This window comes from Coffea arabica, chromosome 10e (genome assembly GCF_036785885.1).
Source record: "Coffea arabica cultivar ET-39 chromosome 10e, Coffea Arabica ET-39 HiFi, whole genome shotgun sequence".
NCBI classification, from domain to species: Eukaryota; Viridiplantae; Streptophyta; class Magnoliopsida; order Gentianales; family Rubiaceae; genus Coffea; species Coffea arabica.
In genome coordinates, this window is record NC_092328.1 from 47,295,416 (window position 1) to 47,439,594 (window position 144,179).

The following is a 144,179-nucleotide window of genomic DNA, read 5'->3' on the forward strand; positions in this document are numbered from 1 at the left end:
TTAAGTGAGATTATCCACGTCTTTTTTCCAATTGAATGATGGCACAGATTATCCACGTCTTTGGTTAACTGTTAATTACTCCCAAAATCCAAAGATTTCTCAATCTTAGAGTAAATGATTAGTCAATGATTATCAGTTAAGCACTAAGTATTAATTAAACCAACTTGGTTGCTCCATTATAAAGCCAAAAAAGTAATAGGCTGAACTTAAGCACTAACTCTTCCTTTAAATTAAGACTCTAGAATTGGTTCTTTAAAGTTTTCTGAATAAAGAAACCAATAGAGATGGAGAGTTGGCCACCTAAATCTTTAATTGCCAAATAATTTTCCATTTTATCAAACCATGAAAGCACGCCTTTGACAATTAAAACATCAAGAACTTAAAGGCGGGACTGAAACAAAGGCTTAGTAGCCGTATTGACAAGTTTCTTGAAAAGAACAAAACCTACGGGAAAAGGATACACCCTTAGTTCCTAATTAATCATAAGCGATGTCTTAGTCATAGTCCATCAAATTTTGACTTTTGTAAATGTGGATTTTGATCAACCCAAAGTCATAGAAAATGAATTAAGAGCTTTATTCTTAATTCTGTCAATTGATCATTATGGAACATGATTATGTGCATTATACCCAAAATTTGTGTCCGATTATGTGAACCACTGAAGAAACTAGTTAAATGCCCAAAATAATAATAATAATAATAATAATAATAATAACAACGAAACGAGTTACATATATTACTTCCATTGATTCTCTCTTAAAACACCATATGATTTAATTCCCTAATACATAAGGCAAAGGCAAACTCTAGAAAACAATAGGTTTAATAGAAATGGTAACGCTCATATAGCATACATTATCATAATCCTTAAGAAAACTTCAAAAAATTTCAAATTTTTGACTTTAAACTTTAATGAATCAAATTTAGTCCTTATGAAAATTAATAAAATTAAATTCAATGAAGATTATATTTCTAAAGCAAAAGCTAAATGTTGGTATTACATGAGTGCTCTCAACAAATGCATAAATGCATTCAACTTGTGATACATGTAATCAATGTCTGTCATCTATGTCAAGTAGTAATTCATTAAGAACCAGGACTTTTTTGCTACATAGATGAGGATTGGAATTGATCTTTGGTGGCGGGATCCATTTTTTGGATCTACAACTCCATAAATACTTGCATATATGCAACGAAGGCCACCAGCTTCACAGCAAAAGGTTTCTCTTGAGAACATCACCAGGAAGTAAATATGTTCATCCTGAAGAATACTGAGTGTCAGTAGTTTAGTTTTTGTACCCATGGCTATCCTACAGTTGCTTTCTACTTCTGCAATAAATGCTACTTCCCAAATGCATGCAGATGCTTTATCAAGAAATGGAAGTGAAGGGAAAGCTCTCTTAACATGGAAAGCCAGTCTTGATAGTCATAGCCAATCCCAGTTGTCATCCTGGTCGGCTTCTTCCAATTCTTGCAGCAATTGGCTTGGAATTCGATGTAACAAAGCTGGAAGAATATCAGTCATTAACATTACTAGTTCTGGCATTAAAGGTACAATTGATCATCTCAATTTCTTGTCTCTACCCAATCTAACTATATTGATCTTTATGAAAATGCACTCCATGGAAGCATTCCATCCCAGATTGGTAATCTTTCTAGACTAACCCATCTTGGCTTGCATTCAAATCACTTCACTGGTGCCATTCCAATTCAAATCAATCAACTAACCAACCTTAGGTTCTTGTACCTTTCCAATAACTCATTCTATGGCCCCATCCCCAAAGAGCTTATGTTTCTCACATCTCTTGTTGAACTCGTTTTGGAACTGAATGAGTTTACAGGATCAATTCCTACCTCTATTGGAAATCTGACCAACCTAACCATTCTAGGCTTAGGAACCAACAATCTTTCAGGAAGTATTCCTTCAGGAATTAGAAACTTGACAAAACTCAATCTCCTTTCTTTTGCGATTAGCCAGCTATCAGGTCCCTTTCCAGAAGAGATTGGAAAACTCCAATCACTCGTCGAACTCTCTTTTGCTGAGAACATGCTCACCGGACCCATTCCACGGTCTATTGGAAACTTAGGAAACTTGACTTTGCTCTATCTTTTCAATAATTATCTATCTGGACCTGTCCCCGAAGAGATTGGAAAACTCATATTTCTAGAGACTCTTCAGCTGTATAATAACAATCTCATAGGGAAGATTCCTGATTCTATTGCTAAATTGGAAAAGCTAACTTCTTTATCCCTTTATGGAAACAATGTCACAGGGCATATTCCTTCAGCCATTAGAAATTTAACAAGATTAACTGAATTGATACTTTATGAAAACAACTTACATGGCGCTATCCCTCCTGAATTGGGAAATATGAAGACACTAGTTGTTCTTCTTCTTTTCACGAACCAACTAAGTGGTGTTCTTCCAAATGTATTCAGTAATCTTACCAATCTACAAATGCTACAAGTAAATGAAAACAATCTTACTGGTCATTTGCCCCAAAACATTTGCAATGGTGGCTCACTGAAGTGGTTCACAGTACAAGATAATAACTTTGTGGGCTCCATTCCAAGAAGCTTGAAAAACTGTTGAAGCCTAAAAGCTATAACTATCCAAAGAAACCAACTATCAGGAAATATCTCTGAAGATTTTGGAGTTTATCCACAAGTGGACCATATTAACTTGAGCAACAATAAATTTTATGGTGAGTTGTCTTGGAATTGGAGCGCCTTTCTGAATTTGACAATGCTGAAGATCTCGAACAACAATCTTTCTGGCAGAATACCAACAGGGCTTGGCGAAGTATCTCGCCTGCAACAACTTCACCTTTTTTCTAATCGCTTACACGGGAACATTCCAAGAAGTCTGGGGAAGTTGAATTTGTTGCTTGAGCTTAAGCTTGACAAGAACCATCTATCAGGAAATATACCATTAGAAATTGGTGCACTTTTAAATCTAAGTTTGTCGGCCAATAATCTTAGTGGCCATATTCCAGAAAAATTAGGCCATTGCACACAGCTATTGGAACTGAATTTGAGCCACAATGCACTCATTGAAAGCATACCGTCTCAAATAGGAATTCTTCCCTCGCTAGAAACTCTTGATCTCAGCCAAAACATGGTGGAATCCAAATTGCCACCAGAGCTAGGCGATTTGAAAAGCATTGAGAAGATTAATCCATCACATAATAGAATAACAGGAACCATCCCCTCCAGCTTTGATAATTGCTTCAGTCTGATATCTATTGATATATCCTACAATCAATTGGAAGGTCCTCTTCCCAACATTATTGCATTTCAAAAAGCTCCATTTGATGCCTTGAGAAACAATAAAGGTTTATGTGGCAGATTTGTCGGATTGAAGCCTTGCCCTCGATCAACTCAAAAGGAAACCAGTAGAAGGACAAGTAAAAGGATTATTTTGCTAAATGTCCTTCCACTATTAGGAACCATGTTTCTTTTGATAGTAGTTGTGAGCATTTTAATCCGTTCACAGTCACATACAAGACATGTGGAGAATAAATCTCAGGAATTAACAGGAAATTTGTTTGCTAGCTGGAGCTTTGATGGAAAAATGGTCTATGAGAACATCATTGATGCAACAGAAAATTTTGACCCCAAGTATTGCATTGGAGTGGGAGGATGTGGAAGGGTTTTTAGAGCAGAGCTGCCAAATGGTCAAGTTGTTGCTGTCAAGAAACTTCATGCAACAGATGGTGATGCCTTGAGGAGGTTGAAAGATTTCACCAATGAGATCCAGGCGCTAACAAATATTAGGCATCGTAACATTGTGGAGCTCTATGGCTTCTGTTCACATACACAACACACTTTCTTGGTGTATGAATTCTTGAAAGGTGGAAGCTTGATGCAGTTATTGAGCAATGATGAAACAGCATCCATGTTCGATTGGATCAAGAGGGTAAACATTGTCAAAGATGTGGCAAAAGCATTGTCCTACATTCATCAAGATTGTTTGCCTTCTATAGTTCATCGAGATATATCTAGCAAAAACATTCTGTTAGATTCCAAGTATCAAGCTCACATCTCTGACTTTGGTACTGCAAGACTCATCAGGCCTGATTCATCTTGTTGGACGTCATTTGCAGGAACTTATGGATATGCTGCTCCAGGTATACTGCTCTTTGCTCAAAGGAATCTAGCTTTTATCTTTAGATTCCCTTTTTCAATTAATCGATATGTACTTAAAACTAAATTCAGTTAAACAGTTTTGCTTCTTGAATATAATTAAAATATTTGAAGGGGTTCATCTGCACAATAGTCTGAAGTGATTTCTGATTTGGTGAATTGTAGAACTTGCTTATACCTTGGAAGTAAATGAAAAATGTGATGTTTATAGTTTTGGAGGATTGGCTTTAGAAGTGATCATGGGCAAGCATCCAGGTGATTTCATATCAGCACCATTATCAACAGCATATAATGTATTACTGAAAGATCTTGTGGACCCTCGACTTTCTTTTTCAAGTAATCAAGAGTCAAAACAATTGGTGTTGGTGGCAAAGCTGACATTGTCATGTATAAAACCAAATCCCCAGTTAAGGCCAACCATGAAACAAGTGTCTGTCCAACTATTGAAGGAAACACCATCTCAATTCGACATATTCCCAATGGTCACAATCGGACAACTTCTTGATCTGAAAATCATGAATTTTAGAGCTTCTGCGTGTACGTATCTTTCCTTTTCTTTATCCAAAATTTCTTGTTCTTGTGGTTTGCAACTGATTACGTTTTGGCTAAATTTTGCTTGGACCCGTTGGTTTAAGTATGTAATGAAATGTAAGTGCAAAAGCAGGGATAAATATCTAGTTAGAGTGTTACTGCGCACGAATTTCACTCTCAAAACTTGACTCCAAGGTACACGCATCCCTATGACTGCTAATCTTCTAATTTTTGGATCTGATACTTTGAACAGCTTGAGCCAGGGTCTTGGAAATGGAGCACTAAAGAAAGTACCTGCGTTACCCGGTCCGTGGTAGAAAAGTTTAGTAGAGTTTTGTGCATCAGGAAAGGAGTAATGTTAAAGATGTGACTTGGCTGAGCATATGCTTGTAGGGATATAGATTTGGATATCCCATCAGTTACACCAATTTTCTTGTCCTTCGCTTGGGACAAACGTCACAAAGGTTCAATAGCGGGAAGTATGTATATAAACTTCTAAGGAAAATCAATAAAGTTTTGTGTTGTGTGTGTCAAAAAATCAAACATGGCAACGATAATAATGATGCATCATATATATACAGTGTTCTTGCTTCTTGGTTAAAAATCAGAATTAGGAAAGCTTTCAACTAGATTTCTCAACACACATTCATCATTCAAATGTCTCACACGTTTGGATCTGGAAGCATTAGAGCCTCCAGCAACTAAAACTAGAACGATCTTTCTTCTTTATAGCAAGTATTAAAGCACTAAAATTAATTGGTCCACAATCGGAAGAGGCTGCAAATATAGGAGGATAACCTGATTAGCACTACCTGATGGAAGCAACTAAATGCTGCACAATGAACAACCAAACGCATATTAACAGCACAATTTGGAAATCGTTGTGTGACGAGTAATTTGCTCTAAAGTAAAGAAACGTTTTACAATACAGCTTTTTGTTTCCTATTGATCTTGAGCAAGAAATTTAAGAAGTCAGACGATGAAATTCGAAAACAAAAATAAGCAAACCAACAAGCATACGAAGGTGGGGTGGGGGAGGAGGACTTCTCCGGGCAAATTTAGGCCACTGGATATTATTTTCAGCGAGAATTATGTACCAAAGTCCAGACTTATGCATGTGTTTAGTGAATTGTTGAAAACCCGAATTTATCAAAACACTAATGAGAAGCAGAGAATTCCTGTGGATCAATCTATCAGGAAACAATCTCCTCAGTCAAATTCCTCACTTGTTTTAATTGGAAACTCTGGCGACTTCACTTTGTTGCTGCTTTCTTTTTTTAAAATGACTTTCTTTGGGGACCTGTTCTGTAGAAATCGAGATGGTTAAAATTCTTGTGGAATTTGATCTTTCACACAATACCTTACCAATCAAATTCCACAATCTGTTGCAGAATTGAGCAACTCGACCACCTTTTTTTCCCTTTAGTCAAAATCAGCCTTCAAGTTTCACTACTGACGAAAATGGGAACCCACGTCTCTTGACCAACTTGGCATTCAACTTTAAGCTCAAATCTCTGTTAAATTAATATAATGACAACCTTACCAATTATTCAAGTTCCCGATTTTATTCGGAGGTGGGGCAAAAGAAGTGAATTATATGCCTTTAGATAAAGTAAATTCAACAGGACGTATTCCTGCCACCATTGGAAACTTAACAGGACTCAATGATTAGATATTTCATGAAAATCAAATAAGTGAAGCTTTCCCTCAGGATTCAAATCCTGGTAGCTTCATTGCTTTTCCTAATTTGGAATTCATGTAGAATAATTTCTATAATCATTTATCATAAATATATGTTTAGTTTCTTGATGGTCGATAAAATCAGGAGTTAAAGGTGGGGAGGGACATCCAAATGCGTGTATTTTGCTTTTTTTTTTTTTATAGTAGAGAAGAAATAACTAATTAGAACTATACAAATTTATCTACAAAAAGGAGTGGTCCTAATCCAACAAGACGTTGGTCACATTAACAAAGTGATGGCCGAATTTCACTTTCAAATTTGCCAAAAAAATTAGCACATTTGTTTCTCCCTCTATAACTGTGTTAGATCAGTACTTGCATAATGGCCGACAATCTTTCACCAAGGCATTAGTGTATGGTGGAGCCTCATACTTAGAGTTCATGATGTCTACAACAATGTTCAGAGGCGGATTCAACAAATGACGCGGCAAGAGAATGTTGAACTAATTAAGATGGAGTATCTTAGAAGAAGAAAAAGAAAGGAGCACAAAAGAAAGAAAAACTATGGAACTGAACTATTTGGCTATTTGCCCTTCAACTTAATCGAAACCTCAGACTTGACTTTGGTTGACTTGATCACGTCTGAAGCCCAAACACTGTGACTTTTTGATATTGCTTGTGTTTTTGTTCTAGAACAGTAATGTTTTTACAACTGGTTCTATACTAAGAGGAAGGGGAGTAAATTGAACGTAAAAGATACCATCTCAATTGTCATCATAATAGGGATAAAGACCTATGCAATTGAGCATGTTATTTTTGTATGAATTCAGTAAATACGGACTATCTGTAGTAGTAAGTTAATGAGATTGAGACCTGTTCTGTTATTTTTGATTCATCTATTACCCTAAAATACCCGTACCGAGAAAGTATTGATTTAGTGATTAAGGTTGAAATTTCAAGACTTTAAGGTATTAAGTTTAAATTCCTTCCTTGTTCTTCTACACTTCTTAAATCCTATCCCTTTGCTACTAGGAAAAAAATTAAAAAGTAAACCGACATAAATACAGGCACAAAACAAAAACACGAAAGACAAGTAAGGTACTGCTTAGTGCGCTAGATAATGTGATGAGAGAATTTGTAAGGTACTGCTAATCTTCTCTTAATTTTATAACTTGATGGATTTGTACGTCTCTGATTCATAATTTGATCATATCTTCTTCTTCAAAACCCTGCTTTATAATGATTTCATCAGGAACTGGATGTCCTAGCACCAATACGTATGTTTACCAAATTAGAAGACATGGAAATGCAAATATAATACTTTGACTGGACTTGGAATTCCCCCCACACGAATGCACGCATTAGTGGGTATAGACAGAGTCAAAAGTTACAATTTTTCTTTTTGTCAATAATTACCATGTAATCACTAATTTTCATTAACTATTATTGTCCTTCTCCTTTGTATTTAGACACTTTCTCAATTTAAATTTATTTTTCAAGACAATTAACACATGAATGACCCTACAATAATAACTTCAGTTCAACCACTATTGATATCTTACTTGCAAAATTTCAACAATTAATGCATTAGAAAGAAAGAACAAGAATAGTCATTTACGCCAAGTCCACTCATAGGTGGTTGCAATCTAATCAATTATAAACATGGACTAATTCCACTTTGCATTCACTTGTATCACTTTTCTACTTTGCACCTTAAATTTTAATTTTGAACACTTTATACCTTAAACTCTTAAATTTGGATACTTTACACGTTAGATTTTTAGTTTATCCTATTTAAATCTAATCAATTACAATGTCATCAAGATTAACAAGATAAATGGTAGTGCAAATTATTGAAAATATATCATTTTGTTGTAGCTAGTTGCGATTGCTTGGCTCCTTTGACTGTTTTGAGCACATTTTTCTTGATATCTATGATCCAAATCGCTATTATTGTTAGCAAAATGAATGAAATAAAATATGCAAATTAACAGCAATGTATTGTTTCATTCTAGTTAAGATACCTTAACTCCTTTTCACCACTTTCAGCAAATTATCACTAATTTGCAGGGTACTTTATGATGTTAATTTTGTTAATGTTATCATTGATTAGACTTAAATATGACAAACTTGAGAATTTATAGCACAAAGTGTCCAAAATTAAAATTTAGAGCGCAAAGTAGAAAAATAGTATAAGTTTAAAAGCGCAAAGTGGAGTTAATTATTATAAACATATTCAAGAATTACCATCTAAGCAGTAATTCTTAATTACAACCTAATCACTCCATTATGAAGTAAAACATGGATCAGCTTAAAGTTTCGCACCAACCATATCTTCCAACTAAATTATTCCAACTATTCCAATTGAATAACATTTACACGAAACGGAAGGGCCAAATCCAAAGACTTCAATTGAAACTTCGTAGGTGATGATGTATCCAATCAACTTCCAAGCTTAGCATCAAGCCTAGGATTTAGAGATCTTGAATTTCAATCTTCCTACCCTTTCCTGCTTCTTAAATCATACCCTTTCCTTGTTAGGAAAAAATAAATAAACTGAACATATCATCAAATGGATTGCTGAACTCAACGTGTAGATTGATTTTGAACCGCAACGGATCTTCTATCTTATTTTCTGTGTCACTTTCTATCTCACTTTTATTATATTGTTATTTCTCCTTCATATTTTAGTTCTTTTTTTTCCTTAAGATCCAATGACTATTAATTGAATAAAAAATAAATACAATAGTTTCAAAAAGGTAATATATAATAAAAAATTAAAAATGCAGCAGAAAATTCATAAAAAATCTCATTTTTTATTCATTTTGATATTTTGAGTTTGTTAAATTTTGTATATTACTCAGTTAATAGTTAATGGATCTCAAGGAAACAAAAAAGAACTAAAATATAATGTTTATAAAGGAAAAATAGCAATATAATAAAAAATAGGTAAAGAGTGTGCCACAGGAAGTGAGACAAAAAATCCGTTGTGGTTTTGAACCATCCAGTTTTCTTTTTCAAATTATTTTTATTTTTAGGGATAATATCATAAACCTCCCTTGAGGTTTCTCTTAATATCACTTAGCACCCTTGAGGTTTTAGAAATATCACTTACCTCCCCTAATAATTGTAAAAAGACTATACTAACCCTCACTTAACACATAATTTACAACACATTAAATAAATGAAGCTCAAAATTAAAAAAAAAAATGGAAGTCACTTTCTTCTTTTTTTCCCTTTTCTCCATCATTCTCTCTTACTCATATTTTTTGGATGAATATGCAATATTACATTACAAATTATAATAAATTAAATTTTATTTATCTTTTACTTTTTGTGATTGTGATAAAGTGGGGTACTATTTATTTGCTTATTTTGAGTTGATTTTTATAATAATTGGTATAATTTCATGGTTTGAGCAAGGGTTAAGAAGATGGTGGAAAAAATGTAAATTCATAAGAAATCGATTTTGAGCATATCGAATTAAATTGATACAAATGTATTTCTTTTCAAATATCATTTTTATTTTTCAAATTTATATTTTTATTTGGTATAGCATTGTGATGTAGTAGCACTACAGGAGATTGCTTTTGAAGTGATGGTTTTCTTGAAGTGAACAAAGTAACTTAGGAACATTTTTATTTAGTAAGTGAAAGGATAGTTTAGGGTTTTTAAAAATTTTGTTACACAAATAACTAAAGTAAGGGAGGTAAGTGATATTTTTGAAACCTTAGGGGTATCAGGTGATATTAAAAGAAACCTAAGGGGAGGTTTCTGATATTATCCCTTATTTTTAACTTCTTTGGATACAAGCCCCATTTTTTTCTTGCTAAATACTTTTATTCTTTAACCATTAACTTAAGAAATAATGCAAAAATCCTTTAACTAAAGCAGTATTTGGAGAAATTTCTTTTTCTATTATTCTTCTAAAAATCCTTCCCAAATATTTTAATCGCAATTCAAATTTATTCTACAAGCAATTTAAGGAAATTAAATTTAATGAAAACGATATTGCTAAAGTAAAATTTCAATGTTAGTTATTCCATAACCTCATCAATTATAAGAAAGCCATTCCTTTTTGGATTTATAACATAGCAATTAAATTTTTTAATTAGGTTAATTTCAACAAGACAACGTAAATCATATGTAAGAATATAAGAAATGCAATGATTATACATGTGTTCCGTGTCTATACCAAGTAATTGATTAACCAGGAATTTTCAACATAAATGAGGACACGAGTTGATGTTTGTCGATAAGAAACGACTCAAGTAAACGACTCTATGTAAACTCTAAGTACTTGTATACGTTCGATGAAGTCCAACAGCTTCTCAGCAGAAATTTTATTACTCCTGATAATTTGTTCATTTGAGATATCCAGTAAATATGTTAATTCAACTTTGCTTACTTTCTGTATGCATGGCAATGCTACAATTGCTTTCTACTTCTCCAACGAATGCTGCATCTGAAATATTAAATAATGGAGATGAAGGGAAAGCTCTTTTAACATGGAAAGCCCGTCTTGACAATTACAGCCAGTCCCAGTTGTCATCTTGGTCATCTTCTGCCAATCCTTGCAGCAACTGGATTGGAATTCGATGCAACAAGGCTGGAAGGATATCGATCATTAACATTACTAGGTCTGGCATTAAAGGTACACTTTGATCATCTGAATTTCTCGTCTCTTCCCTATTTAACTAGAATTGATCTTTATTATAATGCATTCTATGGGGCCATTCCATCCCACATTGGCAACCTTTCTAGGCTAATCTATCTTGGCTTGGATTCAAATCATTTCAATGGTGCCATTCCAATTGAAATCAGCCAACTAACCAATCTTAGGTTCTTGTATTTGTCCAATAACTCATTCTATGGTCCCATCCCCAAAGAACTTATGTTTCTCACGTCTCTTGTTGAACTCAGTTTGGTAGTGAATCAGTTTACAGGATCAATCCCTGCTTCAATTGGAAATTTGACCAACCTAAGCTATCTGAACCTTCGAGCCAACAGACTCTCAGGGCGCATTCCTTCAGGAATTGGAAACCTGACAAAACTCCAAGAATTGTCAATTGCTACGAACCAGCTATCAGGCCCCTTTCCGGAAGAGATTGTGGAACTGAGATCTTTTACTGATCTCTCTCTAGCGGATAACATGTTCACAGGTCCCATTCCACAGTCTATTGGGAACTTTGGCAACTTGACTTCGCTGTATCTTTTCACTAATTTTCTTTCTGGACCTGTCCCTCAAGAAATTGGAAAGCTAACATCTCTTGAACATCTTGAACTCAGCAATAACAATCTCAGCAGCAAGATACCCAATTCTGTTGGTAATTTGGGAAAGTTAACTTACTTATACCTTCCTGGGAACAATCTCACAGGATATATTCCCCCATCCATGGGAAATTTAACCAATCTCATGCAATTGGTACTCTATGAAAACCACTTACAGGGGGAAATCCCACTCGAATTGGGGAAATTGAAGTTTCTGGTTGATATTCGCCTCTTCAGAAACCAACTAATTGGTGTTCTTTCAGATGCATTCAATAATTTTACCCAGTTGCAAACGCTACAAGTATTTGAAAATAATCTTACTGGCCATTTACCCCAAAATATTTGCAAAGGCGGTTTATTAAAGCGGTTCTTGCTACATGACAATAACTTTGACGGTACCATGCCGAGAAGTTTGAAAAATTGTTCTAGCTTAGAAGTAATCTGTGTCCATAGAAACCAACTATCAGGAAACATATCTGAAGATTTTGGTGATTATCCACATGTTGATTGCATCGATTTAAGAGATAATAAATTTTATGGTGCCTTATCCTGGAATTGGGCAGCCTTTCTGAATTTGACGAGTTTGAGAATCTCCAACAACAACCTTTCTGGCGAAATACCGACTGGGCTTGGAGAAGTATCTCGTCTGCAAAGACTTCACCTCTCTTCAAATCGCTTACATGGGGAGATCCCCAGAAATTTGGGGAAGTTGACTTTGTTGCTTGACCTTAAGCTGGACAACAACAACCTTTCGGGCAATATACCTTCAGAAATTGGTCAGATGTCTAGACTTCTAAATCTAAGTTTGTCGGCCAATAATCTTACTGGCTCAATTCCAGATCAAATTGGCGACTGTACACAGTTGGTGGAATTGAATTTGAGCCAAAATGCACTGATTGAAAGTATTCCTTCTCAAATTGGAAATCTTCACTCACTTGAAACTCTTGATCTCAGCCAAAACATGTTGGAATCCAAATTGCCACCAGAGTTAGGGGAGTTGAAAAGCATTGAGGAGATGAATCTTTCACATAATAGGATAACGGGAACTATCCCCTCTAGCTTTGATCATTGCCTCAGTTTGATTTCTATTGATATATCCTTTAATGAGTTGGAAGGTCCTCTTCCCAACATTACTGCATTTCAAAAAGCTCCATTGGATGCGCTGAGACACAATGCAGCTTTATGCGGCCGCAGCATTGTTGGTTTGAGACCTTGCACCCAATCAACAAGAACTGCGACTCTTAGAAGGAAGACAAGCATGAAAATTATTTTTCTGATTGTTTTTCCAACTCTAGCAGCCGTGTTTCTTTTGATTATAGTTGTGGGGATTTTCTTTCGTGCTAGAAGATCACACACAGAATATGCTGAAAATGAGCCAAGAGAATCAAACGAAAATTTATTTGCCATTTCAAGCTTTGATGGGAAAACAGCCTTTGAAAATATTATTGATGCAACAGAAAATTTCAACCCCAAGCATTGCATCGGAGTGGGAGGATTTGGAAGTGTTTTTAGAGCAGAGTTGCTGAATGGTCAAGTTGTTGCTGTCAAGAAACTTCATTCAACAGATAGTGGTCTATTGAGCAGTCCAAAAGATTTTGCCAATGAGATCCGTGCACTAACAAATATTAGGCATCGTAACATCGCCAAGCTATACGGATTCTGTTCACATACCAAATACACCTTCTTGGTGTATGAATTCATGAAAGGGGGAAACCTGATGCACTTGCTGAGCAATGATGAAACAGCAGCCAAGTTCGATTGGATCAAGAGGGTAAACGTTGTTAAAGATGTGGCAAATGCATTATCTTATATGCATCATGGTTGTTCACATTCTATAGTTCATCGGGATATATCCAGCAAAAACATTCTGTTAGATTCCGAGTATCAAGCTCACATCTCTGACTTCGGCACGGCAAGACTCATGAGGCGTGATTCATCTAATTGGACTTCATTTGCAGGAACTTATGGTTATGCTGCTCCAGGTATTACTTTGCATATGGTGAAATTGCAGTTGGCATTTAGTGAGTTTGATTTAAATACAGAATTGGCATTCTGATCTTAACATGATTCAAACTTAGGGTGTGTTTGATAAAACTGAAATCTAAAATCTAAATCTAGAATCTGACATCTGAATTATTAATTTATTGAATTGTTAAGTATTAAATCTAATAAATTTGAGTGTATATCATATTCAGTTATAAGTGAGTAGCTTATCACTTTTTTTAGAGCAAGTTTTGTCTAGAAAATTCAATACTGCTTAATTAATTTAGATGTTCAATTTTTTATTATCAAACGCATCTGAACATGTTAAGATCTGAATTTATTAAATTTAAGTGGTAAATTGGGTTATTAAACAGGACCTTAATTTTCCTAAATGAAATGACTAAAGTAATCAAATTATACTTATAAATCAACAATTTATCTTTTCGACTGCAGAACTTGCTTACACTTTGGAAGTAAACGAAAAATGTGATGTTTATAGCTTTGGAGTCCTAGCTTTGGAAGTGATCATGGGGAAGCATCCGGGTGATTTGGTATTGTCAATGTTGTCAGCATCATCATCGATCCATGGCATTCTGCTGAAAGATATTGTGGATCCCCGACCTCGTTCTCTGACTAAGCAAATGGCTGAAAAAGTGGTGTTGGGGACAAAACTAGCATTGCTGTGCGTGGATCCCAATCCTCAGTTGAGGCCTGACATGCAACAAGTTTGTGTCCAACTATTAAAACAAAGGCCATATCTGGAAAGCATGTTTCCTGTCATCACAATTGGACAACTTCTGGCTATGGAATTGTCTGGCTTTTGAATTTCTGTTTGTTACAACAATACCATGTTCCAATGAATCCATCTCCTTTTCAGATTTTTCGTTTTCATCACAATATGTATTTGCAAAAGCTTAATCTCTAGCTAGTATTGTCTACAGCTTTTGAATTTCTGTATGTAACAACAATATGGTGTTCCAATAATTCCATCACCTTTTCAGACTTTATTATGGTTAGGCTGAAGATTGTAGAGCAAATTATTCGGATAGTCACTATACTTTTTGAATAATTGAATTTTGGCTACTCAACTATTAATAATATGTATGTACCCACTAAATTATCAAAAGTGTAAATTTTGGATTACTCTGTCTAATTTTACTATTAATTCCGCCATAGCTAACTATTAATGGTATGTCTCGTGAATTGTGCAGACCCTTATATTTAATGGTGGAATCAGACGGAATTGTCCAAAATTTATACTTTTAATAGTTCAATAGGTAAAAACACAATATTAATAATTGAATGGTCAAATCTTAACTATTCAAAAAATTTAGTGGCTACTGAAGTAATTTGCTCAAGATTAGGGGTGGCAATACGCCGGTCACCCGCCCTGCAGGTGACTAGTGGGGCCGGGGGGGAATTTTTTCCCCCGTTTAGAAACGGGGCGGGGGTACGGAGGTATATTCCCCCGCCCTGCCCCGCCACCCGTTTGAAACAAAATATATATATATGTACATAATTATATATATAATGATATTATTAATTATACTACTAATTATACATGTTTATTAATAAAAATTATTAATTATTTATATTAAATTTATTAATACATTTATATTAAATTCCCAACTTCACTTAATACAATAACACTTTTTTCTAAAAAAACACAATAATAATTTAGTGATTGTATGTGTATCAAAAGTGAAATCTTGATTATTTTAGTTATATTTTTTTATCATATTAGATTGTATTCAAATAACTTTTGTTTAATTATTTTTATGAGTTTCAATTGTGAAGTTACAATGAATAATAATTTGGTGATGTGTTGATATTTTAGTACTTGATTATTTGCTCAAATTTAATTATAATAAATTATATAATAAAATATTTTTTAACCCCGCGGGAAAAAGGGGCGGGGCGAGGCAAGGGAAGTCGGGGGCGGGGGACGAGGGTAATTAATAGGCAATGGGGTGGGGGACAGGGGACACGCCCCATTGCCACCCCTACTCAAGATTGCATCATCTTGATGTTTCTCGGATTTTTCATATCTTAAAAACTTCATCCACTTGTGGGTAATAGTAACCACAATGGAATTAAAAAAATTGTGAATCAACTTTCATCTAATTTAGATTTATTCTCTCACTTTAGGTAAATTTTTTGCCCCTTAGTTGTCACGTCTTTTCCAATATCTTGACGAGAACAGCCACTTTATAATTTCTCGGCACATTTCCTTGGAAAGGTGCGATTTAGTCACTTACGAAATTCATCTTTTCTTAAAGAGGGAAGAGATCCCACGACCTATCCCCTTTAATAAGCATTTCAAAATCATTGCAAATCATACTTGTTATCTAGTGTGAAAGTCGAAAAAATTGATTTATAGGTTAATTGTGAGAAGTAATACAGTACCCAATTTAAACTAAATTAAAGGCTTTTGTTTCTAAGGAATATTCTATGTTCGTATCAATACTTGGAAAACGAGTGTGTTTGGATAAAAGAAATATTTGAAAATTTTTTTAAGATAATACTATAACATTTTTTGTGATGAAATGTATGTGAGAAAAAAAACATATTTATGATATAAGCAAAATAATATATGCTAAAACTTTGATATCCAAACAAACATGAAAGATAGAAGTTAATTAAATTTTAAAAAAAAATTGCGAGGTTATAGAATTAGCGGTGTATCTAAGTTTAGTCTCTCTCTCTCTTTGTGTGTGTGTGTATTTTGTTTTCTTGATTTGGCAAGGAAGGGGAACATTACCCAGAAATGTAGAAATATTAGGAAGGAACAAATGAAATTGATGACCACAAGAGGGAAAAAATAGAAAAGTAAATGAGTACTCCGCTCATGAGAAGAAAACGTAAGTAGCAATTCACACAAACCAAAAACAAATAAATAAAATAAAATATACCCAAAAATTAAAAGTTAAAGGAAATATTTTCTCCTTCAACACGCCAAGCCAGACTCGACTATAAATTGACTTGAGTCATTAGTCAGAGTCTCTATATTTGTGGACTGCAATAACACATGATTACACTTAGACTTGACGCATTTAGGTTGCCGTAGTCGAAGTGGAGAAGACCGGTACATAGATTTCTGACTTTTTCCGGCCTTGCCGAACGAAGCTAGACGCTTCATTTGAATTAACTATTTTTTTAGGGTGTTTTTAAACATTTTGTGTATATAAAAAACTTTTGTTATAGATGTTTTTTGGAATATTTGATACTTGTATGGATAAAATATTTTGTGAATTGATTTTACTTGCATATTACTGTAACATTGTATTTGAAAATTTTGTTTTTAAAAAATAAGTCAATCCAAACGGATTTGTTTTTTGGTTAGTCCTAGAGGCCTTAATAAAAAAGGCAAATCGAAACACATATAAGTGGGCATGGAAGATAAATAAGTGGTTAAATTGGATACATTAGTAAGAGGGTTTGGTAACGTACTGCAGTTAGTAATCTTCTATCATACCTATAGACGCAGATATTTCTTCTTCCTGAGAGATTAGGCAAAACAGTGTGAATAATAATCATAGATGAATCAAGCTAACATTTTATCATCAAACAAGATTTACATGCTTATCTTGCCATTCATAAGGCAAATCGAAACACATATAAGTGGGCATGGAAGATAAATAAGTGGTTAAATTGGATACATTAGTAAGAGGGTTTGGTAACGTACTGCAGTTAGTAATCTTCTATCATACCTATAGACGCAGATATTTCTTCTTCCTGAGAGATTAGGCAAAACAGTGTGAATAATAATCATAGATGAATCAAGCTAACATTTTATCATCAAACAAGATTTACATGCTTATCTTGCCATTCATTTCATTTTCTTTCTTTCTAATAACAATTGAGAAAATTTGATGGAAGAACAGTTCAAACTTTGACGTCTTCTTGATGGAAGAACAGTTCAAACATTAAAAACTCATTTAATCATTTTATATAGGAAAAAGATATTGAATTAAAAGCTTAAAATCAGGCAGAATCAGTTACCATTGACCCCACCACCACCACCCCCCCCCCAACACACACACACAGAAAAAGGGGAAAAAGGAAGAATAAGTTGCAGTCATCCTGGGAAATTTGGACCCTCTCTAATATCTTCTAAACAAATGGAAGTCTTCTTGCTGCTTTCCCCATACATAAGCCATCTGGACCAAGCTTTAGTAGTAACAATTATTAGAGGCAGTGCCTGCACTTCTGCTATAGCCAATGATCAAGTCACCTGTGTGATTTCCAGAGAGGCCCCTTGAACCCTTTTTCAATAATTGAAAACAATTGCATTAGACTTGTCATATTTCAGACTACTTAATTGTATTCCATTTATTCAATCTGCAGGGGGTCCAAATTTGATAAGAGCTGATTACACAACTCAAAATTAATTATGCACGGGGTAATTTTGCATTGACACTGTTACATATTCCGATATTCGTTTGTGCTGTTATTGTATTTAGGATTCACTTAAGAAGCTAGCAGCTTAAAGGGAATAGCTACTGTTCTATCTATCTTGAAAGGTCCAAATAAATAATTAATATTAAGCGAGGAATCCACCTTTTTTTTCTCAGGGAGCGTTTGGTGAGTGGATCTTCTATTAAAGGATAGGTTTCAAAATTAATCATAGTATTATTTATTGTTTGGTTAATGGGTATGATAGACCCATTCTGTGAATTTTATGATATAGGGAACTCATGCATGTAAAAAAAGTTACAAAATACTAGAGGAAGAGATTGAGTGAGTGAAAAAATTTAGGTGAAAAAGGAGTAGAAAAGGGAAAAAAATGTGAAAATTTATACCTAAGATTTAATTACCAAACACTTCACAAAAAAAAAAATCATTATCGTTAACTAATTATACTAGTTATTGATGGTGATGGTAACAGTGATGGATGACTTTTCCAAAGCGATTCCTTGATTTATTAAGTTTTTTTCATTGACTCTTATAGCGAGTTGCTCGACTGGAAACTTTGTTGCCGTTTGGTATCAGCATTCCGAGCTCCTGCATCGTTTTCTTCCACAGTAAAGAACTCAATCACGATTTCTCAGTTCCAGTAAGGTACAAATCACTACAGATGCCTCATCTCTTCTTGATCTTGTTGTTCCTTTCTTTTTTTCTCTTCTCTTTCAAGTGAATTCCTCTGAGCTAAGAAATTAGGACTATTTCCTATCCACGGACTTCTGACTTCTTCGGTACAGGAAAGTTGAGTCAACCACTTTTTTTTTCTTATTTAAGGAGGCTTGGCATTTCAACTAATAACGTATTATAGACTATTTTTTAATTAAAATTCCAGTTTATATGAAATTATAGGGGTTAAAGTGGATATTTTGAAACAGTAGAGAAATAATGTGACAATAAATAAAACTATAGGGAATTATTAGTAATTTGCCCTTAATCTAACTACTATATAAAAACCTAAGAGTACCTTTACCAAGAATTGCCATGTGTATAATTTAAACTGGTTAGGCATTCTTTGATTGGTTTGTTGTTTTAAAACTATTTTCACCAACAATTGTCAGTTGCAATTGACCACTTAACATGTGTTTTTTTTATATGTTTAACTCATTTAATTTACCACTCGATTAAATGAGTTGAGCTTGTGGATATTGAAAGGAAGATTGGATTATGCACTCATAACGGCTATCTCACTCTTACAATATGAGTTGAACCTTTTAATTGTTTGCATTCTTCCGTTTGGGCCTTTTATATTCCTATGTCTTTTGGTGTTCCATAGTTTTCGGTTTCAGATGAAGAGCATAACCTCCATAAGGCTTCGAAAGCTTTCAGACACAAGTTTCTTTTTCGGAGAAAAAATGCTCACAAATAGTATTAATCAACTAGTGCTCACGGTGCTCTTTGGCAAGGGAATTTTATATTTGTTTTAATTGTTTTATTTGCATCCAAAACACAAAATAAATATTGCATGGATAGTGAGTCACCAGTACTTTGATTAATTTTTCCCTTTTTAAATTATCTTTGGATAAAAGGGTATAACAATCTGGAAAAAATTATTTGCTATATCATTGTTTTCATAAATTTGTCTTCATCGGATAATTTATCTCTTGCCACAGAGTTTGAAGATCAACAAGCATTAGCATATTCACAAAGGTCTTGGTTTGCAAGTTTGTCTTGAATTACTCTTCTTAATGTTTACTACCTATTAGATGAATTGTTTGAGAGGCAGTTTCTATTTGATTTATAAAGAATGATTAAGCCAATCGTTTAAATTGTTTAGAATCTTTAAAATACTACTATCATTTATGCTAAGGGACTAATTAGTGAGCTGTTGCAGAGGGCTACACAACCCGTAACAAATTCCTCACTGTTTGTATATGCATACATATCACAACCTACAGCAATGAACTTGTTTTTGGTGTGAGAAAAACTAAAATGAGAGCCGCTATAATTTACTACCAAATAATCATTGAAATTTTATTCCTAACGATCTAGTATAAGTGAAAGGAGAAACCTCCCCCATTATTCCAATATTATCTTCTGAGATATCATAAACTTCTTGAAATGATTGTAAAATTGCTTTTCTAGAATTCTTGCATGTGATTTCAAAACCATCGTCAAAGTAATAGCCCTTCCAAACGCCGAATGGATAAGGAATGGATACATCACCACATTTTGGGTCGCAGCCTTTTTTTGGCAATGGATCCTAATTTTGATCCTTGTGCTTGCGAAGCCATCAAGGTTACTACCAAAGAGAGAACTGTTATTATTCTTACACTTTATCAAGTTTTTGATGGTTTGCGTATGTTGTTTTTTAAGCACATGTATATAGCAGGATTGGATGCTTTGTACAAAGATCTATATTGGGATAATATAGAATTAACCCAACTTGCTTAAAGTTTCTTTACTTTTTGTAAGCACTAATTACTATAATATATAGGTGTATAGTGCTATATTTGTTGCTTCCCATCTAGAAATAATAAATTTGGATAAAATGATTCTTTATATTAGTAGGGGTCAAGAGGGTAAAAATTTGATTTTTGGCAAAGTATATTACTAGCAATTCATGAAAGTTTGTTCGTCATTGCTACCACCAAATTAGTTCTTGAAGAAATAGCAGCAACCACCTCTTTGACTGCACAAACATCAAGTTCAGCAAGTACTATGAAAAGAAACTTGCCCTTCAATGATCAAATCACAGAAAAGGATTCTGATGGAACCGAGATTACTTCTACAGCAAAGGTGCAAGACTCCATCGAAAAAACATCTGAGGCCAACACTCCAGCAAAAGAAAAAGTAAATGCCAGCCCTGCAAAGAAATGCAAGGCTGCCTTGCACATTAACTAGCATTGCTAAATTGTCAACCTCTTTTGTTATGCCATTCGTCTAGACTTTTCTTTTATTATCAATCACTTCAAACTTTCTTTTGGCATAATATTATGATCTGTTACCCTATCACTTTAATTAAGTTAGCTTTGTTAACTGCGTCTATATATATATATATATATATATATATATATATATATATATATATATATATATATATATATATTAACTTGAGTTTGTTTCTCTAAATATATGTTCCACTGAAAGTTTAACTACAAATGCATCATCTTTCAGTGGGCACACAGCCAGTCCATGCTAGTTTTATTTATATGTAAACTTTTTCTATTCTGTGCCCACATTTATTTCTTACTACATAGTAAATACTTCTATTTTCTGTTGCCACAAAGTTCAGGAATGCATGAATTATTTGCGTTCAAGCTTTTCCTTTTTCAAACAGATTTCTTTTTCCTTTTATACCTTAATTTCCAAAAGCATTGCCAAAGAAATTAATTTCTATAAACCCTTCCGAAGGGAATTTGCCTCGAATTCAAACTTTTATTCCTCAAAAAACTACTGAAATTAACTTCATTGAAAACTTTATTCCTAATGTAGCCTCAATAATTGCTAAAAAGGCATTCAACCCAAAACCGAGTACATGTTTTCCTTGTCTATGTCCAGCAATTAATTAACATTGACTTTTGCAGCAAGATTTCTAAGTCATCTCTAAGCAGCTTGGACGCAATCAGTTATTGGATCTGTATCTTTATAAGTACTTGCTTACATGCCACAAAGGCCCTCAGCTTCTCATTGTGAAGTTTCCCTTAAACATGTTGATCCTACACAATTCCATGCATCTAGTTTATTTGATTTTCGTATGCATGGGCATTTTACAGTTGATTTCTACTTCAGCAAATGCTGCTTCTCAAAGCCTTTCAGTACCAACTAATGGAAGTCAAGAGAATGCTCTTTTGACATGGAAAGGCAGTCTTGACAATCATAGCCAGTCTAAGTTGTCATCCTGGTCGTCTCCTGCCAATCCTTGCAGCAGTTGGGTTGGAATCCGATGTAACAAAGCTGGAAGAATATCAATCATTAACATCGCTAGCTCTGGGATTAAAGGTACACTTGATCAGCTAAATTTCTCGTCTCTACCCCATCTAACTGCTATCAATCTTTCTAATAATGAACTCTATGGGACCATTCCATCCAGCATAGGTAACCTCTCTAGACTAACATTTTTGGGCTTATTTTCAAATCATTTCTCTGGTGCCATTCCAATTCAGATCGGCCAACTAACCAATCTTAGGATCTTGTATCTTTTCAGTAACTCATTCTCTGGCTCAATCCCAAAACAAGTTGTGTTCCTGACTTCTCTTGTTGAACTCGATTTTGAACAGAATGAGTTTACAGGATCAATCCCTACTTCCATTGGAAACATGACTAACCTAAGACGTCTGAGCCTACGAGCCAACAAACTTTCAGGAAGTATTCCTTTGGGGATTGGAAACTTGACAAAACTGGATCTATTAATTCTTGATACAAACCACCTATCAGGTGCCTTTCCTGAAGAGATTGGGAAACTCAGATCTCTTATTCAACTCTCTCTTGCCATGAACATGCTCACAGGTCCCATTCCACAGTCTATTGGAGACTTAGGTAACCTGACTTTGCTGTATCTTTTTGATAATTCTCTTTCTGGACCTATCCCTGAAGAAATTGGAAACCTCGTCTCTCTTGAGAATCTTGCACTTGATTATAACAATCTCACCAGTAAGATTCCCAATTCCATTGGTAATTTGGGACGATTAACTTATTTATACCTTCCTGGAAACAAGCTCAGTGGACATATTCCTTCAACTTAGGTAACCTGACTTTGCTGTATCTTTTTGATAATTCTCTTTCTGGACCTATCCCTGAAGAAATTGGAAACCTCGTCTCTCTTGAGAATCTTGCACTTGATTATAACAATCTCACCAGTAAGATTCCAATTCCATTGGTAATTTGGGACGATTAACTTATTTATACCTTCCTGGAAACAAGCTCAGTGGACATATTCCTTCATCCATTGGAAATTTAACCAATCTCATTGATTTGCTATTTCTGAAAACAACTTATATGGGGCCATCCCTTCAGAATTGAGGAAAATGAAGTTACTAGCTGATGTTCGTCTTTTCACAAACCAGCTAAGTGGAGTTCTACCAGATGGTTTCAATAATCTCACACATTTACAAATTCTAGCAGTGTCTGAAAACAATCTTACTGGTCAATTACCTGAAAATATTTGTATTAGTAGCTCACTAACCAGGTTTATAATATTTAAAAATAATTTTGTGGGTGCTGTGCCAAGGAGTTTGAAAAACTGTTCTAGCTTAAATATTATCATGTGTCCATAGAAACCAACTATCAGGAAATATCTCTGAAGATTTTGGTGTTTATCCACACATGAACTATATTAACTTAAGCAACAATAAATTTTATGGCGAGTTGTCTTGGAATTGGAGTGCCTATCGGAATTTGACAGCGTTGAAGATCTCCAACAATAATCTTTCAGGCAGAATACCAACAGGGCTTGGCGAAGTATCTCTCCTGCAACAACTTCACCTTTGTTCTAATCGCTTACATGGGAAAATTCCAAGAAGTCTGGGGAAGTTGAATTTGTTGCTTGAGCTTAAGCTGGACAACAACCATCTATCAGGCAATATACCATCAGAAATTGGACAGATGTCTAGGCTTCTAAATCTAAGTTTGTCAGCCAACAATCTAAGTGGCTCAATTCCAGAACAAATAGGTGATTGCACACAATTATTGGAATTGAATTTGAGCCAAAATGAGCTTAATGAAAGTATCCCTTCTCAAATAGGAAACCTTCACTCGCTTGCTACTCTTGATCTCAGTTAAAACATGTTGGAATCCAAAATGCCACCAGAACTAGGAGATTTGAAAAGCATCGAGAAGATGAACCTTTCACATAATAGGATATCAGGTTCCATCCCCAAAAGCTTTGATCATTGCTTAAGTTTGATTTCTGTTGATATATCCTACAATCAATTGGAAGGTCCTCTTCCCAACATTACTGCATTGTCATCCCTACTTGTGAGACCTACTTGTGAGACCTTGGCCTAGTGGGAATTAGAGAACTATATGTGAATTTGTTGTCACATTTGTGAGTTTATTTCTAGTATTATTGAGTTCTAATTCCCACCTTTTATTGGTGATTTGTTAATTGTATTATTCCGATTCTTTTGTATTCTTATAAAAAAAATTAAAATAAACATAGGACGTAGATATAGCTAAAATTTGGAGACAAGGGGAATATAATAACTTATGTTTGGAAGAGTTGACGCTTAATTAAGAATTGCCTCTAACTATCAAAATCTCAACGAAAAAATGCTCCAATAACGATGGTCATGGTAACGAAACAGGTTTTATCATATATTATTGCTTATCACACTTTTAACAATCAGTTGATTGCTTGTTGGATCCATACTTAAATAGCTGGATACGTCTATAGTTTTGGAATTCTGTTGCTAGTTTTGGACCGATCCACTTAAATAGTATTGTTTTCTCTTTTCGTCTCAAAATTCACCATTTAATAGATAGTTTGATTACTTTGTAGAATATGGCATTGGAGAAAAACCATCCACAGCTGGAGACGTCTACAGTTTTGGAATTCTGTTGCTAGAACTCTTCACAGCCAAAAGCCCAAGACATGCAAGTTTCACGGAAGGATTAAGCTTAAAGAAGTGGGTAGACATCAATTCTCCCACAAACATTGAGGAAGTGTTGTACCCGGAATTACACAAGGATTGTGATTCCATTGACCAAGAAATCCAAGGTGATTGCCTGATCAAAGTCATGGGGATAGGCCTGTCTTGTGCTGCAGATTCTCCTGATAACCGCATAACCATGAGAGTTGCTTTGCACGGATTGAAAGCTATGAGAGATGTTCTTCTCAAGCCTGATAGGCATAAAAATTCCAAGTCCTTAATGCACTATTAAGTCCAACAATCATCGTCTTCCTGGAGCTCGTTATGGCAATGGTATATAGCGTGATAGGGAGAAAGGATAATGCAGTTGGCCTAAATATTGCTTTGTATGTACTAGTACTTAATCATGAAAATGAGAGTATGCTGCTAATTTTCAGTGCCATTACTTCCAATTCCGAAATGTAAAAGATTATCTTTTGTTCTCCAGTTATGTGTAAAACAATTCCCAGAAATACATAGAATTGGATTGTTGTTTCTAGGAATATACAAAGTTACAAGTACCATTCACATCACCTCGTACATGTTTCTTTAGTTGTCCTGTTAATCGTTTCAGAAAGAGGAGGAAAAAACGAGGATTATAATTGCACTGTTGTTCTGAACCAACCAAGAAAAATCAAGCAAAGGGAAGGGGAACAAATATAATCCCAAAAACCATCTACAAGACGATGAAAAAACACCAATTCTTAGGCAATGAAAAAGTCAACAATTACATTTGAGAACTAAAATAGTAATATATTATCAATTTAGGCACCAATTCTTATTTAGGAACCTTGAATTGATGAAACTCAAAGCACTAACTCTTCCTTTAAATTAAGACTCTAGAATGGTTCTTTAAAGTTTTCTGAATAAAGAAACCAATAGAGATAGAGAGCTGGCCACCTAAATCTTTTAGTTGCCAAATAATTTTCCATTTTATCAAATCATGAAAGCACGCCTTTGACAATTAAAACATCAAGAACTTAATTAAAAGGCAGGACTGAAACAAAGGCTTAGCAGTTGTATTGACAAGTTTCTTGAAAAGAACAAAACCTACGGGAAAAGGATACACCCTTAGTTCCCAATTAATCATGAGTGATGTCTTAGTCATAGTCCATCAAATTTTGACTTTTGTGAATGTGGATTTTGATCAACCCAAAGTCATAGAAAATGATCATTATGGAACATGACTAAATTAATGCATTATGCCCAAAATTTGTGTCCGATTATGTGAACCACTGAAGAAAAGAGTTAAATGCCCAAAATAATAATAATAAGAAGAAGTTACAACAACAACAGCAACGAAACGAGTTACATATATTAATTACTTCCATTGATTCTCTCTTAGAACACCATATGATTTAATTCCTTAATCCATAAGGCAAAGGCAAAATCTAGAAAACAATACATCTAGTAGGTTTAATAGAAATGGTAACGCTAGTAAAGCATACATTATTGTAATCCTTAAAAAAACTTTCAAATTATTGACTTTTAACTTTAATGAATCAAATTTAGTCCACATAAAAATTAAATTCAATGAAGATTATAGTTCTAAATTCAATGAACCAGGACTTTTTTGGTACATAGATGAGGATTGGAATTGATCTTTGGTGACGGGATCCATTTTTTGGATCTACAACTCCATAAATACTTGCATATATGCGACGAAGGCCGCCAGCTTCACAACAAAAGGTTTCTCTTGAGAACATCTCCAGTGAGTAAATATGTTCATCCTGAAGAATACTAAGTGTCAGTCTAGTTTAGTTTTTGCATCCATGGCCATCCTTTAGAAGTTCCGTTATGGGCTTCGTGTGGTAATTTTGACATTTTTAGAAGTTTCGTTACGAATGATTATTTTCATTATTTTGAAATTTTAATCCAAATCATTAGGAAGTTATGTATAACTTTTGAAATCGTAGGGAGGTTATGTAAAAAAAGGTTAAACCACAAAGGGGTAAAATGTAATTTGCCCTTAAATATAAGCATGAGTCCATGGGCTAGTAAAAAACTTAAATTAACTATTTTGCATATGTGTTTTTGCTCAAAATTTATTAGGCTAATCTTTGAATCCAAGGCGTTAAACTAACTCTTAATTACAAATTAAATATTGCTTACAAAGAAACACGTGTATAGATAAAACTTGTCCTCAAGACCCAATTTAACTGGTGGAAATATTAGCCAAGCCACCATCAGGATCTAGATTTGATCTCAAGTCTACAACTAACTCTTTCTTCCAACCGAATGATTTCACACAATTGAGATACCTTGAAAATTTTGTCCGGAAAAGAGATGGTGGATTGGTCAAAGTATAAACATATACTCGACAATTACCACTTAAGCATTAACTCTTAATTGAAAATCAACTACTCATTTATATATAATGGAAAACAATGATATCTTAAACTTATAAAGCACTAATTCTTTTTTCAAAATAACCAACTAGTCAACAATACAATTATCACTTATTTAAGTACTAACTGTTAATTACAACTTAATTATTCAATTATCAAGGAAAACAAGGGTAGCTTAAACTTAAGCACTAGCTCTTAATTTCAACATAATCATTCCATTAACCACTAATTCGATGCTAGACTTACCGTCTAGACTGGTTGGAACCTTCTACTTTCTTTTTATTGCTCTTTTTTTTTGGGTTGATATACAAGCCCCATTCCTTATCTTGCTAAATAATTTTACTTTTAACCCATAAAGTTTAGGAAAGTTGTTTGTGTTAAAGCCTTTTTTCCCCTAACAAATTTGTTTTTTATGCTTTAGTTACAAAAGCATTGTCAAAATTTTCTAAAAACTCTTTCCAACTATTTTCCTTCCTTTTAGTCCTCAAGAAAATAAAGGAAATTAAATTAAGTTAAAATATATTCCTTAGCTAAAATATCAATGTCAATATTACATAAACAGTCTCAACAATTACAAAAATGCATATTAAATTTTGAAGATATAACATAGCCATCAAATTTTGTCGTGAAGTTAATTTAAGGGAAAAAAAATTTATACGTGCCCATGTCAAGTAATTGATTAACCAAGACTTTTGCAACATAGATGAGAATAAGAATTGATGTTTGATGACCAGTCACGACTTCAGTTATCATCGGAGCAGCTTCATGGCCTTCCATTTTTGGATCTACAGATCTATAAATACTTGCATATGGCCGAGGAAGGCCGCCAGCTTCTCAGCAACCAGTTTCTCTTAAGAGGATTTTGTAGCGAAACATAGCTAGTAAATATGTTAATTCTGAACAGTTCCATCGTTCAACTTTATTCAGTTTTTGTATCCATGGCCATCCTACAGTTACTCTTCATTTCTGGAATACATGCTGCATCTCATCAAATGCATGCAGTATTCGGTAATGGAAGTGAAGGGAGAGCCCTTTTAACATGGAAAGCCAGTCTTGACAATCATAGCCAATCTCAGTTGTCATCCTGGTCGTCTTCTGCCAGTCCTTGCAGCAGTTGGATTGGAATTCGATGCAACAAAGCTGGAAGAATATCGGCTATTAACATCACCAGTTCAGGCATCAAAGGTACACTTGATCATCTCAATTTCTCCTCTCTACCCCGTCTAACTAGCATTGATCTTATTGATAATGCACTCTATGGAACCATCCCATCCAACATTGGGAACCTTTCCAGGCTAACATTTCTTCGCTTGGAGTCAAATCATTTCTTTGGTGTTATCCCAGTGCAAATCAGCCAACTAACCCATCTTAGCTTCTTGTACCTTTACAATAACTCATTCCATGGCTCCATCCCTGAAGAACTTATGTCTCTCAGGTCTCTTGTTGAACTCGATTTGGTACAGAATGAGTTTACAGGATCAATCCCGACGGCTGTGGGAAATTTAACCAACCTAAACCTTCTAGCCCTACGCGTCAACAAACTTTCAGGACGTATTCCTGTGGGGATTGGAAACTTGACAAAACTCAATCAATTATCTCTTGAAACTAACCAGCTATCAGGTTCCATTCCAGAAGAAATTCTGAAACTCGGGTCTCTTAGTGTATTCACTGTAGCCAAGAACATGCTCACTGGTCCAATTTCGCAGTCTATTGGAAACTTAGGAAACTTGACTTTGCTCTATCTCTACAATAATTTTCTGTCTGGACCTATTCCTGAAGAGATTGGAAATCTCACATCTCTTGAGGATCTTGCACTTGATAATAACAAGCTCACGGGTAATATTCCCAATTCCATTGCTAATTTGAAAAAGTTAACTTCTTTATCCCTTCTTGGAAACAATCTTACAGGACATATTCCATCCTCCATTGGAAATTTAACCAATCTCATTGAATTGCTACTTTATGAAAACTACTTAGAGGGGACCATCCCTCCTGAATTGGGAAAGTTGAAGTTGCTAGTTGACATTTTTCTTTTCAGAAACCAACTAAGCGGTGTTCTTCCAGATGTTCTTACTAATCTCACCCGTTTAAAAATGCTAGAACTATCTCAAAACCGTCTTACTGGTCATTTACCACAAAGTCTTTGCAGTGGTGGCTCACTAACACGATTAGTGATATATGAGAATGACTTTGTGGGTGCTATGCCTAGAAGCCTAAAAAACTGCTCTAGCTTACAAGCTATCGATGTCCAAAGAAACCAACTATCAGGAAACATAACTGAAGATTTTGGTGATTACCAACATGTGGACCATATTGATTTAAGCGATAATTTGTTTTATGGCACACTGTCTTGGAATTGGAGCGCCTTTCTGAATTTGACAAAGCTGAAGATCTCCAACAATAATCTTTCTGGCAGAATACCAACAGGGCTTGGCGAAGTATCTCTCCTGCAACAACTTCACCTTTGTTCTAATCGCTTACATGGGAAAATTCCAAGAAGTCTGGGGAAGTTGAATTTGTTGCTTGAGCTTAAGCTGGACAACAACCATCTATCAGGCAATATACCATCAGAAATTGGACAGATGTCTAGGCTTCTAAATCTAAGTTTGTCAGCCAACAATCTAAGTGGCTCAATTCCAGAACAAATAGGTGATTGCACACAATTATTGGAATTGAATTTGAGCCAAAATGAGCTTAATGAAAGTATCCCTTCTCAAATAGGAAACCTTCACTCGCTTGCTACTCTTGATCTCAGTCAAAACATGTTGGAATCCAAAATGCCACCAGAACTAGGAGATTTGAAAAGCATCGAGAAGATGAACCTTTCACATAATAGGATATCAGGTTCCATCCCCAAAAGCTTTGATCATTGCTTAAGTTTGATTTCTGTTGATATATCCTACAATCAATTGGAAGGTCCTCTTCCCAACATTACTGCATTTCACAAAGCTCCTTTTGATGCCCTGAGAAACAATACAGGGTTGTGTGGCAGTGTTGTTGGATTGAAAGCCTGCTCGCTGTCAACTCAAAAGAAGAATAGTAGGAGGACAAGTAAATGGATTATTTTGGTAATTGTTCTTCCAATACTAGCAGGCGTGTTTCTTTTGATTATAGCTGTGGGAATTTTCATTCTTACAAGGTCACATACAAAACATGTAGAGAATAAGCCTCAGGAATTAATTGGAAATTTGTTCACCATTTGGAGCTTTGATGGGAAATTAGTCTATGAGAATATCATTGATGCAATAGAAAATTTTGACCCCAAGTATTGCATTGGAGTCGGAGGATTTGGAAGCGTTTTTAGAGCAGAGTTGCCAAATGATCAAGTTGTTGCTGTCAAGAAACTTCATACAACGGACAGTGGTTCATTGAGCAAGTCAAAAGATTTTGCCAATGAGATCCGTGCACTAACAAATATAAGGCATCGTAACATCGTGAAGCTGTATGGATTCTGTTCACATACACAACACACTTTCTTGGTGTATGAATTCTTGGAATGGGGAAGCTTGATGCACCTGTTGAGCAATGATGAAACAGCAGCCAAGTTTGAATGGATAAAGAGGGCAAACACGATCAATGATGTTGCAAATGCATTGTCTTATATGCATCACGATTGTTGGCCTTCTATAGTTCATCGAGATATATCTAGCAAAAACATTTTGTTAGACTCCGAGTATCAAGCTCACATTTCTGACTTTGGCGCTGCAAGATTCCTGAGGCCTGATTCATCTAACTGGACTTCATTCGCAGGAACTTATGGATATGCTGCCCCAGGTATGTTTTTTATTAGGTGCAATTTCGCTTGACTTTCAATCAACTTGATAATTTTCCTTGTCAATTGCAGAACTTGCTTATACTATGGAAGTAAACGAAAAATGTGATGTTTATAGCTTTGGAGTCTTAGTTTTGGAAGTGATTATGGGGAAGCATCCGGGTGATTTCCTAATGGCAATTTTGCCAGCATCATCATCGGCCCATGGCATTCTACTGAAAGATATTCTGGATTCTCGAATTCAATCTTTGACAAAGCAAATAGAAGAGCAATTGATGTTGGTGGCAAAATTAGCTTTGTTATGTGTGGATCCCAATCCTCAGTTGAGGCCTACCATGAAACAAGTTTCTGTTCATCTGTCGAAAAAAAGGCCATCTCTAGCAAGCATGTTTCCTGTCATCACAATTGCAGAACTTATGGCTCTTGACTTGTCTGATTTCTGAACTTCTTCTGTATATTACAGCAATTTTAGTGTTCCCATGAATCCATCTGTTTTTGACATTTCTCATTTTCATCACCAATATGTAACTGCAATCTTTTCCATCTCTAGCTAATATTGTCTACAGCTTTTGAATGACAATTAAAACTCTGGGGATTATGCAGTAACACCTGTTATATACCATATATTACCATAACCCACCAATAAAAAAAAAGTATTTAAAACAAGAATCTATTCCAGCGGCCATTTGGCATGGCAAGAAAATAATTCCAGAAAAATAGAAATGGCAGGAAGAAAAAGATCAAATTTCATGACCACAAAAGACATGCAAATAAATACACCGTCCATGAAGAGAAAAAGTCTATGACTATTCACTTAAGACAAGCATCAAAAATTTAGAACATACCCAAAAGTTGAAATCAAAGGAAGCTTCTGCTCCACCAATATGAAAAGCCAGACTTGACTCTAAACTGAGTTTCAACTAACTCCTAAATATTTCCCCCATTGACTTGAGCTTGCGGACAGATTTAACTATAGCTTTCTGTTGGAGTCTCTACGTTGATGGAGAGTAATAAGACCTAAAAAATACGCACCTAGGTTGCCGTAGACAATCATAATTTCAAACAAATATTTTACAACAAAACAATTCTTACAAACTGCAAACTTGCGGGATCCCTCTCTAAACAATCACAAAACCCACAACATACATATATAATAAGGCTCAACCTTAACAGGATAAGTGGCTGACTCGAGTGGGAAATAAATCCCTCAAACGCATAACTATTAATCCAAATACCAACGCAATGCTACTAGAATTTAATTAGTCGTCAATGGGATTGAGCATTCTAGATTTCGGCTACTTACTTTTTGACTTATTAAAGCTTCTTTATCGTGGAGAAATGAATAGAAAACATTGAATTGGATGAAGGTTTGAAAATGTCACTTACATCTCATATTCTCAAAATTTTGAAATGTTATTAACCCAATTTAAAATATATCATATCCTTAAAAAAATTAGTTTTGGGAGAATAAAGATAACTTCATTCTATATATAGTTGCCCTCTTTGACTAAGCAAATGGTGGAAAAAGCGGTGTTGATGACAAAAGTAGCATTGCTGTGTGTGGATCCCAGTCGTCAAACGAGGCCTACCATGAAACAAGTTTCTGCCCTACTGTTCAAACACAGGCCATCTCTCTCTACAAAGCAATTTCCCTGTCATCACAGTAGGATGACTTCTGGTTCTTGAATTGTCTGATTTCTGAGTTTCTGTGTGTTGTTCTGTTCCAATGATTCCATTTTTTCCCCCCAGATTTCGCTTTTTCATCTTAATATGAACCTGTAATTTCACTTGGCTTTTAGTACTGTCTACAGTTTCCGAACTACAATTGCAACCCCGTGGATTATATATGCTTGAATATGTTACACTGAAAATTATGAAATCTTGAAATTTCTTGGAATCAGATACTGGAAACTTCTTTATCGTGGAGTAGAGCAGAAATAAAAAAAGACATTGTGAATCGACATTATAATGGACATTATTAAAAATTGTTTTTTAATTGCCATGTATTGGAAAATATATCAACCAAAATTGCTACTTGATGATTTTTGGACGCATTTAGAAGTTTGATGCATACATTTCTTGCATTGTTCTGATTTGAAGAAGGATGTACTATCAACTTACCAAAAAATAATCTCATATCATCTTAACTTAATTTCTCACTCCCTGCTCTTCTAGTCAAAAAATAATAATAACAATAACTTATTTTAAGCCCAAAAAGAAAAAAAAAAAAAACTGATCACTGATTTACTTGTCCCTTGTGCAATATTTATACATAGAACCAGTTTTCCACTTAAGCCGCTAATGCTAGTAAGACTTTCATTAGAGTCAAGAAGTTGGTTTGCCATTCCATTCCACATCATCAGTGACGGTTGCCATCAAATCACTAATCCTCAAGTCCAACATAATAATTGCACACGTCTCGGATAAACTTGAACATACAAGGAAAAGGTCAAAGCCGAAGACTTCAATCCGAAACTCCTTCGGAGATAAAGTTTATGCTGGTTTGATAACGTCTGATAACGAGATATGAATCAAGTCATCTCCAAGCAGTTCAGGCAGCGGATTGATTTTTTTTTTTTTTTTTTTTTTTGTGTGATTCAATGTTTTAAAAGGCGAGGGCTTGCATAGGCGTTATATGTTTGCGGGACCGAGACGAAAGCCCCAAGGCATGGGGCGAGCGTAAGTCCCACATATTTTGATTTTTTAAATATGTAAAAACTAAAATATAAAATCATACTACAAAATTATAATATTCATACGCCTATGTGTGTATATATATTACTAATAAATATAAAAAAATTGATAAATTTAAGAAATTACAAAAATATATATTGTTGTCTAACAAGTAAAATCACAGCAAAATTCTAACTCATATATTAGCCATCTGGAATCATGTTAATAAAAAGTAGTTATACATTAGGATCAAAGAAAAGAAAAAATAGGATACAAAGTCATGGATGCTTTTATTTTGTATTTCTTCCAAACTATTTCCAAAGACAAAATAAATGGAATCATTCTTCAAAATTATTAAACAATAATAACGACAGGAAACAAAGCTAAGGAAGTTAAAATAATAAAATCAAAGTTCAAATTTTTTTTTTAAAAAAAAAAGAAATTATTTTTTTCGTTTTTGGTGTGTCATTTTCAGAATTATGGATTGCATGTTAACTATTTCTTTGAACCTTCTTTATCCGGTCCAAATATCTAAATGCAACTTGGAGAAAAGTATTTTTAATTTGAATTTTATATTAACAAGTTCTTTTTTGGCACTGGGCTTTTTGAAATAATAATAATAATAATAATTAATTTAATGAAACATAATAAGGTAGCTTGTTGTGCAATAAATCAAAATTTGCATTAATATATTAATTAAATATAACTACTCAGTTCTCCATCTTTTTATTCTCACAATATTAAGTGGACAAAATATAACTTGAATATTATGCAATATCAAACTTTGGAGAGCAATCCTGTCTCAAAGTGCAGAAAAGAAGTAAAGAGATAACACCACTAATTAGCTATAATAGTTGGATTTAAATGATTAGGAAGAGAATTTCTAAAATGTGCGTCTTATTAGTTTTCTTGTTTTACACATAAAAGATCACATTAATGTAGAATGAAGTACTTAATTTTGAAATGGTTAATTGAAAGGTGCACACATAAAAGATCACATCAATAATAAAAAATCAAATAAAATGGTTAATTGAAAGGTGCACACAATTTAACTAATAAGATTTTTTTTTAATACAACGATAAAATGTTAACAATGCAAAATGTAATACTTTACAATAATTAATAAGAAGCAATCAACTAATAATAATGCAACGTCAAAAATATTCAAAGACAAATAAAAGCTCAACACTTTTATACAACAAAAGCTAGGTGGAAGGAGGCAATGGAATTTTTTTCATAATTTTACGGAAAGCAAAGAAAAGATTTTTAATGAATATTGTTAAAATTTTCTAAAGCCTAAAAAAGAAATCTCAAAACTTAGGGGGCGAGGGATGCGGCCCCCTATTCCGTCCGCCCCTGGCTTCAAGGCAGGCAATTCTTGGATGCATAAAACTCTGTCAAGTTCTCTTGCGTACGTACTTGCGGCAAAACTCAAAAGGGCCCTCATCTTCTCATCATGAAATACCCCACAGACATATTAGTCCTGAACAATTCCGTCTGCCTACCTTATCTTCTAATGCTTGAATGCTTGGCTCTCCTGCAGTTGCTTTTTGCTCCTCCATTAACAGCTGCTCCTAAATTGCAGCATGCAGCATTAAGTACTGCAAATGAAGGGAAAGCTCTTTTAACATGGAAATCCAGTCTTGACAATCATAGCCAATCCCAGTTGTCATCGTGGTCGTCTTCTGCAAATCTTTGCAGCAATTGGGTTGGAATCCGATGTAACAAAGCTGGAAGGATATCAGGCATTAACATCACAAGTTCTGGGATCAGAGGTACACTTGGTCATCTCAATTTCTCATCTCTGCCTCATCTGACTACCATTGATCTTTCTCAAAACGCACTCTATGGGACCATTCCATCCAACATTGGTAACCTTTCTAGACTTGTCCTTCTTAACTTGGAATCAAATAATTTCTCTGGTGTCATTCCAATTCAAATCAGCCATCTAACCAATCTGAGGTACTTGTCCCTTTCCAATAACTCATTGCATGGCTCTATCCCAAAGGAAGTTACGTTTCTCAAGTCTCTTGTTGAACTGTCTTTGATGCTGAATGACCTTACTGGATCAATCCCTACTTCTATTGGTAATCTAACCAATTTAACCTTTCTATACTTACGAGACAACAAACTTTCAGGACATATTCCTTCAGGAATTGGAAACTTGACAAAACTTGCCGAATTATCTCTTGAAACGAACCAGCTATCAGGTACCTTTCCAGAAGAGATTGGGAAACTCCGTTCTCTTACACTCCTCTCTCTGGCTGATAACAAGCTTACGGGTTCCATTCCAAAGTCTATTGGAAACTTAGGTGACTTGAGTTTGTTGTATCTCCACCAAAATTTTCTTTCTGGACCTATTCCCAAGGAGTTCGGAAATTTGAAGTTATTAACCGATATTCGTATTTTCACAAACAAACTGGGTGGTGCCCTGCCAGAAGATGCATTTAGTAATCTTACACATTTACAATTCCTAGCACTATCTGACAACTATTTTACTGGCCATTTGCCCCAAAACATTTGCAGTGGCGGCTCACTTGTGAGGTTGTCAATATTTGACAATAATTTTGTGGGCACCATGCCGAGAAGTTTGAAAAACTGTTCCAGTTTAGAAAATTTGGCTGCCGGAGGAAATCAACTATCAGGAAAGTTTTCTGAAGATTTTGGCGTTTATCCAAATGCGGATTACATTGACTTGAGCGATAATGAATTTTATGGTGAGTTGTCTTGGAATTGGAGTGCCTTTCAGAAGTTGACGAGTTTGGTACTCTCCAACAATAATCTTTCTGGCGAAATACCAACTGAGCTCGGAGAGGCATCTCATCTGCAAAGACTTCATCTCTTCTCAAATCGCTTACATGGGAAGATCCCACTAGGTTTGGGGAAGTTGTCTTTGTTGCTTGACCTTAAGCTGGACAGCAACAAGCTTTCGGGCAGTATACCACCAGAAATTGGTCGAATGTCTAAACTTTTGAATATAAGCTTGTCAGCCAATAATCTTGTTGGTGCAATCCCTGAACAAATAGGCGATTGCACCCAAATATTGGAATTAAAGTTCAGCCACAATGCACTAAACGGAAGTATCCCTTCTCGAATAGGAAATCTTCACTCACTCGCAACTCTTGACCTCAGCCAAAACATGTTGGATTCCGAATTGCCAAAAGAGCTGGGAGAGTTGAAAGCCATTGAAAAGATTAATCTTTCCCACAATAGGATATCAGGTTCCATCCCCAGCAGCTTTGATCATTGCTTGAGTTTGATTTCTATTGACATATCTTATAATCAATTAGAAGGTCCTATCCCCAACACTACTGCATTTCAAAAAGCTTCTTTTGATGCCTTGAGAAACAATAAAGGTTTATGTGGCAGTGTTGTCGGATTGAAGCCTTGCCCTCAATCAACTGAAAAGAAAACCAGTAGGAGGAGTAAAAGAATTATTTTTCTAACTGTCCTTCCAATACTTGGAACAACGGTCCTTTTGATTGTGGTTTTGGGCATTTTCATCCGTGCAAGGTCACATACGCCACATGTGGAGAGCAAGCCTCGGGAATTAACCGGCAATTTGTTCACTTTCTGGAGCTTTGATGGGAAAATGGTCTACGAGAACATCATTGATGCAACAGAAAATTTCGACCCCAAGTATTGCATTGGAGCGGGTGGATTTGGAAGAGTTTTTAGAGCGGAGTTGCCAAATGGTCAAATTGTTGCCGTCAAGAAACTTCATGCAACAGATGGTGATGCTTTGAGAAGTCCAAAAGATTTCACCAGCGAGATCCGTGCACTAACAAATATAAGGCATCGCAACATTGTGAAGCTCTACGGATTCTGTTCACATACACAACACGCCTTCTTGGTGTATGAATTCTTGGAAGGGGGAAGCTTGATGCAGTTATTGAATACTGATGAAACAGCAGCCAAGTTTGAATGGATCAAGAGAACCAACATGGTTAATGATATTGCAAATGCATTGTCTTATATGCATCATGATTGTGCACCTTCTATAGTTCATCGAGACATATCGAGCAAAAACATTTTGTTGGATTCCGAGTATCAAGCTCACATTTCTGATTTTGGCGCTGCTAGACTACTGAAGCCTGATTCATCTAATTGGACTTCATTTGCAGGAACTTATGGATACGCTGCTCCAGGTATGTTTCTCATGCGATGCAATTCCACTTGGTTCTAGTCAATTTCATAATTTACCCTTTTTACATTTGCAGAACTTGCTTTTACCATGGAAGTGAACGAAAAGTGTGATGTTTATAGCTTTGGAGTCCTAGTTTTGGAAGTGATTATGGGGAAGCATCCTGGTGATCTCATAATGTCAGTGTTGTCAGCATCATCATCAACCCATGCTATTCTACTGAAAGAAATTTTGGATTCTCGACCCCAATCTTTGACTAAGCAAATGGCAGCAAATGTGGTGTCGTTGGCAAAACTAGCTTTGCTATGTGTGGATCCCAATCCTCAGTTGAGGCCTACCATGAAACAAGTTTCTGTCCATCTGCTGAAAGAAAAGCCATCTCTAGAAAGCTTGTTTCCTGTCATCACAATTGGAGAACTTATGGCACTTGATTTGTCTGATTTCTGAACTTCACTTCTATATGCTACAGCAATATTATGTTCCCATCAATCCATCTGTTTTACAAATTTCTAATATGTAATTGCAATCTTTTCAAATTTCTGGATTATATAGTAACACCGTTGTATACTTGAAACTTCATCTGATTGTGCATTATACTAACTATTATCAAATTAAAGATTTTGTGAATCAATTTTGATCTAATAAGGATTTATACCAAGAAACCGCATCCTGGAATACGCTGCAATGAAATAGAAATGGCAAGGAAAAAATTCTAGAAAAATAGAAATGGCAGGAAGAAGAAGATCAATTTCATGACCACAAAAGACATGCGAATAAATATACGGTCCATAAAACTTTAGAACATACCCAAAAGTTGAAATCAAAGGAAGGATAAATTAGTGAAAACAGCACATGAAAACATCGAATTGGATCAATTAGTGAAATGATTTAATATACATTGCAATGACCAATCCTCTGCCATGTGTATGGAAATGGAATATAGATAACTACTTTTTGCTACTCAAGATATTTGACAAGAGGGTGTATGCATAATGTTAGCACAAAAAAGCACACAGTAAAACTAATCAAGAACTCAACAATATATAATAATCAAAATTGCTGAAAGAATTTGGAAAGAGGTTAGACAATTATAATTTCAAACAATATTTCATAACAAAACAATTCTTGCAAACTGCAAACTTGCAGGATCCCTCTCTAAATAATCACAAAACCCACGACATACACATATAAGACTCAAGTAGGACAAAGCTATTCCAAGTGCTCGGCCTACTCTACCACCGAATTTGATTACAATTCTTAATCCAAGCTAACCCTAAACAGACTAAGGCCCTGTTTGATAATCCAATACAGCACTTAAATTTAATGGATTCAGTTCTTAACATATTTAGACCGTTTGATAATCAAAAATTGAACATCTGAATTAATTAAGTAGTACTAAATTTTCTAGGCAAAACTTGCTCTCCAAATTAAATGATAAGTTATTCATTTATTACTGAATTTGATATGGAGTCAAATGCATAAGATTTAATACTTAACAATTCAATAATTTAATAGATTCATATTTCAGATTTCAATTTTATCAAATGCACACCCTAAGTGTAATACTCGAGTGGGAAACAAATCCCTCAAACACATAACTATTAATCCAAATATAAAACTAGAATTTAAGTAGTTGTCAATGGGATTGAGCCTTCTAGATTTCGGCTACTTACATTTTGACTTATTAAAGTTCTTTGACGCAGAGAAATGAATAGAAAACATCGAATTGGATGAAGGTTTGAAAATGTCACTTACATCTCATATTCTCAAAATTTTGAAATATTATTAACCCAATTTAAAAGATATCATATCCTTAAAAAAAAAATTAGTTTTGGGAGGATAAAGATAACTTCATTCTGTAGTTGCCCCCTTTGACTAAGCAAATGGTAGACAAAGCGGTGTTGATGACAAAAGTAGCATTGTTATGTGTGGATCCCAGTCCTCAAATGACGCCTACCATGAAACAAGTTCAAACACAGGCCATCTCTACAAAAGCAACTTGCCTGTCATCACAACAGGAGGACTTCTGGGTCTTGAATTGTCTGATTCCTGAGTTTCAGTATGTTCAAGAATCTTCCGTTCCAATGATTCCATTTTTTGGGTTCTACATTTCTCATTTTCATCTCAGTATGTACATCAATTTCACTTGGCTTTTAGTACTGTTTTGCAGTTTCCGAATGACAATTGCTACCCCGTGGATTGTATGCTTGAATATGCTACATTGAAAATTATGCAATCTTGAAATCTCTTGGAATCAGATAGTGGAAACTTCTTATTGTGGAATAGAGTTAAAAGAAAAAAAGAAATTGTGAATGGGCATTATAATGGGGATTCTGTAATCAGTTTAGGTACCCTAATTGTTTTTTTTTTATTTCCATGTCTTTTCCAATACATCAACCAAACTTTACTTGATGACTATTGGACACATTTAGAAGTTTGATGCATACATTTCTTGCATTGTTCTGATTTGAATAATGATGTCTTATAAACAAAAGTGGTATTTCAGAGCTCATATTAGTAATTTCGTCAATGTGACAATTCTATCAGGACCAAACATCATATGTAATCTATCTAGATTGAAAATTTTGGGATGAAGCGGCCATTTGGAAAAAAATTGCTATGGAAAAAAAAAATTATGTTGTCATGTTCTCATCTTGTAGAAAAATAAATGCGACAATCATTAGGAAAGATAGTTGGCAGTTTCATACCCAAATTATCAGGTAACACTATTTGTGTCATTTGTTAAGAAGAAAATTGAATATCTTATCCAGACAGAAGAAGCTACCCAAAAATTGAATACTGTGTTAAGAAAATGTTGTACAACATATCAAATTACCAAAGTTGGCTATCTCATATCATATTATTTTAATTTCTCACTCCCTACTCTTCTAGGCAAATAATAATAATAATAACAACTTATTTTAATCCAAAAAAATACTAGTCACTGATTTACTTGTCTCTTGCATGTTACTCATGTTACTCCTTGATACTAGAGGTGTCAAAATAGATTACTCAGAATTGATTTGGATGGATCATAATTGAGTAATGGGTATAATTGGATCAATGCATTTATACTCATTTAATAAATGGGGTCAAAATGAATTAACCCATTTATACCCATTTAATAAATAGGTATGGATATATCCAATTACTCATTTATGACTCACTTAAAATTTTACTTTTTTCATAAATTGTTTAACAAGAAATAAATCTTAGAAAATAATGACATTTCTCACTCCCTTTTTTCTTTCAAATTTATCTACTGAACACCCAAAAAAATTGAGTTTAAATGATATTTTGCTCTTGGCTTCTGCTTTCTTGCAGCTCGGTCTTGTTTTTCCTATTGGCTAATGTAGTTGTCTCACTCACTCCATCTTAACTTTCTAAGATTTTGCCTCATGATGTTTCGATCTTTTATTGTATGAAACTTTGCTAAGACTAATGTTCCAATAATTCCATCTTCTTCTTCTTCTTCTTTTTAAATGAGGAAGGATATGCTATTCCTATCCATCCATAATATATCACCATTCTCATAGATACTTTAAATAGCTAGACGTCAGGTTTAATTTGGATTTGTTTGATGGAAGATTCTATTGTGCTCAGTTGAAAGATTTTCATGTGTGTTTGTGAAATTCTTCTAAAGCAGCTGGAAAACAAGCCCATCAAGATTTCAAATGTACATGGGTTTTGATAGCACTATGCCCTTGAACCCAGAGGGCAAGATGAAGCCCATCAAATTGAATCTAGCTAGGGTCACCACGTTTTCAAGTCTTGTGCCAGTTTCCAGAGGAAGAATTTCAACTCTAGCCTAAAAAGGTTGATCAAATGCCAATCAATCAAATGCCAAACGCTTTCTTAATCTTGAAATTTAATATCAAAATCTTGGTGCCAGAAGAAATGAGTTGTTTGGGGTAGTATGGTACAAGGGTGCCGCATTATTCAACTTAGCCCATTAATTAGTATTTTGCTGCTTTACGTTGTTAAACCCAAAGGAAAAAAATTTCAATTCACACTATGTGAGGATGTAGCTTTCAATTTTCAAGACTATAAAATGTTTTTTTTTTTTTTGGTGATAAAAAGTTTGAGTGATTTAGTTCCTATTACCACCACGAATCAAAGCATGCTTTTGACACTATAAGTCGTTTAAACAAGTACTTACAGACTCCTGTGAAAAAATAGTCTCTCATTACCAACTCATTCAACATGTCTTGACAAGACTATAAAATGTAGGGTAAATTACCCATAACAAAAAAATAATGTCAATAACATATAGTTGGTTGAAATGCCAATATTGGCCTTACTTAAGTACAAAATTGGATGAGGGTCTAGTCGATTTGCACAAAACAGTAGGGAAATTATGTGAACAAATGCAAAACTACCTGGAGATTAAGTAGATATTTATGTAAAACTACAAAACATTAAGTAGATATTATAATTTCATCATGCACACTTTTGGAGCTCGTCTCAATCAATCGCGCGCAACCAAAGATGATTTCTATATATTTACCACTTCACATCAAATTATAGGGGAGTCACATGAATGTTTTGAAACCTTAAAAGGGTCATGTGGTATTAAGCAAAAGTACGGCATTGTTATGAGTAATTTATCCTAAAATGAATGAAATGGTAATTTTCCCCGTATTTCCAAGTTAGTGGCTGTGTTACTTTACCTGCTCGTTCAGTACAGAGCATCATATCCAGTACCTACTTCCGTTGGCATACTTTCCACTTCCAGTATAAAATTACTATACTGAGTCTACCAATTGTCCCATTCCATGTCTGTCTAGAGGCCTTCGGTTCCACCACCGGAATAGACAGAATACTACAAAATACAAGACCTACCCCATCAACACATGTTTCTTCAGTTCAACACTTGAAAACTAAATGAACTGTCTCTTGTTTTCAATTTCAAAGCTGTGTCTTTTGCCTTCAAATAAAGTGGACACCTTATCAAAACTTCGAGCTGTGCTAATTACATGGCATGCAAATTACCGTAGCTCCGTTTTTGCCCCCATTGGCAGTTAGCAGACAACAAAGTACAAGCAATATGTGGCCACTGCTGCCTATTTTCTGGTGTTATGTAAGAATTCTAAGAACAACTGTTAGTGAAGAGGAACAAACGGACCCAAGTGTGTCGGTCCACTCCCAAAGGCCTGGACCGAGCCCCATCATTTTGTATAGTTTGTGTCAAGATTAGCATGGAAATTTTCTTCGTACTATTTTCATTCTTTTCTCTCGAGTGGTTTTTTCCCACTATAAGCTTGAAAGTAATCCCCTTTTAGTCAAGTGTGGATACCAAAAGTCTAAACTTAGCTGTTTATCATCCGAGAATTGGACACCATTTTCAAGTAAATTTTAAGTAGTTTAACACTAACAGCAGTAACTATCGCACTATTTATGAATAGTGGGTGAGGCGCATCCTATGGGTGTGTATATTTTAGGAAAAAAATAAATAATAAAAAAATAGTTGCAGCAAAGAAATTAATTATGAGATTTTCTGATTTTTTTTAATTAAATTTGGTAGGAATACTTAGGATAAATATCTACACAATATATAAAACCAGAGGAGTGACGGTTGGTGTAAATAATTTTGGTCATTTTTGGAACTTCCAACTTCATCCTTACTAAAAAGTAATTTTTACTTTCATGACCTAATCACATTTTGCATTTATAACTATTCATAACTACCAAATTACTATAACATTATAAACCAAAGTTCTTTAGTCAAAAATCTATATTAATTTGATTTATGTAATAAACAAAAATATTGTATAAAATTAATTCATTTTAATTATTTCTAAATTGTACACATGCGTGCTTTCTTCCTTCAATATCTGTTGGTTTATTGATAATATTATTGAGTTGTAATTCCCACCGTTCAACGCCTAGGCTAATTTCCTTACTTGTCATGGTTCCTTCCGTGCCTTTTTGGCTAAACTTGGGTTGAAAAGGTAAAGAAGGAAGAACGTATCCAAAAGAATACATCAATTAGTTTGTTGATTGTATTACTCCCATAAATGTGGATTACTCGTAATCTTATGCATGTTTAAGAAAAGGCAGGGTAGAATCTCGAAATCACGATATTTTCTAGCATCATGGCCCGTAGGTGTCTCATGCTTGTGAGTTGTGAACAATTTTGTTTGAGGTGACGAGTCCGTGGCTAACCAACTAAGCCCAGACGACGGCCCCTCCGTGCATGATTGATTGGGCCTCACTTTGCCAACCCCATCGCCTTCAATAAGTCACTTTGCCATTCCTTTACAGTACAATCTCTCTTTTCTTTTCTTTTCTTTTTCTTTTTGGCACTTGGGATTGTAGAAATAACACGTGTTTTGATGTAGTATCGTACACTACAGAAATGTTAAATAAAAAATCAAACAATTTCAATTTTTCTTAAAAAAAAAAAAGAAAGATGAAAAAAAAATAACTACATCAAAACATGGAAGCACTAATCTTTCTTATCGAGCTCATGTTTTTCTTTAATTAACCCTTCCCTTAAAACCAAAGCACCAAGAATAATCATAGCGCTTACGACTGCCGAGAACCATCATGCCTTAATAAAATATCATCATTATGAATTAACCTTAACTTCCACAAAAAGGAAAACACAACCAAACAAAAATTATTATTGTAATCTATTACTATATCAATCGAGTGCATATGGCCTATAGACTAGACCACCCTTTTTTGCACTTGGGTTAATTTTTATTTTTACCATTAAACAAAGCTTATGGGAATTGAACAAATCGTTCCCCAAACTCAGTGCCAGAGGTGTTTACTCCTTTCCAATGTTTTGATGCACGTGAATGCCATTATAATTTTGTAGTACTTCCGTCCACTCTTTCTTTGTTTTTACCATGAATCGTAAAAATTCCACCTGGGCATTGGAGAACAAGCTTGCAAGAAAATGCAATGGATTTTCCTTTTTTTCTAATCCTTTTCCTTCTTGAAATAGTGCAGTGTCTGAAAATTTTTTGGTTGGATCATAGTTCAAGCCATGGTTTAAATGCACCGCTAGTTTAAAATCATTATTCAACTATAATTGTCTGTATATGTTCACATGAATCTTTTTATTGCTTTTAGATCAACTGTTATACATGTCTAATAGTTGCTCCTAGTTTAACCATAACGGTCATGGAGAGTCATGTTTGGATTGCATTTTTTTGGATTTTTTATAGAAAAATTACTGTAAATATTTGATATACGTAAAATAATTGAAAAATATGTTTACGGAAAACGTAGCAATTTTTCCTATCCAAACAAGACATGAGTGGTACAATAATTTAAATGGGCTGTAATTGTTACGTAACAGTTACCATTAATAGAAATTTGCAAGATAATGTTTATGTTGCTGTGGCTCCCAACTATTGAAACACCCCCTTTGAGACCTTAACACCCCGTGTTGTCTTGAAAGCTACCCTAGATTTCTAATAGGGCAGCTGGCTGGATCTCTCTCTTTTTTTCTTTTTCTTTTTTACCAAGATTTGATGTTGTTTTGTTTGTATGATGAATCGTTACCTAAGAAATTAGAAGTCATGTGTCCTTCTTGCTTGAACTTTTTGGGGTAATGAGTGCCATGCCCATTACCATTACTCTTTTTATGTAAATTTTTTTTTTCCTCCTTCAGTTTCTCTTCTCCCACTTAGCAAAGGATTGTGCTCAATCAAACCTTCCACAAAAGAAAGCCCTTCCTTTCTTTCATTATTGGTCCGTAGTCTACTGATTCCTGCATTAACTGGAAAAGGTTGGGAAGTAACATTCCATGGCCACCTTAGGCACTCTACTTGGACTAATTGTTATGGACATGAATCATGATTTACTAGCCAATTTGCTCTTTCATTTTTTTTTCTTCCTTTTTTCCTTCTTTCTTTTTGGGTTAAACAAGAAAGCAATTACATTCTAGATGATTGGGACTACATAAAATAAGTTCACTTCAAATCACATACTATCTATTCAAGAAATCAAAAGGATGATTTGCCTTTCATAAATGATGAGAGATTTTGCGTAAAGATGATTGCTGTGCTGTGGCTGCAATTTCCTGACTCATGCCATTGTGTCGGTGATACAGACATATAATATAGGAACAAAATTAAAACGAAGAAAAACTTGAAAAAGAAAAAGGGAAAAAGGTAATGTCAATGATTTTTTATTATTGAAGAGAACACTTTGAAAGCATGGTTCAAGTGAGTGTCGGCAGCATGCAATCCAAGGCCTAGACTAGGAAGAATTTTCTTTAGTCATCTTTTGGCTTCCTCCCTCTCCACAAAGGGGCTCCTTCATCTACCATAGGAAAATAATTCCATGATTGCTATTGTTCTCTCATCTTGTAGGAAAATAAATACGACAATCACGACAATGAAAGTGGGCTGTCTCACACACAAAGTATCAAATATTATATATATATATATATATTTCTCACTCCCTTTCTTTCGAGTCGAAAAAAATAATGACCTGTTTATTATAAGCAGAAAAAAAATATTAATCATCGATATACTTGTTGCATGAGTATTTCTAAATAATCTAGGTGGAACCATTTGCTTGTTTCAACATTAGGTACTTCCAAATTTCTAAACCATGAAAGATCAGTGACATAAACGTTGTTAAAAAATTTTTACGTTTTTTTTAACATATTTTTTTAATCATTTTTTTACTCTATATACATTAAATCATTACAGTATATTTTTTTAACAAAGACTTCAAAATACGAGCGAGTTCTATATTTATGTCGAATTTCAATGGACAAAAAAGGGAAATAAACAAGACTAAAAAACAATTATCAAACTGCCAATTACTGTGTCTGTGGCATTATTGAAACAGGAAACTTGGTCGAGCGTCAGCAGTCCCGAGGAAAGTATTTGACTCAGCTTTTTATAATGATTCCTTTGCTTTACTAATTACTTCTTCTATTCACTGAAACACTAGAAAAGTTTGCAACTCTTGACCCAAAAGAGAAGAACAGAAGAAGAGTTAAAAACAAGGTGAAAACAGATAGAGAGTTGTTGATTCCTACTACCGCGCAGGTGTCCAGCCATGGCTTTGTCTTTTTCCACTTGCTAATCTTGGAGGGATTAATAAGGGGAATTACAAATTAATCTTGGTACTATCAAATTGACAACTCACCAACTTGATTAGAAAGATCACTTGATTTATAACTGTTGACGTTATGGGGGGACATAACAAGAAACTTAACAGCAATTAATTGTAATAGCTTCACTTTGAATTTTATTGACTCGGTTTCATTTGATATTTGACTATTTTAGCTATCCCTTATCTTCCGATTATGGATAGCAATAATTGTTTAAGTATATAACGAGCCACACGTTATTGTAAGACCAAATTAACGTACAAACTATTAATATTTAATTTGATTAACTTAGCTCCATTTGGCAAGTGAGTCTTTTGGGTGTTTGTCTAAAATCTTACTGTAATTTACTGTAGAAATTTTTTAAAAATTTTTTGAAATGTGTAAATTTTTGAATATTTTGAAATATATAGTTTAAAAACTTTGAGAAGTTTTTTGAGTATACTTTAGTTAAAGTTTTTAAAAAACTCGTGACAGATAAACTTGGCAAAAAACTTGTCTGCCAAACAAGGCCAAAGTATTAATAATCAGAATTCTAATTGGTGACTTCAAGTTTCATTATCTACATCTTAACCTGTTGACACAAATCTTTTTTGAAAAAGGTTATATTAATTACCTTAGTTAATCCATCAGCACTTGATGAAAAGGAATTTTTAAGCACTTTGTCAAAAAAATTTTAAGCACTTTGCCAGAAAAGTTTTCCTAACGGATACCCATAGGGTATTTATTAACATATCTAACATTCAACTAATTTATTATGTATATACATATACTAACAACTATTATCGTCTGTAGAATTTATATTTTTTTTTTCTGTTTAATTTTACCTCTATTTTTGTATTTATTTATTTATTTAATTAATTTTATATTTTAAAAAATATGATACATTAAAATATATTTAATGACCACTCAAGGCGCCCATTAGACAGACAGAGACTCTTGTCAAAATGGTCAAAATCATCCTCTATCCATGAAAACGCTTGGAGCTTTCGCCAAGATGGAACTGATAACCTAATTGGGCTGCCCCATGCTGAGGCAATTCTTCTTGCTACATGTTTCTATCCAGAAGAGAGGAACTATTTTCTTGGCTTTCTTTTTCAGGAAATACGTAGGATAGGAACTACTGGAAACTTAGGTCCGTTTGGATTGCATTTTTTACTGTAGCGATTTGATGTTTGTGAAGAAAAAAAGTAATAGAGAAATGTGTTCACAAAAAATGACGAAATTTTTCTACGGAAAACAACAATCTAACCAAGGCCTTTGTAAAAGGCAAACACAGAATAAAGTCCCAGAAAAATTTACCCGCCACCTTTTCCCCTCGAATTTTTCTCGTACAAAATATGATTTTTTTTTCTCAAACTCATAAAAAATTACAGACCAAGACAAGAGCTAGCAGACCTCCATGTCACCATCTCACCATTCCCAATTGTTCTAATCATAGCGCAAAGCTAGAAAAAGGAATTTTTTTTGAAAAAATAAAAATAAAAATTAGGAAAACAAAAGAATTAAAAAAAGGAAAAAACAACAAAAATAATCCTGCTGGAGATTTTTCACAGCGTCGTCAAATAATTCTAAATCAGACAAGAACTAAAGTAGCAATTGCTTGACAGCACATGAAAGCGACAGACCAACATTGCTTGAGGTCACTGAGCTGTCTTAAAGGCCCCCGATCTTGACACGTGGATCTCCTCGTCACCGTTCGATGAATCCAATGGTTTCTGTCGGTGAGAGGTTTGTCGTCGTACATTTCGCATTGGAAAAAAGTACTCAATATTCAGACACGTCTATCTATCACGCGGGTCCCACGTGATATAAAAACTTTTCCCATTTGGGATTTTTGGGTTGTTTTAACTTCCACCGACGAAAACAGTGGAGGAGTGTGAAATAGTGCCAGCTGTCAATTGTCTGTCGGAAAGTTCATGTGGGACCCGCTACGGCGCCCCTCGTGCTATCTCTGATGGGACCTACCGCTTACGTGGTTGTACTTTTCATTACATGCATTGACAAACGTGGGTTGCTATTTTTTAATGTTTCACTAATCTTCTTTGAGTACATATAAAAGTAGGGTTCTTCGTCCTTTTTCTTTTTTTTTTTTCTTTTTTTGATCAATCGATAAAATTAATGATGATGAGGGTTTTCACCTGATTGTCATTGGCGGCACCAATTGCTTGCTGTTAACAACTTTGCTACAGTAATGGTTGCAATCATTAGTTAGGATAATCTTTTCAACTTTGACCATTACATGTTAGAAAAATCAAAAAGGCTAAATGAATTTTCTACTCCTACTAATCTGCGATACAATGTTGAGAAGTAGGTAGTTTTAGAATAAAGGATGCAATTGTATTGGAAAAAAAAGAGAGAGAGAAGAAGGGTTTTACATGATATGAGAAATATTGCAACAATGTGTTGTTTGGATCGCAATTTTTCAAGAATTTTTGTAGACAAATTACTGCAGCACTCTTTAATGATGCAACGCATGTAAGGTAAAAACATAATTAAAAAATGTGTTCAGAAAATTGAGCCTTGAGTGCTAGCCATAAATGGAGTCTCGGGTGGATAGGGGACATGTGGTACAAAGAATTACTCCATCTTATACATTTTGACGGAGAAAGTGTAGCAAGATTTTACAGCTTCTTTTTGTGCAATTAGTTCTAAGAAAATTCTATGGGAGATTTCGAGATTATAGAACCATTCGGGCATGGCAATTATGACATATAGTTGTGCTATTTTCTTATAGTGGCAGACATATTAATATTGAATAAGAAAGCATTTTGTATTTGCATTTGATTCTTGTCAACAAAAAAAAAAAACGTATCAAAGATTTTTCAAGATTTTATGAGCTCATTGTGTACATGGAATGCCATGCAGATCAAGAAAAACTCATAGTAGTCATGAATGATTCATCAATTGCAAATAATAATCCACGTGGACTAATGGATAAATTAAAGAAGTGGCTGAGATTAATTAACTAAGAACAAATTAGAAAGTGGATTGATTGGCAATTGATGATGACTAGTGAACAACAGAGTTTGATATTGACAACCTTGAGAAAGCTGTGGTAAATCCAATGTTTAATCTGTTCCGAACCATGTAATGAATGACACGTGTAAGACGTAGGAGGGGTCCTCAATCATGGATCATCACTTTCCAATTCGCTAATGATGACAAGCATCAAAATTGGTGACACATTAAGCATCCAATGCCACGGTAAAAAGCTACCGCTAAAGGTTCGTAGCCAGCTTCCCAACTCAGTAAATTAATGGAGCTTCTCGGCCTTAGCAGTCAATTAAAGACTTGCAGTAGAAGTCCAACAATAATTGTCCAGCATTTATATATGGGTTTGTTTGGATAGCTTTTTACTAATAGTACTGACTTGCAAATCTTTCAATTACACTTATTTCAAGATAATAAGATTTATCTAGCAGTGAAAAGACAGATTTGATTTCACTGTTAGAGATTTTACGAATTTGGTTAGTAGGTAAATTGTAGTTCAATGAGGTGTTAATTCAAGTTATGACTTTAAAGTAATTAAAGAATGCTTGAGGTTCTAAGGATGGCATAATTAAGAATGTTTTGTTTTGGTTCAAGTCAAGGAATTTCAAAAACAGAAAATGTACACAAAAGTATAAGCTGAATTCTGGTTCAATGCCCCATTTTAGATACAAAATTTTTTTAAAATATTATTTTACCTTGCATGATAAATATATTTTATAATCATTTTTATATTTTTAACATTTTTTTTTAATTATACACATATCACATCACAAAAAATGATACGGTAATTTTTTATAATAAATTTTCAAATAATACTCTAATAGCATGCATACAATACGGTATTGTATAACTATATACACTTTTCTTGAACTGTCCACGAAGTATTTTAAGTAGATTGTGCAGCCTTGTCCACGATTAGTGCTATCATTTGGTTTCTTTTGCTTTAGCTTGTTTCCTTTTACTTTAAACTTCCTAGTCTTTTACTTTGTATATGGAAAGATGATGATGCATTAAATCTAAAGCAAAACTCCTAATAAAGTCATCCGATGCACTACTGATTTTAATCATGTTGGAGGAAGTGGACATGCTTCATCTTTGTGAAACAATTGGTAATCATGGTGTGGTTATTCAGAAGTTAGCTTTAAAAGGCCTTCTGTCTATTTATAGGATTCTGTCGTCTCTTTTCCATCTTCTCATCCCTGCTAAATAAGGTATTGTTTAGACTTGACGGGAAATTTTTTTTTGCTGATCATGGCAAAATCGATGGTAGTAATGCAATGGTTAGTCATTGACATAATGACTTGTTCAACTAAACACTTCAGTTTTTAATTTTTGTGAGAATATATCAGTGCTCTTCGATGATGATATTACCTCCGACTAATCCAGAATCGAGCACTGCTGTTAGAATCTTTTCAGGGATGGTTCTATCAATGTTTTTTTCTTCCATCTGAACACTTCATAAACACAAGAAAAATGTAAAGTTAATTTATTTGGACGTTATTTAATTGGTAGTGGAACTAACACAAAATAAAAGGCAAAGAAAAAGAATATCTAGATGGAAATGATATTTATATACTCTAAAATGTTTCTAGTATTTCCTTACTAATATATGTACTTGTCAATTGCTCTAAAAAATCTTGAAAAATCTGCAAGACATTAAATACGGTCTTTGTGTTGCTTATGGGACAGGGAAAAAAAAGAAGAAGGAATTCAGAAGTGGATTTTGATTTCGTATGGCAATTTTCAGCGTCATACATAAGTGTTCTAGAGTAAAACATGCAATTAATACAGATTTCCAGTCCATTTTCTGTCTCGTGTAAAACAAAACCAAGCAATAAATTACCAAAAAAAAAAAAAATCTAAACTCTAGAGCACATTCGATTTTCGACCAAACTCCAGTGCATTCTGGAATCATCAATATGAAGAAATGAAAAAGCCATTGTTGACAAAACGTGGAAAGAGGATAGGCATAATTGATGTTCGAACTTATTTTCAAGAATTAAGAAGATATGGAAAAGTTGTGAAGCCTTAGAAAATTGGTCTGATTAATAAATTGTTAACTTTTTAGAAAAAAAAAATGAATTTCCACTGTTGAAATTTCTCTGCAATTCAGATTAACATTATTGTCTATTTTTTTTCAAACATATTGAACACTTGCAAAAATAGATCTTAAAACAAAAGTGATAAATATTAGTTTTTATTTTTTAATTTTCCAAAACAACTGACCAATTCTAGATTGTCAAAGCTTTTTTCTGATATCCCAGTAGATGAATTGAAAGAAAACTTTTGTCTGCTTTTTCCATTTCGTTAAGGAATCAATTAGAAGGGTTATAAAATCAATTTCTCATTGAAAAGTTGATGGTTGTTTGGATACATTATATTGTAGCGAAACGCCTACAATCAAAAGTGGAAAGTTCCAACCAGTTTGGGAATATATGATTTTTGTCTCCCCTCAATTTTTACATACTCAAAACTTTCTTCGAAATCAATCAACTTTCTCAGAAGATACTATCAGAACCACATTGGGTCTGTTTGGCAAACAAGTTTGTGACCAAATTTGTTTGCTATAAGTTTTTTTAACAACTTTAACTACAGCAATTTCAAAAAAAATTTTAAAATTTTTAAACTATACACCTCAAAATATCAAAAAATTTACCCATTTTAAAATTTTTTCTTACAATTTCTACAGTAAAATTTTAGACAAACGCCCAAAAAATGCATTTGCTAAATGGGGCCATGTCTACTTACTATGCAATACTACAATTGATAAACAATCATGATCATGATCTTCCAAAACAATTCTGAAACTTTTCCTGACCCTACAGTGTCTGGTATACCAAGAAGGGCAATAAAGTAAAAACAATTCCTAGCCAAAATCAGAATATTTGAGACTTAAAAAGAGTGGATTTTGACTCGAAAACTGAAGAAGTAATTCCTGATACACGATAAACAGTGTACTATATTCCTTCTATATGGGGGAAAAATTACTATTTGGAATGATGATTCCAGTTGGTAATCTCAAATGCCCATCCATGTTCATTAATTACCAGCCTGGTTGCAAGTCATGTGCAAAAGCAAATTGAGATTATTTAAGTAAATCTTTCTTGCAGAGAAGGTCCATGACATGTGTGGTCCCTGAACACAGAGGTTAATTTCGTTAATTGCAAAGTGGAATTACATAAATATTTTTTATGAATGGATTAACACCCTCCTCAATCATTCCTTCTTTTTTTTTTTTTTTTTTTTGCCCCTTAAATGCAACATCTTTTTATAATAAAGTATTGCGCGTGAAATTGTGAAGAATTAGAAAATGCAGAGAGTGGTTAGAACATGTTCCATTGTCATCTTTATATATTCTTACCACATGAATCTTTTTGATATAATGCATTTTGCTCTCTTTAATATTGTTGATATATGGTCAAGGATTGATTATTCATCAGATGCCCCGTTATCACACAGAAGACAAAATTGAAGCCACCAAACCTCGAATTAATAATATGTCATTTCACTCATTTGTGTGGACGGCAATGAGATCTGAACTTGAACAAAGAATTGGTATTTGGAAGAGGAAGATAGGCTTGTTGTCAACACATTTATTCCACTCTAAATTATGCTCTCTATACAGCCAATTTTGATGGCAAACTGCAAGTATTGATATAGGACTTGCTCTCAGTTGATTATTTTAATTGATTATAAATTTTGATATCAGTTTTTGTGATATTCTCGATTGTTTTTGTATTCTGATTATAAATGTTTTTAATAATGAAAAAATAAAATCTATAATCACCTAAAGCGCAGCCTTTGTTGATTCTGATTATTCTCTATAATAAGCTTTTATAATCAAATTTTGTAAAATCTAAAACAACCGAGAACAATGCCATAATGCATCTAGTTAGTAAGATTTGTTAGAACGGTATCAAATACACGACCTCGAAAAGCATTTTTTGGAACAAAAAATACACATGATTATTTTTTGAACACGTTGTTTAATCAGGCTTTTATTTTACTTATATTGCATTAGGAAAAGTGCTGTAGTAACTAATGAACAAGATATTTCAAATTAATCTGCAATCTAAACGGAGATTATAAGAACTACACTTAAGTATGTATCTGTGAACTGTAATAATCATGTTCTAGTATTACAGCTACACACTAGAAAAAAGAGAACTCGACCTTCTAACAACTTTTGACTTAATGTGAAGTGTAATTCGATGGAAGATCAACAACAATAAAGCAATAAAAAATTTTGAGGTTGTCGCAGGCAATGTGTATTGTAGCACCTCATTCTAGGGCTACAAACAAACATCAAAACACAATTCTGTTATCGAGTGTTCTTTAGGCTGTGTCACCGTCTTGGAGTTGGGGGTGTAGCTGATCCACATAAATACTGGGACATTAATGGACTGCCTGCCTCTAGAAGAAGAACCAGAGAAGAAGATGATGAAGAAGGAACATCCAGAGGGTCCGCTCTCGCTGCTTACAAGAGCTGTCACAATCTTCAAGCAACCCCATGGGGCATGTGGATGCATTCCTGTACACATGCCTTTTTTTCTTTATTTTCTTTTCTCAAATATCTCTATACCTAAAATATTTACATATTATTATTTCCCTTAAGAATTTCATGCAAGAGCAGTTAATTTTATATGCCCCATCCTAACTTAATATATACCTTTAATATATTATTGATGATAACTTGTATAATCATCATTGTGGTGGATTCAACAGGCAGAAGAGAGCTCTTAAGTCCTTCAAAATTAGATTTAAAACAGAAGAGGCTGGAATTAGACCTTGTTTGATAATCTAATGCAGCATTTAAATTTAATGGATTCAAATCTTAATATGTTCAGACGCGTTTGATAATAAAAAAAATTCAACATCTCAATTAATTAAGTGACACTGAATTTTTTAGGCAAAACTTATTCCTAAAATTAAGTAATAAGCTACTCACTTATCACTTAATACAATATACACTCAAATATATCAAATTTGGTATTTAACAATTCATTAACTTAATGAATTCAAGCTTTCAAACTTCAATTTTATCAAATGTCCCCTTCTCATGTACATAACTTCGAAAATTCCCCCCTATCCCTCCTCGAAAAAGGAAAAAAAAAAAACTTTCTTTTTTCTTTTTCCAATATCCTTCCACTTGCGTAGAGATTTACTGAGAATGGTAAGTTTTTAGGCAAGCATTTTTATATCCAAGGGTAATGTCTCAAGGACTAAAAGTGTGAACTTACACTTCTTTGAAAAAAAAAAAAAAAAAGAAGAGAAAAGGTAAATTGACTACACATGATATGATGTACCTTATCTTAACGGCAACCATTGGAGTATTGGACCGAGTCGACCGACACCATTTAACATGATTTATTTTTTGGCAGAAAAGGCAGAGAGAGCCAGCGATTGTTAGCAAACTTACAGAAGAATATTTAATGCTGCAGCTTTAAATTTCAATACGGAATTGCATATTTTTTTTATTTTACTACAATACATTTAAAAAAGAAATAGCACTTCCAATTTTTGGATCATTGTTCAGATTGAAACATTTCTTCTGATTTTTTTTTTTGGGATAATAGTTGAGATACATACTTATAACTTTTGCCGTGGATGATGTTTTATATGTCTTTGGAGGTGTCAAAGAAGTTTGACTTTGGGAAAGGGAAGTTGTATGATGTAAACAAATTGGGCGGAGTAGCCAAAAGAATATTGGAAGAATCTCTTTGGATTTTTTAATCATGTGGGGTGCTCTATAGCGACTTTAAAATAAAAACAAGATCACATTTTATAAGGACAGAATAACAACTTTAGAAATTATTATGAATTTCCAGCGGCCGACCTGACTATGCATCCAAGATGGTACATAGCGTATTCTAGTTGGTTTCCTTTTTTTTTTTGTGTGTGTGTGTCTTCTAAAGAAAAAGAAAGAAAGTTTTCCTATTTTGAAAATCTTTTAAAGATTACAATTACAGTAAAATTTTTTAAAAACATCGCTAAAAATATTCCGTCGAAACATACCTATACATTCTTTCTTTATACCACATCAGTTCTGGAGTTTTTGTAGAAAAATGTAGTATAATGATTTCATGTCTATGAGTTAAAAAAGTGATGGAAAAATGTGTTTACGGGAAACGTAACATTTTTTTTTTTTTTAAAGAAATGGCAATCCAAACAAGGTTTTTGATACTTCAAAAAGTAGATGCCAAGCATTAATTAAGCATTCCATTAGGTAACAGTTAATTGTCATTTTCTTTCAGGCTTTTTCAGTGGGTACTATTAATTTTTGGATGTTATTAAGTACCATCGTAGCTAATTTACTCCCAAATTTTCATTGTTGGGTATTGCAAATCCACTAGATCTTTAAAATTTAACGAAGCAAAAGTCATGTTGTGCATTATATTAAAGCATTTTTTTTTTAACGTTCTTCCTAATCCAAGTACATTTTCGTATCATCTAATGAACAAGGACAGATAATAGCATGCACTCCATTATTTAAGCTGAAATTAAAGAGGAATCTTTCCTAACTTTGGTATTAATTTCTGTAATGTATAAAACCTAAATTAAATTTTTAATTCCACGAGGAGAATGGCACTTTCATGTAGCTGCAAAATCAACAAAATTTTTAATAATCGACGAAAGCAATAATGTCTTGTGAACTAATATACATATATGTGCAATCAAGAAAGATCAATACAATTTTTTGTTGTACAAAATTTAATCGTAGAAAGTCTCACACATCACAAATAATAATATTTACTTTCAGAGCCAATTGCATGTTCAATGATCTGTTCATTTTTAACTGTTAACAAACAAACAGAAAAAGTAAAAGTAGATAAACACTAATTCAAATACTTTTTTTTTGAACCCCTTCTATCCTTTCCCACGCTCTTCTCATTCCCGACTATTAGGTATAGGATTCAAATCCTTAATCTGATAGCGTGGAAAATCTCATTATAATCTAGTATTGTGAATTTCAGCACAATATATCTAGCTCTTCATGTTCATGATAATAGACAAGTCATGTCGGCATCATTCATTATTTATCTAAATTGTCCAAAAGAGGTAGTGGATGCCCTGCAAAAAATTGATCGAAAAAGAAGGGCTTAAATGGAAATGGTGGTTCTTTAGTTTGTGACTCCAAGCTATTTCAGAGTCTTAAAAAGGGACTTAATTGGAGCAAAAAAAACCTCTCACTATAATTACAACGACAATATATTTTTTGTCTCCTGCTTAAAAAGAGTCACAAAAGTAGACCACACAAATTGGTTCATAACGAGCTTTGTACCCACACATTACTCTTGTGATAGAGGCATTACTTGTCTCGTCTAGCCTTTTGCATTATACTACTATTTTCTTCCTGTTGTTTTTGTTTTTCCTCCAATGATTATCCATTTTCTTCTCTTGGCTAACTCAATTTTTGCTTATCTAGTCAGTTGGAGGTGTGATTCTTAGCCTTAGGACATTATTGTCCTACAACATTATGAAAAGTTTCTTAGCCAAATCATACATCTGCTATTGATTTTCCCTCGCAATACTACTATTAACTTTCTTCTATTACATTAATCACATTTGTAAACCTTTTGAACTACCTAGTGAATTTGTTTGTAATTCTTCGACAAAAATGTGATCTCACGCTCAATTACGTAGATTATGAAAATCAAAACGAACAATTTTTCACTTTTACAACATCCTAACAACTTCGTTTAATGAAAATTTTAAACTTTTGTATTGTTGCGCATGACCGACAAAAAAAAAATTCATGATGATCGAATATTATATTCGGCAACTCATCAATTCAAGCCACGTAAGAACTTTAATTCGTTATTATTTTATCATCGTTTACGTTAAATTTATATAGTCTTAATATGATCGATACGTGACAACTATTTACGTCTTAATTAACGACTTTATTTGTTAGTATTAGCAAGTCAAGTTCCAAATAAATATAAATCTTGTAATTTCTCTTTCAAATTGGATTTACCATCTCCATCCTCCTACTCCTCTCTCTCTCTCTCTCATTTGACAAAGTACATTCCACACAAAAACCGTGAGAGACAACCCTAAATTAGATGGAGTGCAAAAATAAAACATCACCAATCACCATCATCAATCAAGCAACAAATTATTAAACTCAAATTACCAAAATGCCATTCATCCCCCAAAATTTACCAACCACGGTTGCATTTACCAAACTACCCCTTCCATCCCGGCCAAGAACCACCGCTTCCACGGTGGGGCCCCCCTCCTCCCCACCACCTTCCACCACCGTCACTGTCCAACAGCCACAAGGGGAGCCCCACTCTAAGGGAAAGACATCCAAACCCAGCCTACGTCCACTTTCCTACTTCATTAATCAAATAACCTGTAAAATCCCCAAAATACCCCAAAACGTAAAAGGATAAAAATACAGAAAAAACGTTCATCACACCGATCCCTGTCCCTTCTGTATTACGCGTTGAACTTTCAAACCCCTTGATTCTCTCTCTCTCTCTCTCTATCTCTCTGTAAAACCAAATCCCAAAAAAAAAAAAAAAACTAAGTAGTTGTAATCCTTCTTTTTTTTCTTTGTCCAAATCCCTCCTCCAACTCCACGGTTCACCGCTTTAGCCCCCTGCTCGGTTCACCGCTATACCCCCGGAGAGTACCAGTTGTATTTTGATTCCTGATCCCAACAGTTCTTACACTAAAAGCCACTGCTGACTACAGCTATAGAAAAAGGGGTAGAAGAGGGAAAGAACCGATATTTATCCCAAACTTGGGATTTCTCTCAAAGAAAAGAATCTTAAAACTTCCAAACCCATAAAAGGGTTGTCATTGGATTTCTTATTTACATGTAAAAATTGTTAATTTACTGTAAAAAAATTCTGGGATTTACTCTATTTACTGAACAGAGTAAATCCCATTTTTTTGTATTGTAGCAGTGGCATTTGCATTTTTTTAATAGTAGGAGCACATTAGTGAGTGAGAGGTATGTGTGTTAATACATCATTTTCACTGATTCTTTAATGTGGGGTTGGTGTTTCTTGTGATGGGGTTCTTAAGTTTTAAGAGAAGAGCATAGAGAGGCAGTCAGGAGAAGAGGGAAGGAAGAGAGGGAAAAAAAGAAAAAACTAGGCAAATGGTTCTTCTTCTTCTTCTTCGTCTTCTGTTCTTGAGTGATTGATTTTTTGCTCTCTCTCACTGTGTGTGGAAGTCTGTGAGAGAGAGGGAGAGAGAGGTGAGAGTCTTCTCTTTCTTTCTTGTGGACTGTGAAGGAGGAGGAGGTGGTGCTTTAGAACGCTCTCACTGTTTGTCTGAGCGTGTGTAGTGTTTTTTTGATGGATACCAAAGGGAGGCTTATTGCTGGTTCACATAACAGAAATGAGTTTGTACTAATCAATGCTGATGAGATTGGAAGAGTAAGTGCCCCTCAAATCTGTCTTTCTTTATCTCTTGCTGTTTTCCTCTCTACCTCACACAAACGTTTCTTTTTGGTCTCAAATTTTGGTGTTTTCTTTGGTTTTTCACCTACATTTTTGGTTTCTGGAGTTTCCCCGTTGCTTTCTTTCTTTTTCTTTTTCTTTTGGGACAAAGTTGACATTTTGAAGCAAAAATTCCATTTTATTCTTGTTTTGTTGTTGGGTTTTCGTCATTCGTTGGCTTTTATGCTTTAAGCTAGATTTCCGCTGTTTCTTGGGGAATTCTGTCGCCAATTTGGCTATTTGTTTAATGGCTTTTTAAGAACTATGTAGCTTTCAGAATCTTTTGGTTTGTTACTTCCCCCGTGCTGATGCATTAATAGATTCAAGTAAATGTATTACCAAATTTAGCTTCTATTTAGATTTCTGAGCCAAGTTGCATTTTTTCGGCGATATATCTGCTTGTCAAAATTTCTGTGCTTCTTGATCTGGTGCTAATCAGCATCTTTTTTAATGTTTTCTTGCTAGCAGGTAACATCTGTGAAGGAATTGAGTGGGCAGATTTGTCAGATTTGTGGAGATGAGGTTGAATTTACTGTGGATGGAGAGCCGTTTGTCGCCTGCAATGAATGTGCATTCCCTGTTTGTAGACCTTGCTATGAATACGAGAGAAGGGAGGGTAATCAAGCTTGCCCTCAGTGCAAGACTAGATACAAGCGCATAAAAGGTAATCCTTTGTCCCAATCGCCATTTCTGACTTTATTCATTTCCAGAATACATCTATGTTTTTGGTAAAAATTGTATCTTTGGTAATTAATAATCATTTGCTTCACTTTCAGGGAGTCCAAGAGTAGAGGGTGATGAAGATGAGGATGAATTTGATGATTTGGAGCACGAGTTTGACTATAACAGCAATGAGAGAAGAGACCCTCAACAGATTGCAGAGGCAGCCCTTGCTGCTAGACTTAATATTGGCCGTGGTGGTAATGTCAATGCATCTGGAATTACTACCCCATCAGAAATGGATTCAGCCCTTGATTCAGAGATCCCTCTCCTTACCTATGGTCAAGAGGTAGATGCACTCTACTTTCTCATAATTTCCTCAATTGGTTGTTATAGTAATTGTTTTCTTTGTAACAAGCTTAAATGAATTCTGTTATTTTGGTGAAGGATGATGGGATATCGGCTGACAAGCATGCTTTGATAATCCCTCCTTTTATGGGTCGTGGAAAGAGAGTCCATCCAGTTCCGTTTACTGATAACTCCATGTCTTGTATGTCCTTCAGTTTATTCTAATTTTGAGTCTTTTGTCCATTTTAGTTATTTTTTGAGCTTGATTTCCTTATGCGGTTGATCTTGCAGTGCCACCTCGCCCAATGGATCCTAAGAAGGATCTTGCAGTTTATGGATATGGTACTGTTGCATGGAAGGATAGGATGGAAGAGTGGAAGAAAAAACAAAATGAAAAATTGCAAGTTGTTAAGCATCAAGGGGATAAAGGTGGTGGAAATAATGATGGAGATGAGCTGGATGATCCTGACTTGCCCAAGTAGGTGTATTCTCTATATTATGTGGTAGTGTCGGTGGTTTGACTTGTGTACCTTTTCAAATTTTTTTTTCTAATCTTTTGAGGGTGAATAATTTGGCTAGTAAATGTTGTCATTTTGACAGTGCATATTCTCGAGATGGATGATAATCTTGGTTAGAAAATCTCTCCTTTGGTTTGATAAACGACAAGACGTAATGCAATTATTCTTGGCACTGGAATTTGCCACATCATATGGCCTTTGACTGATTTACCCCCCTGCAAGCAGCAAGTTTGGTGTTGGAAATTTGCTCTGTTAGAAAGTCAGCAGGCCCCAATGTAATTGTTTTGTTGTAGGGAGATATTAGGTAGAAAGTATAATTGCATTAGGTAATTGCTGAAGTGTGAATGCGTGGATCATATTTCTGCATTTCCCAAGTATGTCGAGTTCAAAATTTTTACAGAGACTATTATACTTGGTATAGATTTGCTACTTCTGGCCTCTGGATTATTTGCTGTTGGAAAGTTAGCCATGTGTCTGTATAGGGATGACGAAGTTAAGAATTGTTACTAGAGCTAAGAAAATTACAGTGGTTTCACTGTTAATTTTTTTTCTAGTTGGACATAAAATGTGAGGCACGTGTAAATAACGAGTAAGAGCTTGACATTCGACTCGTTTAGGTCGTATCTCTGACACTCGAGTAGGAAAGTGATTGATGGTCAAGTCAATCAAGTGGCCCCTTGGTATCCCCGACAGTCAAATCTAAGGTTGTTTCGAGCATAACAGCTTGTAAAGTTGTAGCTATCCGAGTTTATGAAGTTCACGACAAATGAGTTGAGAGTGAAATTCTTACCTGGAGTATGCCATATTTTAGCTGGTAGCTGAGGTTGGAGAAATTAACAGATTCCCCTCTTGAGTGACAGTTGGCATAGATTGTACAAGTGTTACTCTTTGCTTGGTGTTATCTAATTTAGTATATGTTATGGACTAATTGGAACGGAAATTGCAATTTCCAGAATGTAGTGGTGTAAATATTAAAAACGCCGTATCAATTTAAATACTGTGATTGATTTACTAAGTGGAATAAAGCAGCTGGTGTATAACATGGGGTCAAATGCTTCATAAGTGAGCCCAAATTTAGAATGCAGGGTAGAAAACAAAATATAACATACCATCCAACTACGAACTTGCATTAGGCATTAACTAGTAATTTTACATCTTTTGACTTATGGAGGAGAGAGAAAAGGAGGAACAGAAACAATTCCTACTCTTATTTTATTCATCACATAGATAAATTTTCCTGTTCGAGTGAGGGAAGTGGATCTACTGTGAATTTTCGCAAAATCATTCAGTTGGTAGCAGAATAAATTTCATTTCTATGTTTTACAAATGAACCAGAAGTTATTTTTTTCCCCTGGTCTGCCAGCTTCACTGACATCCTCCCATCAAAGTTTGGTTGCCATTTATATCCTTATTTCAGGAAGAAAGTTAGGCATGCTTGGAAGAAAGTTAGACATGCTTAATGACTGAGTGGAATGTAATGACCATGACACTTGGAAGATACTAAATTTCAATTGCATGAATGCTTATTACAAGTTTGGAAATCTAAATCTGTGGACAAGCATACTGTGTAACTATTATTATATGCTTTGGAACATTGATGAACAAGTATAACTATCTGTGTAATTGACTATATTGAGAGGATTGCTTGTCCGGAAAGTGCCACTGTCTTCTGACATTCTCCTGTAACTTTTTGACTTAATTCTTCTTCTTTAAATTGCTTGTACAGGATGGATGAAGGCAGGCAGCCACTTTCAAGAAAGTTGCCAATTCCTTCAAGCAAGATAAATCCATACAGGATGATTATTCTAATCCGCATGGCGATTCTTGGCTTATTTTTCCATTATAGAATTCTTCATCCTGTCAATGATGCATATGGATTGTGGCTGACATCAATTATATGTGAGATATGGTTTGCAGTGTCATGGATATTTGATCAATTCCCTAAGTGGTTCCCTATTGAGCGAGAGACATACCTAGACAGACTTTCACTAAGGTACTTATTTTTTTTTCTAAAGTTTCCTTTCATGAGCATTTGTTTGCTTATGCAGTATACATTTTCACATATATTTAATGGCTTCAATTTTTACTTTTATTTTTTTGTCAATATACTAAAGACGGGTAGGTTAGCATCTCCTTTCATTTTTGGTTCTCAAAGTTTCTCTGGTTCTCAAAGTTTCTCTGCATTGACCTTTTCTCCTAGGTATGAGAAAGAAGGGAAGCCTTCTGAGTTAGCTCCAGTCGATATATTTGTGAGTACAGTGGATCCAATGAAAGAACCTCCCCTTATCACAGCAAATACAGTTCTTTCCATCCTTGCTGTGGATTACCCAGTGGATAAGGTTGCCTGTTATGTATCTGATGATGGTGCTGCAATGCTTACTTTTGAGGCACTTTCGGAGACATCTGAATTTGCCAGAAAATGGGTACCATTCTGTAAGAGGTTCAGCTTAGAGCCTCGAGCCCCAGAATGGTACTTTGCTCAGAAGGTTGACTATCTCAGAGACAAAGTAGATCCTACATTTGTGAGGGAACGCCGTGCAATGAAGGTGAAAACAACCCCCCCCCCCCCCCCAACGGCCCCTCTTCCCCCCAAAAAAAAAAAAATAGTGTGCTAGACATTAATTAGATGGACTGGTGAAGTTTTAGTTTTCATTAAAGGCTAGCTCAATGATTACTCAATTTTAAATTGGAGTGTGTCTGCTTTTCTGGTACAGAGAGAATACGAGGAGTTTAAGGTTCGGATAAATGGGTTGGTTGCCATGGCTCAAAAGGTACCCGAGGAGGGTTGGACCATGCAGGATGGAACTCCTTGGCCTGGAAATAGTGTCAGGGATCATCCTGGAATGATCCAGGTACATATTTTTCCTGTCTCATCATCTCCACTTCTGACAGTAGTACTGATCATTCTTGCAAAGTGAATAACTTAAACCTATTATATCCACAGGTATTCCTGGGACATAATGGTGTCCGTGATATTGAAGGAAATGAATTGCCCCGTCTTATATATGTTTCTCGAGAGAAAAGGCCGGGATTTGAGAACCATAAGAAGGCTGGAGCCATGAATGCTTTGGTAAGTCTGAATTATTTGGCATGTTACACGTGTCACCATTGATATTACCATTTAAACATAATATATTGTCTTTAATTTGTTTATTGTCAATGTAGATTCGAGTTTCAGCAGTCATCTCAAATGCCCCATACCTGCTTAATGTTGATTGTGATCACTACATCAATAACAGTAAGGCTCTTCGAGAAGCTATGTGCTTCATGATGGACCCCACATCAGGAAAGAAAATATGCTATGTGCAGTTTCCTCAGAGATTTGATGGGATTGATCGTCATGATAGATATTCAAATCGCAATGTTGTCTTTTTCGATGTATGTAATCACCACTATATGATTTTCATGTTATACCATTTATGGATCCACTTGAATGTTATATATACGTGTTTTTTGTAAAACTCAGCAAACACTCTTCTGAGAAGCTAAGATCTTTCTCTTAAACTGACACAGATAAATATGAAAGGCCTGGATGGGATCCAAGGTCCGATTTATGTTGGAACTGGATGTGTCTTCAGGAGGCAAGCTCTTTATGGATATGATGCTCCTAAAAAGAAGAAACCCCCAGGCAAAACATGCAATTGTCTCCCAAAGTTGTGTTGCTGTTGTTGTTGCTCAAGGAACAAGAACAAGAAAGGGAAATCGAAGGATAAAAAGAAGACAAAAGGCAGGGAAACTTCAACTCAGATACATGCACTTGAAAATATTGAAGAAGGAATTGAAGGTAAGAATCTGGAACCAGATGACTATCCGAATCAATACTATATTTAGCATTTTGAAAATCAAATTACTATTGGATAATATCAGCTGTGCCTTTTTTACTTTGTTTATTCTGCACTCCAACCTCAACTTGCCTGATGTATCTTTGGTGCAGGAATTGACAGTGAAAAGTCCTCCCTCATGCCCCAGATAAAATTTGAGAAAAAATTTGGACAATCGCCTGTATTTATTGCTTCTACACTTCTTGAAGATGGTGGTGTGCCTCCAGGTGCAACACCCTCATCACTTTTGAAAGAGGCCATCCATGTGATCAGTTGTGGTTATGAAGACAAAACAGAATGGGGGAAAGAGGTACTTGGACTGCTTAAAAGATCAAAATCTCTTAAAAAATCTAGTTCTTTCTCTTAAGCAAAGCATCTAAGTTATCTTACTTTGCTTATGTAACAGGTTGGTTGGATATATGGATCTGTTACTGAGGATATATTGACCGGTTTTAAAATGCATTGCCATGGCTGGCGATCAGTATATTGCATTCCTAAAAGGCCTGCATTTAAGGGTTCTGCCCCTATTAATCTGTCAGATCGTCTACACCAGGTTCTCCGTTGGGCCTTGGGTTCTGTTGAGATTTTCTTGAGCAGACATTGTCCAGTTTGGTACGGCTATGGATGTGGCTTGAAGCCACTGGAGCGATTTTCATACATAAACTCAGTCGTCTATCCATTGACATCGCTGCCGTTGATTGCTTATTGTACCTTGCCAGCTGTGTGTCTCTTAACTGGGAAGTTCATTGTCCCCGAGGTAAGGCCTAGATGCTTGTCTGGGAAGCGAGGGGAAAAAAAAAAATTGGACATGTATTTATTCAGTCTAAGTTTGCTAGTTATCTTCCAACAATATTTCATTTACTCCTTGCAGATAAGCAACTATGCCAGTATCATTTTCATGGGCCTCTTCATATTAATTGCCGTTACCGGTATCCTGGAAATGCAATGGGGTGGTGTTGGCATAGATGATTGGTGGAGAAACGAGCAGTTCTGGGTTATTGGTGGTGTGTCAGCGCATCTTTTTGCTCTCCTCCAAGGTTTACTCAAGGTTTTAGCTGGTGTCAATACCAACTTTACCGTTACATCAAAAGCAGCTGATGATGGGGCGTTTTCTGAGCTTTATCTGTTTAAGTGGACTTCATTATTGATCCCTCCAATGACCTTGTTAATAATTAACATCATCGGCGTCATTGTTGGGGTGGCAGATGCCATCAATACTGGATATGATTCTTGGGGTCCACTGTTTGGCAAGCTGTTCTTTGCCTTTTGGGTGATTGTCCATTTATACCCATTCCTGAAGGGTTTGATGGGGAGGCAGGATAGACTTCCCACTATTATTGTGGTGTGGTCAATCCTGTTGGCTTCAATATTCTCCCTGCTATGGGTCCGCATCAACCCTTTTGTGAACAAGAATGGCATTGTATTAGAAATTTGTGGGTTGGACTGTGAGTGAGAAGATACAGGAAGGATAGAAAACATTTAGATGGTTGAGATGGTACAGAAGAAAAGGCTGAGTCTTGGGGTGAAAATGAAATCCCAGAGGGCACAGTTTGTTGTTTATTCAAGAAAGTGGTATAAATTGATTGGAAGGAACTCTGTCATGGGTTGTGTAGATAAAAAGAGCCGAGGCCAGTCAGGTTGATATTTGTTTGCAAAGTTTTTCTTTGATTCTTTTGATAAATTTTTGAGATTTTGTTGTTTGGAAGAAACATAAGTGGAAAAATATCTGTGCAGTCCCAAAAAGAACATAATGTTTCATAATTTTATATTCCCTTCTTAATAAGGGACTCCATACAAGCAGTGTTCTCAAAACTCTAGTTTCAATATAATCCCTCTCTCCTCATTTCTCAGTTGCTGTGTTACGTGGATGTTCAATTCTTTTAGCCTTTGTTTGGTTCTTTCATTATCTGATTGCAACATTGTCAATGAATAGCTAGAAAGATCCTCTCCTGCTACACTCTTCAGCATGGTGCAATTTATTAATCTTCTGTTGCTTTCAAACTTCATAGCTTTTGAATCTTTTATTTCACATCAGTTGCTGGGACTTGGATGATTTGGTTTCATGGATGGTTGGTAGTTTATTATACACTCGTTTTTAATGCCTGGATGATCACAGAAGAAGCTAAAAGCGAATTAAGAAAATTTTCTAAAGTTGGTAAATGCTTTAGAACCAGAGGTGACAACCGATTTGTGCAATGTTCAGACACTAAAAGCAACACTAGCCCGAGTTTTCACCATTAGCTGTGAAACAACAATATTATCTAAGCTTCAAACACCAAGCACAGGGCAAGAAAAATTATCATTCTGATATTATCGGTCAGTGATCACAATTTTTCTCAGTAAACAACTAAAAAAACTTGTTCAGTTCTTTTCCCACCATTGACAACGTCTGATTTACAAAACAAGACCATTTTTAACTCAGGAAAACAAGAAAAAAAAGTACAATATTACATCACTCACGTGCATATCCAGGAACTACTTGCATGAGATATGCATCCATTCACTGGGATCACTTGCTGTATCAGCACAGAAGAACAGAGACCCCTTCTATTTATGCAGAAGATCCTTAAGGGCTGGCCTCTTTGCTGCTGGTCTCACTGTTGTCCAAGTACCAACTTTTTCTAATTTGGAATTTGGTGCATTCTCCTTCATATCCACTGCTGTTTGCAGCTTGTTTGGTGTTCCATGTATTAGAATGGTTCTCCTATTCTTCCCTTTGAAAGTAGACATGAATGGCTTGGAAGGTGATTTGATGCTCTCATCTGCTGCTGAATCTGAGTTTTTATTTGAACTGGAGTGTGTCTCTGAATGCATTGCTATAGTATCTTCAAGAACTACAGATACAAACAAAAAAAGCCATCATTCAAATTAGCTCCTACATCATTTTATGATTTACTATGCTGCTTACCTCCTCCAGCATCTTCAAGATATTGATGGTTTGATTCTTCCCTTGCTTCACCATCTTTTTGTTCTTCAGCAGGCACAATTACATTTTTTATATCAGCAGTACCAGTCTTTTCCACATTTTTTGCCTCTGGCTCAACCAAATTTGCGAGTTCTGCAACAGCTGCTAAGGCATCAATAATCAAGTTTTTCTCGGGGCTATTGATCATTGAAGGAACATTTTCTGTAGACTCTGAATTGATATAGTCTATCATGGTATCATCATCACACTCCTTAGACAACTCATGACTCTTGGAGATGAAAGATTCAGAAGCAAAAGAATCCTGAATAACTAACTCTCCAACTTTATCTTCAGCATCATGGCCTAGCGTGGTAACTTCTTCACCAACAAAAGTAGCTTCAGAAGTTTCTATTTCAACTTTAACATCCTTGCTTTGGTCAAATGAAAAGCTCTGATCCCCTTTGCTCTCTTGTGGATGTATATTCATTTCTAAACTGCTGAAAGTAGGAACTTCAGTGCCAGACTCAGCATGCTTATCATTTTGATTATCTGGAAATTAAATCAAGATTAATCAGTAAAATCTTTTCAATGACGAGTCATTTTAACTCAACAAAGGATGGAACGAGGATAATTTTTCAGATAAAATACCATAAATTTCTTGTCTATATACAGATACACTCGAGCAACTATAAGCTAACTATCTTCTAGTTCCCATTCTTCAAAACAAAAGTTTAAATATTAAGGTTCACATAATTTAAAAAGGATCTGAAAGATTGCTGAAGGGTTTCCATGATCTAAAATTTCTTGTCCATATACAGATACACTCGAGCAACTATAAGCTAACTATCTTCTAGTTCCCATTCTTCAAAACAAAAGTTTAAATATTAAGGTTCACATAATATAAAAAGGATCTGAAAGATTGCTGAAGGGTTTCCATGATCTAAAATCCTTCATAATGATTCTAATATAAGCAGGCAACTTCAGAATACATTTCTCAATAACATTTCCACTCTGTAGTCATTAGGAAAAGAACGAATATTTAGAATGTTACCTTCCAAAAACTTAGCAGAGGTTTCGCTTGTATTACTCTTCCCTACTTCATTTTCCTTCTGAATTTCAGAATCACCAATCTTCTGATCATCATGTTGCGCTGGAGTGCTATTAGAAAGCACCAAATTATCCTTGAATTCAGAAGCAAACTCAGACACGGATTTAGCATAAGCTCCATCATCCCTCTCCTGAAGACATAAAACCTTGTGACTGGTTTCTGAGTTACCAAACAGCATTTTAAGTTCATCTCCTGCGCAAGACATAAAAATACATTAACAAGTGAACAATAAAAGAAATAAACCCCATAAAACTTACTGTATAGCTAACCATGCCAGCTATTGCTGAAATTGCATCCATCGGGGTTCCCTTCAGCAGCAGTAGGGAAGATATTCTGCTGATTTGTTCTCTGAGTTTCATAATCTACAGCTGTTTCAGAATCCACAAGCTCTTCATAACTGGAAATATCTTTTTCTTCACAAATAGGTAAAGAACTTTAGGGCATAAGAAAGTCACTAAGATGAAGCTTGCTAAATGAATGAAAAAAGAGAAATGCTAACCTTGTTCTTCCCTACCATGCACCACGTCATGTTGACCAGAGCATCCATCCCTTCCTGAGCTACTAATCTTTTTCAAAGACAAAAAATCATGTTTCACTTCCTCTTCAGAACTCAGATTATTTTTCTCTTCCTCAGTGGTTGAGAGACTGACAGGCTCATCAGTCAATTCAAGTTTTTGACCTGTCGCATTAAGAATAGCAGATCATTAAACAAATTCTAATGGTCATCAAGTCCTAGCAGAAAGGACTGAAGGACTGACCATGTTCATTTTTGTTGCAGCTTTTTGAAGGAGTCTGGGCACTGTGTGAGGGGCAACTATCAAGTGTAACAGTAGTGGCTACTGCAAGAATTAATAGTGTGAATTAAAAACAACCATCAAAAGTACCTCTTGAAACACAGGAATCAGAAGAACAACAGCTATTCTAAAAATGCTAACCTTCTGGGGCAGTATCAAGGGAGTGAACACTTTCAGGTTCATTTGTAGCCTCCAGGTTAAATGGCCCACTCTCTTCTCCAGTGCTGCTTTCTAGCATCTCTCCTCCTGTATCAGCCTCAAAACAAAGTACATAATTTCCATTGGCTCCCATGCTTTCTGTCACTAATCCTAGTTCAACATCTGTCTTTGATCCTAATTCAACATTTAATGCATCAATGACCCCATCCAAACTTCCATCCATGCTTTTATCACATCCTTCTGAATTATAGTCCTTACTAGTCGAAGCCATTTGTATCATGTGATATGCTTCAATGGGATCACTTTCCTCATTTGTTTCCCCTTCGCCACAAGCTATATCTCCTGAATCACATGAACATTGACTTGTATCACTGTTCTTTAATCTAATGTTACAGCTTCTTGAATGAGAATCTTCTTTAGTACAACTTAGCCAATTTTTCTTGTACACTTTCCAGATTGATTTCAGGTTAAGCAATAAACAAATATTACCAGTCAGGTGCAGCAGAGCCAAAAGACAAAACAATGAGATGCATCCTCCATGCATAAGGCACTATTGAAAGCAAGTAAATGAGTTCAATACATACGCTGACATTCTGAGAAGAAACTTGAATTTGAAAGAGTTTTGTTCAATGAATTGCATTTCCTTGCACTGAGCTCAATTCCTTTATTTCTTTCTTCAGTGTTGTTGGTGGCTACAGAAGGTGGAGATAAATGAACTTTCTCCACAGTATCTTCAGTGATGGGGACACCTTGATCCTGGATGAAGCTAAACGTACTTCTTGTGGAGGAATTGAACTGAGCATGCAGCAGACAATCAAAGGAAGTATCTGGATTCCTAGAATGTCCAATCTCTTCAAATTTAGCTACTTCTTCACTATTCTGCCCATCTTCTAATGCTGTGTATGGTTCAGCAACAAAGTGCGAATTGGCTGTCCCATCAATAGCTTCAGCACAAGAGACAGCTTGATCCTTTATGAAGCTAAACTTACTTCTTGCAGAGGAATCAAATTCAGCATGCTGCAGAGAATCACTGGGGGCAACATCTTGATCCTTCAATAGTCCACCCTCTTCAAGTTTAGCTACTTCTGCACTATTCTGCCCATCTGCTAGCGCTGTGTATGCTTCAACTGCAAAATCTCCATCCACACCTTTCCTTTGCTGATTTGGTGATTGAGTCCGTACTTCTGACTGTTTCTCCGAGCCCACTTTTTCAGTAAATGCCCCTGTGTTATTGCAGAAAATTTTAGAGATTGCTAAGTAAAGTGATAACCAGATAGAACTACATTTTTAGTATATTTTCTAAAATGATTTGTCAATTTCCTTGCAACAATAGCTCAGTTACAGATTCAAGAAATAAATATTATCATCTATTTTGAAAAAGATATGAGAAGGTCTGATATTGCTTTGTTATCTGGTAAAGGAGAACTTTTGCTGTCATAACCAAAGTATGAGTCTTATCTTAAGTCTAATCAGAAGCTGTTGCATTATTAAGTTATTCAGCATCAACTAGAGCTAAACATCACAATTGGGTAAGAATTCCTCCTGCGATTACCTAGGAATTCAAAGTTGAATTTGGCTTTAGGCAATTCCACTCTGTTAGTATCAAAAATGCTTTCACCAAACTTGCACTCTGTTTCAATAGCGGTGGTAGATATTAGAGTCGAAGCTAAAGCTTTTTCATGCAAATGGGAAGGCACAACAAAAGTTTCGCCACCATGAACATTTTCCTCCTGTAGTATCTTATCGATGCTGCTTCTGGAAGCATCACGAAGCGAATCCTGACACTCATCAGAGGTGTCACAGCAATCCTTTGACTGCCCATCTCCATCAGATTTACCATATTCACGAGATATCAGCTCATGATGGGTAAAATATGTGCCTAGTTGAAAATGGTAATGAACCTCATGACTATTCCTTTCCCCACAAGATGATTCCTCCTTCTGCTTCAATGCTTCCCCAGAGTTCATTAACCTTGTATTTTCACCTGCATGATTACAAAATAATTCTCAACCACAACAATGTAATAGCTTATTAAAAGAGAACCTCTTCTTTTATTAAAAAACCTTGCAATGATAAACTGGCACAAGCAGATCAATAAGCATACATTAAAAGATGGTAGTTACATGATAGGGGATCAAGGGTCTAACCTTGATGATTTTCATCTTTATTCTTAGAAGTAGCCTGTACGTCTACTGACATACAATCATCAACTATTCCTGTTATGCAAACAGCAAGGCATATTTCTAAGCAAAGCCAAGATGCAAAACATCCATCTAAAATAACTCTCAAATGAAAAGGAGAATGAGGAAAAACAGATACAGACAAACACGTATCTGTTCTCACATTCAAAAATAGAAAGGAGATTGCAATGATTTTCAAGTGCAATATAATTAATCTTTTCCAGGTTAATTGCCACATTCCACTGTAACTTTCAGGCAGACCTTCTGTGGCAGCCTCACATCCAGATTCTAAATTTTCTGTGTTCCAGTTCTGCCACTGATTCTATTTGATTATTTAACACATCAATTACCCCATTCAAACTTCCATCAAGGTTTATGTTGCATCTTTAGAAATCGTCATGCTCGGTAGTTGGAGACATTTTTATCCTGTATGTTTCTTTCATGTGAACACTTTTTTCTTTCCTTTCCACTTCACCGATAGCTCCATTTTCTGAGTTACATTAAAGAATCTTAGATGGGTGAGTTTCATTCAATGCTACAATTCTGCATGTGGTTCTCTTTCGAGAAACATCATGTCATATTCTTTATAAAACTTGAACTTGAAGCTGAGTAATCCACAAAAAAAAAAGGCTAACAACAAAAAAAAAAGTTCTGACCTTGATTTTGTGCATTATCATCTGCCAAAATAGAGTTCTCATTTTTAGTGTTAGCACTGGCAGCTGCACCAGAGGCAAAAGTGCTAGTTATAAAAAAAAATAACCATGCTAACAAACTAAGGAATGCCAGCAAAACAACGAATGCTACATACATTGATGTCTTAATATGGAACTGGAATTTGCAATAGTAGCGGTCACTGAATGATGTTTACTTGCACTTAGCTTTATTTCTGTATGTTTTCCTCCATTGGGGATTGGGGTACCTTCACCATGTAAGGATAAAATTACCCCTTGTGCATCAGATATGACAACAGACTCTTCATCATTAGTGGCGCCTTGCTCTGGTAAAATGCACAACTTATTTCGTGCAACTGATTCCAACTCATTAGACTGGCAACTGTCATGGATGGCATCAGCTTTATGTTTTAAATGTCCAACCTCTTCATAGTCACTCAATTCTACAAGATTATCTCCATCTTCAATTAACTTAGCCTCAACGCCCCTCCCTTGTTCAATTGGTGATTGTGCCCTTGGCTCTAATTGTGTCTCCAAATCCGCTGCATCTAGTGATTCCCCTGCAACTTTGCAGTTGAGGCCATCTGTAACAAAGATTAAACCAACAAACTATCAGCTATCAGATCCACCATTTTAGTTCCTGTATGATTTGAGCATGACTCATCCATTCTGGCAATATCTGCTTTCAAATATCTGGAACTAGATTGAATAAAATGCCAGGAGGTCTCTGACCTTGAATACGAAGCCGGGTCTTCTTATACCAGAGTTTTATGAAGTCTAAACAAAATATGTTTCCCTATGCCTGATTAACAAAGTATCATAGAATAAGAAGACCTATAATTGCTTACCTTGCAACTCCAAAATATTGGATTTGTGAAGCTCCACTCTTATAGAAACAAAGTTGCTTTGGGTAAACTCTATCAATGATTCAACAGCGTTGGCTGATATTGGAGTGACCGCTGAAACAATTCGATGCATTTCAAGAGGCTGATGAGTATCTTCACCGCTATCAACATTTCCATCCTGCACCTCTCTTGTTGTACTTAACCTCAATGCATCAGATGAACTAGGATGCCAATATTCCTCCAAAATGCCACGCTTGAAATTGGAATGGCCATCTTCCACAGATTTAGCATACACAAAAAATTTCTTCATTACATAAATGGTGTTCAAAAGTTCTTAGGTAGGGCATCTAGTTCACAATAGTACATTACAAAAGGAACACCTTATGTTGATAGTTTCTTGACAGCATGGACCAAAGTACTAACCTTGCTCATTTTGAACAGCATTATCCAAAGGATTGACAGCAGTATCCAAGGTACAACAATTGAGTGTATCTATGGTTGCAACTGCATGTAAAAGCCAGTAACTGGATGAAGAAGCATCATATCCCATGGGGAAAATTTGCCTTCAGAAGTGGATACTAGGGAAACACAATCATAACCGTCAATGTCATTTTCTCACCTTTACAAACAGCAACAGGAAGGGACTTTTCATGATCTCCAAAATAACTCTCTTCCAAGTTGAGCTGGCCACTTTCGTGTGCAATGCTTTCATGCATCTGTTGTTCTTTGGAGTGGTCACAAAGAGAGGTGGAATATGTTTCTGGAATTATGCTCTCTGACATTCCTACAAGTTCATTAACATCATGAATGACACCATTCAAACTGACATCCGAGCATATACGTTGCCCTGTCAATCTGTTATTTTTATCTATCTGTGCTGTTTTACTCATATATAACACTTCCTCAGAGTCATTTCCCCATTTGCTACTCTCGTCAGTACATGTTTCACCTCCTGCATGCCAGAAACAGAATCACATAAGTATTACTTTTGTTCATGATTAGACTACATGATATGTTAGTCTATATGAGCAGAGCAGCTTTTTCTTTAGGTTGTTACCCTATAGGACTTTGCTTATGTTAGATTAGTTGTCAACAGATAAACTATATGCAGCCTGACCTTGCTTTTGTACATCATTATCATCTGACAGAGGGTGCACACTTTTGCCATTAGTGCCAGGAACTGCTTCAGATTTCCCATGAAAAACTGCTTGTTATTTCATTGAGTTGAAGTATTCAAATTCAACATTCTAAACAAATGAAGCAAAAGATTATTACTGTCTAACCTTTCTTTTCTACCCTGTTATCTGTAAAAGGAGAATCAGCATTAACAAATGTACCAGAAACTGAACCTGAGTCTGGACAGAAGAAATTCTGTTAAAAAGCTTCAACAGACAAAACCAATAGTTACAAATAAAAGAGTACAAATAAAGGAAAATAAACAATTCCCCTACCCTCTCCAATGAAGTTTGGCTCAGAAGTATCTGCACCATTTAAGTCAGAAACATATCCTGTCAAATCTACTACAACATTAAAATTATCGATTACAGTATCTTTCACAATTTCAGGGATCATAAGCTCAGCTTCAGGAGCCAAAAGATCCTCAGTTATCAAGATTTCTTCAGTGAAAGAATCTTCAAACTTTCCTCTTGTTTTCTTTGATTTGCCCTTCTGTTTTTGAGCAACTTTTCCTCTTACAGTTGTTGCTGCAACTCTCTCAATTTTTTCAGTATTTCGTGTAGATCGTCTAAGAGGCCTTTCAACGGAGTTACCATCAACCTTAACAGCTTGTTCTTGAAGAAAAGCATCCCTTCTTCGCTTTTTACTTTCTTCTTTACCTTTAGCATTGGCTACTTTGTCAGTTTGCTCCCTAGTGTATATAACTTCAGGTTTAGCAGCATTTCTTTTAGACCTCCTTAGATTCTCGTCAAATGGATAACTTTCCTTCATCATTCCAGAAACACTGTCAACCTCAGAAACTTCCTTTACCTCAACAGCTACAATGCTTCTCAATCTTCTTTGTACAGCCTTTTCAATTTTTCTCACATCCTCCTTTACCAGTTTGTGGCATTCCATCTTGGCAACATGTCTCCTTGACCTCCGCAACACCTTTTCAGCTTGAATGGCCTCAGGTTCTTCCTCGGTTGCTTTAGTTCTAACAATATCCTTCCTACGCATGTCCTTCACCTGTCTTTCTGGTTTCCTAGAACCCTTCTCCACATCCTCATATGCCCTCATTTCGTTATCTTTTAGCTCTATATTCCTCAAAGATCTCTTTCTCACCAGTAAGTCCTCTTCATTCTGCTGAGACCCCTTCTCCACTAGGGCAATTTTCTTCTTCTCCACATCGACGACTCTATTCCTCAAACATCTCTTCCCTACCACTACATGCTCTTCGTTACTAAAATCAACTAAAGGTGCATTATCAGCAGCAGCAGAAGGCAATTCACCCTTCAAAGCATCAGCTTTCATCCCCTTTTTACCTCCCTTGCTCTCAACCTCGCAATCCTCCATGAATTTAACCTTTCTAGACCTTGTAACCCTTCCAGCACCTTCATCCATCGGAGCATCGCTACTCATACCTACAACACCACTGGCAGACGGTAATTTATCCTTCAAAACATTATCTTCTACCCCCATTTTCCCTCCCTTTCTCTTTACATAGCTGCCTTCTATCACTTTCCCCCTTCTAGATCTTCTGCCCCTTCCAACTCCCTCATCCACCAAAATAACAGGACTATCATTTTCCACAACCTCACCACCCTTACTGTGATTCATAGCAGATTTTCGCCTTCCTCGACCCCTTGTCTCCATACACTTAACTGCTGACTTCTCAAACTCAATCATCTCATTTTGTGGACTAAACCTAACTTTTTTGGCTGGCCTATTTTCAAAATCAGATTCATTTTCGCTCACATTTTCTTCTAAACCCTTCAAACACGACCTTCGCCCTCGAGTTAAGGGCTGTTGATTGCCCTGCGCATATATATATTTGATTAATTTCCGAAGTCAAAAACAATGAACCAACACCATTTCCCACAAAAAAAAATAAAAAGCTAAACCATTTCCTACTCAATGGGTACATTTCTTTTTCAACAATCAGTTAAATCTTTTGCACTGCACATCACCAGACAGACATTTCAGACAACAAAAAGATAAACTTTTTCCTACTATTATGCCAAAAAAAAAATGAAAATGAAAAGGGTTACCCTTAAAAGGGCAGTAAGTTTGGTGGCCATCTCCAAATTGGTTAAATTTGCAGGAATTTTGTGCTTCTTGCATAATTCTTGCAGTTCCCTTCTTTTCAAGTTGTGAAAATCCATCCCTGCAAGACCACGCAACAAGAAAAACCAGTAATCAACGATAAAATATTTGCAAGAAAATCACAAATGACATTTTCAGTAAGCTATACCTGACAAAACTTCACATCCAGTTCTCGGGTTACGGATAAAAATACATACTTTCTTGATGCAGGAAGAAAATTGAATAGTTTTTTGGGTGTTTGTAGTTTAAATAGGCAGGGGAACGTTTGAAATTTGAACCAAACGGGCAGCGTTCGCTTTTTAAATTTTTCATGGGAAGTTTTTTTAACTTCGCGGATGCGGAAACGTGCGTACTCGGCACTCTCAAGCCCGATGTTGACACATTTCCCAAAGACTCGCAGATGGGTCGAGTGAAGTTGAACCCTGAAACGGCGCGTGGGTTTGGAGAAGTGAAATTGGATAATAAAGATAGTCCTTTGAGCGGATGATCACGTGAGAGAATGTGAGGAGCTTATGGGGAAAAAGAAACTAAAGTTTAATTAGTTTTTTAATTCTTGTCAGCTTTATTCAATTACTACAACTAATAAATCAGCTGATCTTGAGTTATTGGCCCTATTACAATATGAATTACTGTTTTCAACTAAATACAATAGTAGAATTAATTTCTTTGCTTTATTGGTGGGATTTAGTTATAGGGTATGGGCGATTCCAAAGGTATTGGAAACATATACAGAAACTGTTCATTTATGTGCGCCTGATTCTTGGAAGAAGAAGAAAATCCAAAACTTGCAAAGGCATACCATTCACTGAAGCTTCAATGCGCTACATATATTCAACAAACTTTTCTCTGCTATGTACAGAAAATTAAAGATTACATCAAGACCTTCAACATTGTCATGAAGATTCACCCTAAAATCGCGGCCTAATTCCAGGGCATCTCAAGATCTTCAGCATTTATACCTGCATTCTTCTTGTAGAGAAGATGTATAGACGATAGGTTACTGCAGCTTCAAGCCTTGAAACTATCATTTGCAAAAGGTCCAGCACGAGTGAGTTTTACAATTCCAGCAAAAGAAGTCGCATCAAAAGGAACTTTCAACCAGATTATTGAACTCCTTTTTTAACTGAAAAAATGCCAGAAGCTCCCTCAAGAGAAGCTCCCTCAAGCCTCTCCCCAAAGCCCTGCTCTAAGCAGCACTAACACATTAACAAGAAAAATTGGTGCCATTGTAGAAAAACTTCGCGAAAGCAAATGCTGTCACTGCCACTCAGTTGACAAGAGAAAGGTAAGTAAGATAGGAAATCATACCAAAGTTGGACAGTTAGCCAACATCAAGCTATATACTTAGTGCACATCTACCACATAAATCAACCATATTATTGTTTTCTCGACTCCAGATGAAAGACACTAGTAAACAACAACAATATGTTATCATACATGAAGAATGTGAGATCAAGCTGATGGAGGCAGAGCAAATGCTTTTTGACATTAGTAGCCATAAAAATTCACACTAAACTACCTGACAACAATTGGTACTGCACATTTTTACAACCTCTGCCGAAAGATTTAACAATAGCTTCTACCCATCACATGTCGATAAACCTGGTCTACATAGTGAAGCTAAAACCAGGCCTACATTGCACAGCAACTCAATAGACCATCACCAGTCTCTTACTGGAAGAACGAGAGTAATATATGCAAAACATCTTTCAAGGTTTAACAGATGGTTCAAATAACTAAGATACATATAAAAGAATGGCATTGTAGCAAGCGGAAGGTATGCAGAAAAATAAGCCTCATAAGATCTACCCAAATTGTAGCATTACACCTACAGCATATTAGACGATTCATGAGCATTCATCGCACAGATTTTCCTGAAAAGCAAAGTCTGCGGAAATTGACACGAAAATCATACTTGTAGACCTATATATTAGCAATAATTATTTTTTCTTCTGTCTTCAATGGTGTCCAATGATAAGGTGTCCAATGATAAGGGTGAGGCAGTTAATTAACATCCAGCCCAGTGAAGATTCAAGCCTGCAAAATCATTTCTTGAATACAAATTTACTTCAGAAATCTTGAAACAATAGTCAAAACATCCAATCGCAGTAAAAAAAAAAAAACACGAGCACACACAGAGAGACCCACAAAAATGAGAAAATAGTGCAAAAAAATACAAAAACGAGTCAGAAATCTCGTGTGGAAAGTGCCGCTCACTGCACCACAAGCAATATGGTGCTGCGTTTGCACATTTTAGAGATTATCATCATCCATTTCCTTTGCATATCTTAATTTTTCAACAACCAGAAAAAAAAGGAATTTGTCCCAAATAAGTATTGCCCATTTTTTGCCATATACTGAGGGAAACCAAAGATTAATTGCTAAATCAGAGCAGGTTATAGGAGAAATCAAGAGGATCTGCAAGAGGGTTTCGCAGGATATCCTTTGAGAGGAAAAGGGTTCTCTTCATTCGGATCGCGGGAGGGGTTTAATAGGAGAAGATCTTCATCAGAGTTGTGGCGTGGCGGCTATAGAGGCAATGTGATCAGAGGAAAACGTATAAACCCTTCTTTTCAATTTGGATAAATTGCAGTTACCCCCTCTAAATTTTGACTAATTGGAGATACTTCCTGTATTTTTATGTGGTGTTTTATCATGTTTTACTTTGAGCCTTCTTGTGATTGATTGATCCTGTATATCCTTCCATTACAAAAGAAATTGCAAAAGATCTACTAGTTTTATGAAGTAATTGGTGCTTGATGATGCCTTTAGTTTTTTTTTATGGTATTTTTGTTGGGATTAGTGGCGTAATCTTGGTTTGTCAAATTCATTAAAAACTCTGACGTAACATCTAAACTTGTTAGTAATAAAAAAAATGAAGCTATTGCCAGAAAAATTTAAGTACTAATATAATGGAATGTCAAGAAAGAAGGTTGGTGCAAAATATCAATGTAATTCAACCAAATTGCTATTCCTCTTTTTCGGATAATCCCAATTACCAGAACCAGCAGGAAATGCAGGACAAACATAAGATTTTCCCCATGTCTCCCCATATGGTGTTGATACAAGTTATAAAATGCACAAGTACTCAGGAATATAACAGTTCACTTAGTGTAACAAGGGACAGGCTCTTGGAAGCTGATTTTTTTCTTGATATGTGTCCAGAAACTTGTTGCATCGTCGGCCGAAACTGGGGACTTGTATGAACACATGCAATTGCTAGTTTTGCAGCTAGTACCACATCTTCAGCCTCTTGTAGGGTAGGTGGAGGAATTCTTTTGTCCAAGACGTCTTTCAGCATTATGTCAAGAGATTTTGGCTTTGGCATTGATGATGGTGTTGATAGTAAAATGGAAATTAGGTCGCTTGGATGCTTCCCCACAATCACTTCAAGGGCTAGAACTCCAAAACTATATACATCACATTTCTCAGTGACTTCCATTGTGTAAGCAAGTTCTACAAATTACCAAGGAAAAGCGGAAAAAAAAAAAGACATTAAATAAAGAGGAGAAAGATAAACAAACTTAAACGATATGCTAAATGGGTGCAAATCAAATCGACTTTGGGCTGAAAATAAATATATACAACTTAGCTACGTTATACATTCATGTTAAGAGCGCCGACTGATTTTTCGATGTCTCCTATGCCAAATCTATACAAATTGCATTAACTTTTGAGTTGTGAACTTATCTTTTTGTTGCCTATTAATTGTGTAGGTTACCAATAATTCTTCAATAGTTTTAGCTAAGGTGTGGACTGATGAAGAGTATAGTTTTAGCTAAGGTGTGGACTGATGAAGAGTAAGCTTATAGAAAGAATAATGAAATGGCCAACTTGATTATCAAGCACTATTGTGGACTCAGAACCTTGTCAGAAAGTTTGGATCGAAATTAATAGTCATGAACTGTTGTAGCACTTCTTTAGGGTTCAATCCAGACAGAAATAAAAAACTGATAAGTTTGAGGTGATTGAGCAGTACAATGAACTTACCTGGAGCTGCATAACCATAGGTTCCAGCAAATGTTGTCCAATTAGATGAGTGAGGTTTCAAGAACCTTGCACAGCCAAAATCAGAGATGTGAGCCACGTTTTCAGAGTCTAACAACACATTCTTGCTTGATATGTCTCGATGGATTATGGGAGGTGAGCGGTCATGATGCATATAGAACAGTGCATTTGCTACATCTGTAAGAATTCTAATCCTTGTGATCCATTTCAAATTCATAGCCTTTTCATCGTTACTGAGTCTGTCTAATAGGCTTCCTCCTTCCAAGAATTCGTACACCAAGAATGAATGCAGTGCATGTGAACAGAATCCATAAAGCTTCACAATATTGCGATGCCTTATTTCCGTTAATGCAAGTATTTCATTCCTAAAACCTTCTGGACTGCTCAATCCAATATTTTCTTGTGTATGGAGCTTTTTCACGGCAACAATTTGACCATTTGGCATTTCAGCCCCGAAAACACTTGCATTTCCTCCTACTCCAATACAGTAGTGGGCACTGAAGTCCTCTGTTGCTTTGACGATGTCTTTATACACCATCTTTCCATCAAAGCTCCATATTGCAAACGGATCTTTATTTCGGTCACAGCCGGACTCAGTTCTTGCTTTACTGCTCTTACGTGTTAGTGCAACAAAAAGAAGCAAAACACAGAAAAGCATGGTTCCCAGCGTCGGAAATACAATCAACATTGTCTTTGCTTTGCTGCTGCTTTTGTTGACCTGATTACTTCCTGATCGAGGGCAAGCTTTCAAGCCAGCAACATCGCCACACAAATCTTTGTTATTCCTCAAGGCATCAAATGGGGCTTTCCGAAATGCTGCAATGTTGGGAAGAGGACCCTCCAATTGGTTGTACGATATATTAACCAAAACCAAGCTCAAACATTGGCTAAAGCTTGAAGGTACCGAACCTGACAGCTCATTATGTGAGAAATTCATTATCTGAAAGCTCTTTAGTTCTCCCAACTGCTGTGGTAGCTCACCAATCAGCATGTTGTGGCTGAGATCGAGAGTTTCCAGAGAATTCATTTCTCCAATCTGGAAAGGAATTTTTCCATTAAGTGCATTTTGGCTCAGGTTCGAGTCCAATAGCTCTTTGCACTCTCCTATTTCTGGGGGAATTGGACCACTAAGGTTATTCTCGGCCAAATTAAGATGTAGAAGTTTAGACAACTTGCCAATTGTTGATGGAATATCCCCTGAAAGTTTGTTGTTATTCAACCTTAGGTCCAACAGTGAAATGAACTTGACAAAAATTTGGGGTATTCTCCCAGTTAATCGATTTGAGGAGAGATCTAGCACTTCCAATTGAGATGCCCCTCCTATCTCATCTGGTATCTTCCCTGAAAGATTGTTGTTGGAGGCCTTGAAGCCAGTCAAGTTCCGACAATGACCCCATGTTACAGACAGTTCCCCATAGAAACTATTATCACTCAAGTCAATGTAATTTAAATTCGAATACATGCCAAAATTTTGTGATATGTTTTCAGAAAATTCGTTGCTTCTAAGATCAATTCTGTATAACCTAGTACAATTTTTCAGGCTACTCAGGATTTTGCCTGTAAACTTATTGTCGTAAAGGCTCAAGTATTCCAATCGTCCCAAATTGCCAATGGAGCTGGGAATATTACCCTCTAGATTGTTAGCACCTAATTCAAGATCAAGCATGGAGTGTAGCTTGCCAATTTCTTCAGGTATGAGTCCTGATAATTGGTTTACACGAAGAATTAGGTCAATTAAGTTGCTCAAATTCCCTATAGATGCTGGGATTTGACCAGTTAGATGGTTGTCGGCCAACTCAAGATCCCAAAGAGACCTTACCATGCCAACTTCACCAGGGATTGGACCAGATAATTGATTGCTGTAGAGATACAAATACTGGAGATTTGTCAGGTTTGAAAAAATGGTGGAAGGAATACATCCTGAAAGCCCATTATTAGGCAGGGCAAGAAAGTGGAGATGAGTGAGGTTTCCAATGAAGCTGGGAATGATTCCTGTGATATAGTTGAATCCCAAGTCAAATGTAACAAGCTTCCTTAGTAATCCAATTTGTTGGGGAATCGAACCTGTGATGTTATTATGGTCCAGGCTGAAATCCCAAACATTTGTTAGTAATCCTATTTCTGGTGGAATCGGTCCTAAAAGGAAGTTGAGAGCCAGATCAAGATAGTAGAGCTTAGAAAGGTTACCGATATTTGAGGGAATGGTGCCGTATAAAGAGTTATTAGACATGTCAAGGTAAACTACATGGTTCAAGGATGAGAAATCAAGATCATGCAATCTACCTCTTAAACCAAAATCACTGAGCTCAACATAGCCAACTCTTCCAGCCTTATTGCAGCGAATGCCGATCCAAGTATTACAAGGGTTGCTTCCATTCGAATCCCAGCTTGAGAGGAGTGATTGGCTGTTTACATCAAGGCTGGCTTTCCACTTCAGCAAAGCAACAACTTCATTTTCATGGGCAACTTCTCTTGCTGTTGCATTTGGTCTTAGAGTGGTGAAATGCAAAGGTGCAAGTTTTGGAAAGAATGGGGTTAAAAGTAGGCCTAGAAACATAAATTGGGAGCAGAAATGCTTATCCATTCAGGACTTTGGTATACTTCAGAATTCAGATCCTCATAAAACAAGCAACTTAAGGCTTCCAGTTATCAGTTGAACTACTCTAAAATGGTATTTATAGATACTTAAACAACGTCAAACAAGTGATTGGAGCACTGTACTATTTCCTTTTCTAGAAATGGTTAGTCTCAGTGTGTAATCAAGACTTCATTTCATGTACTTTTAGGCCGCTCAATGGACAGTGTGTTTATTGAAGCCCTTTTTGGGGTACACTGCTTTTTATCTCAAATAGTTTTGCCTTTGTTATTATAGGTCAAAGAGCTATAACTGCACCAACATTGGGTAAATCGCGAATTTTTCAAAAGACAACATCAGAACAGATAGAATTGTAGTAGTAACAAATTAAGGGCCTTAGAAAGGCACCCGTGAATCATGATTCCACTTCCAATTAGTGCAGCCGCCACGTTCAATTTACCAAAAAACTAGTGCACTGCAATTATCCTTTGCCCCTCGCCTGTCTTGATATTGTCTGTTGGAGGAAACTTCCAAGCATGCAGTTTTGCTTTCAACCTTAGACCAATGATCATTGTGCATTAACTTCATTCATTTTTGTTCATGATTAGGCAGCTTGATAATAGACGGCAATGGTGTGTATTGGTCTTTAAATTGAACATTGTGTTGGCTGGTAGAGTAATATACAGTAGAGTTTAAGCTTCAACCTGTTCCTCGTTCTGTTTTCATCAACTCATGTGTTATTGAAGTATCAACAAATGAGTACTTCACATTACAATCCAGTTTGTTCGTCTCAAGCACACTAGACTTTCTGATTCAAGACGCTAACAACTTTTGTTAGGTTCATGAAGTTTTGGTTCGATCGTAAAACGAGTTTTCTCTTATAAGATTTGAAATCTCTCTTAAAATTGTTGACTAACGTTAATTTGATTTTGACTGTTGAAAATTTTGAAGTTTTAATCTTTGGTTCGATCGTAAAACGAGTTTTCTCTTATAAGATTTGAAATCTCTCTTAAAATTGTTGACTAACGTTAATTTGATTTTGACCGTTGAAAATTTTAAGAAACCAAATTTGTTCTGATGGGAATATTATAGACCAATTTAATACGTAGGCCAAACATTTGGGACCAAAAATTGCATTTCTGACTTAAATAAATTACCAGGAATAGGATAGCGCATTACAACAACCAAAAAAAAAGAAAAAGAAAACAAAGTGAAAGAAAATCCTACCAAGTCAGCTTCCTAAATTATTTTCTAGACTCCTTCAATCAATGGGAGCATACGTGCTCCAAATTTCTTCTTTACTTCCATTCATCCCCACACACGCCCTTATTTCCAGACAGTTGCTCCCCTTCTCGCTCCCAGAAAATCGCCATTTCTCAATCAAACTGGAGTCCCATAACAGTAAAATAACACACTCAGCTCGGAAAAACGACGTCGGGTTCGACACCGCAGCATATGAGGCTGACCGTCTTAGCCGTGACGCCGAAGCCCGAAAAGCCATGGCTGAAACCTCCCAGAAAGAAACTCAAGATGAATCCGACCCGAAAGCTTGGAAATGGGTGATCCGAAATCGGGTCTGGGATTCAATGGAGGCCCAAAACATAGCCCAGTTCCCTAGACCCGTCCATCATCGGATACCCAACTTCGTTGGAGCCAACATTGCTGCTAATAAAGTAGAAGCTTCTACTCATGTGCTAGTAAAGCTGACATTTTTATTTTTCCTTTTATTTATTTTTTGCGCAATTTGTATTAATTGATTAATGTAAATATATTCGTTGATTATTTTTAGCAATAATGGGAAAAGGGTTGCTGCTAAAAGAGTAAATTTTTGGATTTTTATTTTTTGCTCCTTTTTTTTGGGGGTTGATGATGAAGGATTTATTATTTTATTTGGTTCTAAGAATAATTTGGAAATGGGATTATGGCAGTTAAGTGAATTGGAGGAGTTTAAAATGGCAAAATGCGTGAAAGTGAATCCAGATACACCTCAGAAGCAAGTCAGGTTTCTCACTCTTAATGGTTAGTTTTATCATTTTTAGTGTTTACTCGATAATGGTATTTATCTGGAGCAAATTTCTTGTTTAATTTAGTATGGGTTCCAGTGCTCACTTTTTTAATTAAGTACCCAAGACTATTCTTGAAATGCATTGCATTATATTCATCTATGTATATGATTTCTTGTTTGGGACAAATAAAAGTTTAATGAACTATGTATACCTCAAAGAAATATACTGCAGCTGAAGTTATTTCTTTAACTAACTTCAAAAGCTTTTTTTTTGCTAAATATCCTCGGATTAACCTGAAGCCTGAAACGCAAGAAAGATGCTGTTTTCCTTGTCGAGTTGATTTTCAGCTGAATCTCAAGTTTTTGAAAAATTTTAATTCCAGAGTGGTCAAAATTCAGTCTAGCACTCGACTAAAATTTGTACTAGAGCTTGGCTAGACTCCGTAGATTTTGCATGCATATGTGTTGAGTGTCATGAAAAACCAGAATAGAATCAATAACTGTTGGAAGTAATTTCGCCAATTTTTTTTTTCAAACAAACATTTGCATCTCAGCTGGAAAGAAGCTGCTGACTCCTCAGCCCCGTCTAAGGACTGGTTTTTTCTCCATACTTGAATCTCAAATGTTAAGCTCTAGCACCATCAAAGAGGCATGCACTTCGGTTGGTGTTGCCAAATATGGAAGGGCTATCGGATTGGACAAGAAGATTAAGGTGGATCTAATTGTAATTGGCTCTGTTGCTGTTGACCCAAAAACAGGTGCACGCCTTGGCAAGGGTGAGGTATAAGAATTTGATAGTTTGACTGTCGTTGTTTATGTTGCTAAGCAAAGTCTGGGTTAGAGGGCCGACCTTGAGAAGATTGAACTCTACAAAGTATCAATAGTATATCGCCTGCAAGAGTGTAGAACCTGTATAATTAGTTATGCTGCTCTTTTAAGTTAATTTGAAGATAATTTGGTAAACTAATTCTTTTACTTAGCAAAATAAACTTATTCCTACTTTTAAAGAGATTATGCATCTCAAAATTTTCGAGGGTTTAGCTCCTGCTTTCTATCATGAAGTCTTATAGTAGTAGTAATAGCTTGTCAGGACCGAATCAGTGATTGGCTGTATGATGACATAATCGTTGGTTCAGGCATCAAATTAGATACATGTTTTGATTTTCTGTATTGTAGTAAATTATGGTTGTAGTTTAATTGATTTGCGTGGCTTCTCGTACAGAGTCCGATATTATCATTTTTTATTGCGGTTGCCTTTTTTGAATTGTTTTTGTTTGGGTCCCATCACTGAACTTATTGTGTTGCTTGGTGTTAATTTGTCTAAGTTTATGCTCTTACTTCACACAAAGAAACACTTGTAAATTCTATCATTTTGGGACATCTGCCCAGTTTAGTGGTCATTCTCTAAGCACATGAAACTTTTGGACATAATTGGCACTGATAGATACTGGGAAATCCTGAGATTTCATAGGCAACATGATGAAACTCGGGAAACCTGAGATTCCATAATTGGCAACATGATTGTGATTTCTCGAAGTATTTTCTTAAAACTTCAGTGTTTTTATGCAAGGACAAAGGTGATGTTTCTAAGCAAGGATTTTGGTGCAGGGTTTTGCTGAACTTGAATATGGTATGCTGCGTTACATGGGAGCAATTGATGACTCAACTCCAATTGTTACATCTGGTAACCATCCTCCTATCCCTACTACAAACATCCATTTTCTTTATCAGGAAGTTCACAAGTCACAACTCACTGCTTGCGATAAATTTTCTTCTGTGATGCAAACCACATTACAAAATTGGCTTATAAACATAGATTTTTGAGTGTGAACTTGATGTACCGCCATTTATTCTTTCAGGGCTCATGGGTTTACCACATGCAATTGCAGTTATTGCTTCTAATCATTTTACATGCACATTTTTCTTAGACCTCCTAGTGTAGAATCTTGTTCATTGGGCTCCTGGAGCTCTCTCTCTCTCTCTCTCTCTCTCTCTCTCTCTCACATAGTGTGGAGGCAGTGCCTAGTGCATTTGATTGTACCTCTGTCTGACCCTTGTTTTATTTGTTTATTTATTTATTGTTTTATTTGATTTCTCTTGTCTCGTCAGGAAAGAGAATTCTAATTATATATGCCACTTAAATCTTTTTTGAAGATCAAGTTGTTGAGATTGAGTTATCATGACAAATAATCAATCAATTGGACAATTGTCGCTATTTGTGTTTTGTGTGAGGATATAATCGTTGCTTTACTTTGTACTGCAATTTGAATAATTTTTTCTGTTTGATACTATGTTGATGAATGGACCAATTGCAGTCCATGATGAACAACTTGTAGATGATATTCCAGTTGAGAAGCTGTTAATTCATGATGTGCCAGTTGACATCATATGCACACCAACGAAAATCATATGCACCAATACTCCCATCCCAAAGCCTCAAGGTTAGTGGACCATGTACTAACGACTTTCTGTCTAATATGATTATGGTTCTTCCATGGCAATTATATCATAGCAAGTAAATTCATGAACCAATATGAAGTGTGGAGTGGAGCGGGATTGCTTGAACTAATATGTGGAAAACCTTTGTGTTTGTATGGAAAGGAAACAGAGAGTTTTTTGTGATTATATTGCAAAGACACAGTTGACAAATATTGGCACAAGTCTTAAAGTAATCTTATTCGTTGCACAGAATGGTTTTTAACAAATTTTTATGGGTGCCTCTAGGGATTTACTGGGACAAACTATCTCCTGAAAAGCTTGGTCAGATCAAAATACTTAGGGAGCTGAAGAGCAGAATTGAGCGAGAAACTGGACAGAAGCTTCCCTGTGGCCCTTCAGAGAAGCTACCGCCAACAGCTCAACGTAGATGCTGATTCATTTAGCCACTGAGTGCTGTATCTATCCATTTCTTCAGAGTAGATCCCAAAGTGCAGCTAGTTGGTTGCTTATCTTCGAGGTCCATGCAAATTGTATCTATTCGTTTTATTAAGTTGTGATCAAGCCCTATTTTCTGGCTGAAAAAAGAAAGACTTTCAACTTGCCATGTATATTTACTAATAACTGAGAAAGGTTGTAACTTGTAATTACTGTGTTGACCTAAATGTGATACTGAAATGAATGACATCTGAAAAGTGAGTAGAAGCTCTATTGGTTTGTGTTTGCGTAAAGAAGCTTGGGAGCATAGTGTAAGTTCGCACTTTAGAATGGCTTTGTTAATAATGAAACCTCAAAGCATATCTCCATTTTCCGATCTGTGATGCAGACTCATTAAAGTTGTCTTAGAGGATTAATGGTACTTTTGAAACTCTTAATTATTTTCCCTTGTAGTCCACAGAAGATTTTGGACGCAACAATAGGATAAAAAATGAACTAGCCGTACAATACTTGTTTGTAGATTTCTATTTTTCCTTATTTTTTCTTTTGCATAGAGTTGCCTGTACAATACACATAAGTCAGCGGCTGAAGGAGAAAATATTTAATCGATTGAAAATTTTCTATTTTTCCTTCTGCATAAAGTTGTCCATATAATGCACATAAGTTAAAGAATGAAAAATTAAAGCACAATAATGCTTTCTCGGAGCAACCATTTAAGGATGAATGGTTAAGGAAAAATGGGAAAAATATCGGACCCTGACCGCTAGAGGAAGGGCTTGAACCTTCGACCTTGTGGTTAACAGCCACACGCTCTAACCAACTGAGCTACTCCAGCTGCGTGCAATTATGGCCACTAGCATAAATTTGAAGGTCCTTGATACAATTGGTGCAACACAACCGAGAAAACAGTCCATTCTGTTTTGGGCTTCGACAATCAGTTCGATGCATATGCAAAATGTGGAACGTTTAAATGTCGCAATCACCCTGGGAAAACTATGAAGTGCAATACAAAAGTATGAAGAATTCCAACTCAAGCACGGTGTGCTCTTGTCACTTTCCACGCTGTTGTTTTAGGCCTACTACCGCTACTTCAATTCACTGACGGTCTGATAATAACATGGGAAATACAAATTTCTCGATTAGTGCAATTCTCACTGATTTTTGCCTTCACTTACCCCCGCACACACACATACCCCTCGGGGTTTTTTTAACCAAGGGAAAACTAACTGTTAAAACTCGAGTGCGTGCAAAGATTTTCTACCATGATGAATAACCAAGAAACAGTCATATTTTCTGGCACAAGGTATAACAAGACTAGCAACAAGAATGCATCTGTTAAAATTTAATAACAGTTTGTGGGTGTTGGGGGGGGGGGGGGGGGGGGGGGAGAGAAGGGGGGAGGGGGGTTTAAAGAAGCAACAGAAACATAGGGATGACAAATATGACAACTCCATGCTCTTCTCGGAGTATTTACATGTCGAAAGAATACATCTATACGCACTATTGTGTATTGTCCTAATATAACCACCCCAGCATGCCATGGCAGAGGCCAAGATAGAGCACATTCTTCAACTATGACATTGCTAAACTATATGATGCCAGGATGTAAAGAATTCCCCCATGTCCCCCATTACTCATCTAATCAGACTCAGAGGACTAGAGTTAATCACAAAAGCAACCAACCATGTCCTAAACCTGATAGGGAACAGTAAAGTATTACACGCATCAAGGACAATAAACCTTCTACATCATCCGGCTGATAGGTATCCTGTCGTTCAGGTGAGGGATCCTCTCTATGGAAGAGATCACCTGAGGCATTGACATTCCGACTGAAACAATGATCTCTGAAACACAAAGAAGAATGACTCAGTATGGCATCTATACTTAACCATAACAGATGGGTTTTAATTTGTGAAACTGTAAAACCAAAGAAGAAGCATACCTATGCCTTCTCTGACGGACAAATTTGGCCTTATGATCTCTTTAGAGTTGAGCAGATATATGTCCCCTATGTACAAATGATTTGTTGGCACATAAACACTACATAATTCTTCATCCCCGCTATCCCTCTGCAATCAAACAAATCTTGATCAGAACAAAACAAAAGCAATCACAATTGACAGACGTTACTTTTTGAAGATCAAGTTACTCGAAAGAACAATTCAACTAAAGCGTTGTATATTGCAAGTGTTGTAGCTTCCCAGTTATATACTGTGCCAATACTCCAATTATGAATTTAAGCCCCAAAGAACTTGGGAAAAACAGTAACTGATAATCTTCTTCATTTTGATAACAATATCTGTACTAAAAATGGATCTCATAATCATTTCAAGATAAAGGTCACTTGCTTCATTTTCATATAAATCAGAGTTACCCTGCAATAATAATTAGATGTGCAATCCAGATATAATGAAGATCATTCTGGTACAGAACCAAAAAACATCGAGAAGCCCCAGCAGTATCAGAATGTACAGGCTGTCTTCTAACAGATGCAATCACAAAATTGCCATGTATATTACACAATAAGCTATTTGAGAATGCATAATCTACAAGTGAAGTACACCTCAAGTATGGCATCTTCAAGAACAAGTTCAGATACTAATCAGGAGGAACATATGCCAAGCACCTGAAGTATTACAGATGATGTGATAAAGCCAAACACATATTCACCAACACGAGGATGACGAAGGATTGCTACCTCCTTGAAAGCAGTAGTATTTTTGTCTGACAAAAAGAAAAGCCATGGGTTAATGTACACCATATGCACACAGGGAAGAAACAAACTATTTTAGCAAGCAAGAAAAACCAAAATGAGAAAGAGATTCCAACTTTATTCACAGGAAAATGCACCATCTTTTGAGCATTGGTCATACAAAGATGACTGAAACTAGAAATCTAGTTTCCAAAGCAAGAATAGTTCATCAGTTGCAATAATTTGATCAAATATGTGGGTGAAACTTTGTGCAGGCAATTCAACAAAAGGAACGTCATCTTAGGTGCAATAGGGATTATATGCCAATTATGCTAATAGGATGCTAATTAAGTATCTGATTTGCAAGCTAATCAGCAATCTAGGAGTGGCACAATGTCTCGTTACTTGTTATACCCCCACTGGTTGGGATTCAGATTCCAGATGACGATTGCTTGGGAGAAAGAGTCACCTTGAAGTTATGTCCATGGTCCTCAAAAAGAGAGAGAGAAGCAAATCTAGTAACTTTAAGAAATTATATTTTCTCTACACACAAAATTTGCTTGCTACCCATACATAACCTTATTATTAGATCTCAGAATACACACAGATCTGGAAACCTGATGACTTTGAGATCTCATCCTAAATCACAATGGGAAACCTATCAAAGACAAAAACAATTCATCGTCATTACAGAAGATCTTTAACTGGTTGCCCAACTTTGTCTGAATTAATAGAAGTAGTTTCTCTCCTGTTAACAGCCACAAAAATGACATAATGGCCCTTGCTACTAACAAGAGCCTGACATCTACCGGGTATTGAAGATTATAATAGCCTTTTAAAAGCAACAATCGACAAATGTAATTTACAAATTAAGAGCAACACGGAAAATATCAACATGGAATTTTTTTAATCAGTCAGCATTTAAAGCAAAAAGAAAAACTATACAGCTAAAATTATTGGTTCATGTTAACTCAATTTCTGTTTCAACCAATTCTTCATAACAGCATTTTCAGTCTAACAAGACTGCCTGGACTCTAAAAGGGTGGAATATAGTCCCAGACATGACTAAACTACTCGTTTTGCATCTTCTTAAATTCACCAAAAAGCTTACCAGTCAAGAAGATTAAAATACAAATTTCATATACCAGTAATTACCTGGAGAAATTGCAGAACTAATTTGCTTAGATGCAGAATATAAGTGTCTTACAAATGGCATCTTCTTTATAAACCATTCTCCAATCCAAAAAACAGTGGCACCAAACCATGATGAGGCAAATACACCAACAAAGAATATGAAGATCACTGAGGTGATGAACCCAATGCCTGCACCACATGTGAAAAACTCATTAAACTAAAATTTCAGCAGATATTTGCTAATGAGTAAAATATCCCAAACGAGGAAATAAAAAGGGAGAAATGTTTCAACCAGGAAATAAAGAGGGCAAGAGAAATCCCAAATGAACTATTAGCAGCTTTTAGACAGATCATAACTTCTTATACAGAAGAGACTAAAGCTCCAGACCTTAATGAAAAATATACAATTTAGCAGGAGAAAAGAAAAACAGAAACTCCTAATAACAAGCCAGCAATGTATTTATTTTACTTTCAGCCAACCTAAGTAATCAAATATCAAGTGACTTGCACCACCAGCTGATTTAGCATTTGTATATACAATGCTCTGACATTCCAAAAACTTGTGTCACCAGAATTTGCCTTCTTTAAAAATCATTTGTTTTTTCAGGGCATACAACCAGGAAGTCCTCAAATTTGAAGACAAAAGTAGCTGCAGTGTACCACCACATCCCTTGCCCACTCTGCTCACCTAAAGAGAGATTGAGAGAGAAAGAGAGAGGACAATTTACGTGAATTGGAGAAAAAAGGATAGGATATGCAGAATGCTGGACTTATCTCGTTAACCATTCACCAAAGGGGAAATAATAATAATCCAACTGGTACGTCTATTGGTTCTTTGGCTAAGGGGGTTTCTTTGATCTAATGGGGGCTTCGATAGTAAACAAAAACAATTGATCAAGAAGTTGGTCAATTTTCACATGAAAGAAGGTAAAAGAAAAAGAATTCATGCTATTGTCTACCGGATAGGGAAACCTTTCGAATTGCTGCTGAATCCATGGGCAGGCAAGAGACAAACCTGGCGAACTAAAGCATCTTAGTAGCCAGAGGAAAAGAAAGCAAAATTGCTTCTCCTTGGGTTTTAAGTTCCCTTTCTTAGCTTTATGTCCCCCCCCCCCCCCCCCCCAACACACACAAAAAAAACAAAACCTCCAAAATAATGACTTTACTACTATCAAATTCAATTAGATTTAAAATTCAATTCTCACAAACATCTATTTTAATTAACTTCAAAATCCATTTGGTTACTAGTTAAATCAACTTAATTCACATGCACATGTAATTTCAAAACAAAAAAAATAAAGAGAAAAGACCCTCATGCAAGCAGGACTTCTATCACGTGTGCAATACTAGGGCAGTGAAATGGTAAAAAATTGAATTGTATCACAACACAAATCCATAATAATAAAAGTCCATGCACAGCTTTGATGGCTCACCAAATATGTCAATGCCAAGCCTCTCATATATTGGACTGAAGAAACCATCAACAAACTGAATAAACCACCAGGTGATGTAAAATGTAACAGCTACAGGGAAGAGAACGACACTGCCAAATCAGTGCAATCCAAAAATCAAAGTCAGGAAAAAAAATGGAGAAAAACAGTTGACGTCAAGAAGTTACAGCCAAAGAAAATAGATTGACACAGCATACTGGCAATACAATAGAAAAACACAGTCAGCAATAACAAAGGGGAAATATTACGTCTAAAGAAGTGGACTCCAAGGCTATTACCATCCAGTCATGAACTTCTTTGAGACCCAGCTCTGGAAAACTGCATAGCAAGCCTGATCAAATGCTAGAGTCAGTGAAAATTCATGTGCTGGAAAGAGTATCACTGGTGTCGTGAGGAAATACGAACTACAGAAAACCCTAAAAAGTGACCTAAAAAGCAGAAAATTGTGTACTTAGCCCCTCTGTAAATGGGGATATAATAGGTATTTCCAAGAAGAAAAAGAAAAAGAATAAGTAAAACATCCATAAACAGTTCTGCAGTGCTAACTGTTGTATTAGCCATATTGATGTCCAGCTTCACCGTGACGACAAAATCATTTCGTTTCCTATCCTCAGATTTTAAGAGTTCTATAGAAACCAAAATTAGGGAGCACAATGCAGTCTGCATGTCCAAATAGCATGATACAGTCCACCACTACCCAGTGCAAATAAATAACAATCACTTAATAAGGAAATCCAGATGAGTATTTACTCAACAGGTGTGTCCATATTGTGATGGATCAATTACTTATTTGGATAAATATTCTGCAAAAAGTTTGTACTATCATTCTGTCTTTGGTTTTTCTGTTATCAAGACATTACTGGTTACCTGTTTTATATTCCACTGTGAGTAAACATTTCCAGCTATAGCTGAAGTGAGTATCACTTTATGAGTTCACCTTCACTTACTGATGCAAATATTTCACTTCACACGATCTATCAAGCATTGACGTGAATAGCAGGGATTCAACTCCATGTCAAATAAAAAAAATACAGAAGTCTTGGACATGATTCTCTATAATATCAACTTTTGAGGATTTATTTTCAGCTAACACCCCAAAGCCATCACAACAAAAACAGCCAAAAGAATCTGAAGACCATTTCAACTTCTCTCAACTTGTCAGACTACCGATGATACTGCGAAATGACCTTGGCGAAGTTGCCAAAAATAGCTAGATCCAGCATTCCCACCTATCGCTACGTGTAATGTCTCCATCTCATCTCCTCCATTCAAAACGGATGGTCCCTTCTCCCATCCAACTATGGCAAGCAAGTAAATCGAAAACATCATTCGTCCGTCATGATTACAATTAGATTTACTTATCGAAATCGTGCTTTCTCCACATTTACCACAATTACATTCAACATCTATTTATCCGATAGGATCAAACTACTCATAACAAATCAACCCAATTTAATGAAACTTAGTTGCATCATATACACGGCATTATACACACCTATCCACTAAATTTCCGCTCATTAATGAACTAACTACCATGCCCGTCAGTCAAAACACATTAATAATGTCCAAAGCAAACCAAGCAAAACTATTTTATCTCAATATGCTCATGAACCCCATTTCCCAAAAGAAATAAAAATAAAAAAATCAAATTTCTTTAATTACTATAAGCATTCCGCAACAATAACTGCATCTTCTTTCCCCCTCTGCAATTTCTTATTTTATTTTCGTCAAAAATTAATCGAATATCATTAATAACCTGGCTTAGACATCTTTTCTCCCAAAAAAAAGGAAGAAAGAAATTCACGACAGCTAACAAAGTCGCCAAGAATAGACACGCAGCGTGAGTGTGTGTGTGTGTGAGAGAGAGAGAGAGTGAAAATTGGACCTTGCGAGTGGAGGAACCGTTGGGAGACTTGGGAGAATGAGGCTTGGCAGGATCCTCGGGATCCTCAACGGCGTCGTTCGGGTGAAGCGGTGATGTCGCCGATGTTGACTCTCGCTTGTCCTCCGCCATCTTCCTCCTCTCAACTCCTCCTACTATACCAGCGCGTGAGGGAAAGTGATACACCAACTGACGAGCCTTGTTGACCAATTAAAATTGACGGATTCGTTAGTCAGACGCCAGATAATATATGCTGGCATTATATAGTAGTAATATTAATAATTAATTTTAACAGAAAATGATTAATGCCATGTATTTTTTCTATTAGATAATAGAGAAGGAAAATTTCGAGTTTTGTCGTTGTTTAATTTGTCTTATATTGGAAGGGGAATCTTTTTTATTAAAAAAAAAAATGCTCGGTGTATTTTGGATTTTTTTGCTTTTGAATGGAGACTTACCATTGATCAATAATATCCTGAATTTGTATCTACAAAAAAGCATAATTTTTGTCGCAATTAACATGAATAAGTGCCATTCTCTAGTGATTTAATTTGGTAATGTCAACAAGCAATTATGAATCATAATTAATTGATTAAATACACGAAAGGATTGGATTGGATGATAAGGTAAAAGAAATTGTACCTAAAAGATCTTGAATTCAATGGGAGCATAAAAGTTTTAGACAAATACCTAAAAAACTCACTTGCTAAATGAGACCTTTGTTTGCATCTCTTTTCGATAGGGCTAATGAGGTTTTGGTTTAGTGACCAAGGATAAAATCTCAAGAAATAGAAGTTTTGGGTTCAAATTTCGTTCTTCCCAATCCTCCACCCCTCCTCTGCTTGAAGAGAAAAGGAAAAAAAAAAAAAAGAGAGAGAGAGAAAGAAAAGGACAAGGTTCTTTACGTATACAAAGGGCAGAAGGAGAACTCAGAAGCATAAAACGCACAAGTATCAACCGTAGCTTGGCTTCTTCCAAAGGATCTCTGAGAAAGGCCGAGACAAAAGAACCAGGCTTTGGTTAGATATACTGCATCTAAGAAGCAGCAGCTGTCAGTTCCAGAAATAACACAATGAGAAATTAAGATGTCCACGGAGAGAAAGTATATGTAGAACGCGGAAGCAAAACAGGTTATCTGAGTAGGGATGCCAGTAAAAACAGGGGTAATGCAAATATCAAGAGACACCACAGGCAAGGAAGCAACCATTTTATTGTCACAATGTGGCAAACCAAGAGAGGGAGTTACAACATGAAATCGCTGATTCATTTAGCCAAATGAAGTTTAGCTAGAATCATGTCATTCACAGCAGCCAAATGAATTTTTTCAACTCTGATTGTAGTCAAATGAGTTTTTTGTACTGTGACTGCAGGGAAGGAAAGACCATCTAGTCTTGCGAAAAGCTATTCACAGACATTTTGCCTTCTGAAGGCTGGGAGAAGAAAAGAAACCAATAAAGGCCATCAAGATTCAGCTCCGGCGTCAGCACTGGCAGCATTTTGCGCTTCCAAAAGCTTCATTTGACGTTCTGCATGTTCTCTTTCACAGGCACTAATTCCCATGATTATATCAAGCATGGTACCTGTCGTGCCAAAGAAAACAAGGGGTGCCAAAGATTTTCGTTTTATTCCCACTGGAATTGCAAGCAAGGCACCAGCAACTGAGAACACCCATGTACCAAGTGCACTGCATACGTTTATGTAATATCAAGGTCACAACTGGACAATCTACTCAAAGAATCGCACTAGCCACACACTAGTCATACAATATTAAGTATATAACAGAATAAAGACAAGACATTTTTTAACAGAAGTTTCAAGCAAATGAGCTTAATATCTAGCAGAAATGACACTGGTTTAATTCATTCCATTCATAGCTACAGCAGCATAGTTGCACTACTGCAATTACATGTTTGTTGATATGCAATGCTAATAGGTAATTTTTTTGCATATTGCATTACCACTGAAGAACAATAAAGAACACGACAGTGCCTCATTTACAGACTAGCCTTACCCAATTAGTTAAAAAGAGTGATTGATCCTTCCTTTTCTACAGTTCTTTTAAAGGCCTAGATTGACAAGAAATAGTCCATCACAAGGGTTCAAAGCAGTCAGGCCACTGCCAAAATCTGAAACAGATTAAAATGAGATGCCATGCTTTTCTACAGCAGAAACTAAAAGACATGTTATATATGATAACATAGTATGTGTACATTCTCTCTCTTAAGTCTATCACATGCTTTATCATCCTTGTGGATTTAAGATCAACAAAAAATCGATAAAACTTCCAAATCTCCAGAATTGGGAAATAAATGAAATTGCAGTGTCACAATGTCAAATGTCATAAGATGTTCCTCAAAAGAAAACAGAGAACAAATCATAATAAAGAAATGAGAGGAAAGATGAAGCATATCCACCTATTCGCTCAACTTATGATGAAGAGAACTCATTATAAGAGGCTGGGGCATGATTTCCCATCAGACTCTTTGCTTTTTAAATCCTTAGGCATTTGATGGCAAAGAGAAAATCATAAAATACTCTGATGAAGATATTTCCAGGACTTACCACCTCAAGTGCATCTAATCAAATGTTCGGCACACGCACACAAAAATTACATAAGTGCATCATGACTAAACAGATCACTCATCCTCACACAATAATCACGAATCCAGGAGAATGTAATTGTCAAGACTAAGCAAACTGAGATATTAATAAAAAACAGTGAATATGCAAACCTAGATAAAAAGCTCCATAGAGATTTTTAAGCCAAAAGAGTTCAACAGGATAATGTAAATCACTCCAAGAGTGACAACCATAGCACAATTCAACTGCTAATTTACCTAAATGTTCTCTCAACATGAGTATATTCAAGTATGGAGAAAAAAAATGCAAAAAAGACCAAAGTTCATCAATTCATGAAACCTCTAAACACTATTATCAAGGTGTCTGCAGTTTGAGATTAGCCACATTTATGAAAACAAAATAGAATTTTTACCTATATAAGGTCCATAACTTTCCCGAAATTTAACCATCAAAATGAGATTAAACAAATATATTGCACTAATCATCTCAAAATAATGGCATAATACAGATTGAGTTAAATCATTTCAGCCATTAGCTCAAATCAGAAGCATGAAACCAAAGATTTTTACTTGGAAACTGAGCACTCCTCAAGTTGTTTCACAGTCTCCTGTCCAGCCATTCTATTATAAAACCAGTACTTCCTGTAGTCAAACAAGAACCCTTCATCATTACATATATTAATACAAAGAAAAAGAAAAATAAAATCGACCCATTTCCTTTGAAGTGAAAGGGTCGATGAAAAACAAAAACTTTGATCAAGAATCGAAAAAAAAAAATTCGCACATCCATGTATTACAAGGCAAATAGGAGTACAAGAATAAGGGACAGCATACAAGGAAAAACACAAAAATTAATGCATTACCTGGCTAAATGACGATACAAGCTGATGGAAATTTGAAGTTAATTTGATGGCATAGATGATTTAGTGAAGGAGAAAAGAGGAGGGAGTTGATTTGCTTCAGCAGGTTTGAGAATGGGGAAGGGGTTTAGGAGAATCAGGGACGACGGATTTGTGATTTTAGGAAATTGCATATGACGCCCCTATAGTATTGATCCATTTTTTATTACAGCCCAGCTGTAAAGTCATCTTAAAAATTTACTAATTCTTTTTTCTTTTCTGAATCAAAATTATCTAATTCTTGGGTTTTATTGGTTTATGGCCAAAAGAACAAAATAGAAATAGGTAAGTATCTTTACCCAGCATTTGTGTCAAAAAAGATGAAAAGGAAAAACATAATTTGTTATATAAACTTATCCTTTTTTTTTCCAAAATTTCAATTGACTATTTCAACTGATAATTAGCTCTGTGATCATCCAAGAAAATCTGAAAAATAGACATATTAATTTTTATTCTTATTCCTGTCATTCATCAATTTACTCCCTAAACATTGGAAAGACCAAATAATTTTCCTAACGATTTCAAGATTTGTTGCATTAACTACTATTAAGAAATGGATCTCTCTTTTTCTCCAACTTCTCTCTACTTCTTCTTGTTTTCTTAAAACGCTTTCCTTTTTTTGGGATCCCTCCCATAAATTTCGTTTTATTGTATTTTTAATAAAGTCTCTCGTAATTTTCTAAGCAAGAGTCCTTTGTTTCTCTTAGGGTTCTTAATGAAAATTTTTTATTTTTCCTAGAAGTTTCTAGTGCGAATTTTTTGTTTTTATCCTTATTTTATTGTTTGATCCAAATTTATTTCAGATCTGGAGTTTTTTTGGGTCTTGGATCTATTTCAACCGACCTCATCATTATTATTGGAGTTTGAAACTATTGATTCGCAAATTTGGCAATTGGAAGATGCACCAAAGCTAGCAACACTGATTTATCTTATTAAAAAGAAAATTTATTAGAAGGAAAATTTCTTGTATTTTTCACATCATTTAAATCTACTGTATCTGTTGTTAAATTGCAGATCTGTTATTTCAAATGTATGTTTAACTTGCTACTAAGCCAGAGACGTAATCAAATCTGGATGATTGAAATTTACTTTTTACCAAAAAAAAAAAAAAGAAGAAAAAACTACTATTAAGAAGTGAAGAACTACTTTTGCATGAGATAGGAGGTAGTAGGCATCATTAACTGGTGGATGAAGACATTATTGATCAAAATCCATAAAATGGTTGATGGAAAGTGGATGAAGACGAGATTTAGAGCCAATTGTTTACTTCGGGTGAAAAAAAAAAAGGTAGAGTCTAGATTTTCGGAGTTGAATTTTATATGGCGCTAAAACCAACTCAGAGAATCACAATGGAACATAAATGGAATCATTTCTTGGACCAATATCCGTTTGAATTTTACTACAAAAACCAACCAAGAAAAGCAAACGTCTCCTTTTGGATTCAGACGATATAAAACATAAATAAGACAAGCGACTAAAGCGTTACCGTCAGAAATTTCCATGAGAATACAAACAAGTAAAGAAAGCAAGAAATTCTAGTACTAATAATATTGGATTCAATTTGGAAGCACATTTTTATGTGACAATCTAGACAGGCCGGCCATAAAATTTTCATTAGTTATTTTCCTTGTTATATCCTCGGCCGGACTTCATCCATACGAATTTTAGTTGTAATTTTGCAGAAGATATTTACTTGTCTGAGTTTGATGTTTGAAGAGCTAATGTTATAGTTCAATCAGATCAGGTGAAGGTAAGATATACTTCATCTTTGAATTCATGTTTCAAACTGTTGTTATTATTATTATTATTATTCTTGATCAAAATTAGAGTTCTGGTCAGACGAGTAGATGAAAAGTTGAAAACTTTCTTGAAAACCTTCTATTGCTATGCATTATTTTTTCTTCTCTTTTTTTGGATGTGAGCTTCTTGTTTAATCTCTTAACTTTGTTGCAGGAGTTGAAGCTTAGCCTCCTGAGCAATTTTTCTTGTAAGCTATGAACTAGGAGTTCTGAAGTAGTAGAGATCATTGCAGGGATCATTTCTAACTAAAATTTCAAGGTTAGCCACGTCTTTAGTTGATTATTTTGCAATCAAGATTGGTATTTGTAAATTCAGTATTAGTGATCTTCTAAAGCACGTCTTCACTCCAAAGTTGAAGACAGTCCAGAAGCAGTCCTAGATATGCAGGGATCAAGTTTAGCAAACCACACCAATTATGCGCGACACATATCACACTTTACTTGTCAATATTCTAAGTAAATTTCAAGATTAGTCATGCTTTTTAGATAACTCAGTTTCACAATTATGTGCCCCTTTTTTTATTCTTTGCCTGGCTTTTCTGCCATACTTTTTTATGTCAATTTATAATAGGTGATTTTCTTCGAGATAAAGGAGCTCTGTGGGGGGATTCTGCTTGGGAAGATTTGTCAGGGAGATGGAGAAAGAGAGTGTTTGTAAAGCTCATGTTATTGTGGTACCGTATCATGGACAGGGCCACATTAATCCAATGGTGCAGTTTGCTAAAAGATTGGCCTCTAAAGGAATCAAAATCACCATAGCTACCACAGCATGAACTGCCAAGACTATGGAACGAACCTCTGATCTATTCTCAGTCGTGTCAACTGAAAATCAAACAAAGTAAACATCATGCATGGAGCACCATAACCACTTTTGTTGACCGATCTTGAAAAATGACCATTTTAAAGTTACATCAATTTTACATGTTATCTTTTTTCAAAATTCTCCCAAGTATATAATTCCATGTCTTGGTCACCTTTTTGGCCGGTCCATCCATCAAAGTCATAGAGTTTGAAAAATTGGCTAGCATGTTATTGTTACTTTAAGGTATTCAATTTGTTCATGTACACTACCAAAACAATTTGGTAAGTATAAAAGGAAAAGAGAAGAAAAGAAAAAAAAAAAAGGTGAGCAAGAGATCACTTGCAAATCTCTATCTTTGACCATGCAAAACAATAACAGTATAATAAAAGTCGTGTGCACTTAAAGATTAATGCTCGATTATGTAAGATTGTACATGCAATTTTTACTGTTACTGCCGTGATTAGTTTATTAATCATGCTTAGAGATTAGCTGTTAATGTGCTAGTGTGGCACCGTAGCAAATTCCTTTTTAAAAAATTTTTGAGAATGGGAGTGGAGAAGAAATGAGGGGAGAACAAACCTCTTGCAGAGTTTGATCCTAAGACAATAAACAACTAAAAGAGAAGAGGAAGAGAAGCACAATATATTGAGGTCTATACTTTATAAAGGTTTTAGAACTTCCTTTCATGTGCCCTGCGATAATACTACCATAATTTTCTTTTTCACAATTTTTCTCGTGAGAAAGAAATTAGCTATATAAATTTTATTTTCAAAGAAATATTTCAAATTGAATTGAATCTAGCATACCTTAATGCATATACTTTTACTATAACCACTGTCATTATTGTGTGATAGAAATTTAGGGATTAGTGTCTCAAAGAGACCTATAGAATTTGAGTAAATCTTATATACACTGACAGTGTATATACTATCACTGTTGGATTCAAGATAGTGTAGGAAAGATTAATCCATAGAATTTTCCTAAATTATGATGCCACATCTCCTCACCAAAGAAACTGAAGACAACTATTTCAGGCACTTATAATAGAGTCCATCTACGAAAAAATCGATTCTAAAAATACTACACAGCTAAACGAGAGATACAAGCATACAAATTCCTAAACATCAAAAGTCGGACCATCTTTTAACTTATGTTTGTTGTGTATAAATCATATGTCACTTAGTATAAAATTTTCCATCTTTCATGTTCGACCTTACCAATCAATGGAAACAGATTGAAAAAAAAAAAAAGGAACTTTCGAGATTTTGGGCTGGTTCTATAATAACACGGACCAAGTTGATGAATCACAGGTTTTATATTATTAAACTCAAAAAAGCCCAAATGAGATGGTTAGAATGAATTTAGTTGGATTATTCTGTTGTACGTCTCGTTTCTGGCTCCAAGGCCCTGTGTGACGAGAGCATAGCAAAGATGAAATTCTTGCCGATTTGATCATGGGATTTTCCCCTTTTTGTCAGCCGCAAACGGGTCTCTGCACAATCCTCATATCCTCAGGTTGTGGACTGTTTTATTTTGCGTACAAAAGTAGCGTACTCATCTAACCCAACACTGAGTCTCCACATTGTTGGGAAAAGAATTTGACTACATTGCAAGTTTGAGACGTAATGTTGAAAATGAAAAATGCAGAAACGTGAGTTTGATTTCTGCGGATTTGCTTGGGGTCAACTCTTCTAGCTCCCGAATATTTAATGATTGAGATAGACGAGTTGAAAAAGAAAAATTTCTCACTTCTCTGGTCACTGGAAAAGAGAATGACAACTGAAAATCAAACAAGTAAACATCATGCATGGAGCACCATAACCTCTTTTATTGACTGATCTCGACAAATTCAGAGCTTAAAATTAATGGGACTGTGCCTCCCTTGATGGGAGAACCATGGAGCAGGTAAACAATTGCCATCGTGACAATGATGTTTATTTTGACTTGTTCAGGAGACGTCAATTCAAATGAAAAATGCATATTTGTTTCTTTTGCTTGCGTGTTCTTTTTTATGTGTGGTGCATTGTCAAGATTCTTTCTTCAAATGAAAAACTCTACTTAGCTTTGCAATGTGGAAGACCTGTTACAAATGTTGCATAAGCATATGTTTGGTGCTTGCTCACCGGCTTTGGCCGTCCATCCTTCAAAAGTCGCAGAGTTTGAAGAAATGGCTGGCATGTTGTTGTCAAAAGGTGTTCGATTTCTTCACATACACTACCAGAAAATTTAGTGTCAGAAAATTAAAAGAAAAAAAAAAGTCCATTAATACTTTGATTCTGGTTTTGATTAGAGTGAAGTTGAGTGAACATATGTATATATTTAGCCTATGGGAGCTAGGAACAAGTAAGGCTCAAAAGAAGGAGAACAAACCTTTTGCAACGCTTGATTCTGAAAAATATAAGCAACTGAAAGAGGAGAGGAAATGGAAAACATTTATTCAATTCTATGCTTTAAAAGTTTTAGAATTTCCCTTGATGTGCCGTGTAACCAATTTACAACAATTCTTTTTTTTTTTTTTCCTTTTGCTAAAGCAATAAGCATGTTACAAAAAATGCACACAAAAAAAAAAAATTGTGCTTTACTTTCAAGAAAATTTTAAAATCCAATTGAATCTACTATATCTTATATTTTTTGTTGACAAACCTGTAATAATTAATTTTGTATTAATCTTTTATACTCTGATAGTATAAGTTTTTTTTTTTTTGTGCACGAATAGATACTGTAAATGCATGCCATATGCACAGAATGTTAATTCCAAATTTAAATAGTTATTGCTTGGCATTTTATCTAAACTTATTGGTATAATCAAATTTTCACAACGACAATGTAGAAAAAAGTAATTCATTAATTTTTGAATAACTATTTTATACACTGTCAGTGTATATATATATATTTTTATATTAGTAGATTTAGATCATGCCACATAATATGAATTCAAATTTAAAATTCAAATCATGCATATGTGACATACATCCATAGATGTTAGTGTGAAAAAAATACTACATTATCAGTACAGAAAAAGTTAAATGCTAAGTCCTCAAATCAACGATAATGAGGACAACTATTTTGGGCACTTTAGTATCTTGAACAAATACACTTTACCCTCTTGTGGTTTAGCAATTTTTCACACAACCCTTAGTTTCAAAAGTTATATATAACCCCTCATCATTTGAATTAAAGTGTCAAAGTAACGAAGATGATCATTTGTAATGGAACCCATGAAAATATTGAAATTACCTTCGTTTAAAAGTTAAAATGGCTGAAGTGACTAAAATATATAAACATAATATGCATAACACTCTACCTCCGTATGATTTTATACTTTACCATATAACCCTCTCATGGTTTTTAAAATATACACATAATCCCCCTATGATTAATAAATATTTTTCAACTTTACATAGGAATACTTTTGATATTTTAGTTGATTCTATTATGGAATACAAATTTCATTATTTTGATACTTTAATTCAAACCATGAATGGTATATATAACTTTTGAAACCATAGAAGGCTATGCGAAAAAGTATTAAACCACATGAGGAGGTAAGGTGTATTTTGCCCTAGTATCTTCCCTTGAACTCTTGGTTCTCCAGATTTTACCTGGGCTGCATTCTGACGCGGTCCATGTCAATCAATCACAATTTACAAAAAGAGTTGGTATCTATTCACAACACAAAAGCCCAAATCAGATGGTTGTTGGATCGATGTGATACACGCATCTGGACATTCGGCCTTTAAAACTTGAACCATCTCGTTTGTGGTTCCAACACAAACTCACTACGGTACCGTTTTGTAAAGTTATCCACACAAAAGATGTAAAAGTCATTTATTGGGGATTTCGTCTACTTTTATTTATTTTTTCAAAAAAATTAGGACGTACATATGAAGAGTGTTAAAAAGAAAAAAAAAAGTACTGGAATATTCAAGGTAACAAAAAAAAAAAAAATTTGTAACTGTAGCTAACATTCTGTAAAAGTTTGTCTGTTAATTAAGGAATTCCAATAGTTGCCAGTAAAAGTTACACACTACAGACCAAAACTCATTATTGTTCTTGCTTTCTTCTGCTTTTTAATAGTTGGAATGAAAATTTCAATAATGTCTTTTCATCAATCAATATCCAATTCCGGTCCATGATAATATCCAAATTAACACGCCTTTCTATCCCATCCCATCTATTTCTTAGATGATAATTCCAAGTAGTATGGCATATATCTCCTTGGACAGTGCAACCATATCCAGCTTGTTCTTACTCTCTCTAAGCAAGTCACGGTTTGACACCATTTTCGAATGCTTTTGCTTTTCTAGTTTTCACGTGGAATATTTATAGATAGACTAGATGATGATCATCATCAATAAAGCCATACATAAACCACATCACCTAATAAGGGCATCACCTAATAAGCCCCCCACGGGTTGCTCGGGCGGACTTCGCGTTCCTTAGTTAAGGCGCCGGTCCTGGGTTCGATTCCAGGCTTGGGCAGCTCGGGGTAACTTCCTCGGGATCGGTGGGGTCCGCTCTCCTCGGGATTGGTGGGATTAGTTGGGTGGTCCCGGGATACCCCCAACTGAAAAAAAGAAAAGAAAAGGGGATAATCTATTGAACTTGACGTTCAGAACCACAACCGTTTTGCACGAAATTGAGAATAAGGGAATTCAGGCCTCTCCGGATTACTACAGGACCTCTTCAGGTCCTCTGCTCCCCATAATATAGGAAACTATCGTATCAATAAAAAAAAAAAAAGAGAATAAGGGAATTCCCCAAGAAAACCAAATCATGAAGTATTTCATTGGTATCTTCTGCACAATTCTTGTAAAGGGATGGGGATGATTTCAATCAGCTGATACGAAAATGTCCAATCATCTTGGATCATTCAATATCTCATATTTTGTTTGTTTCAATTGACAAGTTGGCCTTTTAGAGCTTTATATATGTATGTGTATATATCAAGGTCAAGTTGATACTCATTATTCCACTCTTTTGCGCACGTTTATGCTTTTTTTAAACGAACGACCGCCAAATCTGCCATATGCCTCTATCAACTTCTATGCCGACGAGGCTGATATGTAAATGTGTGTGGATATAAGCACATATTCGGCGCTAGTGTGTGTGAATGTGAATTTTTCTGATGGTGACAGGCGAAAGCTGCAAATCAAGGAGGCATGCGAGATTTGATTATAAGCCCGCAATTGAATCTTATAAGAAATCTTGAAAGTCACCATACGATGACAAGGATTTCTTGATATCAACCCCACAAGTTTACAGCCATTTAATCAAAAAGTATTAACTGTACGAGGATCTAATGTGGTGAAGTGATTCTCAGTCGTTCTTTTTCTTGTTTTTTTCCGATTTTCTTTTGCAAGCTTCCAGTCATAAAAAGTTATGGACTACACAACAATGTTGAGTCGGATGCATTGAATCTAGGTCAATAATCAGTACTAATCACTATGCAAAAAACGGCAAAGCATGCATCACATTGCAGTTTAGTCATTGGTTTAATTTACAGTTTAATGCTGTTGAACGAATCATTAAAGTACAATTGAAGTCACAAACTATTCTTGTATTGAAGTGGCACTAACATTCTATTGCAGGAGGTTCTATATATATATATATATATATATATATATATATATATATTCATCTTTGATTGAGGGTTTGAAATTGAAAAATCAGCCACCTCTTGGAATAAAGTGAAGTACTGACAAATAGTGGATCGAGCAACAAACGCGAATTAGCGACGGCGGATTAGCAGTGATCACTTGAGTTGATTAGGGTTGTAAGGATAACAGGAAAAGAATGTAGATTAGTGATGTGACTGATTCTAATCATGTTTGGATTGCAATTTTCTGGAGTTTTTTTTTTTTTTTTGTAGAAAATGTATTATAACAATTTGATATATGTGAGATAAAAAAGTGATTGGAAAATGTGTTCATGGAAAACGTAGAGATTTTTTGGTAGAAAATCCCTTTCCAAACAAGGTATATAAGCAAGATTTTTCTTTGCTTAAAACAAAAAAGAAAGAAAAGGAGGCTGCTGAGTGCACGACCTTTTTGTCATGAAAACCAGTCATAAAATTGTACAGATAAGTTTGTACAATTAATTCACAATAATCCTCAAGTGTTATGAATGCTTCTTGTCAAACTTAAAAAAAAAAAAAAAAAACCCCGATACTGTCAATTGTAAATATGAAGGATGTAAAAAGCTTTCCTGTACTATTTTCTTCTGTGACAAAATAAAACACATAAATATTATGATAAAGATGTATTTCATGAATCAAGTTCTAGTACAGTATACGAATGGATTATATGATGCCAGTAATGTACTAAAAAAAAAATTTTTTAATTTTTTTTTTTTAGATAATAATATGTGCCATAAACCAGAATAAAAGTTAAATCTTTCATTTTCTTTTTCGAAGAATTTTTAGGTTCATCTAATGGTCCTTTCAAACACCGAAGAAAGATTTAATGTTTAAAGGGCTGCGACTGAGGAAATTTCCAATCAATTTGCCTTTGATCTAATTCTTGGAACAATTATCATTTCACAATGTGAAAGAAATCTTGCATTTCATCCATGGAAGACCTTTACACGTTATCTCGATTTCAATATTGTACCATAATGAGTAATCGTGAATCGAGTGTCCAATTTTTTTTTCTTTGAATCACTTTGTATCCCTTATATTTTCCATATTGCACATTTCAAAGCTAGTCCAAACTGCACATATAATTGAAGGTCCTACTCTATCACTTTGACAAGGCTTCCAAATGATTCTCTCTTTCAACATGCATATATATTTTCCACATTGTGTCCTATTTTGTAAAGGAATGTGAAACTGGATTTATGCTGTTGCTTTTATTTATTTATTTATTTTTTTGGGGAAACAGAAGAGATGAGGAGCACACGTTGCAATAAACAATTTTTTGTTTCTAATTTTTTTTTATTGGGATGGACAGGAATTAAAGGAAGGTTTCTTGCTTTATAAATAGTTTGAGCCATGTATGTTCTCGTAAATTACTGTTTATTGTTCTGATTGCTTGATGAGCTAACAACATTGAAAAAGCAATTGGACAAGTTATCCTCATTCTAAACACTATCCCATTAGAAATGGGGAAAAAAAAGGAGAGAAAAAAATCTTCGCGATGGAAGATGTTTACTAGTAAAACATCTATGTTTCAATTCATCTTTTATCTTTGAATATAGTTAATTTAAGGCAGAGATATCCTGCATGAATGTCAACTATTGGAGCACAAATCTAGAAAAGTTCATACGATAAGGAAAATGGAGCGTTTCGTTTTAGACTTCAGAAAAGTTTTTCTTTCCTAAAAAGTCAAAGATAGAAAATGTCAAGAAACATATATATATATATATATATATATATATATATATATATATATATATATATATATATATATATAAGGGATAATTTCATAAACCTCCCTTGAAGTTTCTAATAATTTCACTTGGCTCCCTTAAGGTTTCAAAAATTACACCTACCTCCCTTGCCTATTTAAAATGACAATACTAACCTTAATATTTTAATAAAACTCCCTTGTTGCCATGTTTATACAAAGGATGGATTTTATTTTTTTTTCCTTTTTCATTCTTGTTCATTTCTCTAATATTTCATTAGAATTATAGAAGAACTATTAATGTTGTCCCTAATATCTATCTAGATCAAACGTTAACTGAGTAATTTTTTTGATAACTTTTAATATCATTCAATTTTTAGTAGCTCTTTTTTTTGTATCAAAATCAAGAAAAATTAGAAAGAACTGGCCCAAAATCAGTACCAAACTATGGTAGTTCCATCACTAAACTAGCCATAAACTTTTATTTAAAAAATAGTCTATAAACTTAAAAAAAAAGATAGCATTTTTTCTATCTTAAAAAGAATCTATATCCCTAATAAAGCACTATAAATAATAGCCTATTATATCAAAAGATTTATTGTTATAGTTGATTATCAATTAACAAATATTAACATGAAAAGCTTGAGACTCTTTTTCTTTTATAATTGTGCCAAATTACTTTACAATTGTTTAGAAGAATAAATTAAACTTTATAAGATAAGGGTATTTTAGGGTATTCATTAAATTTTTGACCCTATTTTAAGATTTGATTACCAAAGTGTCAAATCAAGGAATGTAAGTGTAATTTTTAAAACTTCAAGAGAACTAAGTGAAATAGTCAAAAATCTTAGGGGAGGTTTCTAAAATTATCCCATTATATTGTGTGTGTGTGTGTTGGAGGAATAGAAAATGGAATGATCAAAGAAAGAGTTTGGCACGTCTTCAGCAACACCTTGATTAACAATGATGCTGGTTTTGACTAAACCAAATAATTAAAGAAATGGCAAAGCCCCACTTTCTAAAGAAGATGAGCGGAAAGAGCAAAGATCCAGCATGCCTTTTGGGCATAACATAAGGAAGCAATTTGGCCAATTCATGCAAAACTAAATCTATTTTGTTCAAGCAATATTTTACACTCACGCCTGGATGTAGATTGGAATCCACAAGCAGGGTTGGTCAAATATTATCTTTGTTTTACTTATAGTTGCTTTCCATGCATGGCAACTCGTAATAAATATGGGGAGAAAATATAGGTGCTTTCATCTTCTTTACGAGTCATTTTCATTTTTGTCTTTGATCGATGTAGAAAATTTTGTGTCACAACTCTCCAAATTCCAAATATGTGGAGGTACAAGACACTAGCAGCCCAAGCACAAGCAAAATCCTATTTCTCTTTTTCTTTAACAATTTCGTCATTGGGGCTCACAATTGAGATTCTTCCATAAAACTCTGACATGTATCATTTTATCTTCTCCGCAAACCTGCTAACAAAAACAAAAATAAAATAGAAGACTTTTGTTACGTGTCAAACCACTTCTTGCATCTATCGATCATAGTTAATCAATGGCAGTTTAGTTTTCATCGGACGTGCAAAATACTGAGTGTGAAATGTATATTATCATTATCATTTCTACCTTCTTCTTCTTCTGATCAATTTTTGGCTTCTTTTCTCCGTCTCCTCTTTGTTCCGTGACCTTTCTAAAGTTGGCTTTGCAAAGAATGATAGCAAGAAACGTTGAAAAGGAAAGTTTCAACAAGACCAGGTCTATCCTTTAGCAACCTGTGATGACGGATGAATACTTGTTAGTCGCACCCTAAAGAAGCAATTGTATATAGATGGCATATTTTCTGCTTGAGCACAAAAATTTTAGAGAGAACCAAAACTATGATTGTAATATTTTTTTTTTTGAGAATAATGCAGTAACTCTTTTTGTAATATAATATGTGAGATAAAAAAAAATAGTCGAAAAGTTGAAAAGGTGATTGGAGTAAAAAAAATTTTACAAATAAAAACATATTCAATAACTTCAATTTCCGACGTCTGAATTCTGAAATCTTCCGTTTTTTTTCCCTTGACAATACAAGAAGAAAATCCTAATGTCATGTACTTATTATTATTATTATTATTATTTTTTCAAGGAATGTCATGTACTTATTCAACCATGTGTAACACATTGTAAGACGAGATAATCCAACAAGAAATTCAAGCCCTGAGAAATTACTCAAAACGCTTCGCCAAACAGCCATTCGTAAATTCCTTGTAATCATGTACCTTACAAGAACCCGAGTACCCGACTTCCTCGGTATTGATTGCAAAGTGAACATGTAGAACCAACGATGTAAATCAAACCACGTTCTGAAAAAGACAGCAGCCTTCTAGAAGGATGAAAGCGTGCTTCGTCTGGAAGCAAAGATCAGCATATTTGATGATGCAAAGTGTAATATTTTAAAGAAAATTTAGGACTTGATCAACCAAGGTTTGCTTAGTCAGGCAACTTACGTAGATTGGTTCAAATTAGAGGAATTCAACTTAGAGGGGCTCCAGGAGAAAGCAAATGCCCATCCATTAGCAAAGCGCGTTCTATCCTTTTTACCCTTTTCGTTTAGTCTTTAAATAAACCAGTGAATCAAGCGTGCTAAAATTTTTGATTACGCAAGGAACAATGGATTCATACGTGGAAATATGCATGAAAAGCAACTCAATCCTAGATGCATCCTGTATTCAATATATTATTGAGAACTATCAGTAAGGTTTTTTCAATTTTGAAAAAAATGCATAAGATAAGCACATGAAAAAGAATTTAAAAACATGAGTCCACTATGAAAATTGTATATTTATTAACTACCCTTTGAAGTGTGCAGACTTTTGTCACAAAAAATTTTTTTTTTTAAAAAAATTTGCACTGACTCCACTTCTTATCCTACGCTTTAAGGCGTAGAATAGAAGAAACCATGACGGTAACTTATTGGTGCATTTGATAAAATTAAAATTTGATTAATTGAAATTTAAAATCTGAAGTTTGAATATATTAGGTTATTGAATTGTTAAATACTAAATCTGATACATTTGAGTGTATATTACATTAATTGATAAGTGAATAACTTATCAATTATTTTTGGAAGCAAGTTTTGCCTAAATAATTTAGTGGCACTTAATTGATTTAAATGTTCTCTTTTTGGTTATCAAATGCGTCTAAACATATTAAGATATGAAGCTATTAAATATAAGTGTTGAATTGGATTATCAAACAGAATAAATTATACAATGACTTTTCAGTTTTTTTTTCGCAAGACTTTTTTATGGTCTAAATCCTTGAGAAACCATATAACAACATTAAGTTAAGGAGCTTTATCACTAGTTGTCTTGTTGAATGGCCATTCTAGTTTTGATACCAAGACGCAAGTTGAAGTGTCCGATAAGGGCCTGTTTGGCATCTTAGCTTTTTAGTGAGTTTTTCTTTTACAAGTTTTCTTAAAAAATTTTAGTTACAAGAATCTTAAAAAAATTTTCAAAATTTTTAAAATATACACCTCAAAATATCCAAAATGCACACAAAAAAATTTGTTTCTTTCTTTTTTCTTTTTCCCCTTCCACCTCAGTCCACCACTAATGCTGGTGGCCAGCGCCGCTGCTATTGATTGCTCCTCTATTTTTTTTTTTTCATTTTTTTGCTCCTTCTCTCTCTCTTTCCCCTCCCTCCTCATCCCCCATCCTTCCTCGCTTCCTCCCTCTTCCTTTCCCTCCTCCCCTGGCACCCTCTCTCTCTCACGCTCTCCTTTCCCTTCCTCTCTAGTTGCAAGAGGTTGTGGGGCCAAAGGAAGGGGGATGGGGGAAGACGGAGGAAAGGGGAGAGGAGAGGAAAAATGAGGAAGGAAAAGGAGGGGACAGAGGTAGGAGGATAGGGAGGGAGAGAGAGAGAGGAGAAGGACATGAAAAAAAAATGGTAGGCGCCAATGCTAGCGCTAGCGGAGGTGCCGGAGGTGATGACGGGCAATGACTGGAGTAGTGATGGTGGCGAGGAGGAAGAAGAAGAGAGAAAAGGGCAAAAAATGGAAAATAAAAATAAAAAAAATTTTCAATTTTTTCACAAAAAATTTTCTACAACTAGCTACATTAAAGTTTGATACAATCATTCAAAATATTTACCATCGGACAAATGGCTAAAATACAAAGATGGATATGCCTATGCTAAGATTTTGAAGTGTAGGAGTCCATGAGAAGTTTGGATTGCATTTTTCTAGTTTTTTTATAGAAAAATTACTGTAGCGATTTGATATATGTGAGGTAAAAAGGTGATTGGGAAATATATTCACGGAAAACGTAACACTTTTTCTTTGGAAAATTGCTGTCCAAACAAACAAGGCCACCGCGCACGGATGGTTTTCGTGATTCTAATATTTGCCAGATTGGTATATACAATTTTGGGAGGATATATATTCTTTTCCTAAATGAGCTAGCTTAATAACTACTAATAATCACAGCTCAAGGAGCCTTTTCTGCAATGATGCCAAAGGAAAATGCTATTTACTACTATATATTAAGAGCTTCCACTATGCAAAATAGATTCAACGATTACCTGTCCATCTAATTTAGAAAAAAAAATGTGGTTGTATGTAGTAGTTATTCTATTTCTAGAAAGGAATTTCTTTCTTCCACTTTTCTATTAACTTTAAACAGGGAATCCCCCATTTTACAATATTACTACATATTAAATGGCTTACAAAACTAGACCTGACTCATCAATCTTATACATATAGTTGATAACTTGTTAGAAGAACTCATGAAGTCAGCAGTCAAAATTGGAAAAGGATGTTAAGTTGACGGTAGAAGAATACCTAATGATAAAGTCACCAAGTTTAAGATACATTTCATCTATAAATAAAAAATAGATATCATTACTTAACTTAAGTAGGCCATCCATGCGAAGACAAAATATAGAATTATGTGGCGGCATTGGAATTCAAAATTCCAGAATTGGAAATTAGGCCTATGCATTGCATGCATCTCTCCTCCACAAAGTAAGAGAACAACAATTTGGTGCAAATTGAAAAAGTTGTGTAATTTTTGTTCTATTTTCTTTTCTCTCTTGTATATACTAAGTGTAAAGTTCCAAAAAAAATATCTATATTAGGGTCCTCAATTCAAATTTTACTATATATTAAAGCTTAATTTTACTAGATATTAATGTTCATTCTAATATTTTTTTTAAAAAAATTCGACCAGACGATACGAAACTTAAGAAGTAGGGACGGAATAAAAGAATTTGAAATCAAAATTTTTGAACCAGTTGGCAGTATTATTGAATTGTAAATTATTCCTTTATTTTAATTTATTGAGTTTGTATGTATTTGAGCACCACGTGTGAGCAAGATGTAAACTCATGAAATACAAAATAATATCAAAATTTTAAAAAATAAATAAACATGACAAAATCTAAAAGGACGGTCCCCAACTACACCTACTTGGGCCTACCCTGGTCTACGTGATTCTTGAACCCCACCTACATAAGTATGGCTTGCCTAATCACATCCACGTGTGCCCCGTCCCTAAACCAGTTGACCCCAGTCTTCATTTGACACTTACCCACCAAAAATCTCATCCTTATCGTTTTCACTTTTGAGAAGAACGGAGTAATTATCCGTTACTATTTATAGAATCCTATTTATAGAAATCCAAAATACCACTGCTCCTTAATGAAGACAAATTACACCGAATCGCATTTGACGATTAGATTCCGATTGAACGGAAATCAGTTAAAGTGGAACTAGACCGGTGCGGTCGAAACCAAACCTGGTACGATAATTCAATGCATTGGGCCTTCATAATTGAGCTAGTCTTTAGTTATTTCTGGCCCAACAGTACCGTCTTTGTGCTTTTCTTTTGTAGTTTTACCCCAGAAAAAGTCGAGGTGTACTCTCCAATCCCAGTCATGATAACTTTTGTAATTAGAAGACTCTTGATGGCGCGTTTCATAAAATTGAAATCTCAGAATTAAAATTTGAAATCATGAATTCATTAAATTATTGGATTGTTAAATAATAGGTCTCGTACATTTGAGCGCATATCACGTGAAGTGATAAGTGAATAGTTTATCACTTATTTTTTTAAAGTAAATTTTGTCCAGAAGATTCAATGTCATTTAATTAATTCAAATATTCAATATTTTTTATTATAAAATGCATCTGAACCTTGTTAAAATCTAAATTCATTAAATTTTAAATACTGAATTGGATTATCAAATAGGATTTTATTCTGTCTTGTAAGCATACTGAAAGAATTGGCCAGTTGTTCTAATGACAATCATTGGCACTTGTCAAATATGCGCTTAATTTATACCAAAATTATCATGTGATTGCGCACATTTACAAAATAATGATAAAGTAATTATTTTTTTTCAAAATAGACTTGTAATTTAGAACAATCATAAAAAGAAAGAAAAAGTAAAATGTAAAATTTATCTCAGTGGGACCGAGACAATACTAATCACGTTGTCGTATCTATCTATTACTACTCCACGCGTGACATGTTATTCAAGGAGCTATCAGTACTCAGTAACATATTGTTGGCATAATCTGCTGTTAAGGAGGGTATGACTTAGTGGTTAATTCTTTTACCCTTTTCAAGAAAGATTATAGAAAAGTAAACCAGAGATATTATTATTGATCTGCTTCGTGTACTTTATTTTGAAGGTTCGGGCAGAGTCGTAATTCTCTGAATCTAGTGTTCAATTTGATGATTTATTTTAAAATAAAATTCAGGTGTGTTGGCAAGGAGTCGTGCTTTGACTGTGTATATATATATATCTGAACACAAAAATGAGATTTAGAATCACGAAAGTTCGTGGCAAGTAGGACAGCCCAAAAAAAAAAAAAAAGTTTCAATTTTGTGGTTCCATGAAGAATTGACCTTTTTTCTAGCTATCTTAAAATTCATGGAGCAAACATTTACTACCATATTGACCAGGATGATATGTTAAGAATTTGCATGAGCAGTCATTAAAATAATCTAAATTTCAATTTTCTTTTCTTGCACCCGAGTATATGGAAAGAAATTTTCAAAATTAATATGGAAAGAAGGGTTTTTTTTTTTTTTTTTTAACTTACTTAGTTGATCAACGTTCTTATCCAAGACTGATTCTTGTGGCCGTTTTGAATGATGGTGTATAATTGTTCTAATTGGTACAAACAAAACATGTAATTCAAATGGGAACAATTTAAGAGCCACATTGTTCTTGAATGATTCACAATTTTACCAAAGTGTCAAACAAGGTAAACAAGACCAATAATAGTGTAGTCTTTCTATCTATTTATGTCAAAGTTTATCCAAAGGAAGCAAAGTGCTTAATTGGTGACAAAGTTCTTTCCGATGTGTCACTTTGGGCACCATATTCTTTTTTTTTATTATTAATTTTTTAGGGCATCATTTTGAAATTTTGTTTCCATAAATTATGATACCTCACTTTTCTTAAAAGTGAAACTATGTAATTATTTTGTCAATGTCATTTATTAGATGGAGAATACAGCACACTACTAGGTGATGCATCCGTAAAGTCCGTTGCCTAATGATCTTTTGCGATAATTGGCATAGAGCCAAATGCGCTCTTCAAATTTGTGGCCAAACTAATATCTGAGATTTACCCGTGTTTGGACAGCAATTTTTTTTAAAAAAATTATTACGCTTTCTGTGAACACATTTTTCAATCACCTTTTTATCTCATATATATCAAATCGTTACAGTAATATTTTTTTTTATAAAAAATTCAAAAAAATGCAGTCCAAACAAGGCTGAAGCAGAATTACACTCTTGCACAAGTTTAGCGGACATTTTTTTTCCTTTTGTAATTTCAATACTTTATGATATTGTGCAAATAAATGATTTTTTTTAAAAAAAATAAATTTAAAATGTTATCTTTACAATTCTTCTTATTTTACCATGCAATCCAATCCCCCTCCTTCAGTAAATCATCTTAAATTAAATCACTATAATAATTACGGAGAGTCCTGTATTCTTTTGGTTGGATTACATGTCCATGGGGTGAATGTGCCATACGCTCCGATTAAAGAGTCAAATCATTTGATTCGATGAAAGAGAAAAAAAAAAATAAAAGTCTAAGAGTAGACTTTTTGTTCGATATTTAGTCTTTGATCGAAAATCTCTCAATTTGGAAGGCTCCATCTAACAAAAAAGGTTTACTCCAAGCACCAAAGTTTATCCATTGTTTCGTTCGGTTTGCAAACTGCAAGTTGCAGCCATCCATAGATTGACACACTCAAACCTTTCTCAAATCCCCAAAACGCCATCTTCTTCAAACATTTACTAGCTACGGAAATTTCTAAAAGCAAATACCAAATTCAAGAAAATGGAAAATACGCTTTTAGCCAGGTGAGAAAATAAAATATTTGTCGGTGTAAAAGTGCAAATTGCTACGTATTTATCTAGTGTCTTTTGGTCTCATTAAATAAATAAATAAATATACATATATATATATATATATATATATATATATATATGTAGGAATTCAATTCAAAGATGTGTTGTGTCTTCTCTGGATATCAAAACCGACATTCTCTTTAAGGAGCTGAAAGGGTCGCTGTGAAGGTGCAGCTAACTTGGCCGCAAATGGTCAAGCGGTGTGAACAAAATACAGTCGGCACTATAACTTACTGCATGTTCTTTGGTATCGCACCGCCTTTAAATTATAAAGAAGCCAAAAAAAAGTAAGTTAATTTCTTTTTCCCCATCATTTGATTTATATCTCTTACAAAATTATATAATTAGAGCATTCATGATGCATTATGCACAAAATTAATCTCAGTGCTAACCGCACAAAATCACTATTCCTGTGACGGCTGCACAACCCTTACTCAACTTTGATTTTGCCATCTCCATATATATATCCCATGTTTCTACGAGTCAGTTGAGGGGAAAAAAAGGAAGGATCTTTAGTTCTTCGCCGGAAAACAACCCTACTGTTTCGGCCTTCTTCAAGTCAGGTTGAATTATATTGCATGTGTGTAAATATCCTAGAAAAGACAGCTTAAATAAGTTTGAAGATTGCTTTTTTAGATTCATTCAGCGGAAATTTCAGCTCGGGCTGGTCTTAATTAATTTCTTTATTTCTTTATTCTTTTTTTTTCTGGATAATTTTGAAAATTCTTATCTTCGTATATAAGTATTTCTAGATCGAAAGATCAGAAGGGTTCTCTTCTTTCATCAAGATTTTATCTGGGTTGGTCTTTTTTTTTTTTTCTCTCCATTTTCTTGGCTAAGTTGAGGTGGGTACATGTCCTTGATAAAGGTGGCGAACTCACGAGACACTAGCGGATATGGCAGACTTCCGGCGGCAGGTAGAGTTAATAGGGAAGTAGACAACACTGCCAACACCGCTGCTTCCACAAGTATGACCACTACCGCCGCTACCAATAACCTTGCCTCGACGGATATCCAAGGCGGCAGTTCTCAGCAATTTCAGCAAGCTCAGATGCTATCATTTGAGCAAGAACAAGCTAACTATCTTCTATCGGCGGCTGCCGCGGCGGCAACACCGATGTTTTCGGGGTACAGTCAATCGTCGGAGATGTCTGCGATGGTGACGGCGCTGACGCATGTGGTTTCCGGGCAGAGGTCAGGTGAGTGGGCATACAACAGACCAGACCTGAGTGGTTCTGTTACGATGTCGTTTGGAGGTGCCGGTTCTGTAATTCAATCGGCTAATTCGCCATCTTCTGCTTATTCTTCTTCTAGCTCTGGCTCTTGGGCTGGGCAGAAGAGAGGACGTGATCAGGAGGAAACTGTTTCTGGATATCCCGAGCATGCCCAGAGGGTTTATAGAGGGTTTGAAGATTTCAGGTCCGGAGAGTCATCCTCTGCCAAAGCTGGTTAGTGAAAACTTCTAAACTTTTTTTTTGGGTTACCAATGTAAATTTTTTGTCATATATTTCCGCATAGTTTTTATCACTAATAACTAGTTCTTTGTTTTTGTTTTTATTTTATTTTTTCTAAATTCTTTCCCAGTTTGATATTTTGTTTATATGTTTATTTTCCGATCAATTTTGAAGTCATCAAAATTTAACCACCTTAAAAAGGACATTATAGAATTTAAAACGATCTTGGTTCTAGATTCATATTCTTTTTACTCAAAACAGCCTACTTTTGTAGGATCAGCAACACTTCCCTTTTTATATTTTATGTGACGCTCTATACATATTTTTGCATGTAATTGCAAGTGTGAATAGTGCACTATCGTGAAAATGCTCGTAGACATAATTTCAAGTCTTTTTTTTTCTGGCAAGAAATATTCATCGTCAATTGCACTTGTGATTATGGATAAAAAATACAGTCTATACTTGAGATCAATGCAATACTTTTTTCCCCACTTTCCCTAATTTCTTTGTGCCTTCAGCAATGCTAGATGAAGCTGGCGGTGTTATTACACCTACAACAACCGCCTCAACCATCGCAACCACAGTTCAATCCCAAAATCCACCGGCCGAAGCGGCAGAAGAAACCGGAGAGAGGAGGAGAAGGTATAGAGGGGTTAGGCAAAGGCCATGGGGAAAATGGGCAGCAGAAATAAGGGATCCACATAAAGCAGCAAGAGTTTGGTTAGGCACATTTGACACAGCTGAAGCAGCAGCCAGAGCATATGATGAAGCAGCCCTTAGGTTCAGAGGCAATAGAGCCAAGCTAAATTTCCCTGAAAATGTTAGACTATTGCCGCCTCTCCAGTCTTCTTCTCAATCAGCTCAGCTCCATGCTGTTTCTTCCACTCCTCCTGCGACAATTTTTCCTGTGACCACCCCATCTCCACAGGCAAGGATGTTCCAACCTCAGCCAATTCAGAGCTCAGACATTGCCAGAGATTATTGGGAGTACTCACAATTACTACGAAGTTCAGGTGATTTCCAGGGACAGCAGCCTGCAGGCTTGTTAGAGCAAATGTACTATGCTTCTTCATTGGCTCTACTGCATTCTCACTCGTTGCCTTCTACTACTACTACCTTCGCTGCATCCCCTACCCCCTCTTCTTCTGCTTCACATCCTCTGCTGCTTCCTGGCCAGCAAAGGAATAACACCTTCCAAACACAAGGAAGTCAAGATCAGGGAGGCAGCTCGAGTTTTCCGGCACCGTCCTGGACTGATTCAGGCCATTATCCTCCATCTTCAAGTTGATTTCGCCTTTGTTTAAATTTTTTTCAATCAATATACTCCACATTATTTCTTTTCTTTTTTTTTTTTTTTTGCTATTATGATTTTCTTGGTTCATTTTCTTTTTTTTTTTCCTTTTTTTTTTTTTTTATAATGTACTATGTACTTGTATGCAGGTTAGGCACCATAGATATCATTATTATTGATGTCATAATCATAGAGAGGATGAAATTATAGAGATGAGAAAAGCAGTATTTAGGTCTCTTAGGCAAAGTTTGGATTAAAGATTTGATATGCAACTTATCTTTGCTTAGTAGCATACAGGAAGTTAGAGAACTGTCAATTTGTCATGTTATCCTTTCTTTTCTTCTACTCTTTGCATTCTCTACCTTGCAAGCTTCTTTAACCTCTCATTTCAACATTTCCCACACTACACTATAATCCTTTAAATTTTCTTGGGACACAAATGTACTTATTTTGCGACAATTCATTTACCAGTTCAATATGAATTGTTGGGAGGAGTCAAACATGAGTTGCTAATGGTTTTTTCAGATATAAATTTATGCATTTGTCTCTTAGTGGAGTATGATTTGGTTTCCTATTGTCTATGGCGTGAGAACACTACTCACTACTTGCGCATGTAGTAGTCTTGTATCAGCTACTATATGTTGTTATTTTTATTATTCATTTATTCTTCTTTATATTATCAAGTTTCGTATTCGTAGTCTCATCAAAGAAGTCCTTTAGGAGACGTGATCCGACAATATTCCAGAGAAACCTTGGTCAAAAATAAATTAATGTGGTAGCTGGATGTCGATCAGACGAGGAGGATGCAAATTGCAAAAGCATTTTTGCTGTTTTGGTGATGATGTAATCTCAGAAACTGACGATGAATGGATGATCTGGAGCTATCTGGACATTTTCTGGGGATCGGTGGTCGCTTTTGGCATTTCTTTGATTTATGTCCTGAAGAAGCTTATCGTACTCTCTGCTTTAAAGCTTCAAGTGGACAATTTGCATGGTAGGCCAAAAGCGCTGTGCCACAAATTACTGCCTGCCTTTGAGTTCGACGTGTTCCACTTGCCCTCTACTCATTAAAAATTACTTAAAAAAGAGAGAGTGTGTAAGATAAGTTTTAATAATAAAAACATTTGACTCGAACTCGAGTTGCTGTATGCTCTTTCGAGTTCGAATTTGTCGAAGTTATTGAAGAAAAGACTTTAGTTCGAATCAATTATTTATCGAGCTCAAAATCAGGTCTCTCTCTCTTGTTTCCTAACATTGCGGAGCTCAATTCGAACTTGATTTGACCAATTATAGTTCGAATTGAACTCAATCCTTTTTACGCTCTTTAAGTAAAACAAGAAATTAAATAATAAGAAATATTATGGTGACAAACTCCAAGATTTGCTAATAACGTGCCGTCCTCTATAGAAATGTCTGATTGCTACTATGAGAATCCTTAACCTTCGTGGAGCCTGATTGCTGCTACTTTCCTACCTTAAAAAAAAAAAAAAAAAAAAGAACCTTAAACTACAAGAAAATGGAAAAAACTAGACAAGCAAACAGAGAAAGCACACTCTGTTGGCGGTGGTGGTTAATAGAGAAGGAATATATATGTGGGAAACAAGTCATTGAATATCATATCTCTAAGACGGAGAAAAGGAAAATGGAATCAATAAATCAATCAAATTGCGGGAGGAGCTTTTCAATTTGATTTTCTTCCTCTTCTTTTTGGCCGCTGCATTCGGACTCTCGGAGTCCTTTCGTATCGTTTCGCTTTCATGAAGCTGTTCAAGATACAACATGAACGGTGCTAATTAACTAGGGGGGGAAAAAAAAAAAGAAAAGAAAAGCAGATTCTATCTAGGGTGTTAACGTACCAAGAAGACCAATTTGATTAATAAAAGTGCAGATTTTAGTACCCCACCGAAATAAAAAAAAAAAAAAAAAGTGAACAATTTGGAGAACAACATCTTATGTGGATCACACAAACATCAACAAAATTATTTACTCGTGAAAATAGAGTTGCAAAATTTCGTTTTCATGAACACTGCCTAAAGCTTCTGGCTCATGATTTGCGTTCCCTGCCGACCTGTCTTTTCCCATTAGTTGCCTAGTGATCATGATAAATTGCGAGTCCATTAAGGCCACGACAAAGATCAAACATATACCCGAATTTAGGAGTCTTGTACACTTTTGGATTGAGACATGAACGTCCAACAACCTTTCAAGAAGCATCCTTGAAGCTTAGGTTTTTACATGCCTGTCATAATATCTCTTTTGCCCTAAAAGCAGAGATAATTGCAGAAACATCCTCTAACAAATTGCAGCCGCCTATACCGATGTTTGAAAATTACATAAACCTCCTTTGGAAAGTATGTTTTTGATAACCAATTAGTGATGTAAGTATCCTAAATTATCCCTATTTGATGTCTAAACAAATTAAGCAATAAAAGAAGTTAGATATGATCACTTCTGTTATCCGTAAGGTAAAAATTTCGAAGGAAGTTCTTTGTAGGAAAATTTGAGCTGCATTTTAAAGGCATCCTTGCTTGGTGTTCGGACTTTGATTTGACAAGATACTCGTTTTAACAAATGCATCCTTATTATTAGCTCGTTGCTCTTTGCAAAACTACGTAAGAATTCCATTCAAAGAACTCGGAGTGGAATATAATGTGCTTTCTATGTAAGATGAGATTAGAGATTTTCGATAAAGAAGTGTTGGGGAAAAAGAGTTTCCGTTTTGCTCTTTTAGGCTTATTTTCTTCGTTTAGATTTGTAGAGTTTTATGAAGGCTATTGTAATGTTTTCATTTCATGACACTAAGAGCGATAAATGTAATTTTTCAAATTTCAGAAAAAGCCGCGTTTATGAAAAAAGTATTTACCACAAATCTAAATGAACAAGTGTCACATATAATTAATTAGTTGAGGGACTGTTAGGAGAAATCAAATTTGGTGTAGTCAATAAGAGAAACATAGAAGGGAAAAATATTCGTACAGGGTGGGCTCCAAGAAAGTGGAAAAGTGTCTTGAACATGAAAGAATCTCACAGACCCATAATAAATCAAAAAAATAAAATCATTTTTCTCTAATTGTATTCATTTTAAAAAAAAATAATTTCTGCAGACGTGTCAAATAAATTTTCTTTTATGCTTTTCACATTGCTTTAAATAGTTCAAAAAAGGGATTCCAAACTCTAAAGAAATGCTTCTTCCTGTTCATATTGCAAACACAATTGACGTCTTGAGAGTTGATCCTTATGCATACATCTCCTTTCTTCTTCTTCTTTTATTTTTTTTTATTTTTTGTATATAAAAGATATTTAAAAGACTAGCAAATATGAACACACAAAGCAAAAAAGAATAATTTTTCATTCTTCAGAAGATTGTTAAGCTGCCCTGCCAATTAAAACCTATCTGTACCTAATTTTTCTTGTGATGATATAAGGCACGTTTTCACTATAAACAATGGAGGATATTTTTTTTAGGCCACCAGCTTTTGGCAGCTAATCCCGGACATTGAAACTGGAATTTTCTCACTTTTGTATGCTTTTTAATGGGCAGATATTACTTTGACGACAATAAATTTAACAAAGTGGATTTGTTCTAACCCCAGTTACAATAAACTAGTATTAAAATGACTTTATTAGAAAACGCTTCTAAACAATGAACCCAAAAGAACAACAATTTTTTTATTTTATCATTTATGCATAGCAAAATAAAAAAAAAAAAGAAAAAAATTGATAGAGACTTAAGATTGAAGTTTTCGTCTGGATCAAGATTTGCTGGTCGCTTTTCCGTAACAATACACGTCATTTTGTATTAAAGATTGAGGCGGATGAGAGATCGGTATCCACGTGGAAACCACGTGATATGATGTGGTCAAGTTTGAGGTTTTGAAAAGGTCCACGTGTGGTGAGTCTAGTTTGTGTATCGAAGCTAGGGATCCATTTATGAAACCAACAACCCGGAATGGGCCCGCATAATATATATATATATATACATGTGTGTGTGTGTTATAAGTGTTTTTATGTGCCTAGTGTGGTGCGTGTATATGTTTATAACCATAAATTATTGTGATCATTGTTGGGATATAGGACACGTGCTCTTTTGCATCTTTTGATTTCTCAAAAGTGCTAAACTAGATTCCTTAGAGTGGGAATTGAAGTTCAACTTTTGGAGTGATTGGTTGTTTACCTACCCAATTTGGGTAGAGAAGTTGAATGATATGATATCAAAATTATGCTTGTCAATGAGTTAATTTGAGAAGGTAATTATTACTTTCTTTCACTATTTCTTAGTCAATTCATAATATTGTTGAGTTGTGATTTTTGTCATTGTGTTATTTATAATCTTACAAGAAAAAAAAAAAAAAGAAGAAGAATACTTCTCTTCTAATCATCAACATTTGTATTTACGGTAAATTTTACATACACTGACAGTATATACATTATCACAGTTAGAACAAAATTTGTTGCTAAGTGTACAATCTTTTTTTTTCTTCAATAGTTTACAAAATTTTCAGCAGATATATATATAGAATAAAATGTATTGTAACATCTTAAAGGGGAATCACACGGACATTAGATAGAGGAGAATTGTTTGGACTGTATTCATATAGTATTAAGGGCAACGTCGGTCGTGTCCCAATCCATTCCTAAGGTTCCCCAACCATCCAAGAAAAGAATCAAAGAGGAGAAAAGACAGAAAAATAAGGCAAACAGAATTTTTCTAATGGTTTGATGGATGCAAGTAAATAATGTGCCATTGTGTGTGTTGAGTCACCAAATAAATGCTACCTAACAAATGCTGCAGCAATCATCAGGGCTCAACTCTCAAGTGCATGAATGGGAACACTCAATCTAAGGGATTAGGCAGTTTTATCATTTTATGTCAAGGAGTATTGTAACATGTTGGCAGTTTGGCTATTTTTCGTTAGGTGTTGATTAGATTTAGGCTCACATAAATGTAAGTTCAGTGAACCAAAGACAATTAATGGACACATTTGAATCCCATTCCAAGCTTTCGAGATGACATAAACCTAACTGTTTACTTTAGTAATGATACTTAGAACCAAGAATAAAATAAAAAGGGAACATTAAGGACAAAATCTGCCTAACAATAGTATTGATGGCCCATATAATTCTTGCAATAGACGACAAGATTGGATAATAACTTTTAGGGTTTTTCACATTGTATTCACACACACACACACTGAGTAAATTATTATGTTTCTTACATTTATATACATTTCGTATTTAATTTTGCTTACACTCCCTTGCATTTATTTACTTTTTTTTATTAATTTTATATTTTAAAAAATATAACACTTAAAATATATTTTAACGGAGGGCACTCGTTAGACAAACCGTGAGTGTAAACTGGAAATGATTAGTACATGTAAAGGGCTTGAGGCAATGTGAGGAAAGAGGTGATTAAAAGACTTATTCTAGCCATGAATCTCATCTTCCAGATGATTGTTGTGGGGGTCATGAGAATTAGATATGGTAATTAAGTGGAAAAAAAATTGGAAGAGGGATTTGAAAATGAGCAAATATCAATATCAAGCGCAAATTATAGTTTAATTCATAGGACACAAATTAAGGCATTTTCACAATCCGTTGTAGTGCACTGAATTGAGGTGTTGCTTTCAAATTTGAGTCATATTAGTGATACTCCATGAGGGATCTATTTCGGTTTTAGAGCATTGGGAAGCTGCAAGAATAGGATTAGTGGGATATACTAAGCCACCATAAACCAACTAAAATTGATGATATACCATGGATTCACCTATCCACCAAATTCTTAGCCACAAAATCGCATCCCAGAGAAATACATTTACAAGTAGCCACCAGTGATGACTATTTCATATATTGGAATGATGTTTTACTCTTCTTCAATTACAAAATGTAGTCAAAACTATGTGGTGAAAATACTACTATTTAGTATTTACGTCCTCGAGACTCAGTTAACTGGTAGCATTAGTCGAAGAATCGTGGTGAGATTTTTTATTCGACTTTCAAATTCTTCCTTTTCTTCTTTCTTCCTAGTAAGATTTAGAGTTTTTTGTCTGGACGAAAAAAAAAAAATTTTTCTCATAACAGAGTTGCAGTAGGTTGTGTTTGGATTGCATTTTCCGTCATTTTTCATGGAAAAATTACTGTAGCGATTTGATATATGTGAGGGAAAAATGTGATAGGGAAATGTGATCACGGAAAACGACAATATTTTCTAACGAAAACAAGCAATCCAAGCAAGGCCAAATCTCCAGAAAAGATTAACTTGACAATTATTATGTAAAATGCATTGTTTTTTGGCCCCCAAAAAAAAAAAATTACGTATCTAAGGAGTTGATGCCAGTCAAGGCAGTCGAGCTCGACTAATTTGAAACCATATATAAATGAATCTGACTACGGAAATTCGTGATGAGTTGAAGTGTTCATCATCTCTGACAGTCAATTCCTGCCAACTTCACGAAATTCAAAATTCAAGTATTAACTACTGAGAATCAAGGTTTTGACTACGAGTTACTAAATAAAAAAAAAATCCCATGTGCCCAGAAAAAAAAATAAAAATAAAAATCCTATGTAAACTAGCAATTAAAAAGTACTGCACATAATTTGCCTATATCATCATTCAAAGTTCAAACAAAATGCTATGTGAACTAGCAATTGTAAGGCACCGCACATAATTGCCTATACCATCATTCATCACCGATTCAAGCGTTTTTATCTCAACCAACTGAATCAAGAATGCAATTATACGTTGCTTCAGTGTCAACAAAAGGCCTAGCTATTCGTTCTCTGTGCTCGTAAATTATGTTCTTTTTATTTATTTTTCCTCTTGTATTTATTTGCATATAATATGTGCAGGCACTGGCAAAGTCAGCAGCATTTTACATCAACAATGGACAAAATCTAACAAGTGTTGAGTTCTTGACTCTGACTGCATTATATAAGTCCCTAATCAGCGGTACACTTGGCAAGCTAAGGTCTAAAAGTGGCCCTTTTTTTTTTTTTTTTGAATAAAACAGAAGCCAATATTATCAATAAAATAGTTGAAAATCGCTCGATACGATTTGCTTGACAAAGAAAGTTACACAAATAACAGAAAATATATAGAACATTTCACAAATATATTTGATCTGAAGAATCATTAGACTTAACAGAACTGCGGAACACAAAATAATAATCTGAGCGGGGTAAAACCTAACATTACATGCTATAGAAGTACAGAGAGTTCATTACTTTGAAGCAAACAAATAATAATGGTAGCTAGTATAGCGTACATTATAGCTTACATCTTGTTTGAAATTGCTAGAAGATGACCAAGAAATTAATGCCTACGGCAAGGATGCAAGAATACTAGGGTTGTTAGATTGGGACCAATGAACAATACAAGTCTGCTGCATGTACAGTAGGTCTATTGTTGGTGCAATGCAATCCATTGATGTAGACCTAATAAATCATGTGACTTTTAGCTGAGAAACTGATGAAAACAATTCTGAGGAAATGCGTGAAACCATTGAAGTGGTACCAAAGACTTCTTGGTTGAGATATGATACAAAGTTTGAAGCAAACCAATCACGTTTTCATGGAGGTGGCCCTGGTCAACTGAGCATACTGAATCTTTGGTGATGTCGAATTCCAGAGTTATCTCATGGATAATCCTGCTTTTTTGACCAAGAAAATTGTGATAAAATAAGGATTGAAAGAAAATAGTAGAAGATGTAACTTGTAAGTGATAAAGCAGCCAGAATTCAAATGGACAGCCAAACTTCGTTAGAAGAATTCAATACATTGGACCCGAAATTGGTGGTGCAATTACATCTCAATCAAATACGTCGTGGGCCATCCATTTTTTGGCAGTTCTAAAGTTGGGCCATTTTGGATTCGTTCACATTGTCCAAAGTCCTACTGTGTACCCAGGTAAGCTTATCTTTTAGGGTCAAACAACACACTATTAGAAAAGTTCTTTTTTTTTTTCTGAAGCGTGGATATTGTTCGTAAAACCCAATTTTTGATTCCCTTTCTCTCTTAATGAAAAAAAAAGGTAGATTTTATTCGTGTTAAGAAAAAATATTAACCAAAGTAAGCGTTAGTCTTTTCTAAGTCTTCAAGTCATTCAAGATAAAAATGATGTGGATTATGATAGAGATTGATCTCTCCAAAAAAAAAAAACGTATAAAACACGATAATTTTATTATTTTCTTTTTATCAATAACAGTGTAATAATGTAAACTCTTCTCAGGAGGACTATCTTTTCAATGGCATTGTCGCCAACGTTTTAAATAACAATTAATAAGACTAAACCAAGATATTTTATACAATGAAACTGATAAGATGAGTATCAAGTGTCGTATACTAATAGAAGGGGGAAGAAAGGACTCGAGAGTTAAACTAAAAACCTCATGGTCCTGATCAATATCCCGACTAGTTAAGTTAATTCTTAAGCACGTATCTATGAAATTTTAGAAGTGATAGCTCGGATTGAGATGCCTCTCAGTTGGCACTGGGGAAAAATTTGACCGGCTGAGTCCAAGATGCGAAGTTAGAGCTCAATTTTGGTGTTCTTTTATATTCGTAATAGAGTAGTAATAATTCAAACCCCTCTTACGAAGAACATCTTTTCAGTTGCATTATCACTAGTCGTTTGAATAATAACTGATAAAGACCGCCAAAATTTTACCAAAAGAAACTGATAAGATGAGAATCACCTGTCACAGGAGGGAAGAAAGGACATGAGAGTCAAAACTGGAAACCTCATAGTCTTGACAAAAATCTTGACTAGCTGAGTTGGTTCTTACGTGCTTTATCCATAGAATTTTAGAAGCGATGGCTAGGATTGACTATTGAGATACATCTCATTGGGTAGCCAGAAAAATTTTACTGGCTGAGTCCAAGATGGGAAGTTGGAGGAGCTCATTAGGCAGACAAGGGTCCAGAGAATATGGGGCACCGTTATGTTTTAGGCCTACTATTCTCTTGGTAATGGGATTTTTCACTCAGATCAGATGTAATGAAGAACCCTCAAATTGTAGGAATTGAAGAGACAAGTTTACACACTCAAAACACAATAATTTAATGGATAGTCATTGATATGTCCACACAAAGCTGAACATAAGCTTTAGCAATTTTATGCCTTGATAAAACTGGACCATCAGCAATTTTCCTAGCATTAAAAGAATTGTCACAGCTAATTAAAGCGTCGCTAGCCATAAGAGCATCATAACTTGCCAAAGGAGGATCTGCTGCCATATCTGCGGGTATGAATCGCAATTGGCCAATGCTTGCGGGATAGCAAGGAATGCACTCTTTGAGAACCAGAACTAGTGTTGCATTTGTGGCTTTGTCCTTGGACAAATTGGCCATGTAAACCTCTGTTGTTGTAAGATTTTGGATCCCTAAATCTACTGCAATTATCAGAAGACTAGGATTATCTTTTGCTGAGGTGCTATTGGGATGTGATTTGAGAACTTTGATACAAAATTCCCTGTCTTCACTTGTGCTTCTTTTGTTGCAGAACTCAGTAACAGCTTTGTATGGTTCAGTTGGTACCATTCGTGCTGGTTTCGCTGCAAATGTTGTCGGTGAATTGAAAAAGAAGAATGCCATCAGCACTGTAACACATGTCAATTTATTTCTTTCAGATGCCATTGTTTTTTTTTTTTTGTTTTGGGAGATGCTGAAGGTGCTTTGCACGATTGACAACAATACGGTAAAGTATTTATAGGGCATTAAGTGAAAGCCCTATAATAAATATCCTCATAATTAAAGTTACCTTATTGGTTTGTTCATTGCATTGAAAGACTACCAAACTTCATTTAAGTTTAAGGAAATTTATTAAATGCTGATTTGAATAGCAGGAAACGTTTGGTTGGTCAAGGTATAGTCGTCTTGATTCTTGACGGAGGAGGGTATTTTGTGCAGTAAATTATACTTTTGGTACCTGTTTTTGAACCTTGTCTCGCTTGACCCTCTATATATTTTACTTCACACACCCCCCCCCCTCTCTTTTTTTACCCTTCCAACCCTCCTTATACTCTTTTCACCTTCAACTGTCTGACATAGAATTCTAAACCTGATAATAAGAAAAATTCTAAGAGTAGTGCTACATGAATTTAATTTGTTCCATTGTCAATGAATAGCACACTCTATTCAGAAAAAGATGGATTGTTTTCACTTTTATGTGCTGATATTTATACATATTCTGACTTAGATCTATTCAATTGAATCCATTTAATCCCTTGACAGTTAACTTGTGCATTAAAAATAATTGACTCCATTAAGAAACTAACTGGCCATGTGAACAAGTTGCAAATATGTCCGAATATCGCATGTTTGCTAAATTCAAAAAAAAATGAGGTGTGAATGTGTCAACCCAAAAGTAAATAGGGGACTAAACTGAGATAACGTACAAAGATCAGGTATCCAATTTGTAATTTACCCATCAATCTTTAACAAACAAGATCACTATTCATAATGATACTGTATATATGTTAATTTCCACATTTAGTGTATCAATTACTCTATTAACATCAATTATTGTTAATGTAAATATGTTAAGTAGCCTATTAGCATCAATTAGGGATTTTCTTTATATAGTCTAGTTTAGATTCAATTTAATAATTGCCTAGATTCATTTTGTATAAACTTATAATTATAGGCATAATCCTTGTATGTGACTATGAAAAATACATAACAATTTCTCCACATAAGATGAAGTGGTTTTCGTTAGAATCCAAACCAAATAAAAGCAAGTAGAAACATGTCGAACACAATATAAAACCGGGTTAAAAATAAAAAAAAACCTCTGTGGTATATTTAATACACAGAGAAATCTCTTGTGATTTCAAAACATACAAAACGACACTTCATGTTTTGAACTAAATTGTAAACTAACAGAATTCGTTAAACTTAACGGAATCCGATAAATTTAACGATAAACTTAACGGAATCCGGTAAGTTTAACAAGCGAAACCGTCATTTTCGTTAATTTTAACGAATTTTATTAGTTTACAATTTAGTTCAAAACATGAGGTATCGTTTTGTATATTTTAAAATCACGAGGGGCTTTTTTGTATATTAGATATACCACATGGAGCTTTTTTTTTTTAACTCTATAAAACCGTTGAGGATGGGATCCAAGAGATAGTACCATTGCCAAAATATCTTCTAACAAGGAAGAAATTGCATACTAGAGTCTATAAATCCTTTGCTTTATAGTGATACAAAAAGACCACAAACAGAAAACATATGCAAATATATTGATCATTCTAAGATTATTAGTACATCCATGAAAATGTATCTCAAGAAAAGATAGATAATCAATTAAAGACTTAGCCAAGAACATTTTTGGTTCTGTAAAGACGACAAAAAAGTTAAACCACAAATATTCGAATTGACTCCACCCTTAAGAACTAGTTAAATGCATAACAAGGTCGTCAGCCTAGAAAGAAATAGCTTGCAGTGGAGAAACCATTTCTCCCATAACATAGAAACCAAATTTAACATAATTTAAATGCTCTTTGAAATCTCCTCAACAAGCCTTCCATAATCTATAGCTATCTTCTGCCTGGATAAAATCGAATCATCAGCAACCTTACCAAGCTTCAAAGAGTTGTCACAACTGTTTAGCTCTTCATTAGCCTGATGAGCATCATAACTTGCCATTGGAGGATCATCCAACAAATCTTGAGTTATAAGCAACAATTGAGTAACGCTGTCATCAAATGCTGAAATGCACTCTTTTAGGACCGGGACTAGTGATGGTTGTGTGTCTGTATACGTCATAGCCTGTATCCTTTTTAATTGCGTTTGTTGAATTATGCCAACTAATGCAAGGCATTTAATTGTACTGAAAAATAGTAATCGATGTCTCACGATCACTGATCTATTCTTTTGAAAATAGTAATATCTATATTGATGGTTAGAAAACAGATAGTAAGTTGTTTAGCACACCAAAACATATAACTTGTACACCTACCAGTTAACTTGTCTTGTGTTCTTCATAAAAAAATTCACCTAAGAAATTATTGTTAGAATCTAGGTATAATCTTCTTTGATTGATTATCTGTTTAGCATTATTACCTTATTCAAATATAGTCTGGTATTTGATCTGTAATAGATAAATTTTCAGATTAATATGTGCAAGATCCAATATAATCATATCGCAAAGGATGCCCATTGTTGTTTACCAAAGAAGCGCCATTATCGTTTAACAAAGAAGCTAAACCTCTGTCCAATCACTGGGAGCTTGCTCCCGAAAGGATGAAAAGATAATGAAGAAATATCATTTGGAGCTTGAAGAAGTTTGTGGGAAGCTGAAAACAAAGAGTGTTTCTGCTTGTATGCTTTTATCTGATTCTTGAAGGACTCAATATAAGAAAAGAAAAATTGGAATACAACTAAACAGGAAAGTGCGTTTAAGAGATTATGAAATTAACTAGTATTGATTTTGAAGCAACCTTTAATTCCAGTAATTATAGTAAATTCTGCAAATGTTCGGGGAAGTGAATCATCATCCCTTTATGTGCTAGGACATTGTAAAAAACAAGAGGGCATAAATTAATTTCTCTCTTTTTCAACAAGAAAGAGCAATTGTCATCTAAATACTAAGGGACAACTCCTCGTACAGCCGAGCGTATTTTATTGCAATTTGATGTCTAGAAGTAATTGAATTATCAACCATGTTATTTTTGGCCAAAGTTTCTTTGCACTTGTTTAGCTGCTTTCTTGCGATATGGGCATCGTAGCTAACCATGAGAGGATCATCATCCAAATCTTGAATTACAAGGCGTAATTGTCTAATGCTTCCATTATATGCCAAACTGCAATTTTGGAGGGCTCCCTTCACTTGTGGACTTATTGTTTTACTCTTGGATTTGGTGATGATAAAATTCCTTGTTTTCTTGGCATTGGTCACTGCTAATGCTACTGCGATTTTCAGGAGTGCAGGACTATCCTTTGCTGAAGCACTTGTAGGAAATGAATTCAGAACTCTATTGCAAAATACTCTATCACTGGATGTTTTTCTCTGGTTGCAAAATTCATCAACAGCATTGGATTTTGCAGCCTGGTCTTCTTCTTCTGCTGCATGTGTTGGTGAAACGAATAAAAGGGATACTACCAAAAGCGTCACACCAAGTTTAGGACTGAACCCCATCTTTCCTTTTGAAGCATTGAGTAATATGCAGCAAGCAATTAGCTAGGAGATAGGCCTTCATAGAGTTTATTTCAACAATAACCTCATTCTTTAAAACTATTCCCAAACTAATGCACTTTCAAAATATATTCCCTTGTTAACCTACTTGTTGCCATGTGGACTTTGAGTATGGAAAGTATTCACATTTCCATCTTATATTAAGAGGTACAATCTACATCAATAGAGTTTTAATAACTTTTCAATAGTTCAAATTTTGCTACTTATGTACAATCTTAAAGATAAATAAAAATATTTCTCTATCTATTATTGAGTTAATTAGTGTTTCTCACATTAGATTGGCTCATATAGCGTGTTAATTTTGATACTAACACTGACCTAGTTATATTTTCTCTCTCCTATTTTTTTGGGATGTATTCTCTTTTGATAAGTCAAAAAATGCAAGAGAATTTTTTGTTCAAATTTTCTTTCCCCTTATAGTGAAATTTTTATAGTTCACGTAAACTATGATTATTATGTATCTTGAAATGTTTACTCGTACTTCAAACAATTTGAATTTCTGCAAACTTCTTAAAATTTACAAAGTTAGGAGACTACCGTATAAAAAATTGCAAGTAACAAGAAAAAAAGAAAGGAACTTGTGATATAATAATCAAGAATAAAGCTAGGGAGGAATAATGGCAGCAAAAAAAAAGGTTCTTCGGCAAAATCATTGCAATTTGGAGGGTGATCAACAATTTTAAAACACTAATTATGGATCCACTTTCCTTTTTTAATTTGTTTACAGAATGTCCTTAAGGCACTAAATAAAGAAAAACTGTGCAATATCTAAACAAAAGATTTACAAGTTATTTTTTTCCTTTGATGGGGAGTCGACATGGCAATAACTAGATTAATAAGGGAATAAAAACTGAAAGAGCATTACTTGGGGATTATTTTTTGAAGGGTAGATTATTTTAACCAAAAACTCGGCCTTCATATATATATTTATTGGGAAAACTTGAAGGAAGCAATTTAATTGCACCTCTATTACTTGTAACTTAATAAATTTAATGTTTTGATAGAGCTAAATTTAATATCAGAAGTTCACATTAATTTAATGTCTTCAAAGAATTAAAGTGGCTTTATAAGGGTGTGTCTTAGAGACATTAAGAGGTACTGCTATTTAGTAGGAACTTTTTCTAGTGATGGAATAAGGGAAGGATGAGTTTAAAATCCCAAACTAGTTGATTCTACCACTGGACTAGCTTAGCATTTTAGCTCCCAATTTCTTATGAAGTTGGAAAAGACAGATACCTCCCTTGAGGTTTGTCATAATATCACTCAGTTCCCCTTAAGTTTTTAAAATTTCGCTTACCTCCCTTGTCAACTTGACAAGACTACATATTTTTATCAAAGGTCATAAATTGATAACATTACCTTTACTCTTAATGACTATTTAATCAAAAAGCAAAAACAAAATAAAATTTTAAAAGCAAAAAATGTAAATTAAAAAAAATTGCTAGCTACATTGGGGTCATGGTGGGATAGCAAAAGACATGGACAAATTAAATTTAATCAAGATCAACCACTTAGGAGGATTTTGGAGAGTAATTAACACCTTAAAAAATTTCGTGCACAATTAAAATTAAGGAAGTCAACATGTTTTTTTGAGAAATATGTTTTAATTCATGGTGTTATTTAAGTTGTATTGAAAGCTAAAATAATCTCTTCATATGTGTGTTTTCCAAGGTGTAAATTTTTCTCTTTTGTTCTAATACAACTAAAATAAATAGTTTACGTCAAGAAATATACACCTTATAAAAATTTAACCTTATCTTATTTTTTATTGTTATTATAAATTTCATAAGTAGGATAACATAAGGGTAGTATTGAAACAAAAGTTTTATTTTTCTTGTATTTCCTCCAAAGGAGTTAAAATGTTACAAGAAATGTCAATCTAAAAGAGGTAAGTGAAATTTTAAAAACCCTAGGCGAGTTAAGTAATATTATGAAAAACCTCGGGGCAGGTTTGTGAAATTATCCCATATATATATATAGTTCTGTTAAGCAAAAATGTTAGGTAATCAGCAAAATTCTTCCTGGACTAAATTAAACCAAGTGAAATCTCTATTTATTAGGTTGGGGATGAATACATAGGACACTACCTTTTCTACCCCCCGCAAAAAAAAATCCACAAATTACGTATCTGAACATCGGCCCAAAAGAAGATAGTAGTAACTTTTAGCTAACAGGCAGATTTAGAAAGTACTCAATCCCAACACACTATTGACAAGCCATCGTGCGCTTACTCTTCGTGGGTATTTACGAGTCTTCTCAATAGTGACCAGAAAAATATGCAATGCAATCTCACGAGTCTTCTCCATGAGTGGGCATTGGACAAAGAAATATTTTTGAAATTTACAATTATATTATTGTAAAAACTGAATTTAGCCGTCTCAAGTTGTACTAGAAATAGCCACCAGCCGTTGGCCTGGGGGTCACTGCCAAACACTTAAAGTCTTGGTGATGTTAAGAGGTCAAGGGTTCAGTGGTTTTCTCCGATGGAGTTTCTACTTTCATCCTAAAAATGTTTCGGCTTGTATCTCTGTTAGTTTGGGAATAAACAATTCTCTCCTCGAGCATTTCAGAGGAGCAAATCTTAGATGAAAGACATTTGTTATTTTTGTTGCATGGAAAGATGATGGAATTTTCTTTTCATGTACAGTATTTTAGATGGTTATTTATTTTGTTGTTGAAATTTCAGTTATTGTTGCTAAATCAAAATTAACTCATTAGAAAATGAGCTACAACTTGCTCCAAAAAAAAAAAAAAAAAAAAAAAGAATAACAAGATGAATTTCATAGAATGACAAGATTATTTTCTAGTATGTTTGTCATGCACTTTGTGTAAATCTTTAAGTACCAAAAAAAAAAGTACGTAAAAAGCATGAGAAACCAATTGTCCAAGTGATGTAGATTTTTTTCATTTTCTTTCACAACCTTGACTTAATTGCTTGGTATTGAATCAATATGTGAATATTCTTCCCAATCAGGGATCCAAAATCATTTGCAAAAACTTTCAAAGCACTAATAGTATCCTCAAAATCCTTCCTGTCTCTCAAACATGCTAGTTCATCCAGCATATAGACTCAACTAAACAAGATATGCAAGGTCCTCAACAAGAGCACCATATTCCCCAGCAATTCTGTTTCTGTTCGAGATTAGTGGTTCAGAAATTTTTCTAGTAACCAGCAAACTTTGACAGCCTCGTATTTCTTCATTGACCACACGAGCATCTGAATCCACCAGAGAAGATGTCGGTTTCTCAAGCATAGCTGAAAATTCATTCACCACAACCACATAGATATCAATGCACTCTTTCAGAACTGATTTGATGGTTGGCTTTGTGGCCTTGAGCTTCGAACTTTTGCTCAACGTATCAATGATTTTCTTGCCATTGTCTAATGCCGCATTTGTTGCAATTTTCAGAAGCGTAGAGTAATCTTTTGCTGAGGATCTGATTTCAAAACAAAAAGACAAAAGTTTCTCGCGCCACTAGTTCTTCGCTGGCTGCAGAAATCTATCTTTCAATAGTTTATACTTCCTCTTCTTGTGGTGCTTTTGCTATTTTTGGTGCTGATGCTGTTTTAGGTGATTTTGCTGTAGGTGGTGGTGCTGGTGTTACTTTAGGTGCTTCTGCAAATTTTGGTGGCGGTGCTACTTTAAGAGCTTTTCCTATCTTTGGTGTTTGTTCTACACCGTAGGTGCTTTTCCAAATTTAAGTGTGTCTGCTTCTTTAGGCCCTTGTTTTGTTTTTGGTGCTTGTGCTGCTCTAGATGCTTTTTCAGTCTTGGGTGTCTCTACTTCTTTTGACGCCCGTTTATTTTTTGGTGTTTGTGCTGCTTCAGGTGCTTTCCCTGCTTCAGGCAATTAATACCGTGAGATTTCAATGTGGTTGTTATGAGAACTAGTTTTAGAGGAATTAAGATTTCAATGTTTACGACGAGAACCAGAGGTCTGCCTTACTTAATACCAGCATTGATTCAAGTATTTCATAACCATAGAATTCCGTTTCGCAGAGCTTTTGGGATAAAAGGGAGGAGACGGGGAAAAGGAGCACATGAGTAGTGAAAGTCCCACACTTATGTGGAAATCGAACTACATCTTATCTCATGAAATTTACCTGCAGTTTTGGTTCCTAGAGGAACAAAAAATGCCGTATTCAAGAAGGAAAAAGACAGCACAAAATTATTCAGTTCTGATTCAAATATCTTGTGCAGACCCAAAAGACTGACTAAAGGAAAAGTGAAGCAGAGATGCAAATATTCCACATCCGAAGACACCCTGGAATTGCTGAATACTACCATCATTACACGATATGGAGAAAAAGTGCTTTACTTCCATGGCTAAACAAGCATTGCCGATTTACATCATAAATAATTCTTGGCTTAGAGTCGATAAATAATTTCAGATGTGAATCGCACTTCTTTACACCGAGTAAAGCAAAGCTCTAAAGTTCCAAATTCACATAAGCAAACAGAATTTAGGGGAAAAAATCAACAGGAAGTGAAGATAGGAAATATAATGCACACTACAAAGAATAGAAAAAGCCCATTTCCCTCTCATCATTAAAAGCAATTGCACACACACACACACACACTCCCTTCGCTGCTTTCCCAAACACATATGAGCCAGTATCCGCCAGAGGAAGGAGGGACAAAAGCCAATGAAAGAAATCAACGGGGGCAAAAATATTGTTACCGATTTTGGCCTACAAGGGAAGTTAGATTTGATGCGCTAAATGTGAATAAATGGCATCTTCCTCCTCAAAACAGAAAGCAAAAGAAGTAACCTTGTGCTTAGCTCCTTAAATCAACTTTACAAGTTATTGATATGCTTCTTTAGAAGTAGCATGGCCACGACTCTCTACAATATTGGAGTTCATGCCAAGGACCTCTGGAGCAATTTCCCAGCTCTCACTTCTCCTTCCCCTACTTGAATGCCGTGTCTCCGCTTGAACCGTTGGAGCTCGTCTATCTGAACCAAGCACAGAATCAGCCTCGGAGGAATTATGGTGGATCACATCACTGCCTCTGCTTCTAATATCTGCTTCAATGTCTTCAATATTATGGCGTTGTGAGATCTTTAGCAGATCACCACCAATGTCTAAATCATCCTCTACCTTTATTCGTCTATCCTCACCTACATCTTCTATTTCAACTTCCCTAGTTGGGGGCAAAGTTGCCCTTGGTGCCTCCTGTGCAAAAGCTCGGAAATTGTTCCTAGAAGGCTTCACCTTAGTGCAAAACACTTCAAGGAAGTTATTCAGACAACCACGATCATAGACATTGACCCTGTTGTCAGCTCTGTAGCGGAAATTCTCGTACGTAGTCTGACAAACAAGGAAAAAATCAACAACTGAAAAGTGACATAAAACATACACATCATCAGAAGAACACCAGTAATCTCAGTAAGGAAAAAAAATCTCCCCAGAACAATAATGGAAGTATCAAAATCTAAAAGGCCAACCTCTTAGAGCCAGAAAAAAAATATCAACATAGATGGGGCTAGTAAATGATGCCACTTCGTAGATAAACTGCCACTTCATAACAAAAACCAAACTCTAATGTTATTAAACCCAATGGCAGGCAACGGATTATCTAAACTTGACCACGCTTGGTTTCTTTTATTTTCCATTGTCAACTTCTAACCAAATCAAGTGCACCGCGACCAAAAATATTAAATCACAGTCTAAAGCATTTTATATCCCAGAAGGACAATGATTGGCCAAAGCATAAGTTTCATTTCTCAAGTGTTTGCTTGATGGACCGTTCTTGCCATGATAGTTTTGCAGACAACAGAAAAAGGAGAAAAAGAGAATAATTTGAACAAAAAAGTACAAATACACAAAGAAAAAATTAGCAGAAACCCATGGTATCTATAAGAGTTTCATTGTCAAATCCTATTCCAAGTTCTATGCAAAGAACATGTTGAAAAAAATTCTTGTTGCAGCTGTACTATAAGTTAAAAGACTTAACCTGCTATTACCCTCAAATATAATCAAGCTACATGATTGAAGACTAGATGACACTTCATCTGGCATACTTGTTATTTCTTGCTATTCATTTTTATGAGGAAAAGAGTAGAATGGATAAATATTACTTAGAGAGAGTACCAGCCGGATAGAGTCAGGGAGACAACCATTACTCCTACGAGTGTCCGAGACATAATGACAAAAATCCATATAAAAAACATAAAAAATTAACATCATGATGTTGGAAGAATAAGAAACATGACATTCTATGAATTATTAGCATATACTTGTAACAGTTACTTTAAACTGCAGGGTCATCAAGTATGAAAGCAACGTGTGGGACGTGAATAGGCAAGAAAGCCTTCCTCGTAGCAACTAGGTGAGCACACCAACAATGTGAATTGCAAAAACACCTCCAGGCAACTAATGAAAGTAAAACAAACAGTGCAAGAAAGCAACAATGATAACTCTATTAGCTCACAACTAGATCTTTCATTTGTCACTTTTCTTTTAATGGCTTTTTCATTCTCAAATTTCGGCAAACTGCTAACAAGTAACCTTTTTTGGTGCCTGAACGTCCACTTTGAAAGGCTTCTCAAAATCAGCAACTTTAGGTGTTAAAAGAAGCCTCACTAGAATCAAATCACAGACTAGAAAATTTAGGAAAGGAGACTCATGGGGTACCAGCCCATTTCCAGCCTGGGAAATGTGAGATAGTGACAAGGTCCCCACTCAAACACCTTATTTACTTTTTATATGCTCTACGTAGCGTGGGAATAAAGCTATATGATTTTATAGTTTCTACTCCTATACTATCTTTTTGCATTAGATATCCAACCAAATGTTATTCATACAGAATCTGTTCAATCATACAGCACACAGTGACTAAGTCTTTTAAATTACAATGACGGAACTACAACAAGAAGAGCATAATTCCAGTACAACCCAGATTATTGAACATTACTAATATTATAAACCCAAACAAGTCAGTAGATATTTATGTCCCAAATTTTTCTTCCACTGAATCCCCAATAAACAAATAAAGAAACAACTCCTAACCAGCTAAATCATTTCAACCATAAGTTGCAGCAGCTAATCCAAATATAAAGTAACAGGAGAAAGCAGCTAACCTGATTTGTGCTTATGAGATACAAGTGAAAGCCAGTGAGTCCACCAACAAACCACAAGGAAATAAAACAATATGCCATTAAAATCACTGATGCAGGAGACTCTTTCATTGCCTTCCAAACTGTGCCATGATGGTCATCCATCAAAATTTTGATGTACAAAGCCGACAGGGCAAACACATAGATGCACAGGAGTGTGGCGGATGACACAAAACAAAAGAAGTAGCGATAGTTGCGCTGCAGATCATTAAAGGTAACGCAAAATTAATAGCGATCATATGCCAAAGGTGCTATCAAAATGCTAGAAAGATACCAATGTATCAAGCAGCATACCAATCCTATGCACTGGCCAACCCAAGGGCAGTGATGATCAAATCGCTCCACACAGTTGTTGCAGATAGAGCAGTGAGAGCAACGGGGAGGGCGATAGAGCATGCATGTATCACAGTATTTTACTCTGACAGGAATTCCGTTAACCATCACTTCTTTGGTTCGAGGAAACTGAAGACTCGGTGTTTGTCTTCCCCCAATCTCCACTGATGCTGAAGTGTCATAACGGAACTCTTCCTCTGGAGGATGAGCATTACGAGGAACAATACCTGGATCCCTAGCAGATGTAAGAAGCAGTAGCACCAATACCTAGCAAAATTAACCACAGGATCATTCCCAAAATCAAGAATTTCTCTGCAAGAATTCATGAGCTAAGATCTCCCAATAGTTTTAGCCAAAAAGCCAATAATTTAATAGGATTTAAAACCTAAAGTCTAACATCTTAAGAATGAAAAATCACCACCACAAATGCTTAGCACCAACTTTAAGATATGAAATTACGGATTCAAAATCATGCAGAAAAGAAACCACTTCCACATCCCAAGTACCATTAGGTGTGCACAATATGTATAGCATATCATGGGTCTAGAGCAATCAAACTACAGCATTTTGCTTCACCGAGAATCACCCATGTCATTTTCAGAGGGTTAATGTCATGATATGAGCAACACCAATAATTAACATATCCCTTTACTACTTATGTCAAATTACTATCTTATGAAACATTCCCAATGCCAGGCACAATTACATAAATATAAGAATCATATAACCTCAATAGCAATTCTCTTTAATGCTTTAGCACTACATTTTCAACTGCTGAAAAGGTTGATGCCGTATTAGGAAATGATCAGCAATCGGATCATTGAAAGCAATAATACAACTTATGCAGGCTAAGCAACTTGATGACCAAAGAGACCATGAATATCTCTTCATTCACCATGATGCAGCATGCACGACAAATGATTATCAAAAGTTGCTAGAATACTTTTGCATATGTGCTTAGAGATGAGGGATTAAGCATACTTACATAAACCGTAAAAGCAACAGCTACAGCAAAAATTGCATATCCCACATTATATGGTGAAAACTCATGTCGAAGATGCCTTGCAACAAAAACACAAAAGATAACAACTGGGACAATGATCAGCAACAAGGTTATGAGCAGCGACCTAGCATCAGGTCCAAACATCAACCTCCCACCAAGAAAAAATTTCTGCACAAGTTAAACATTCTAGATCAAAAAATAATAAGAGCAGCACCAACCTGAACTTTCAGACTGTTATGAAATCTCAAACTATGTACATTCTTCTCTTCTGACACCCAGGTGCTTAGACCCCTAGTTTTCACTGAAACTTTGCTAAATTCAGACTTCAATTAATGCAAATACCATTTGTGTTTATAACACATACATTAGTAGGAAGGTAATATGTACTAAGGTAAGATAACTACAAGCCATACAGATGGAGAACCAATAAGAAGAAAATTGGATGTTAACCAACATTATTAAAGCTATCAAGTTAGCAAGAGCTTGAACCCGATACAGGAAGCTAAAATTAGGATAGTGCAAGCCAAGATAGGGACTAACTGCTAAGCCTGATTTCAAAACAAGACAAATTATAAAGCTTGACCAAAAAATGTACCCAAATACAGAATCTAAAAATAGATAAACAGAGTTCATCTTAACCAAAACTTTCTGAAAATGATTAGAATTCATTGGAGGTAGGTACTACAATCGCAACATTCCCACATCATAGTAAGAAGACAACACTACTGTGAACAAAATTCCTGTTAAATATCACAGTCCATTCTCAGTTTGCAGACAAAGACGGTAAACAGTCAGTTTAGGGCCACCCTAAACTTGACTAAAGATCCTCACTTTGCAGGTTGAGTTCAAAATTTTAGACCATCATAAAACAGCCAATACAATAAAAAAAAAGGAATAAAAAAGGCTTTGCAATCTTAAGCTTCACTTTGGTATTTGCAGAGGACCTTTTTCTGTTAATTTGCAGAGGACGTTGAGCCTCTTTAGGAGCATAAATAGCTTCAATCTGAGTTTTCAATGAACCTATTTTAAGTCTTAGTTAAGAATCCATAAGATTATTAAAAAGTTCAAACTAATCGCAGTTTCACCAGTTTTGCATCGTAAATGGTTTTGTAAAACCTACAATAGCAGGAATAAAGAAAATGGAAGTTGTTACTAATTGGAAATTCCATCAGGTAGTCAAATAGAGTAAACGTTAGGGTTTCTTACAGTCTCTAAAATGTTCTGCATCTTCTCATCACACAACTACACCACCTATGATTACACAACAAACCCATTGTAAGGTTAACCCCTAACACTTGCCTGATGATATTTTAACTCACTTTGTCTGGGTCTATGAATCCTGCACAGATCTCCTAGGAAACTTAACTTTACTACATAATACAATGTGGATGTAACTTTAGCATAATCATCAGTCAAAAGAAGCAAGTGGACCTCAAAAAAAAAAAACCAGAGGGAGAGAGGGAGACAGAGAGACTTTGGCCAACTGGTGGCAAAAAAATACACGTTCTTAATGTGATTCTCTTATATTTTCTAAGCCCGATGTTGCCGTATCCATCACTAAACTTCTATCTTTTTCTTTTTCTTTGATTAAAAAAAAAGGATGAAAACTTATTCTATCTTTTTCTTTTTATTTTTCTATCTTATCTTATATTTTACAAAGAAAGCTCCCTGATTAGAGAAGGGGGGGGGGGGAGATGAAAACTTTTTTCTTGCATTTGTCTCCTGTTACAACCATAATCTTTTTCTTTGCAGACTTGTTTAAGTAAATCAACTCATTGTTGTACAGCTAAGTAATTTTCCTTAACAAAATAACAAAGATTAGGAAACTACATAGCCAACAACATCAAACCCAGATTAACAAGAAATGTTTTTTGTAAAAGGAACTCTAAGCTTTCTGATACATCTAATCGAAGGACTGAAAATTTATTGAATCATCAAAATCTACAGATTTCATACTTTTTGGGCATTAAACCAATTACAACAATGCAAAATGACCTTCCTATTTATTCATGAGCACCAAGACATGAACGGTTAACTAATTACGCTTAACAACTACAGCATTCATGCACAGTCCTCCTACAAAGCACCATTGAAAGCTATGTTACTGGACTCGGTACGGGAGTCCTGCAGACATTGCTAGCCTGGTGTAAAATGAAAAGTCGAACACAGTAGGGTAGGGCAAAGTGAAGAGTCTGACTAACACAGTCCCTAACTGGCTGCTGCTTGTAAAGAAGAAACATTGTAACTTCAGCAAGATATGATCATATTAATATATTATCTTCTTTACCCGTGAGCTATAAAATTGGCCTTTCAAGAAAAAATTATGAATATTTAACCAACAATCAAGCTCGAAAAACCTACCACTATCTCAACCAACCTTTTGAGTAGCTAACTGCAACCGGACCTCAGCATTGCACATGTAAGTTTCAGATAAAATTTCCTTTCTTGCAACTCCAGGCAGGTCAAGAAAATCGTTTTACAGGACAGATTTACCACACAAGTTCACAATGCTAAACATACAAAATGCCAACATAAAAAAAAAAAAATCAAACTGTTAAATTCAGGCATCATATTCCAAATAAGAATTCTCTCCGTCACCAAACCTGAAAACCCCAAACTTTCACCAACAAGCTTCAATAACCTAATTAAGAAGTTTTCCTTCCATCTGAAGCCCCAAAGTACGCAACATTTAAACTCTTTAATGAAATTCTTCAATTCCATTGGATTCCCTGAATTCCTATAACTTGACCTAATACTGAAATCATTAAATCTTCCTGCTCACAAATTAGCTCAAAAAGCAACAATTAATCACAATTTACCAAAGAAACAAGTTAATCAATCATGACCCATTAAAATTTAAGGAAAACCCAGAAAATTATAAGCACCCCAGATGCTAAAATCATCAAAAATAAAAAAGCAG

At 35.1% G+C, this 144,179-nt stretch overlaps 10 protein-coding genes, 1 long non-coding RNA gene, 1 other non-coding gene and 1 pseudogene across 22 annotated transcripts in view; 6 read left to right on the forward strand and 7 right to left on the reverse strand.

Moving 5' to 3' along the window:
* Positions 1-27,852: 27,852 nt before the first annotated feature.
* LOC113711593 (uncharacterized) lies at positions 27,853-31,271 on the forward strand. Its single transcript, XM_027234753.2, has 2 exons — positions 27,853-30,763; positions 30,834-31,271. Exons 1-2 carry the CDS (start codon positions 27,877-27,879, stop codon positions 31,202-31,204), a joined length of 3,258 nt encoding a protein of 1,085 aa, XP_027090554.2. The 5' UTR covers positions 27,853-27,876; the 3' UTR covers positions 31,205-31,271.
* Positions 31,272-34,740: 3,469 nt separating this feature from the next.
* On the forward strand, positions 34,741-38,157 carry LOC113712462 (uncharacterized). Of its 2 annotated transcripts, XM_027235898.2 has the most exons (3): positions 34,741-35,305; positions 35,573-37,582; positions 37,655-38,157. In XM_027235898.2, the coding sequence occupies exons 1-3, from the start codon at positions 34,891-34,893 to the stop codon at positions 38,023-38,025; spliced, it is 2,796 nt and encodes a 931-aa protein (XP_027091699.1). In that variant the 5' UTR covers positions 34,741-34,890; the 3' UTR covers positions 38,026-38,157. The 2 variants fall into 2 exon arrangements, with proteins under 2 accessions (XP_027091699.1, XP_027091698.1); XM_027235897.2 differs by having other exon boundaries at positions 34,741-37,582.
* Positions 38,158-58,086: 19,929 nt separating this feature from the next.
* On the forward strand, positions 58,087-66,309 carry LOC113710858 (cellulose synthase A catalytic subunit 2 [UDP-forming]). The gene is made up of 14 exons (XM_027233908.2): positions 58,087-59,049; positions 59,581-59,776; positions 59,889-60,121; positions 60,220-60,322; positions 60,412-60,598; positions 62,365-62,631; positions 62,839-63,184; positions 63,353-63,490; positions 63,583-63,708; positions 63,804-64,016; positions 64,152-64,422; positions 64,573-64,769; positions 64,866-65,216; positions 65,331-66,309. Exons 1-14 carry the CDS (start codon positions 58,969-58,971, stop codon positions 65,910-65,912), a joined length of 3,291 nt encoding a protein of 1,096 aa, XP_027089709.1. The 5' UTR covers positions 58,087-58,968; the 3' UTR covers positions 65,913-66,309.
* Positions 66,310-66,743: 434 nt separating this feature from the next.
* Positions 66,744-76,855, reverse strand: LOC113710857 (uncharacterized). 6 transcript variants are annotated; one of them, XM_072067654.1, is made up of 21 exons: positions 76,531-76,855; positions 76,328-76,443; positions 74,573-76,094; positions 74,405-74,476; positions 74,239-74,301; positions 73,741-74,073; positions 73,545-73,625; positions 73,125-73,394; positions 72,414-72,860; positions 72,262-72,324; positions 71,573-71,641; positions 71,140-71,409; positions 70,978-71,055; positions 70,010-70,648; positions 69,408-69,767; positions 69,231-69,311; positions 68,972-69,151; positions 68,742-68,885; positions 68,416-68,664; positions 67,368-67,913; positions 66,744-67,293 (listed from the first exon to the last, which is right to left on the reverse strand). In XM_072067654.1, the coding sequence occupies exons 2-21, from the start codon at positions 76,439-76,441 to the stop codon at positions 67,007-67,009; spliced, it is 5,868 nt and encodes a 1,955-aa protein (XP_071923755.1). In that variant the 5' UTR covers positions 76,442-76,443; positions 76,531-76,855; the 3' UTR covers positions 66,744-67,006. The 6 variants fall into 6 exon arrangements, with proteins under 6 accessions (XP_071923755.1, XP_071923753.1, XP_071923751.1 ...); XM_072067652.1 differs by having other exon boundaries at positions 70,978-71,409; positions 72,474-72,860; XM_072067650.1 differs by having other exon boundaries at positions 70,978-71,409; positions 72,262-72,282.
* A 2,490-nt stretch (positions 76,856-79,345) lies between these two features.
* Positions 79,346-82,974, reverse strand: LOC113711844 (uncharacterized). Its single transcript, XM_027235073.2, has 2 exons — positions 80,373-82,974; positions 79,346-79,838 (listed from the first exon to the last, which is right to left on the reverse strand). Exons 1-2 carry the CDS (start codon positions 82,972-82,974, stop codon positions 79,471-79,473), a joined length of 2,970 nt encoding a protein of 989 aa, XP_027090874.2. The 3' UTR covers positions 79,346-79,470.
* Positions 82,975-84,153: 1,179 nt separating this feature from the next.
* LOC113711048 (5-formyltetrahydrofolate cyclo-ligase-like protein COG0212) lies at positions 84,154-88,140 on the forward strand. 2 transcript variants are annotated; one of them, XM_072067933.1, is made up of 6 exons: positions 84,154-84,662; positions 84,894-84,984; positions 85,525-85,751; positions 86,579-86,654; positions 87,286-87,411; positions 87,695-88,140. In XM_072067933.1, the coding sequence occupies exons 1-6, from the start codon at positions 84,234-84,236 to the stop codon at positions 87,841-87,843; spliced, it is 1,098 nt and encodes a 365-aa protein (XP_071924034.1). In that variant the 5' UTR covers positions 84,154-84,233; the 3' UTR covers positions 87,844-88,140. The 2 variants fall into 2 exon arrangements, with proteins under 2 accessions (XP_071924034.1, XP_027089989.1); XM_027234188.2 differs by having other exon boundaries at positions 84,157-84,638.
* A 465-nt stretch (positions 88,141-88,605) lies between these two features.
* TRNAN-GUU (transfer RNA asparagine (anticodon GUU)) lies at positions 88,606-88,679 on the reverse strand. The gene has a single exon. It is a non-coding gene; the product is annotated as a tRNA-Asn (tRNA).
* A 598-nt stretch (positions 88,680-89,277) lies between these two features.
* LOC113712431 (protein LIKE COV 2-like) lies at positions 89,278-98,612 on the reverse strand. Of its 4 annotated transcripts, none has more exons than XM_072067351.1 (10): positions 98,446-98,612; positions 98,153-98,224; positions 95,909-96,583; positions 95,007-95,201; positions 93,400-93,452; positions 93,104-93,213; positions 91,692-91,859; positions 90,471-90,568; positions 89,787-89,913; positions 89,278-89,688 (listed from the first exon to the last, which is right to left on the reverse strand). In XM_072067351.1, exons 4-10 carry the CDS (start codon positions 95,133-95,135, stop codon positions 89,588-89,590), a joined length of 786 nt encoding a protein of 261 aa, XP_071923452.1. In that variant the 5' UTR covers positions 95,136-95,201; positions 95,909-96,583; positions 98,153-98,224; positions 98,446-98,612; the 3' UTR covers positions 89,278-89,587. The 4 variants fall into 4 exon arrangements, with proteins under 4 accessions (XP_071923452.1, XP_071923451.1, XP_071923450.1 ...); XM_072067350.1 differs by having other exon boundaries at positions 95,952-96,687; XM_072067349.1 differs by having other exon boundaries at positions 95,909-96,687.
* Positions 98,613-100,100: 1,488 nt separating this feature from the next.
* On the forward strand, positions 100,101-101,281 carry LOC140015050 (uncharacterized). Its single transcript, XR_011821812.1, has 3 exons — positions 100,101-100,231; positions 100,435-100,539; positions 100,852-101,281. It is a non-coding gene; the product is annotated as an uncharacterized lncRNA (long non-coding RNA).
* A 15,890-nt stretch (positions 101,282-117,171) lies between these two features.
* Positions 117,172-119,949, forward strand: LOC113711816 (uncharacterized; annotated as a pseudogene).
* An 8,712-nt stretch (positions 119,950-128,661) lies between these two features.
* Positions 128,662-129,237, reverse strand: LOC140015265 (putative invertase inhibitor). The gene has a single exon (XM_072067202.1). It carries the CDS (start codon positions 129,235-129,237, stop codon positions 128,662-128,664), a length of 576 nt encoding a protein of 191 aa, XP_071923303.1.
* Positions 129,238-132,187: 2,950 nt separating this feature from the next.
* LOC140015266 (cell wall / vacuolar inhibitor of fructosidase 2-like) lies at positions 132,188-132,745 on the reverse strand. The gene has a single exon (XM_072067203.1). The coding sequence runs from the start codon at positions 132,743-132,745 to the stop codon at positions 132,188-132,190; it is 558 nt and encodes a 185-aa protein (XP_071923304.1).
* Positions 132,746-137,450: 4,705 nt separating this feature from the next.
* LOC113712731 (protein S-acyltransferase 8) overlaps positions 137,451-144,179 on the reverse strand; it is a 7,264-nt gene continuing 535 nt past the window's right edge. Inside the window, exons 2-5 of the mRNA XM_027236273.2 lie at positions 141,242-141,427; positions 140,218-140,523; positions 139,888-140,121; positions 137,451-138,115 (exon numbers count right to left, since the gene is read on the reverse strand). Coding sequence (XP_027092074.1) covers positions 137,609-138,115; positions 139,888-140,121; positions 140,218-140,523; positions 141,242-141,427 — 1,233 coding nt within the window. The 3' untranslated portion in view covers positions 137,451-137,608. The remainder of the gene's footprint in view (positions 138,116-139,887; positions 140,122-140,217; positions 140,524-141,241; positions 141,428-144,179) is intronic.

What these genes read in the sequence shown, in the direction of transcription:
- LOC113711593 (XM_027234753.2), top strand. Translation starts at nt 27,877, where the DNA reads ATGTTAATTCTGAACAGTTCCATCGTTCAACTTTATTCAGTTTTTGTA. An exon ending in TTATGGATATGCTGCCCCAG is followed by an intron (nt 30,764 to 30,833) that starts GTATGTTTTTTA and finishes TGTCAATTGCAG; the next exon opens with AACTTGCTTATACTATGGAA.
- LOC113711844 (XM_027235073.2), bottom strand. Translation starts at nt 82,974, where the DNA reads ATGGATAAGCATTTCTGCTCCCAATTTATGTTTCTAGGCCTACTTTTA. An exon ending in CTATGGTTATGCAGCTCCAG is followed by an intron (nt 79,839 to 80,372) that starts GTAAGTTCATTG and finishes GGTAATTTGTAG; the next exon opens with AACTTGCTTACACAATGGAA.
- LOC140015265 (XM_072067202.1), bottom strand. Translation starts at nt 129,237, where the DNA reads ATGGCATCTGAAAGAAATAAATTGACATGTGTTACAGTGCTGATGGCA.
- LOC113710858 (XM_027233908.2), top strand. Translation starts at nt 58,969, where the DNA reads ATGGATACCAAAGGGAGGCTTATTGCTGGTTCACATAACAGAAATGAG. An exon ending in TAGATACAAGCGCATAAAAG is followed by an intron (nt 59,777 to 59,888) that starts GTAATCCTTTGT and finishes CTTCACTTTCAG; the next exon opens with GGAGTCCAAGAGTAGAGGGT. An exon ending in ATCATCCTGGAATGATCCAG is followed by an intron (nt 63,491 to 63,582) that starts GTACATATTTTT and finishes TTATATCCACAG; the next exon opens with GTATTCCTGGGACATAATGG.
- LOC113712462 (XM_027235897.2), top strand. Translation starts at nt 34,891, where the DNA reads ATGAAATACCCCACAGACATATTAGTCCTGAACAATTCCGTCTGCCTA. An exon ending in TTATGGATACGCTGCTCCAG is followed by an intron (nt 37,583 to 37,654) that starts GTATGTTTCTCA and finishes TTACATTTGCAG; the next exon opens with AACTTGCTTTTACCATGGAA.
- LOC113711048 (XM_072067933.1), top strand. Translation starts at nt 84,234, where the DNA reads ATGGGAGCATACGTGCTCCAAATTTCTTCTTTACTTCCATTCATCCCC. An exon ending in CAGGTTTCTCACTCTTAATG is followed by an intron (nt 84,985 to 85,524) that starts GTTAGTTTTATC and finishes TTTGCATCTCAG; the next exon opens with CTGGAAAGAAGCTGCTGACT. An exon ending in AACTCCAATTGTTACATCTG is followed by an intron (nt 86,655 to 87,285) that starts GTAACCATCCTC and finishes GACCAATTGCAG; the next exon opens with TCCATGATGAACAACTTGTA.
- LOC140015266 (XM_072067203.1), bottom strand. Translation starts at nt 132,745, where the DNA reads ATGGGGTTCAGTCCTAAACTTGGTGTGACGCTTTTGGTAGTATCCCTT.
- LOC113710857 (XM_072067649.1), bottom strand. Translation starts at nt 76,441, where the DNA reads ATGGATTTTCACAACTTGAAAAGAAGGGAACTGCAAGAATTATGCAAG. An exon ending in ATTCAACTTTGAATTCCTAG is followed by an intron (nt 70,649 to 70,977) that starts GTAATCGCAGGA and finishes GCAATAACACAG; the next exon opens with GGGCATTTACTGAAAAAGTG. An exon ending in CTGCAACAAAAATGAACATG is followed by an intron (nt 69,152 to 69,230) that starts GTCAGTCCTTCA and finishes TTAATGCGACAG; the next exon opens with GTCAAAAACTTGAATTGACT.
- LOC113712431 (XM_072067351.1), bottom strand. Translation starts at nt 95,135, where the DNA reads ATGGCGGAGGACAAGCGAGAGTCAACATCGGCGACATCACCGCTTCAC. An exon ending in TAGTTCTGCAATTTCTCCAG is followed by an intron (nt 90,569 to 91,691) that starts GTAATTACTGGT and finishes TCTTTTTGTCAG; the next exon opens with ACAAAAATACTACTGCTTTC. An exon ending in GTCCGTCAGAGAAGGCATAG is followed by an intron (nt 89,689 to 89,786) that starts GTATGCTTCTTC and finishes TTTGTGTTTCAG; the next exon opens with AGATCATTGTTTCAGTCGGA.